General features: G+C 41.3%; 1 protein-coding gene across 1 annotated transcript; it reads right to left on the bottom strand.

Annotated features, from left to right (window-relative positions):
* Positions 1-24,092: 24,092 nt before the first annotated feature.
* Positions 24,093-84,131, bottom strand: MMP20 (matrix metallopeptidase 20). The gene is made up of 10 exons (XM_055422372.2): positions 84,006-84,131; positions 75,809-76,056; positions 70,598-70,746; positions 68,421-68,546; positions 67,476-67,637; positions 64,620-64,761; positions 46,108-46,244; positions 44,734-44,890; positions 25,294-25,397; positions 24,093-24,274 (listed from the first exon to the last, which is right to left on the bottom strand). The coding sequence occupies exons 1-10, from the start codon at positions 84,129-84,131 to the stop codon at positions 24,174-24,176; spliced, it is 1,452 nt and encodes a 483-aa protein (XP_055278347.1). The 3' UTR covers positions 24,093-24,173.
* Positions 84,132-144,179: the final 60,048 nt, after the last annotated feature.

Here is a 144,179-nt window from a genome sequence, read left to right as displayed (position 1 = left end):
GAGGCTGGAAGCAAACTCAGGCAGCAGTAGGATTGGCAGGGGTGTTTCTTCTTTCCTGTCTGACGCAGCAGACTTAGCAGCAGCCGTGCTATATTCTCCCCTCTGGCGCTTGACCCCAGGACACAACCGTGATGCAGCAGCAATTGCCGCCACCTTCTGAGTGGAGCTCACACATGCGCACCGCACATCACCCGAGACTATGCCAGCACTTGGTGAGGCGCATGCGCAGTGCTATAAGTGAGCGCTGCTGTACTGTTTACAAGAGCCAGGACATGGAAGCAACCTAGGTGTCCATCGGCAGACGAATGGATAAGAAAGCCGTGGTACAGATACACAATGGAGTATTACTAAACCATGAAAAAGAATGCATTTGAATCAGTTCTAATGAGGTGGAGGAAACTAGAGCCTATTTTACAGAGCGAAGTAAGTCAGAAAGAAAAACACCAATACAGTATATTAACGCATATATATATGGAATTTAGAAAGATGGTAACAATGACCCTATATATGAGACAGCAAAAGAGATACAGATGTAAAGAACAGACTTTTGAACTCTGTGGGAGAAGGCGAGGGTGGGATGATTTGAGAGAATAGCATTGAAACATGTATATCATCATATGTGAAACAGATCAGCTGTCCAGGTTCGATGAATGAGACAGGGCGCTCAGGGCTGGTGCGCTGGGAAGACCCTGAGGGATGGGATGGGGAGGGAACAGGGAGGGGGGTTCAGAATGGGGACACATGTACACCCATGGCCGATTCATGTCAATGTATGGCAAAAACCACTACAATATTGTAAAGTAATTAGACTCCAAATAAATAAATAAATTTAAAAAATGACCTCAGCTGTTACACAGTCATTATTTACAAAATGTGGGGCGAGAGAGTCTGAACAGTACATTTTGGCCAGTGTGCTCTGTCCCCACGCCCCCCGGCTGGACCTGGGCTACCAGAGTCTTTTCCCTTCCCCCCTGCCCATGGAAGGCACCCTTCCCACAGCGGGAGTCATCTTCAGGACGCAGCTTAAGATAGCGTGTGCTGTTGAGATCACCCGAACTAGATGTGTGCCGGTGACTGAACCTGGTTAAGACCTCTGTATAAACAAGACTCTGGGGGCAGGTGCAGAGATTTACTCCCCTTGAGTTCGTCCAAGACAAGCCTTGTATGTCAGTTCCCTTGCTTATCATACCTGCCACCTACCCGTCTGGAGTGATCTGCCTTTCTCCAGTCTCTCCTTGCTTTATGCGTGTGGGAGCCAGTTTCAAATTTCACCCAAGGGAGCTCTTGAAGTTTTGAACCAATACCCATTATTAAAAATACCCCCTTTTATCTCTGCTGCTGCTGAGTCACTTCATTTGTGTCTGACTCTTTGCGACGCCATGGACTGTAGCCTGTCAGGCTCCTCGGTTCATGGGATTCTCCAGGCAAGAATATGGGAGTGGGTTGCCAGGACCTCCTCAAGGGAGGGGCTCTTCCCGACCCAGGGATGGAAGCTGCATTTCCTGCGGCTCCTGCATTGGCAGGTGGGTTCTTAAACATTAGCTCCACCTGGGACGCCCAAATGCTCAGTACTACTCCCCGTCAGGGAATCAAATCCTGGTCTCCTGTGTGACAAGCAGGGATATTCACCACTATACTAATGAGGAGTAGCTCCATTAAAAAAAATTCAGTTTTGCAACTTGCATTTTTTATTGAATAAAATATAGTTCTTCAGCTTGACCTTTAGATTCTTAACATTAGCACAGTATAACAGCTGAATTTCTCATAATTCTTGTAAAAATTAAATAATTTCTTCTTCTTATCCATTTAAACCATTTCTTTTCCCAGAATGTTTTCTATGCTTAAATATTTATGAATTTATTCAGTCATCTAATGAATATTTGCTGGGCTTCCCTGGTGGCTCAGATGATAAAGAATCTTCCTGCAATGCAGGAAACCTGGGTTCAATCCGTGGGTCATGAAGATCCCCTGGAGAAGGGAATGGCTACCCACTCCAGTATTCTTGCCTGGAGAACTCCATGGACAGAGGAGCCTGGTAGGTTACAGTCCATGGGGCTGCAAAGAAGTGAACATGACTGAGCAACTAACACTTTCACTTTACTTTTTTCACTTCAGATGCTGGGCAAGGGGTTTCTGCCCCTCAGTAGTTTAATAACTAGTACTTCAAATACTTACCTGCATTGGGGACTAGCTCAAGTCTTGCCTTCCCCGTGAGGTGCAACTAGAAAAAGTACTGACTATTGTTAGAAGAGTTGAGAGTCAGAACACTTGGATGTGAATCCCAACTGGTAAAGTTACTTTACTCCTTGAGTCTCACTTGTATAGTCATCTGTAAAATGGGGCCAATAGTGATCTTTTCTTCATAAAGAAACAGACTGATTGACTTATTTGTATCTAGCTGCACTGGGTCTCTGCTGCTGCCCTCTGGTTTTCTCTGGTTGTGGAGACGGGGGCTGCTCCTTGTTTTGGCGCTCAGGCTTCTCACTGTGGAGGCTTCTCCTCATGGTGCTTCTTTTGCTGCAGAGCACCGGCTCTATTGCGCAGGCTTCAGTGGGTGCGGTCCATGGGCTTAGCCGCTCTGGGGCATGTGGAACCTTCCTGAGCCAGGGATTGAACCCATGACCCCTGCGTTGGCTGGCAATTCTTAACCACTGTACCACCAAGGAAGCCTTATAAAGATTTTTATTTTTTTTAAATTATATGGAATAATGATGTAAACATGCCTGGCATAATATGAAGTCTCTTCATGCTATTTTCCTCTTTTCTCCTATGAAAAATTTTGCTTCTTCTAATTTTTTCTAACTCAATCTAATTCTGCCATCAAAGGCACGTTTTTTCTCTCCTCAATACTGTACACATTCTAAATTAGTTCATTTAACTGGTACGATCTTCCTATCCTAACTTCCCCCTTTTCTGGAATCTCCTCCCTTCCTTTCCCGTCTGCCCCAATTCATTATTTTTTTCAGGATGGGATTCAAAAACCTCGCTTCTCCAGAAGTACTCACAGGCCCCTTGACTTTTTGGGATTTTCTTAGAGAACTTTAGCTTCTGGTCATGTTATCTCAGGTGTTGTTGGCCATCATATTAACCCCACCTTATTGATCTAATGAAAATAAATATTCTTTGATGGTAAGGAAAATGTCGTTATGTGTTGTTTGTATTTTCCTGCTCCCTGGAGTTTAGAACATATGATAAGTAGTTTAAAAACCCAGTAGAACCTTGATGCTGGTGAAGGACATTAATGGTAAGCCATATTTTAATGCAGAGGCCCAGTGGCTACAGGGTCTACTGCCCAAATGCTTCTCTCATGCTCAGCTTCCAGACCAGGGAACCGCAACCAGTTTGTCCTTTAGCAAAATAATTAACCCGTGTCCTCAGACATTCTGTGTTTGCAAAAACCTGAAACTTTGAGGGTAAAAACTTCAAGGGCTTCTTATGCTTTTGATAAAGTTGATTGTTCCCCAAAATACTGGGTGGAAAAATTCTTACTCAGCCAATTATTTTGACATTGTGCTGCTTCAGTAATAGACGTATCGCCAATTACCTGTCAGGTGTGGCTTGGAAGGCTGGCTTTTGGGTAAATACAGACAAGGGAATAACTGCTAGTCCTTGCCTAGAGGCTCTGAACCCGCTTGCATTTTCCCAGCTCTGAAGGAGCAGATGCCAAGCACTCCTCCGGGTGCTCAGTGGACTTCCAGAAGCCACATCACGTGTCTTCAATAGTCCCGCTCCAGGAAGTGTCCTTTCTCAAATATTCCATCTTTCAGTAGCTCTACCCAGTAACTAACTTTCTGAAGAATGGTGTCTAGCAAAATGGAAGGAGACAGCAGTGTTCTGACTTCGATGAGTATCTTTTATTTAGTTTTAACTTTATTTATATTGACTTTATTTATAAAAATTCAAAAAAAAAGTAAGTTCAGAATTACACCATATTAAGAACTAATATTTGAAAGTTAATTCTAATATTAGTTCTTAATAGCTAACCCTAATTGAATGCTTATAATGTACCTGTGCAGTCTTTCTTGTCCAGATGGTATACGAAAGCAGACTCAAAAATTATATGATAGCTGAACAAAGAATTAATTATATAAAAGAATTAATTATATAGCACTGAATAAATTGATGTTGGAAACTAATTTTGGTTTTTCATTTCAAATTTCAAGAAAAATTATGAGACTTAGAAATGGAGAAAAAAGAGAGCACTGAGTGTTCTTTCAGCAGAGTTGTCAAGAGTGTTGTCTAGCTGATCATGCAGGGATTATTTGATTATATTTTACTATTTCACTGTCTGATCGACAAGTATATACTGTAATTCTGCAGGAATAGAAACTAAGTTGTAGAAAACTGATAGCTATCTAAGTTTTTCTAGTCCATTGCAATGCAAAGAATCTCGTCCATAGAAATGCAAATACTCTAAAAACAAATGAACAAACAAAATAGAAACAGTCTCATAGAAACAGAGAACATACCGGTGGAGTAGGGGTTGAACCAAATAGGTGAAGGGGATTAAGAGGTATAAATCTTAAAGTTATAAAATAACTGGGCTTCCCAGTGGTGCCTGCTAATGCAGGAGACGCAAGAGAAGCAGTTTTGATCCCTGGGTCAGAAAGATCACCTGGAGTAGGAAACGGAAACCCACTCCAGTATTCTTGCTTGTGAAATTTACTAGACAGAGGAGGCTGATGAGCATTAGTCCCTAGGTTTGCAAAGAGTTGGATAAAACAGCATGCACATGCACGTGCACACACACACACACACACACAAATAAGTGTCATGGGGATATAACGTACAGCATAATATCTGATAATATTTTAATGACTTTGTATGGTGACAAGGCCTCCCAGGTGGTTCAGTGATAAAGTATCCACTGGCTGACTCAGGAGACTCTGGTATGATCCCTGGGTCAGGAAGATCCCTGGAGAGGGAAATGGCAACACAATCCAGTATTCTTGCCTGGGAGATCCCATGGACAGAAGAGCCTGGAGGGCTACAGTCAACGGGATCACAAAAGAGTCCGATATGACTTAGTGACTAAACAACAACAAGAAGAACGGTAACAGATTATTACTAGACTTATCATGGTGATCAATTCATAATATATGCAAATGTCAATGGCATATTGTCTCATAGAGATAAAACTTTGAAATGTAAAATTTATATCTTATTGACCTACAGAATTTTAATCAGTTTTGCATTTATTAGCAAAACTATTTCAGTGTACCTAATTGCACATATATATTCCAAAATCACTGCAGATGGTGATTGCAGCCATGAAATTAAAAGACGCTTACTCCTTGGAAGGAAAGTTATGACCAACCTAGATAGCATATGAAAAAGCAGAGACATTACTTTGCCAACAAAGGTCCGTCTAGTCAAGGCTATGATTTTTCCAGTGGTCATGTATGGATGTGAGAGTTGGACTGTGAAGAAAGCTGATCGCCAAAGAATTGATGCTTTTGAACTGTGATGCTGGAGAAGACTCTTGAGAGTCCCTTGGACTGCAAGGAGATCCAACCGGTCCATCCTAAAAGCCTGGGTGTTCATTGGAAGGACTGATGCTAAAGCTGAAACTCCAATACTTTGGCCACCTCATGCGAAGAGTTGACTCATTGGAAAAGACTCTGATGCTGGGAGGGATTGGGGGCAGGAGGAGAAGGGGACGACAGAGAATGAGATGGCTGGATGGCATCACCGACTCGATGGACGTGAGTTTGAGTGAACTCCGGGGGTTGGTGATGGACAGGGAGGCCTGGTGTGCTGTGATTCATGGGTCGCAAAGAGTTGGACACGACTGAGTGACTGAACTGAACTGAACTGATTCTCCAAAATTTCTGACTTGTACACCCATTAATAAATTGAGTAAACAAATTCTTTTATATATGTTTATTTAATGTTTGAGAGTTATCATTTTAGAAAATTATAGCTTAGCATTTTTGGAATTTCCACTGAGAAACCTGAATGGGCTTTCTTGGCAAAGTATTAGTATCAAGTAAGCCGCACTTCTGGAAATGTTCACTAATGGTTATTTAACCTGGAAACATCCTTTCTTGGAATCCAGGGTGAATTCCAGTAACAGTAGAACTTAAGCTCTAGTTACTCTATCTCTCTAGTTTTTATTCTCTCTCTACTGATTTTTTGTTTTATTTTTCCTTTCTGATTCGCTTAGAGTCAATAACACATTGACTGGTATCCTGGTACCTTGTGCGCACCAGAACCCAGGAGAAAGAAGCAGTGACCCCACAAGAGACCCCACAAGTGAGCCAGACTTGCCCGTGAGTGTCCAGAAGTGTCCGGTAGAAGCCTGGTTTGACAGAGGCCTGCAATGGGGTCAGGGGCACTGAATACAATAGTCCTGGGAGCTTCAGGGTGTTCTGGCATGAGTCCTTTTGAAGGAATTTGGCCTCAGGCCAAACTACTGGGAGGGAACACAGCCTCACCCATCAACGGAAAATTGGATTAAAGATTTACTGAGCATGGCCCTGCCGATCAGAGCAAGACCCAGATTCCCCCACAGTCAGTCCCTCTCATCAGGAAGCTTCCACAGTCTCTTATCCTTATCATCAGAGGGCAGACAGAATTAAAAATCACAATCACAGAAAACTAATCAAACTGATGACGTGGATCACAGCCTTATCTAAATCAATGAAACTATGAGTCATGCCATGTAGGGCCACCCACGACACACAGGTCATGGTGGAGAGTTCTGACAAAACGTGGTCCACTGGAGAAGAGAATGGCAAACTACTTCAGTATTCTTGCTTTGAGAACCCCATGAACAGTATGAAAAGGCAAGAAGATAGAACACTGAAAGATGAACTCCCCAGGTTAGTAGGTGCCCAATATGCTACTGGAGAAGACTGGACAAATAGTGTCTGAAAGAATGAAGAGGCTGAGAAAAAGCAAAAATAACACCCAGGTGTGGATGTGTCTGGAGATGGAAGTAAAGTCCTAGGCTGTAAAGAGCAATATTGCATAGGAACCTGGAGTGTTAGGTCCATGAATCAAGGCAAATTGGAAGTGGTCAAACAGGAGATGTCAAGAGTGAACGTCGACCTTTTAGAAATCAGTGAACTAAAATGGACCAGAATGAGTGAATTTAATTCAGATGACCATTATATCTACTACTGTGGGCAAGAATCCCTTAGAAGAAATGGAACAGCCATCATAGTCAACAAAAGAGTCCAAAATGCAGTACTTGGGTGCAATCTCAAAAACGACAGAATGATCTCTGTGCATTTCCAAGGCAAACCATTCAATATCACAGTAACCCAAGTCTATGCCCCAACCACTAATACTGAAGAAGCTGAACTTAAATAGTTCTATGAAGACCTACAAGACCTTCTAGAACTAACACCAAAAAAGGATGTCCTTTTCATCATAGGGGACTGGAATACAAAAGTATGAAGTCAAGAGATACCTGGAGTAACAGGCAAATTTGGCCTTGGAGTACAAATGAAGCAGGGTAAAGGCTGATAGGTTTTGCCAAGAGAATGCACTGGTCATAGCAAACACCCTCTTCCAGCAACACAAGAGACAACCCTACACGTTGATATCACCAGATGGTCAATACCAAAATCAGATTGATTTTGCAGCTGAAGATGGAGATTTTGCAGCTGAAGATGGAGAAGAACAAAAATACAGTCAACAAAAATAGGACTGGGAGCTGACTGTGGCTCAGATCATGAACTCCTTATTGTCAAATTCAGACTAAAATTGAAGAAAGTAGGGAGAACAACTAGACCATTTAAGTATGAGCTAAATCAAATCCCTTACAATTATACGGTGGAAGTGACAAATAGATTCAAGAGATTAGATCAGATAGACATAGTGCCTGAAGATCTATAGACTGAGGTTTGTGACACTGTACAGGAGGTGGTGATCAAATTCACCCCCATGAAAAAGAAATGCAAAAAGGCAAAATGGTTGTCTGAGGAGGCCTTCAGTTCAGTTCAGTTCAGTCGCTCAGTCGTGTCCGACTCTCCGCGACCCCATGAATCACAGCACACCAGGCCTCCCTGTCCATCACCAACTCCCGGAGTACACTCAAACTCATGTCCACAGAGTTGGTGATGCCATCCAGCCATCTCATTCTCTGTCGTCCTCTTCTCCTCCCGCCCCAATAGCTGAAAAAAGAAGAGAAATGAAAGGCAAAGGAGAAAAGGAAAGATATATCCATCTGAATGCAGAGTTCCAAAGAAGAGCAAAGAGAGATAAGAAAGCCTTCCTAAGTGATCAATGCAAAGAAATAGAGAAAAACAACAGAATGGGAAAGATTAGAGATCTCTTCAAGAAAATTAGAGATACTAAGGGAACATTTCATGCAGAGATGGGCACAATAAAGGGCAGAAATGGTATGGGGCTAACAGAAGCAGAAGATATTAAGAAGAGGTGGCAAGAACACAAAGAAGAATTGTACAAAAAGGATCTTAATGACCCAGATAACCACCTTGGTGTAATCACTCGCCAAGAGCCAGACATCCTGGAGTCCGAAGTCAAGTGGGCCTTAGGAATCATTACTATGAACAAAGCTAGTGGAAGTGATGGAATTCCAACTGAGCTATTTCACATCCTAAAAGTGCTGCACTCAATATGCCAGCAAATTTGGAAAGCTCAGCAGTGGCCATAGGACTGGAAAAAGTCAGTTTTCATTTCAATCCCAAAGAAAGTCAATGCCAAAGAATTTTCAAACTACCACACAATTGCATTTATTTTACATGCTAGCAAAGTAATACTTAAAATTCTCCAAGCCAGGCTTCAACAGTATATGAACCAAGAACTTCCAGACGTTCAAGCTGGATTTAGAAAAGGCAGAGGAACCAGAGTTAAAATTGCCAACATCCACTGAATCATAGAAAAAGCAAGAGAATTCTGGAAAGACATCTGCTTCATTGACTATGCTAAAGCCTTTGGCTGTGTGGATCACAACAAACTATGGAAAATTCTTAAAAAGATGGAAATACCAGACCCCCTTACCTGCCTCCTGAGAAATCTGTATGCAGGTCAAGAAACAACAGTTAGAACTGGACATGGAACAACAGACTGATTCCAAACCGGGAAAGGATTCCATCAAGGTTTTACATTGTAATCCTGCTTATTTAACTTATATGCAGAGGACATCATGAGAAATTCTGGGCTGGATGAAGCACAAGCTGGAATCAAGATTTCCGGGAGAAATATTAATAACCTCAGATATACAGATGACACCACCCTTATGGCAGAAAGCAAAGAGGAACTAAACAGCCTCTTGTTGAAAGTGAGAGAGGAGAGTGAAAAAGCTGGCTTAAAACTCAACATTCAGAAAACTAAGATCATGGCATTTGGTCCCATCACTTCATGGCAAATAGATGGGGAAACACTGGAAACAGTGACAGACTTTATTTTCTTGGGCTCCAAAATCACTGCAGATGGTGACTGCAGCCATGAAATTAAAAGACGCTTGCTTCTTGGGAGAAAAGCTATGACAAACCTAGACAGCATAAGCAAAGACATTACTTTGCTAACAAAGGTCCATCTACTCAAAGCTATAGTTTTCCCAGTAGTGATGTATGGATGTGAGAGTTGACTCATAAAAAAAGCTGAGCACCGAAGAATTGATGCTTTTGAACTGTGGTGTTGGAGAAGACTCTTGAGAGTCCCTTGGATTGCAAAGAGATCAAACCAGTCAATCCTAAAGGAAATCAGTCCTGAGTATTCATTGGAAGGACTGATGCTGAAGCTGAAACTCTAATACTTTGGCCACCTGTTGTAAAGAGCGGACTCATTAGAAAAGTCTCTGATGTTGGGAAAGATTGAAGGTGGGAGGAGAAGGGGATGACAGAGTATGAGATGAGATGGTTGGATGGCATCACCGATTCGATGGACATGAGTTTGATCAGGCTTTGGTATTTGGTGATGGACAGGGAAGACTGCTGTGCTGCAGTCCATGGGGTTGCAAAGAGTCGGATGTGACTGAGGGACTGAACTGAACTGAAGAGCATATTCTCATTTGGTTGCATCAGTTTTGGGGAAATTTGCTTTTACAGAACAACCATTTGATGATCTTTCTAGACAATGGATATGAATTCTCAGTTTGGTGAGAAACAGCAGAGAAACTTATTGGTCTTTTTTGTTTGTTTTTCTGTTTATCTATTTGTGAGTTCGCATTTACTCAGAATTTTGAGGCCATTGGGAAGAAGGATAATGCTGTAAGATCTAGATGAGTTAGATTTTGTTTTTCTGTTTTATTCTCGACTCAGCTCAAGTGTGAGACTGAAGCCATAAGCTCTCTATGTGCTTACACATCTCTCTGTGTTGGCGTCTATAACTGAAACAGGTTCTATCCTATAACTGTGCAAATGGAAAATGTTTTCCAGCTTCTGGAAGGTATTGCTATGGCAGTGTATTAATAAATTAAATTATAATGTCTTAAAGAAACACTGTTCTGATTTTTTCAGAGGTAAATAAGCACTTATATAATTATTAAAAAATAAATGCAATAAATTTAAAAGGCAGTAACAGTCTTCCCATTCTTATTTCTTCTTTTTCTCACAATGTGCAGCAGCATAGACCTCTTGAAAGTTGTAATAAATAAATTTAGCAGTGTCACAGAATCCAAAATTCATACACCAAAATCAGGTGTATTTCTATATACTCACAAAGAATAATTGGAAACTGGAATAAAAAAGCATTTGCAGCAGGATGAAATATTTATATATAAACTTAACAGATTACATACACCACCAGAACACTGACAACTACAGAACGCTGCTGGGAGAAATCAGCGAAGCTGGCAGTAGCTTTCCCATTAGGAGCTCTGTTTTGGATGGAATGGAGTCCAGGCATGCGTGTCCCATGGGATCTGGAAAGGGGAATAAATGTGCACTTGCTTTGCCATCCATGTTGATAGTAATAGGAGATAACTCCAGAGATTGCTAGGTGAAATCACATGAGAGCACTAATTCATGATATAATGGTGTTACTGACCTGGGTTCTTAAACTCTTAGTCAATAGAAACTGATGAGGCCAGATGAGAAATTCAGGCAAGGATTTATTAGGACTCAGCATGAAGGAGTGAAAACAAGTAATGGGTTCCCTTGCTCCCTCTCTGAGTGGGGGCAAGCTGGTCCGTCTAGTGGGGTGAGGGTAAGGGCAGATCCACGGTGGGGCCAGAGGGGCGGCTTAGGTGGTCTGCCCATGCCCTTGGTGGTACTGTGTGCAGGGATCATGTTAAAGTACTTCGCTTTTGCTCTCAGCACCTCAGACATGGCAGTTAGGGTTTTACCTTTTTGTGTCTTATTGTTCATAACTTGCCCCAAGTGGGAATGCACACAGTTATTTTTAGTCCATTATAGTTTCTTTGTATTTCGCTGCTTGAGATGTTTGTTCAGGTCTAAATACTGCAGTGATTTATAGATGTGAAGGGCATAAACCTAGACTGACTTCCCTAGAAGGTAAAAATATCCTGGAGCCAGTATCTTAGTTTTCTGGAAAGACTAACTATGTGTGTCTCTTTTTCTAATAAGTGAATAAATAAATATTCTGAGTTAATGAAAAAAGTGATTCATAAATCATTCCCCACCCTCTTTCCATATTAATAAAGACAGAGGTTGGGGCTGATGTGCTGAGATCATAGAGAAGTATTGCAAGACTCTAGAATCACGTTGCTAGAGTTTCTCATGTGATGTGCTTTCTGGAAAAGCCTTTACTTTCTGTAGTAGTTTGAAGCTTGCTTCTACTGTAGTGAAACTTCCATTCATATGAACGTAACGAATCTAGGTCTCATGCTTTTAAACTAAATTTGATCTGGAACCTGGGAAAAGACACAGAGATACTGTGGGGAGGTACTGAGAGAGAGATTGGTTTTGGGGTTGTGTTCCAGCAAAGTGGAAATCCTGATAGTTAAACTTAACCATATTGCTGCTGCTGTGCTCAGTTGTATTCGACCCTTTGCCACCCTGTGGACTCTAGAATACTGGAGTGGGCTGCCATGTCCTCCTCCAGGGGGTCTTCCCAACCCAGGGATTGAACCCAGTCTCCCGCATTGCAGGCAGATTCTTTACTGTCTGAGCCACCAGGGAAGTATTACTGTTATGAATAGAATCAGAATATGAACAGAATCAGACTTCAAGTTCACTTGTTCGTTTTCCTTCTCTCTTGCCACATTTTTTATAAAAATTGGATTTCTGTTTCTTTGTCCTTCCCTCTTGCCATCCCCCCCCCCCCACCAATTTGGGTTTCTATAGCATGTTTGGCTTGTCTTACTCCCTTGGCAGTTTAGTTAGCATTGAATTTACTCTCTGTACACATTCACGTACATTTCTAGCCTTATCTGTGTGACTGTGGGAGTAATAATATCTCTCAGAGTTGTTCTGAGTCTCCAAGCAGATTAGGTGTGAAATGATGCTTTAAAAACTCTGGTGCTGAATATAATTCTGAGACACCAGCCAAGTGATCTGGGGTTGAAAGCAGGTTAGGAATCTGTGTGCTGGGAACAAACACTGAAGCAGGGGTGAGGGTGTGCATCTCTGGGATTCATCCTAGCCCTTGGAATACTGGCCCACTGGAGAGCTCCACTGATGGCTGGGCTGAGTTTCCAGGCCTAATTTTTGTCTTAAATGTTGACTTGGATACTGAGGTAAAGACATAGGGACTTTGGTTTTCAGGCAAAGACAGAAAAATGTGGTCGAGACCTGGCTCGTCAGCTTCTCTGTAAGGCTTGGCAACATTACAAATATAAGTGCTTTCACTATAAGAACAAAATGGATTTTTAAAAACTCTTAAAACTTTTTCAGAGTTTTAAATAAATTCCCAGGATACCAACAACTTTCTTCCAGAAGAGCAATTCATAAGATTTTGTATTTTCTTTTATGATTTAGGCTTTCATTTTTGCTCCAAGAAATGTAACTATCAAGGAAAAAAAGCCTCAAAACATCAAAAACTCTTGTTAAAAATTAAATCCTGTTCTTGAAGAGGGTAAGAAGAACGGATTAGTAGACTGAGCACTAGATCCTTATTAAAAAACTTTGAATCATTTTTATCTGCCTCTTTATTCTTTTATAATTAATTTTCCCCAGGTTTCATGGTAGTCTGTGGGGGAAAGGACCTCAGTGGGTTGTAAACTTCAATGTAAGGGTTATCTGTGATTCCCAGATATCTAGCTCCAAATTCTTTCTTGAACTCAAGCTTTTATATATACTACCTAATCGGACATCTTCCCTTGGAATACATCCCCTTGGATGTATTGATAGGTAACTCAAACCCAGCAAAGTCAAAACTGCGCTCCTGATTTCCAGCCCTCATAAACCTGTTCTTCCTCTAATCTCCCTCACTTTACCACCATTCTCCCATTTGCTTAGCCCCCAAATCTTGGAGTCATTCCCAACAGCCTTCTTTTTCTTAAAGCCACATGCACTGTGGGGGCAAATCCCACTGGCTTTTTTTTTTTTTTAAAGTAACAGCTTTGTTGCAATATGAATTCATAGACCATAAAGTGCACTCTTTAAAAGTATACAGTTAATGGTTTTGGGTATATTCACGAAGTTGTGCATTGGTCATAACTACCTGATTTCAGAACATTTTCATCTCCGAAAGAACCCTGTTCTCATTGGCATTCATTCTATTCCCTGTTCCTCCAAGCTGCTCTGGCTGCAGGCACCACTTTACAACATACATGCATTGAGGGTTCCATTTGCTATACATCCCCATCAGTACTTGTTGAGTGTACTCCGGAGTTGGTGATGGACAGGGAGGCCTGGCGTGCTGTAATTCATGGGGTCGCGGAGAGTCGGACACGACTGAGCGACTGAACTGAACTGAACTGATCTTAGTGGGTATGAAGTGGTGTCACACTGAGTTTATGGTATGTATTTCTTGAGCATCCTATTGGCTTTTGCTAGAAAACTTCCTCCCATCTGACCATCCTTAGTGTCTTCATGGCTCTTTCCTTGGTCAGCACTGAAAGGTCACACTGACCGTGGGCGAGAAACACAGGCCAGAAGAGCGTCAGTATTTCCGGAAAACATCCACCAATCCGTGGCCAGTTGCCAGATCGAGGGACGGGCATAAAGGCATCTCAGCATTGGCCAATTAAAAACCCACACAAGGCCAAAAGAACCAACCCGCCTCGCTGAGTTCAACCCATACCATAAATAATAAAGATCTGCCACATCCTCAGTGGCAGGGGTATAAAAGTGCCAGGCTCCTTTGTTCCCATCGCAGACTCCCACCCTTGCCTGCTCACGCTTGGGAGTGCTGCCCGAGAGCGATTGCCCAATAAAGCCTTTGTGATCACTCATTCCGGCGTTTTTCTTACAAGCACCATCGTCATCTCCCCTCTGGGAAATGCCACTGTCTGGTGTCCGTCACATGCTTCTACACACATATGTACCACCATATGCATATGACATCCCTCATCCACTCGTATGCTTCTATAGGCTTACTGCTAGCCGGCAGCCAGACGGACCCTTTGAACCCTGAGATCGTGTCATGTGCCCGCTCACATCCTTCTCGTCAGTGTGCAGCCCATCTCCTTAGGTGGCCCACAGGCTCTGCAGAGTGTGGCTGGCTTCCTCTCTGACCTCACCTTTTCTACTTCTCTTCTCCCACCACCTGCAGCCACCCTGGCCTTCCTGCTGTGCCTCAAACAAGCTCGACCCTTTCCCAGCTTAAGGCCTCACCTGGCTGCTTCCTCTACCTGAAACCTAGAGTCACCTGTGTCTCCTTCCTTCCCTCACTCACATCGTTGTGTGAACATTCCTGACTCAGTGTATCCTTTCCCCACCCTTGCTTTTGTAAAATGGCGCTCCAACAACCATTTCCCTCTCTCCTGCTTTACATATTTTCCAAATTATTTTCAATGTCTTTCATTGTATTGAGATTTATTTATCCATTTGAATATTGACTGTCTCTCCCATTAGAATGTAAGCTCCTCGAGGGCAGAAGTTTACACTTGAAAGCAGCTGAGCCTAGACTGGTGCTCACAAAAAGCGAACACTTATTTTTTAATGAATTAAGAATGAATCCTGAGGGTGAAGGTGGGGTAGCTAGAGCCTTCAAAAGAGACTGAATTATTTGTGGAGATGAAGTATTTTAGGGAAGGGGTAAAGTGAAGAACTAAAGAACCTCTTGAGGAAGGTGAAAGAGGAGAGTGAAAAAGTTGGCTTAAAACTCAACATTCAGAAAACTAAGATCATGGCATCTGGTCCCATCATTTCATGGCAAATAGATGGGGAAACAGTGGAAACAGTGGCTGACTTTATTTTTTTGGGCTCCAAAAGCATGGCAGATGGTGATTGCAGCCATGAAATTAAAAGATGATTACTTCTTGGAAGGAAAGTTATGACCAACCTAGACAGCATATTAAAAAGCAGAGACATTACTTTGTCAACAAAGGTCTGTCTAGTCAAGGCTATGGTTTTTCCAGTGGTCATGTATGGATGTGAGAGTTGGACTATAAAGAAAGCTGAGTGCCAAAGAATTGATGCCTTTGAACTGTGGTGTTGGAGAAGACTCTTGAGAGTCCCTTGGACTGCAAGGAGATCCAACCAGTCCATTCGAAAGGAGATCAGTCCTGGGTGTTCATTGGAAGGACTGATGCTGAAGCTGAAACTCCAATACTTTGGCCACCTGATGGGAAGAGCTGACTCATTTGAAAAGACCCTGATACTGGGAAAGATTGAGAGCAGAAAGAGAAGGGGATGACAGAGGACGAGATGGTTGGATGGCATCACTGACTCAATGGACATGAGTTTGGGTGGACTCCACGAGTTGGTGATGGACATGGAGGCCTAGTGTGCTGTGGTTCATGGGGTCGCAAAGAGTCAGACATGACTGAGCGACTGAACTGAACTGAACTGAAAGTCTTTCAAAATAAACTGTTGAAAAACTATTAACTTCCAGAAATTGCCAATTCATATATGGAAATATGCCTAAAGTTTAATGGAATGACATGCTGCACTCAATGGGGATTGAGTTGCAAGTGATTCATGTGTAATATGCTTTAAGAGGACTTTTGACATCCCACCACCTACTGAGGCAGCTGTGAACACCCAACCTCAAGAGTTCACATTCTTTAATTTGTAATACAGGCCTGGAATTTTCCAAGAATAAACAAATTAGTAACTATTTATATAGACTTGATTTTCTCCCACCACTGCAGATGATCTAAAATGGATTTAAATGTTACATTTCTTAATTGATCTTTTGCAACTGTTTTTTCATCCTTATCCTTTTCTGATCTCTCCCTCTACTTGTAGAAACAATATGCTGCATTGTGTAACAAAGATTTAATTTTATCCCCAACCATTTAAAAGGATATCTTGAATGAAGGAAAGTATATTGGATTAAGATTAATGGAGAAGAGGTTAAAAATGAGGATAGGTCCTTTTAGAAGCATCCCAAAGTCACTGACTAATTTCCTACTCTACCTTACTTACCAGCATGCTTCCAATTCTGTTTTATTTATTCCAAGATTCTAAGCTGTGACAGCAAGGCAGAGATTATGCAGTTTTTAGCACAATAGGATGACCTTTAGCCTCACCATCTTGACAAGCCACTTGGGGATGAGAATGAGACCAAAGACAAGTTCACCAGATGGAAGATAATCAGAAGATGCTGTTTAGGGCTAGTCAGGCCTGTAGGACAGAGACACAGAGAACCTTTTGGCCCAGACCTTTCTATGATCCGTTTTGTTGTTGTTATTTAGTTGCTAAATTGTGTCTGACTCTGTGACCCCATGGACTGCAGCATGTCAGGCTCCTCTGTCCACCATCTCCTGGAGCTAGCTCAAACTCAAGTCCATTGAGTTGGTGATGCTATCTAACCAACCTCATCCTCTGCCACCTCCTTCTCCTTATGCCTTCAATATTTCCCAGCATCAGAGTCTTTTCCAATGAGTTAGCTCTTCACATCAGGTGGCCAACGTATTGGAGCTTCCGTTTCAGCATCAGTCCTTCTGATGAAAATTCTGGGTTGATTTCTTTTGGGATTGACTGGTTTGATCTCCTTGCAGTCCAAGGGACTCTCAAGAGTCTTCTCCAACACCACAATTCAAAAGCATCAACTCTTTGGTGTTCAGCTTTCTTTATGGTCCAACTCTCACATCCGCATGTGACTATTGGAAAAACCATGCTGCTGCTGCTGCTGCTAAGTTGCTTCAGTCGTGTCTGACTCTGTGCGACCCCATAGACGGCAGCCCACCAGGCTGTCCCGCCCCTGGGATTCTCCAGGCAAGAACACTGGAGTGGGAAAAACCATAGCTTTGACTATAATGAGAATCTAAAACTCCAACTTGTTGACAAGCATTAGGCGTTTTCACTCACTGGGAAATTTGACCTACAAATATGCACATAAAACCTTCAATAGAAGGGATGACTAAAAGCAGGAATGAAGAGGAAATGTGGATGACATATAAATGAAAGCTCTTAAAAACCCTGTGACACATTTTAAACATATCACACACAATTCCAGGTTAAAAGCTGTAGTTCATCTGTCATCTACCACGTGAAATAGAAGTCCAAGATGTTTCTGAATAAACATTTGAAAAAGAACAGAGGACCTAGCAAAGTTGAATCCACCATTTCACACCAGGTTAACTGGAAGAGAGCTTGTTTCCAGCCACAGAAAATTTAATGCTGATCTGTTAGGGAAGCTCCCTACCCAGGTGATCCATTTGTCCTTTAGCAGCCTTTCTGGTGCTTTCCAAGGCCACCCATAAATCATTATAAAGAGGTTAATAAGACAATACACAGAGGTCATCAGAAATCGAACTCTGTTCTGCTTCCTCTTGATTTCAAAATGATTCACACTTTGGTCAAAACTGTTATTTAACTAAATATTTTTGCACTGTTATCCTGAAAACACTATATTCCAGAAAAACATCTACTTCTACTTCATTGACTACACTAAAGACTTTGACTGTATGGATCACAGCAAACTGTGGAAAATTTTGAAAGAGAAGGAGATACCAGACCCCCTTACCTGCTTCCTGAAATCTGATGCAGGTCAAGAAGCAACAGTTAGAACCAGATGTGGAACAACAGACTGGTTCCAAATAGGGAAAGGCGTACATCAAGGCTGTGTATTGTCACCCTGTTTATTTAACTTATATGCAGAGGACACCATGAGAAACACTGGGCTGGATGAAGCACAAGCTGGAATCAAGAATGCCGGGAGAAATATCAATAACCTCAGGTATGCCCATGGCCACCACCATTATGGTGAAGAAGGTGAAGAAGAACTAAAGAGCTTCTTGATGAAAGTGAAAGAGGAGAGTGAAAAGGTTGGCTTAAAACTCAACATTCAAAATATCAAGATCATGGCATCTGGTCCCATCTCTTAATGGCAAATAGATGGGGAAGCAATGGAAACAGTGACAGACTTTATTTTCCTGGGCTCCAAAATCACTGCAGATGGTGAGGGCAGGCATGAAATTAAAAGACGCTTGCTTCTTTGAAGAAAAGCTATGACAAATTTAGACAGCATATTAAAAAGCAGAGACATTACTTTGCAAACAAAGGATCATCTAGTCTAAGCTGTGGTTTTTCCACTAGTCATGTATGGATGTGAAAGTTGGACGACAAAGAAAGCTGAGCCCCGATGAATTAATGCTTTTGAACTGTGGTGTTGGAGGAGACTCTTGAGAGTCCCTTGGACTGCAAGGAGATCCAACCAGTCCATCCTAAAGGAAATCAGTACTGAATATTCATTAGAAGGGCTGATACTGAAGCTGAAGCTCCAATACTTTGGCCACTTGATGGGAAGAGCTGACTCATTGGAAAAAACCTGATGCTTGGAAAGATTGAAGGCAGGAGAAGGGGATGACAGAGGATGAGATGGTTGGATGGCATCATTGACTCAATGGACATGAGTTTGAACAAGCTCTGGGAGTTGGGGATGGACAGGGAGGCCTGGCATGCTGTAGTCCACGGGGTCGCAAAGAGTTGGACACGACTGAGCAACTGAACAGAACTGAAAATATCTCAAAACAAAATTAATTCTAATTGCTTCAAAAGCAACAGTTTTAGAGCCCTTATATGGGCTATCTAGAGTTCTACATATTTTGACTCAGATATTTAAGCCTCTAAATACCCCAGTGAGATAAGAATTATTCTTACTGTAATTTTACAAAGGAGGAAACTAATACAGAAATTATGGAACTTGACCAATATTACAAGGCTAGAGATGACAAATCTGGGGTTTGAATTCAGTCAGGCAGGCCTCAGAGCACATGCATTTTGCACCCAGTAACATTCATTTATTTGGTGAGGTGTCTACAACGGACACACACAGGGCTAGCCGTGGCCGCACGGCGGAGACCTGGCGGGTGTGCTCAGCACCGCATGCCTTCATGCCAAAGCTTCGCTGCTCCGGCCACAGCTGGTCAGCCAGCATGGCCTGCACAGATCATCACACTACCTTGATCTCCTTGCTTATTATTTCAAAAAATATAACAGGTTTATTGAGATATAATTCACATACCATACAATTCATTCACTTAGGGTGTACAATTTAATGGCTTTCAGTTTATTCACAGATTTGTGCAACCATCACCTTTAGCAGGTCATACGCATTAGCAGTCACATCCAAGCCCCCACTCTCCAGCTTCTGACAAGCAGAAATTAGTTTTCTGCATCTCTGAACATCTCATAGAATCATGCAATATTCTCTGCCTTCTGGGCATATCAATGCCTTATGTGTGTGACTTTTTTCACTTAGTGTAATGTTTTCAAATTTCATTCATATTGTAATATGTATTAGTGTGTTTTTTTTTAATTGTCAAATAATACTCCAATATGTGAATTTTCCAGATTTAAAAAGTCCATTCATCATCTGATGCATGTGTTTCCACTTTTTGGCTATTATGAATAATGCTGCTGTGAATCTTTATGTGCACATTTTTGTGTGGACACATATTTTCACTTCTCATTGGTATATACCTGTTTGGAGCCTGGCGGTCTTCAGTCCATGGGGTTGCAAAAGAGTCAGACACAACTTAGCAGCCAAACATCACTGCCACCGCCTAGGAGTGCAATTGCTGGGTTATGTGGTATCTCTATGTTCTGTGTTTTGAGGAGATTCAGACTGTTTCCCCTTCTTGCGTATTGATATTAAGTTTTCCTCAGCTGACCATTTTTGTAAAAGTGAGTTTTTTCACTCTGTAGAGTCAGTTGACATTGGAAAGCAGGGATACCAGATTTTGTCGTCAACAGTCAAATATTCAACATCTGGTTGGCTGAAAATAGCCACTTTCAGTAATGGAAACCAAATGGAAAGTTTAGAGTACCCTTGAGTAACTGTCCCATCCCTTCTTAATATTAAGTCTTTTTAGTGAGCGTATGAAACAAATTTAATGAACAGTAGTAAAATTATAACTAGTATCTATTGAATACTGTAGCTATTCCCGGCAGTCTTTGAAATATGCTAACTATATTTTATCATCTAATTTTAGAACTACTTTTTAAAAACACTTTTTAAATTGAAGGATAACTGCTTTACAGAATTTTGTGGTTCTCTGTCGTACATCAACAAGAATCAGCACAGGTACACCCATGTCCCCTCCCTCCGGGACCTCCCTCCCACCTCCCTCCCCACCACCCTTCAGCCTGTCACAGAGCCCCTGTTTGAGTCCCCTGAGTCACATTTTTAAAAAAATTGAAGTATAGTTGATTTACAATGTTGCATTAAATTCTGATGTATAGCAAAGTGGTTCAGTTTTATACATATAAATATTATATATTACTTTTCATATCTGTTTTCATTATGGTTTATTACAGGATATTGACTATAATTCCCTATACTATATAGCAGGGCCTTGCTGTTTATCTATTTTATAAATATTCGTTCGTAGCTGCTAACCCCAAACTCCTAATTTATCCTTCCCCTGCCTTTCCCCTTTGGTAACCATAAGCTTGTTTTCTATGTCTGTGAGTCTATTTCTGTTTTGTAAGTAAATTCATCTGTATCATATTTTAGATTCCACATAAGTGATATAGTATGGTATTTGTCTTTCTTCTTCTGACTTACTTCACTTAGTGTGATAATCTCTGGGTCCATCCACGTTGCTGCAAATGGCATTACTTCATTCGTTTATAGCCGAGTGGTATTCCGTTGTATGTTTATATCTTCTTCATCCACTCGTCTGTTGGTGGACATTTAGGCTGCTTCCATGTGTTGGCTATTGTGAATAGTGCTACTATAAACACTGCATTGCATATGTCTTTTAAATTAGAGTTTTTTCCAGATATATGCCCAGGAGTGGGATTGATGGATCATATGGCAACTCTGTTTTTAGCTTTTTGAGGAAACTCTATGCTGTTTTTCCTAGTGGCTGCACCAACTTACATTCCCACCAACAATGTAGGAATGTTCTCTTTTCTCCACACTTTCTTCAGCATTTATTGTTTGCTGCTGCTGCTGCTGCTAAGTCACTTCAGTCATGTCCGACTCTGTGTGACCCCATGGACAGCAGCCCACCAGGCTCCCCCGTCCCTGGGATTCTCCAGGCAAGAACACTGGAGTGGGTTGCCATTTCCTTCTCCCATGTGTGAAAGTGAAAAGTGAAAGTGAAGTCGCTCAGTCATGTCTGACTCGTAGCGACCCCATGGACTACAGCCTACCAGGCTCCTCCGTCCATGGGATTTTCTAGGCAAGAGTACTGGAGTGGCTTGCCATTGCCTTCTCCGATTTATTGTTTATAGACTTTTAATGATGGTCATTCTGACCTGTGTGAGTGATAGCTTATTGTAGTTTTGATTTTCATTTCTCTATTAATTAGCGAAGTTGAGCAATTGTATTGGTGATCAGTATGTCTTCTTTGGAGACATATCTGTTTAAGTCTTCTGTTCATTTTTTGATTTGGTTCTGTTTCTTTGTTATTGAGTCATATGAGCTGTTTGTATATTTTGCAAATTAAGCCCTTGTCAGGTCTCATTGTTTGTGTATTTTCTCCCAGTCTGCCAGTTGTCCTTTCTTTGCTGTGCAAAAGCTTACAGCTTGATTAGGTCCCATTTGTTTATTTTTGCTTTTATTTCTATTTCTTTGAGAAACTGAACTAAGAAAATGTTGCTATGATTTATGTAAGAGAATACTTTGCCTATGTTTTCTAGAAGTTTTATGGTATCATATCTTACATTTAATTAAGTCTTTAAGCCATTTTGAGTTTACTTTTACGTAGGGTGTGAAAGTGAAAGTCGCTCAGTCATGTCCGACTCTTTGCGACCCCCTTGGAAATCTCCAGGCCAGAATACTGGAGTGGGTAGCTTTTCCCTTCTCCAGGGGATCTTCCCAACCCAGGAATCAAACCCAGGTCTCCTGCATTGCAGGCAGACTCTTTATCAACTGAGCTATCAGGGAAGCCCATAGGGTGTGAGGAAGTGTTCTAACATCATTGATTTATATGTGGTTGTCCAGCTTTCCCAATACAACTTGCAAAAGAGACTGTCTTTTCTCCATTGTGTATTCTTGTCTCCACAAACATTAATTGACTGTAGGTGAGTGTTTATTTCTGGACTTTCTCTTCTGTTCCATTGATCCACACCTTGGTCTTTGTGCCAATGCCCTGCTGTTTTGATTACTATGGCTTTGCAGTATTTTCTGAAGTCTGGGAGGGTTATGTCTCTAGCTTTATTCATTTTCCTCAGGATTGCTTTGGCAATTCTGGGTCTTTTGTGGTTCTATATAAACTTTAAGATTATTTGTTCTAGTTTTGTGAAAAATGTTATGGATAATTTGGTAGGGATTGCATTAAATCTATAATTTGTGTTGGGTAGTAAGGCCATTTTAATAATACTAACCCTTCCAATCCAAGAATATAGGATATCTTTCCATTTCTTTGAATCATCTTCAATTTATCAATGTTTTAAAGTAGAACTACTAAAATGTAAGATTAAAAAAAAATAAGAATGACAGCTGTATTTTATCTGTACTAATGACTAGGTAGAAAGAAAAATTTTAGCTTGAAATGAGGAAAACTAAAACAAAAGACAAACTTTCCCCAATGAAAAGCTAGTCAGAAGAGACCCTCTTAGATGGATTAAAGACAGTTTCATTGAGGGCATTTTGTTTTCAGGAAGGAGGAAAAAGAGTGAATTACTATTATTTCTTCTGAGTCTGCATATTCATGATACTATCTCAAGGTTTGAGTTTTCTACAAGGTACACAGAATTTGTTATCAAAGTGTGACAGAAGCTGCTGCTGCTGCTAAGTTGCTTCAGTCGTGTGTGACTCTGTGTGACCCCACAGATGGAAGCCCACCAGGCTCCCCCGTCCCTGGGATTCTCCAGGCAAGAACACTGGAGTGGGTTGCCATTTCCTTCTCCAATGTGTGAAAGTGAAAAGTGAAAGGGAAGTAAGTGAAAAGTGAAAGGGAAGTAAGTGAAAAGTGAAAGTGAAGTCGATCAGTCGTGTCCGACCCTTAGCGACCCCACGGACTGCAGCCTACCAGGCTCCTCCATCCATGGGATTTTCTGACAGAAGCTAGTAACCATTAACTAAAGAGAAATACTGGATTGATCTTATACAATATTTTTTATTGGCTTTTGTTAAAAATTTTCTTGTTGTTGCAAAATGCCCATGTCTTACCTAGTATGAGAATCCATTTGAGTAGATTTTCCCATTATAACCTACTTCAAAGACCAGTGAGCACACATAGAGTCAAACAAACAAACAAACACACACACAAACAATGAGAAACAAAACTTATACAGTATGTGGTCTGTGATATGGTTAAAGACGGATACATTTATACTCATCATGACAAATGTTAAGACCAAAAAGGCTTGTATAGAATTAATGTAATTTGTGTGGTAATGCTATTTCCTATTAAGAGAATTATAATACACGTCAGAAAATCCACAAGTAGACTTCTTCCTGGAAATAAAAACCAAACTGATCAATTTGCCTCATTGTATTAGTGAGGAAAAAAATGATGCGTATCTAACTGAAGAGTTGCACTGTGTTGATTCTGATTTTGTGGGAAGCTGACCATATAATAATTTCCCATTTGGTTTAAAATTCTGAATCCAAAACTGAGAAACTGTTTAGAAGCATAATTATTTTCAATGAATTCAAAATTACCCTTAGAATTGAAGGCCATGGGAAGAATATGTAACCTGAGTTCCGATTTAGTCCTTAAGATCCAGTCCTCAGATCCAGCTCTCAGTCATCTTCATTCTTTAGGAAAGACTAGACTTTGCTATTTAGCAACCAATCCAGGAACTAGATTTCAACACACTAACCACATCTTCCTTCTCTGTATCATATTTGTATGCTTTGGGTCCCGAAAAGAAGTAAATGTAGCCTAAAAGAGACAAAGTTGAAATTATGGTTCTGAAAAGGACTTGAAAATTTATAAATGGGATGGCCTTGCAGTTGTAACTTTCTCGAGGGGGCACCAAAGAGAAACAGGAAATGTGCCAGCGGGCAGCTGGCTAACCCTCAGCACAGCTCTCTCTGAACCCTGGAATCTGATACCCCTAACTTGCCAGTCATCTCTCATCATTCTCTCTGCCATGGAAGGGGCGCTCTGTGCCTCTCCTCAGGCTGTTCCCATCCGGGAAACCCACCCCCTACTTTTTCTTTCCCGAGTCAAAAATCTAGCTGTTCTTTAAAACCCAGCGGAAGTCCCATTATGAAATCTACACCAACTTATGCCTGTTTTGATCTCTTCTTTCTCAGATCACCTCTTGGCATTATTGGAAAGACTACCACAACAATTCAGTACTAAATTATAGATTGTCTTGATTTCTAGTAATTTCATCTGTGTTGGATGGAGGGGCATTTCCCAAAGAGAGTAACCATTCCATGAAGGCAGAGACCGTATCTGAAGTTGTCTTCGCATTTCACAACAGTGTCCAGCTCTGTGCTAAACACTCAAGAAGAATGTGTTGACTGACTGATTCAAAAATTCAATTAAACTTATTCAACCCAGTTCAATTCAACTTTCACAGCTATGTGTCAAATTTCAGAAGCTGGGCGATAGAATGGGGAAAGGCATTTATTATCAATGGGAAGGTTGAGAATATGTATATTTTAAAGATGAAAAAGGTAATTTTGACTGGATGGCCTTTATGATATAATTGGTTAGTGGACTGAAGCTATATTTTTAAAACTTTCCACTTGTAAAGAGAGATCCATAATGGCAGACTTTTTATACTCTTTCTGGTGGTTAATCTGGTTAATTAAATTTATAAGGGACTCAGGGCCCCAAAAAATAAGAACCAAGGACTCCCATTCGGAAATCCATTTTCAGTTATGTTAAAGCAAAGCCCAGATATTGTTACAATTTCTACAAAGAAAGTGTACCATGGAAACACTCACCATTTAATTCTACAGCCGCATCTATTTGGCCATTGACTCCTGAAAATTCTTCTTCAGTACTCTTTGGATAGTCTTTTTCCATTTTCCTTTTCCGTTCATCATAACTGTAAGATATTATTTCATAAATAATATAAACATGAGGTGTTCATTGATTGCACAGGGCGCCGCGCTAGTCAGGCGCATTGAGCCAGGGCTGACTTGTGATTGAGTTCAGATCTCTGTCCCTCTGTTTCTCCGTTTCCTGTGTCCCTCTCTGTTTCTTTCTCTCTCACACACACACATTCTGCCATTACTTTCCCAGGTTGCAGAGATTCTGTGGCCACTAGTTTGGGAGTCATTTACTCTAAATATTTTCTTTAGCAAATTGCCAGATATGTTGTTTAGACTTAGTTATAGTGTTTAGAATTATAAGATCATATTTCTATAATTAAAAATTACTGCTTTTCAATGGAAAATCTACACTTATTTTTAGTGCTTTTTTATACCGTTGTAATTTCTCTCTCTCTCACTCTCCATATATGAATTTCCTGGCTCACCAAACAGTTGAAAGCCCTTCATGGAGGCTTTCATTAATGAGCTTTGTGCTCTGTAGAGAAGGGATTGAACAAATGACGCACAATGAATGAATAAATAAAGAAACAAATGTGTGAATGATCAATAGATAAAGACAAGAAGTGAGAAAGTTTGGAGTAACAGATATTCTGCTTTTAAAACATTCTAATCGTTTCCTAGAAAGATTACACAACTAATCAAAAAGTAGATTAGGTTTCTTTTTCTGAATTCACAACTACCATGCAATGATAACTCTGAAAACTGGTTAATACATCTCTTTAGTATCTCTCTAAATTATCCCTTGTAAAGAGACAGTGACTCATTATGAACCAGTATGACTTGGATGATCTCAGCATGTAGGCAGAGCAGGCTCTCTTCCCTTCAAGAAGACTTCATTTAAAGTGTGAGAAAGTCCCTTCTTCATCAGCGTGGAGCTCCCAGTGGGGACATTCCCTAGGTGGACACCCTACTCATTTCCCACCAGAAGGTCAAAGAGTTTCTCCCGGTGCCTGGGCCACTGGGAGTTTCCTGCAGCAGCAGATCACAACTGCCTTCTCCTGAAATGTGCCTCTCACATGGCTATGACTACACAAGCAGGGGACAGAGCCCTCATGATACTGAGCGGATCAAACCCCGGGAAGGAAGTATTCAGGTTGAAACTGACTTGTGGTTGAGATGCTTTGCTGGGTGTTGAAGAGAGAAGTGGAAGTTAACTCCTAGAAGCCCAAACTCCCTTTCCAGGAGAGTCATTAGAACCTTCCAGCAGGCTGAGGGGAGACCCGAGCTATGTGAGTTACACAAATAAACATGGAAACCATTGCCATGGTTTGTCATCAGAAGGGCCAGTAAGGAGTGGGGACAGGGCATGTCTCTGCTATCGGGAGGAGTGCGGCAAGGTGTCAGGACTGGAGTGAGGGAAAGAGTGGAGGAAAAGGACAGCTGGGCATATTGCCTCGCCATGGCTTGGACTTCTCTTGTTCGCTCTGTTCCAGTGTTTGAAATCTAGAGTCCCTGGTTCAAAGCAGGAGTGCGGTTGTTTACACATTAACCAGTGCTTACCAGGTTCTCTTCCTTCACTTCCCTGAAACAGTTGTATTGAGGAAACGGATACTATGACTGGAGAGAGTGAGGAGGGTAATTCTAATGCTTAAAATATTTGGGGCGAGGGATGAAACAGGAAGAACGAAGTGGCCGAAAGGTGTTGGCATGTCTGTAGACGTACAGAGAGATGTGGTAGGGATAGCAGGGAACGTGACACTTTGAATTCTTTGTTTAATGTCAACCCCTAAGCTCAGGGAAAAATAGCGAAATGCTTTTCATATCCTCCTCCTCTTTCACCTGCCCTGAATAAAGTATTAGGGGCTGAGCTATTATAATTAGAGCTATGCCTTACCTTTGTGTCTATTAAACATTTATCAGCGATTTTAAGTACTTTATCACCATTTACATCATTTTACAGCAAAATGTGTTCTCAGTTCCAAACAAGTGACTGGCCAAAGAATATCTGGAGGGAAACCTATTACAAATTGGGATCTGCTCAAACTGAGAAATCTGGAAAGTATGAAAGGAGAGCGTGAAGATCTTTTCTTGAGAAGAGAAAAACCATTTAAATAATATGGAATAAGTTTTCAAGAAAATGATGACTATTAATCCAACAACAGCAAAAAGATAGAAAAATCCGATAGATTTGAAAAAGTGATCTTTTTTTTTTTTTTAATGTGTGTGCTTAGCTTGCTAAGGGCAGTGGTGACATCTAAAATCTTATATATCTATCTGTTCAGAGGATAATGGAGTTAATAATATTATATGTAAATACAATTTCAGCAGAAATTTTGGACAAACAATATCCAGCTGAGAATTTTAATTTTCAATTGTATTTATAAAAACATAGGCAAAAATTTTGGCAAACCTGTGAAATCATTTTTCTTTTCTTCATTCCTCTACCACTTATGTATTTAATAGTCCCTCTCCCTTCCTGCGAACTGAGTCTCTGCCCTCTTGCCCCTTACCCTATAACCACTTTTCAAAAAGTATCTTTTTAAAGAGTATCAATAAAATCTAGGTCAAAGTATCAGTCTGACACATAGATCATGTGGTCCTGGGATGTTGGAGTGGGTAACCATTTCCTTCTCCAGGGGATCTTCCTGACTCAAGGATCGAACCCTGAAATGCAGGTGGATTCTTTATCATCAGGGCCAGAGAGATTAGGGAAGCCCACATTTTAAGATTAGCTGATAACATATATATTTCATTTGGACCTCTTACATAGACACTGTGTAGATGGCCTTATGCAGTTAACATAGGATTAAACTACTTCTCATTTAACCAAATAAGAACATTACCATTAACCATCAAAATAATATTTATCACCTATTTTCATCATCATTTCATAAAAAAAGAAACTTTAATACTAAAAAAGGCAGAAAGAACATAACCTCAGAAGAAAAGATGGTTCTTGCCAATAATACTGACCCAGATCACATCCTCCTATGTCTTTATTGTGCTATTTTTATTTTTCCGTGGACTAATGAAAATTTTGTGATGATCTATCCCTTGGTGTTTGGACAGGTATTTGAAGATTTCACTTCCCTGGTAGTTCAGTTGGTAAGGAATCCGCCTGCAATGCAGGAGACCCGGGTTGGATTCCTGGGTTGGGAAGATTCCCTGGAGAAGGAATAGGATACCCACTCCAGTATTCTTGGGCTTCCCTTGTGGCTCAAATGGTAAAGAATCTGCCTGCAGTGCAGGAGACCTGGGTTCGACCCCTGGGTTGGGAAGATCCCCTGGAGGAGGGAACGGCTACCCACTTCAGTATTCTGGCCTGGAGAATTGCATGGACTATATAGTCCATGGGGTTGCAAAGAGTCGGACATGACTGAGTGACTTTCACTTTCACTTTGAGGATTTCTGTCATAGAGCAGAGAGCACTGTCGATGGCACAGTCAGGGTTTGAGTTCTGACTGTTATGTGCTGGCTCTGTGATCAGGAGAAAGTGTTCTGAGCCCTGGTTTCTTTATCTGGAATACAGTGGCCATGAGGATGAGAGAAATCACACACACACACACACACACGCACAGGCACACATGCACACAGAAACGTGCCTGGCACATGTAGAAATCAAGGGTTGGCCCAAGTTATTTGCTGTTTATTTTGGCCCCAAGAGGGCTTCCCTTGTAGCTCAGCCAGTAAAGAATCTGCCTGCAATGTGGGAGACCTGGGTTCGATCCCTGGGTTGGGAAGATCCCCTGGAGGAGGGAACGGCTACCCACTCCAGTATTCTGGCCTGGAAAATTTCATGGACTGTATAAACCGTGGAGTCACAAAGAGTTGGACACGACTGACTGACTTTCACTTCACTTGGTCCCAAGAGCCATTAACTGGCTGGCTAGTATGAAGTTGAGTGAATGTGTGATTTTGTCTGGGATCCTGAGTCATCAAAGAGTTTAATGTCTACCTAAGTTTTAAAACACACTTCATTGGAATAACATTTTGCAGTAGTAGGCAAAGTTGAGAAAAAAAGAAGAAAGGAGGACTAGAAAATATTGGAGGTAGTCCAGAGACCTCAGCAAAAATGAGGTTAGAAGGTCTACTGTTAATAGTAGACTGAGGATTTTACTGAGGATTAAAGAAAATAAAATTATATGACAGGATGAGAATTATGGGCATGGTTATTTTAATTGACAGTAAATAAATAGATGGTGAGGAGAATGAAAAGTTACTACACATGGTAGATGGAAAGGACTTCTGGATCTGGACTCAGAGGGCATAAAATATAGCCTTGGATGGACTACTTTTAACTGTGTGGCCTTGACTTAATCACTTGATCTCTTAGATGCAATGCTTTTAACTGTGAAATGAAGATAACAATACCTACTTCTCAAGATGGTTGAGGAGGCAGATGGGAAAATGAGAGGAAAAAAAGAAAATAGTCTGATTTTTAACACATGATAAACCATCAATATTTGAATACTAAGAAAGTATTTATTGTAGATATACTATATACTGTGTGTGTGCTAAGTCACTTTAGTTGTGTCCACCTTTGTGTGACCCTATAGACTGTAGCCTGCCAGGCTCTTCTGTCCATGGGATTCTCCAGGCAAGAATACTGGAGTGGGTGGCCATTTCCTCCTCCAGGGGATCCTCCCAACGCAGGGATTGATTCCACGTCTTTTACATCCACCTGCTTTGGCAGGTGGATTCTTTACCATTCAGTTCAGTTCAGTCACTCAGTCGTGTCCGACTCTTTGTGACCCCATTAGCACCACCTGTATACTGCTGATGCTGCTAAGTTGCTTCAGTCATGTCCGACTCTGTGCGACCCCATAGACGTTAGCCCAACAGGCTCCCCCGTCCCTGGGATTCTCCAGGCAAGAACACTGGAGTGGGTTGCCATTTCCTTCTCCAATGCATGAAAGGGAAAAGTGAAAGTGAAGTCGCTCAGTCATGTCCGACTCTTAGCGACCCCATGGACTGCAGCCTACCAGGCTCCTCCATCCATGGGATTTTACAGGCAAGAGTACTGGAGTGGGTTGCCATTGCCTTCTCTGACCTGTATACTAGATACCTGGTAAAAGCACTGCACACATTTTCTCACCACTAAGGTCTTGTTTGTGAAACCCAAATACCAGCTAAAAAGGATTGACCAGTAACTATGTTTATTTCCTTTGAGGGTATCTGTTTCACCATTTAACACTGATCAATGGATAGAAATCAAACAAATCATTACTGACAGTTAAACTTTACTAGTAGTACTGTTTAACTGCAATATTGTAGGGCTGTAGATATCTGATATACTTTTTTATATATATTATCTTACTCTCCACGTTTGTAATCTGAGGATTTAGGGAGTATTTTGGTAAAATACCTGCAAATTGTTTAACTTTTGGCCGAGACCTTAGATTTGTTAGAAATTTCTAGCGTTTTCATTGTGATGATTTCTAACTTGTGTCAAGGGCAAAATTTAACAGCATTCTCTCTTCTTTGAACTACTGAATCGGGAGTTCAGTCTGCTAAACAACGCTTAAAGAAAATGTGAGAAAGGATGGCAGACGCAGGAATTTACTGTTAAGTATGTAAGATACTGTCTTCCCAGGTGGTGCTAGTGGTAAAAAAACCCACCTAAAAACGCAGGAGACATAAGAGACTTGGGTTCCATCCCTGAGTCAGGAAGATCCCCTGGAGGAGGGCATGGCAACCCACTCCAGTATTCTTGCCTGGACAGAATACAGACAGAGGAGCCTGGTGGGCTACAGTCCATAGGGTTGCAAAGAGTGGGACACGACTGACGCAACTTAGCATGCTCACATGTATTTGTGGTACATGGTTCAGGAAGTTTCTTCAAGACCTTTCTAGTGAAATCTAGTGGAATTTCCAGTGGAATCCCCTTTGAAGTTAAGCCACTTCTAGCCAGGAATCACATGGGATCTTTGTGATCTAAACTAGAGAGGGTAGGGGGGTAAATGGCCAAGAATGAAGAGGAGGGAGAAGAGTAAGAACCTGCTATGCACCATCCTAGATGAGGTGCATCCCCATGGGGAAAGTGGCTATGAGAAAATTCTGGAACAAAGAATTAGTAATAATGTTGAAAACTACTGATGATCTCAATTACTACCTGATTGATGAAATGCAAATTTATATCCAGCTGAATTCTCTAAATTCAAGACCTGTATGTCCAACTCCCTTCCAGACATTTCCACTCTTTGATTTTACCAGCATGTCAAACTACATAAATACAAACTGGAATTTCTGTTTATTCTTTTAATTTTGCTTTGCTTCTTAATTTTATTCTTTCCCTATTAAATGGCCTTAGCATCCTTGTCAAAAAGCAACTGAACATAGATATATGGACTGTCAATTTTATTCCATTTATCTACATGTCTGTTTTCATTATTAGTATCACATTGTCTTGATTAATGTTGGTTTCTGGTAAGTTTTGAGATTAGGAAGTCTGAATTATCCAGTTTTGTTTCTCTTTTTCAAAGTATTTTGGCTATTCTGGTTTTTTTGATTTTGCAAATAGATTTTAAGATCAGTTTCTCAATTTCCAAGAAGAAACCAGTGGTATTCTGGTAGAGACTGTGTGGAGTCTATAGATCTATTTGGGGAGCACTGCCATTAGGGCTCTGAGCTTTGAACATAAGATATCTTTCCATTTAGATCTTGTTTAACTTCTTCTGACAGTGTTTTGTAGTTTTCAGATTACAAGTTTCCCACTTCTTCTGTTAAAATTTATTTCTAAGTGTATTTTTCTTCTTGATGCTATGGAATTGCTTTCTTAATTCCTTTTTGCATTGTTTATTGAAGTATATAGAAATACATAGATTTTTTCATATTGAACATATCTACAACTTTGTGGACTCATTTATTAGTTCTAACAGTTCTAACAGTTTTTTTTTCTTTTGAAGTTCCTTAGGCTTTTCTGTGTAAAAGATTATATGACATACACATACAAATAGTTTTACTTTCTCTCCTATCTTCTATATCATTCTTTCTAAAATATCGTTCATTCTTGCTTAATTGCCCTAACTAGAGCCTCCAGTAAAATGTCTAATAGAAGTGGTAAGGATGAAAATTTTTGTCTTGTTCCTGATTTTAGAAGGAAAGCATCCAATCTTTCACCACTGAGAATGATATCAGCTGTGGGTATTCATAGATGCCTTCTATCAGAGTGAAAAAGTCTCCCTCTATTCCTTGTTTGTTGAATGTTTTTTTTACAATGCAACAGTGTTTGATTTTGTCAAATGCTTTTTCTACATCTACTGAAGTGATTTATGATTTTTAATTTTTAATTATATTGATATAGTGTATCATAGTAATTGATATAATTAATCAATTATAGATGTTATTATAGATGAACAGATGTTAAACCAATCTTGCATTCTTGGGGAAAATTTCCCAGCTGGTAGTGGTGTATAATTCTTTTTTTATATGTTTCTGGATTTGGTTTGGTAGTATTTTTGGAGGATTTTTGCATCCATATTCACAATCGATATTGGTCTGAAGTTTTATTCTATGATGCTAAGTTAGGAAGTATTCCTTTCTCTGTTACTTTCTGGAGGAGTTTGTTAAAAATTTGCAATAATTCTTCATTAAATGTTTTGCTAGAATTCACCAGGAAACATGTAGGCCTGGGTTTTTCTTTGTGGGTAATTTTTATACTATGAGTTAAACCTCCTCCTTTGTTATAGGTCTATTCAGAATGTTTATTTCTTTGTGACTCACTTTTTTTTTTTATCACTTTGTATTTTTCTAGGAATTTGTCTTTCATTTAAACTTTCTAATTTATTGGCACACAATTGTTCATTCTTTTATAGTCCATTTTATTTCTGTATTGTGTTCACTCTTTCATTTCTGATTTTAGTAATTTTGGTTTGTACTAATTTTGGTTTGTTTGTAATTTTGGTCTTTTGTACTAGGTTAATTTAATTAATTTAAGTTTATAAATTTTTTTACCTTTTCAAAGAAACACATTTAGCTTTGCTGATTTTCTCAAATTGTTTATTTTCTACTTCATTTTCACTGTATCTTTGTTGTTTCCTTTTTCTTGCTTGTTAGAACTAATTTGCTCTTTTTTCCAGTGTCTTAAGTGGAAAGTTAGGTTATTGATTTGAATTCTTTCTTTTTTTTTAATATGGATATTTACAGCTAGAAGTTTCCCTTTGAGCACTGCTTTAACTGCATCAACATAGGTTGTGCTTTAACATTCATTCATCTTAAAGTATTTTCTAATTTCTCTTGTGATTTCCTCTTCATCCCATTGGTTGTTGAAGAGTGTGATATAATTTCCATTTATTTGTAAATTTTCCAGTTTTCTTTCAGGTATTTGTTTCTAGCTTAATTCCATTGTAATCAGAAGAGATATTTTGTATGATTTCAATGATTTTAAATTTATTGAGGCTTCTCTTGTGGCCTAACTTCTTATCTATCCTGGACAATGTTCCACATGCACTTAAGTAGAATCTGTAGTCTGCTTTTACTGAATGAAGTGTTCCATAGATATCTATTAGGTCTAGGTGGCTTATAGTGCTGTTCAAATCTTCCTTTCCTAATTAATCTTGTTTTCCAGTTGTTCTGTCCACTATTGAAAGTGAAGAATTGAAATCTCCAACTATGACAATTTCACATGTTGTTTTCTCTCTTCATTTCTGTCAGTTTCTTTGCTTGCATTTTGAGGCCCTATTGTTAAGTTGTCTTATATTTTTGGTAGAGTAATCTGTCTTTCACTATAAATTGTCCCTGTCTATTCCTAGTAATACTTTTATTTAAAAAGTATAATTTTAATACTTCTTGTTGCCTGATATCATAGCTACCCTGACTTTCTTATGGCCATGGTTAGCATGAGATATATATATATATATTTTTTTACCCCCATCCTTTTAACTTTCAGTCTATTTGTATCTTTGAGTACACAGTGGCCTCTTGCTTTTTAATCCAGTATGACAGCCTTTGTAATTTGATTAAATTGCTTAATCTATTCACATTTAATATTACTGATATAACTGGATTTATATACTTCTGTTTTCTACATATCCCACATCTTTTTTAGTTCTTTTTCCCTCCTTATGCTTTCTTTTGCATTAGTTACAAATTTCCAATGTACCATTTAAATTTCTTTTGTGATTTTTTCACTTCACTTAATAGAGTTATTTTCTCAGTAGTTGCTATAGAGCATACCATATACATATTTTAACTTACCATGCTCTGCTTTCTTCAGAAAGAAACAAATCTTTCTATATGTTATAGGCCTAACAATATAATTATATATATATATATATATATGATTTTATACAGTTAATTTAAAAATTAGAGCAAATATACATTTACACTATCTTTTATAATTTCATAATTGCACTTACTGGTGTTCTTTTTTTTAATGTGGATTAAAATTTTCAAATTACTGTCTGGGTTTACTTGCTTGAAGAATTTTCTTTACTACTTCTTGTAAGGAAAATTATAGTGATAAATTCTCTGTTTTTGTTTATTTGGGAATGTCTTCATTTTGCCTTCATCTTTGAAAGATAGCTTTGTAGAATATAGGATTCTTGGTTGAGCATTTTTTCCTTAAGCACTCTGAAGATGTTTCCTACTACTTTCTGGCTTAACTGGTTTGACTGATTTTCAGTCTTGTCCCCTCTCTAATATAGCTGCACTGCTTCCAGAGTGATATAACAAAAACCTTAACGAGTTACTTCCCTGTTTAAGACCTTTACAGATATCCCCATTTTCTCTAACTTAGCACTGATCTCCTAGAATGGCACAGGCCTTCCTGATCTCCATCATTGGGCCGCATCTCTCATCCCAGCCCATGTTCTGATCATACTGAACTACTTGAGGTTTTCCTCCTATACATAGACTGTTTTCATGCATCGGTGCCTTTGCTTCAACTGCTCTCTCTGCCTGGAAGATACCCTGCCTATCCTGTCTGGGAAACTCCTACTCAACTCTCAAAATGAAGCTCAGTCATTGCTTCCTCTAAAAACTCTTTCTTGACAGTTTTGCTAGAATTGGCCATTTCCTTTTGGTTTTGTCCCACTGATCCCTGTGCAGTCTTCCATGAGGTCACTTGTGGCATCTGCGTTTCTTTTAATTAGTTATCTTTACATTTACTTTCCACTGTACAACTTGCTGAGAGAATTCATAACTGCTGCTGCTGCTGCTACTGCTAAGTCACTTCAGTCGTGTCCAACTCTGTGTGACCCCATAGTCGGAAGCCCACCAGGCTCCCCGCTCCCTGGGATTCTCCAGGCAAGAACACTGGAGTGGGTTGCTATTGCCTTCTCCAATGTGTGAAAGTGAAAAGTGAAAGTGAAGTCACTCAGTCGTGTCCGACCCTTAGCGACCCCACGGACTGCAGCCTACCAGGCTCCTCCATCCATGGGATTTTCTAGGCAAGAGTACTGGAGTGGCTTGCCATTGCCTTCTCCGGAATTCATAACACCCAATATGAATTGAGTCCTTACTATACGGCAGGAATTTCACATTTTTCTCATTGATTTCCACAACTCAATGAAGTAGATACTATTTCTGCATCCAGAAATGATCCAACAGAAAGATGATCCAACATGTCAGAGTTGAGATGTACACTCTCTCTTATTCCTGTCTACATTCTTAAACAGCAAACTTTGTGCCTTGTCATGAGTGTCAGGGTCTTAGTACACAGCTTGACATATAATCATGACCAATACGGGCATGAATGCAGTACTTTGTAATACATTAAAAAAAAAAGATTTTGAAATCTACCCATCTTTCTTTTTTTTGTTACTATTATTTATTTCTCTATTTTGATTAACTATAAAATCTTTAAATAAACAGATCCAGTTTCAGCATTCTTGAGGGATCCAGGAAGGAAAGAATCTGAAAGACTGTATCCTACTTTGGGCTTCCCTGATAGTTCAGTTGGTAAAGAATCTGCCTGCAATGCAGGAGACCCGGGTTGGATTCCTGGGTCGGGAAGATCCTCTGGAAAAGGGATAGCTACACACTCCAGTATTCTTGGGCTTCCCTTGTGGCTCAGCTGGTAAAGAATTCGCCTTCCATGTGGGAGACCTGGGTTTGATCCCTGGGTTGGGAAGATCCCCTGGAGAAGGGAAAGGCTACCTACTCCAGTGTTCTGGCCTAGAGAATTCCATGGACTGTATAGACCATGGGGTCGCAAAGAGTCGGACATGACTGAGTGTCAACCATGCCTCCAGTCTATCTGTTAGAAAGAACGATTTAGGAGTGGAAAAGGGCTTGTACCTATACATTTGTAAGTCATTTTACACAAATTTTAGAAACCACTGACAGAAGCAGAAGATATTAAGAAGAGGTGACAAGAATACACAAAAGAACTGTACAAAAAAGATCTTCTTGACCCAGATAATCATGATGGTGTGATCACTCACACTTACCTAGAGCCAGACATCCTGGAATGTGAAGTCAAGTGGGCCTTAGGAAGCAGCACTATGAACAAAGCTAGTGAAAGTGATGAAATTCCAGCTGAGCTATTTCAAATCCTAAAAGATGATGCTGTGAAAGTGCTGCACTCAATATGCCAGCAAATTTGGAAAACTCAGCAGTGGCCACAGGACTGGAAAAGGTCTGTTTTCATTCCAATCCCAAGGAAAGGCAATGGCAAAGAATGCTCAAACTACCGCACAATTACACTCATCTCCCATACTAGTAAAGTAATGCTCACAGTTCTCCAAGCCAGGCTTCAGCAATACGTGAACTGCTAACTTCCAGATGTTCAAGCTGGTTTTAGAAAAGGCAGAGGAACCAGAGATCAAATTGCCAACATCCACTGGATCATAGAAAAAGCAAGAGAGTTCCAGAAAAACATCTATTTCTGCTTTATTGACTATGTCAAAGCTTTTGACTGTGTGGATCACAATAAACTGTGGAAAATTCTGAAAGAGATGGGAATACCAGACCACCTGACCTGCCTCTTGAGAAACCCGTATGCAAGTCAGGAAGCAACAATAAGAACTGGACATGGAACAACAGACTGGTTCCAAATAAGAAAAGGAGTACATTAAGGCTGTATATTGTCACCCTGCTTGTTTAACTTATATGCAGAGTACATCATGAGGAACGCTGGGCTGGATGAAGCATAAACTGGAATCAAGATTGCTGGAAGAAATCTCAATAACCTCAAATATGCAGATGACACCACCCTTATGGCAGAAAGTGAAGAGGAACTAAAGAGCCTCTTGATGAAAGTGAAAGAGGAGAGTGAAAAAGTTGGCTTGAAGCTCAACATTCAGAAAACTAAGATCATGACATTTGGTTCCATCACTTCATGTCAAATAGATGGGGAAACAGTGGAAACAGTGTCAGACTTTATTTTTCTGGGCTTCAAAATCACTGCAGATGGTGACTCCAGACATGAAATTAAAAAATGCTTACTCCTTGGAAGGAAAGTTATGACCAAACTAGATAGCATATTGAAAAGTAGAGACATTACTTTGCCAACAAAGGTCCGTCTAGTCAAGGCTATGGTTTTTCCAGTGGTTATGTATGGATGTGAGAGTTGGACTGTGAAGAAAGCTGAGTGCTGAAGAATTGATGCTTTTGAACTGTGGTGCTGGAGAAGACTCTTGAGAGTCCCTTGGACTGCAAGGAGATCCAGCCAGTCCATCCTAAAGGAGATCAGTCCTGGGTGTTTATTGGCAGGACTGACGTTGAAGCTGAAACTCCAATACTTTGGCCACCTGATGGGAAGAGCTGACTCATTTGAAAAGACCCTGATACTGGGAAAGATTGAGGGCAGGAGGAGAAGGGGATGACAGAGGCTGTGATGGCTGGATGGCATCACCGACTCAATGGACATGGGTTTGGGTGGACTCCGGGAGTTGGTGATGGACAGGGAGGCCTGGTGTACTGCAGTTCATGGGGTCACAAGCAATCGGACATGACTGAGTGAATGAACTGAACTGACCATCTCAAAGGATGGTGGAGTTGATGACACTCCCCTGCTCCCAGAGTCCTCAGGAGCTCCTTGGTGTAATCACTGCTCTGGTGTTAGTAAGCAAGGGAGAATACTCACAGGGAGAAATTATCCAGAGGTGGTGGAAGTAACGTAAAGAAAGACACTGGATGGATCATTGAGGCTGTCTAGAAATAGGAAAGGAAGGAATAAAAGCAAACAGATGAATGGGGACGTAGCCCTTGTTAGTAAAGTTGACCCAATGTGTCATTTGGTGGGGCCGCACGTGCTGGCATCAGCCTGGCAGAACCCCGTTCAGGTTTCACTTTGTCGTTCTATGGTCTGCTCCTCTGTAAGTTACGATTACACTGATGTGTGGGCTCTTACTCTTAGGTGGCAGTGGTGGTTAGTCACTAAGTCGTGTCCCACTCTTGCAACTTCAAGAATTGTAGCCCACAAGGGTCCTCTGCCCATGGGATTCTCCAGGCAACAATACTGGAATCGGTTGCCATTTCCTTCTCCAGGGGATCTTCCCAACCCAGAGACTGAATCCCAGTCTTCTACACGGCAGGCAGTCTCCTGCACTGCAGTTATTCTCATGCATTTCACGCAGATTTTTTACCCTTAGCCATCAGTGAAGTCCCCTTACTCTTAGAGCCTGAATCAACTTGGCTGAACCCAACACTCAATCCTCAGTGGAGGAAGCTATTCAGTAGTTTTTCTTAATAGCACTTCATTCACTAAAATGGGTCCCCAGCCCTAGGGGTTCAGGGAGAATTTCCCTGATAACAAGCATATCTAGAGACTTTTCTTCCATTGGCACATTATTTGTACCTCAGACTGAACTAGCATGAGGACTAGAGAAGAACCTGAGGGATGACCAAGGAGAGTAAATCCTAACACACTTCCAGGGGTATCAATATAGTAAAATTATTGGTGTGTAACTTAAGACTTTGGTATTTTTGGGTGTGTCCATGTGTTTTACCTATAGAACTTCATTGCCTCCTTTCTCTTTCTTTCCAGCCCAACTTCTTCCTACTTAGCATAGGATGTAATGACTTAGGCACCACTGGCCATCTGGACTCCTGTGGCAATCGTAAGAGTGGAGGCTACCTGTTAATACTTGAGCAAAATGTCAGAAGGAACTTGGGACCCTAGTGGCCATGGACCTATCTTACCAGCTCTAAATCTGTAAAACTTCAGACATTCTACGTATATGAGATAAAAACCCCTTGTGGTGTCTAAGTCACAATTATTACTGGGTCTCTCTTTCTAGAATCTGAACATAATTTCTATCTGATACAGGGCTTTATAGACTATAAGATGTCATCCACATGAGGCCCTGCTGAGCAAACTGTCAAATACAGGGGTCAGTTATTAATAAAAATGATACATTAGCTTTTCATGAACTTCTGAGCTGTAGGTCAAGGTTATTTGTCATATTTCTTATTGTGAAAAACAGTGTGTGTGTTGGAGAGTGTAAAATAGAAGAGTCTCATTGCTGAAAGTACTGTATCTGCCTTGACAGCAGAGATTTTAGTGCAATGTCAAGGCACTTCAGTGTTTAAAAAGAAAACTCCCTTTGATGAACTCTTTGACTGGATTGCTGTTTATAAGAATATTGTGGTTTAAGCAATCATTTGTTAATTATAACAACATTTTAAGCAATTATTTGTTAATTACCATATAAGTTCAAACAGGAGATGACAACAGTGAACATCGACATTTTAGGAATCAGTGAACTAAAATGGACTGGAATGGGTGAATTTAACTCAGATGATCATTATATCTATTGTGGGCAAGAACCCCTTAGAAGAAATGGAGTAGCCATCATAGTCAACAAAAGAGTCCAAGATGCAGTACTTGGATGCAATCTCAAAAACGACAGAATGATCTCTGTGTGTTTCCAAGGCACACCATTCAATATCACAGTAATCCAAGTCTATGCCCCAACCACTAATGTTGAAGAAACTGAAGTTGAATGGTTCTATGAAGACCTACAAGACTTTCAAGAACTGAAAAAAGATGTCCTTTTCATCACGGGGGACTGGAATGCAAAAGTAAGAAGTCAAGAGATAGCTGAAGTAACAGGCAAGTTTGGCCTTGGAGTCCAAAATAAAGCAGGGCAAAGGCTAACAGAGTTTTGCCAAGAGAACACACTGGTCATTGCAAACACCCTTTTCCAACAACACAAGAGACAACTCTACACAAGGACATCACCAGATGGTCAATATCAAAATCAGATTGATTATATTCTTTGTGGCTGAAGATGGAGAAGCTCTATAGAGTCAGCAAAAACAAGACTGGGAGCTGACTCTGACTCAGATCATGGACTCCTTATTGCCAAATTCAGGTTTAAATTGAAGAAAGTAGAGAAAACCACTAGACCATTCAGGTATGACCTAAATCAAATCCCTTATGATTACACAGTGGAGGTGACAAATAGATTCAGGGATTAGATCTGATAGACAGAGTGCCTGACGAACTATGGACAGAGGTTCATGACATTGTACAGGAGGCACTGATCAAAACCATCCCCAAGAAAAAGAAATTCAAAAAGGCAAAATGGTTGTCTGAGGAGGCCTTACAAATAGCTGAGAAGCCAAAGGCAAAGGAGAAAAGGAAAGATATATCCATCTGAATGCAGAGTTCCAAAGAATAGCAAGAAGAGATAAGAAAGTCTTCCTCAGTGATCATTGCAAAGAAATAGAGGAAAACAATAGAATGGGAAAGACTAGAGATCTATTCAAGAAGATTAGAGATACTAGAGGAATATTTCATGCAAAGGTGGGCTCGATAAAGGACAGAAACCATATGAACCTAACAGAAGCAGAAGATATTAAGAAGAGGTGGAAGAATACACAGAAGAACTGTACAAAAAAGATCTAAATGACCCAGATAACCACAATGGTGTGATCACTCACCTAGAGCCAGACATCCTGGAATGTGAAGTCAAGTGGGCCTTAGGAAGCAACACTATGAACAAAGCTAGTGAAGGTGATGAAATTCCAGCTGAGCTATTTCAAATCCTAAAAGATGATGCTGTGAAAGTGCTGCAGTCAATATGCCAGCAAATTTGGAAAGCTCAGTAGTGGCCACAGGACTGGAAAAAGTCAGTTTTCACTCTAATCCCAAAGAAAGACAATGCCAAAAAATATTCAAACCACCACACAATTGTACTCATCTCACAGGCTAGCAAAGTAATACTCAAAATTCTCCAAGCCAGGCTTCAACAGTACATGAACCAAGAATTCCCAGATGTTCAAGCTGGTTTTAGAAAAGGCAGAGGAACCAGAGATCAAATTGCCAACATCTATTGGATTACAGAAAAAGCAAGAAAATTCCAGAAAAACATATACTTCTGCTTCATTGACTATGCTAAAGCCTTTGAAGATGTGGGTAGAGATGGGAATACCAGACCACCTGACCTGCCTCCTGAGAAACCTGTATGCAGGTCAAGAAGCAACAGTTAGAACTAGGCATGGAACAACAGACTGGTTTAAAATTGAGAAAGGAGTACATCAAGGCTGTATATGGTCACCCTGCTTATTTAATTCTATGCAGAGTACATCATTCAAAATGCTGGGCTGGATGAAGCACAAGCTGGAATTAAGATTGCTGGGAGAAATACCAATAACCTCAGATATGCAGATGACATCACCCTTATGGCAGAAAGCAAAGAGGAACTAAAGAGCCTCTTGATGAAAGTGAAAGAGAAGAGTGAAAAAGCTGACTTAAAACTCAACATTCAAAAAACAAAGATTATTGCATCCGGTCCCATCACTTCATGGCAAATAGATGGGAAAACAAATGGAAACAGTGGCAGACTTTATTTTGGGGGGCTCCAAAATCACTGCAGATGGTGACTGAAACCATGAAATTAAAAGATGTTTGTTCCTCGGAAGAAAAGCTGTGAACAATCTAGACAGCATATTAAAAAGCAGATACATTACTTTGCCAACTGAGGTCCATCTAGTCAAAGCTATGGTCTTTCCAGTAGTCATGTATGGATGTGAGAGCTGGACCATAAAGAAAGCTGAGTGCTTTTGAATTGTGGTGTTGAAGAACTTGGACTCTTGAGAGTCCCTTGGACTGCAGGGAGATCAAACCAGTCAATCTTAAAGGAAATCAGCCCTGAATTTTCATTGGATGTGAAGAGCTGACTCATTTGAAAAGACCGTGATGCTGGGAAAGATTGAAGGCAGGAGGAGAAGGGGACGACAGAGGATGAGATGGTTGGATGGCATCATCGACTCAATGGACATGAGTCTGAGTAAACTGCAGGAGTTGGTGATGGACAGGGAGGCTTGGCGTGCTGTGATCCATGGGGTCGCAAAGAATCTGACTCGACTGAGCAACTAAACAACAACCATATAAGTTCCTTTTATTACTAAACAGTTACTCTTTTTGAGCACCTGAAATATGTCAGGCAGTGTATTAGGTATCTACATCCATTATATCACTAAATACTCTCAGTAACCCGGGGAGGTTAACATCAAAAGTGGCAACTGTGGTTTCTTTTCCTTTCTGGCAAAATGAGCTCTTTAATATTTGAATTAATGTCCTAGGCCATCTTTCAATGAATTTGTTTTATCTAGATTTCCAAAGACTTTTCCTTAATAGATCCTCACAGAGTTTCAGTTGGAAAGTTTCAATATTATTTCCTCAGGGGTGATTAGCCATCATTAATATCAGAGATCCTCTCCCTCCTGTTCCTTAATTTACAGAGAATTAAAAACCTTTCACCAAGCTCCTCATGTTAGCTGCTAAGCCTCAGTCCTGCTTGGTTGGAGGTATGTGTATGACTTTGGTATCTAGTGGGTGGTAGATTAGTCCAAAGACTAGAACCCAAAGTTCTAGGCAATGAATGGATAATAGAAATATGAGAGTGGATAAATTCCCCCAGGGAGAATCAGGCTGTGAACAGACTTTGACAAGTTAAATGGGTAATCACAACTCACACTCACATGTCAGCTCGTACACTCCATCTCTGGTTGCCATTATCTGAAAACCTAAAATGGGAGTTGAGTTTCTCAATATATATCTCCCTGTAGGTCAGCATGGTGTTGACAGCCACCTTATCCTGAAGAAAAACTTTGGAGAACACACCCGGCAGACATTAGAGACTTAATAAGTGAATAACTATTCCTATTTTATAAAGGAAGTTCTAAAAGAAAATTAGCTGGCCTAGTGGCTTAAACATTGGACTGGAAGTGTCAACTCATGACAATACAAACACTTTGAGAAACGCTTCCAAGGCTCTCAGTGACTCAGAAGAGTCAGGAGGGTCTACATCTGACATTCATTTTTATGAAATAAATTTTCCTGAAGTATATCTGTGCTTCTGTTAGATTACATTTTCAGCTCTCAACTGAAGAAGCACAGGAAGATGACAGATATTTATTTATAAATGTATTTTATGCCACAGATATGGTTATTAAAAATAGGTAATATAAAATAAAATGAAAACCCTTGGACCAAAGCTGAGCTGTTTTCCACTGCCAACAAGGTCCTAACATAGACCTAAAGAGTTAAAAAAAAAAAATAAAGAGTTTAGCATAGTCACCTGTTTAGAATCTGTTTTTGCTTCTCTCTTAAAGTTCAGAAAGACAAGGAATGCTAAAGTGAGAACTGTGACTAGAGAAGGTGTAGAGGCAGAGCTTGACAAAGTTGCAGCCAGTTCTTCAACATGAGTCAGTTAAGGTAGGAGAGGCAGGAGAGACGAGGTGTGACCCTGTATACAGTGATCAAATCTGCTCACAGTAACCTCTTGTAAGACAGGCATGGAAATTACACATGATCTTTGATAAGAAGAATTTTCATGTTCTAGGTTAAAGAACTTAGCAATAAGGCCTTTGCCTTTCAGCAAAAATTTCCTTCAAAGAGCCCCACAGTCGTCACCACATTCATTTTGTACAAAATCACAGAGCATTCTGGAATGCAGTGGTACTCATGCAATAATTAGATACACTCACATGAGAGGGAATCAGTTCTTTCAAGGCATTCAAGGTAGTTATGTATTGCTCTGCATCTTCATTTCTTCCTGTGCAAAATAGTTATAGTAATAACAACCTTGAAGATGTGACTGTGGCTAGCCAATGGAAATTGTATAGCAAATGTGAACTATCAGTTTAGATTGTATTTTCTTGATGCCGAGGGCTGAGGATAGGAGATTAGTGCCAATTTAAGCAAGAATCGGTGTACCTGCACTCTTTTAGGCCACTGGGCATCCAGTTAATGAGTGCTTTGGAAGATTAGGATGTTTCATGTGTTAGACACCAAACAATGGGATTACTAAATGAATGTTTCACTTATTTGGATGGTTCTGTATCTTGAAGACAGTGTTAACCATCAGTAAATGACACCCTAGTGACTGAGAAGAGTCAACGGGCCTATTGTAAATTTGCCTTGAATTCTTCTCAGCAAAAGGATTTTCCTTCTCATTGAATACAGCTGGACAATCACAAAGAGAAAAGCCATACCTGTAATATTCATCTCCCACAAAGAAAAGGGTCTTCTGTGCATCTTTGAGATAGACCGCGGCATCTATTCGCTGCACGTATCTTGGGAACCCAAAGTCATAAATAGTCCGAGGAGGACCTTGCATCTGGAATCCTCTTGTTATCCAATAGTGAGGTCCTGGAACCAGAAATTAAAGCTTACAAAAACTCTGTATTATTTAGTGATGCCCTTCACTCATTAGGATTTCTATGCAGGATTACAAATGGGCTCCTTTATGGGATATTTGCTATGGCTAAAACTCAGGAGGAGATACAAGTCTCTATTCAGTTCAGTGAAAGACTTAAAACTTGCCCTGAAGGCAGAAATCCCTAGTTATGCCTTATGAAGGTAATAATACTGACACAATTGTGTCTTAAATGCAACACATTCATTTTTTTCAAGATACTTTTCATCTGCATAATCTCATTTCAGTCTTACATATGTGTGTGAGAGAAGAGGCAAGTGAAACACAAATGCTGATTCTTGCTTAAATTGGCACTAATCTTCTATCCTCAGCCCTTGGCATCAAGAAAATACAATCTAAACTGATAGTTAACATTTGCTGTACAATTTCCATTGGCTAGCCACAGTCACATCTTCAAGGTTGTTATTACTATAACTATTTTGCACAGGAAGAAATGAAGATGCAGAGCAATTAGATAACTTCCCTAAGGCACTCAAATAGTAAAGGGCTGGAGACAGTCCAGGCGTCTCTCTGCTCCCAGATGCTTGTATTGCTTTCTTGAGGTTTCCATGCTGACTTCTGTGAATGAGAGGCTCTCAGTAGAGAAGGCAATGGCACCCCACTCCATTACTCTTGCCTGGAAAATCCCATGGATGGAGGAGCCTAGTAGGCTGCAGTCCATGGGGTCGCTAAGAGTCAGACATGACTGAGCGACTTCATTTTCACTTTTCCCTTTCATGCATTGGAGAATGAAATGGCAACCCACTCCAGTGTTCTTGCCTGGAGAATCCCAGGGATGGGGGAGCCTAGTGGGCTTCCATCTGTGGGGTTGCAGAGTCAGACACAACTGAAGTGACTTAGCAGCAGTAGAGAATATCATGTCACTCAGAGCAGAGGTCTGGAGGGTGGGGTGGGGCGGGGCAGGGAGCAGGTTTCCACCTTCCTGGACACTCACTTATCACCGAGCCTCACCAGACTGCACCTTTGGCTCTGGGAAGAGTTTGATAGTCACCGTCATGATACAGTAGAGGGATGTTTCACTCCCAATCTGAGGAGCAAGAATGGCTGGAACTGCTCTGTGATCACTAACAAACACTGATGATACTGGGTGCTCCAGACACACCATGTCCTGTACCTGGCCACTTCTGTCTTTGCAGGACCTTCAGCGTACCTTTAAAGAAGTAGGCTGTGCCCCTCTCAGCCACTTCGTAAGCTGCATCCACATTGGACATAAGCTGGGGGAAGGAGCTGGTGATGGTGCTGGGCCGGATCCCTGACAGCAAGTGAACCTGCCGACGCCAGAAAATCCTATTTGGTGACAGAAAGGAAATTAGACCTTCAACTGAATGTGGACTGAAATACATGGCAAGCCACACTTTAGAGGACACTTTTAAATGACTCTTGCCCATGTCTTATTTTTAAGTAGAATATATATATTTTGGCTTTAGTAATCAGTTTCTTTTTCCTTTTCATTCTTTTAGCATCTCTGTAACTCCTTTTCCTTCATTTATTTAAGGATATTCAAAGCGTGGAAGGAGATAGCAGGGACTGACATCAATGATGTATACACTTAAGCTGTGCATCTTCCTATTCCAAGTATCATTTGCTACAAGTTTCCCTTTCCTCTTCTGATTTTTTTTTTTTGTGTGTGTGTGTGTTTGTGCTTTTAAAAATTTTTTTAAACTTATTTTTTAATTGAAGGATAACTGCTTTACAGAATTTTGTTGGTTTCTGCCAAGCATCAACATGAATCAGATCTTTTGAAAATTAAAATCTCATAAAGGTAGTCATTCAGGTGCATTTTATATTATATAAATGAACCAAACTTTTGTGGTTTGGAGATGCTACTTCCAGTAAAAACAGCAAAAACATTAACAATTATAAATTATGTTGCCTATTTACTTATCTTTTGAAAGTGTTTATAGCTTAGGACCTAATGGCTAGTTCACAAAAATCTGGTACCTGTACATTAACTTAAGATTTAGCAGCTTAACCATCCATTTTCCCAATATTATTTACAAAAAACTGTGGGAGTATACACAAGGGTACTGGTCTGAAAATTTCAATGTAAATGTGGTCTATTTTGAATTTTGGAGTTTAAAATCATTCTTATAAAATATGAATAGTTTACTGACTCAACAGAAGCTAGAATCAATACATAAAATTATTTGTAGACAGGGAACTTAAGGGAAAGTTTTGACTTTTGACTTTCCATGTGGTAAATTTAGGCACTCCTCAAACATTTTGTTGAGCTTCAGTTAATTTAACAAATATTTATGAGCACCTATCAGCAGGCACTGAGTTAGACCTTGGAATGAAACACTGAACAAGATTCAGGCTCTGCCCTCAAGAAGCTATCATCTAGTAGCAGAGGCAGATAAGTAGACGCTGTGCGTGCTTAGTCGCTTCAGTCATGTCTGACTCTTTGAGACTCCATAGACTGTAGCCCTCCAGGTTCCTCTGTCCATGGGATTCTCCAGGCAAGAATACTGGAGTGGGTTGCCATGCTCTCCTCCAGGGGTCTTCCCCATGCAGGGATCGAACCCAGGTCTCCTGCATTGTAGACGGATTCTTTACCATCTGAGCCACCAGGGAAGCCCAATTAGACATTATAATTCAGGGCAATTTGTGCAATGAAGAGTTAAGTTCATGATATTCTGGAGCATAGTGTGTACCCCCTAAGAGGGATTCTGCATATAGGGGTCTGGTTAGCTATCTGGGTGAACTGATAAAGAAATCCAAAGAACAGCTCTATTGAGAGAGAGGAATATTTTTCTCATGTTCCTAAGCAGCCTCATGATGCAGAAGAGAAAGCACACTGTGTTTTAGAAATCTGTAAGCTGTCTTTGCACCTCCAATGCTGACCATTATCTCCAAGCTTGTTTCATAATCTCTTAAATGCAAATAATAATACCTGGCCTATCTCATGAGATCTTTAAGAGGATCAACTGAGATAAAGCATCTGAAAGTGCATCATAAACTGTAAAGTGCCACTTGGCTGGATATTGTCCATTTAAAAAATAATTACATGGGCACCTACTATAGACAATACTCAGTGTGGCAGGAGTCTATTGAGGGTATACTTCCTCTCCCCAAGCCCTATACATCATGGCCTTATCTAGACTGTAGGTATTTTTGTTGTTGTGTTAGTTAAGTTTTATTGGGGGCAAAATGAGGACTGTTGGCTGGGAGATGGCACCTCAAATGGCTCTGAGAAATTGCTCCAAAGATGCAGGGTTGGGGGAGGTCAGGATATATATTGGGTTTTGTGAAGAAGGAATATATATAATCAAGCACATATTTTTCCAGGTTTCTGCTAGTCTGGTGAAACTTTCTGCTAGTCACAAGGAACAGTTGTTACTGTGAAGGATTTTAGTGCTTTTCTAGATATGAAGAGGTACAAAAATTAGGCTCATAAAATCATCTCTTAAAAATATCTATCTGAAAATCCATTCTGCCAGCTTTTCCCTGAGCACAGAGTACCTCATTTTTGCTCTCCACCTGAACATTTTCCGGGGGAGGTTGAAAATCAGCAGTTGCCCCAGCTCACAATTTAATTCTTGTAGAGGTAGGTGGCAATTTGCAGTTGACAGGGCCCCCTCATGGTTACAAATTCGACCATACTTTGGGAGGCATTTCATGACCATTTCATCCCATGGAGCAAGGAACTCATTCTTAGGTCTGGCGAAGATTTTGCTGATAGGCCACTCAGTGTACTGTTACTATCAACAGTAACCAAAGGGCTGGACCAACCTGTCTTACTGTCTGTTACAGTCCAGGGAAAATTTCCTCTTGTTTGTATTCTTCCATATCTAGAGTAATTACAATTTTCAATTGCATCCAGAACTATGTATTTGATCAAATTCTCCAAGTCGCCTAGTTATTATTATTTTGTTTGAGGTTCAGTCACATATATGGTAATGCAGGAAACAACAATCTCATAAAATAGGCAAAGTGCAAATAACAGCTAGCAGTATTATTAAAGTTATATGTAAGAATTAGGCCAAAAACTTCTATTAGGTGTGGGAAGCCCCTGGTGGCTCAGCAGTAAAGAATCTGCCTGCAATGCAGCAAACATGGGTTCAGTCCCTGGATCAAGAAGATCCCCTGGAGAAGGAAATGGCAACTCACTCCAGTATTCTTGCCTGGGAAATTCTATGGACAGAGGAACCTAGCAGCCTAAAGTCCATCAGGTTTCAAGAGTTTGACATGACTTAGCAACTAAGCCACCATCACCATTCCATTAGGTGCTCAGTTCAGTTCAGTTCAGTCGCTCAGTCGTGTCCGACTCTCCACGACCCCATGAATCACAGCACGCCAGGCCTCCCTGTCCATCACCAACTCCCGGAGTTCACCCAAACTCATGTCCACAGAGTCGGTGATGCCATCCAGCCATCTCATCCTCGGTCGTCCCATTCTCCTCCCGCCCCCAACCTTTCCCAGCATCAGAGTCTTTTCCAGTGAGTCAACTTGTCGCATGAGGTGGCCAAAGTATTGGAGTTTCAGCTTTAGCATCAGTCCTTCCAATGAACACCCAGGATCGATCTCCCTTAGAATGGACTGGTTAGATCTCCTTGCGGTACAAGGGACTCTCAAGAGTCTTCTCCAACGTAGCTCAGTATATTCTCAGGTTGTCTGATTAGCTTATTCTGTACCAATCTTTATCTTTCAAGGAAATTATATATTTACATTGTATGAATTAACAGATAGAAAACTGAGACCCAGAAAGGCTGGGAGGTTCTAATGTTAGTAAGTGGCTAAGGACAGACAGAGTCAATTAAACTCCAGCTGCCTTGATTTTCATCATACCCCCTAATTTCTCTACTTGCTCCTTCTCAGCCTTGTGACCTCTGGTCTTCCTCTGTTTATAACTTGACTGCTTACCCAATGAGATCTGGCCTTTTCTGGAAGCCAGAAGGACTGCTTTCCCCCACTTCCTTCTTTTCATCATCACAAAGTGAGCACTTGTTTGGGTATCCAGAAGAATCAGGTAATAAAGATAGTAAAACAGATTAAGTCAAAAGCTCATAATTTCATCTTTGATAAGGAGGCCAAAAAATGGATTCACTGGGAACCCATGAAGAATCCAAAAGGCATTTTCCAATTAATTCAACCCAATACGTAATTCCAAAATGCTGACTCTGCTCAAGTCACTGTGCTAGATTCTCTCTAAGGCACAAAGTGTGCCTTTCAGGCAATTAAAATAATAGGATGAGGAAAGTGGGAAGGAGGAGGAGCAGACACATTGTCTAATAATCAGGCTCTTTCTGAATTACATCACTGATGAGGTTAACTTCCAGCTGCTTTCTCTTCTTGGGTACTCTAGAGCTGGGATGTATTTTCTTTCATTTCTCATTTAAAAATCATGTGGGAGTTTTTAAATTCTCATTTAAAAATCAAGTGACTCTAGGCAAATTAAACCCAATCTTTCATTTGAAGTTACATGTTATTGATGTCCCAGATGACTCAACGTGAGAGTTAGTAAAGTACAATGGTTAAGAGTTTAGGCAAACCAAAAATGTAATTTTGGAACAGTTCACAGGTGGTAGAATCTTACATTCCTTACTTGACTTAGGATATTGTGGGTATTGAGAGGATTAAATTGATGTAAATAGTCATTCTAAACCAAGAATAATTTTGTACCATGGAGGACATTTTTTAATGAGTGGTGACAATTTTGGTTGTCACAACTAGGAGTGGGTAATGCTTTTGGAGTCTCGTGAAAACCAGGGATATCATTTTAGTTTACCTTTTACAATGCACAGGATAGTCCAGCATGGCATAGACTTGTCTGGCTTAAAATATCAGTAGTGCCAAAGTCATGAAACCTTGGCTTAAATACTGTTATGACATATTAGGATGTATATATGAGGTAGTGATAAAGACTACCTATATGTGATACTTATGTAAATATCACAAATTCCAAAAGAATCTGTACTCTTGAAAAATTTCATATTAATAAAGAAAAATTACATCTTGTGGGTAATAAAGTGATAAGACACATATCCAGCAGATTTACAAACTTAGAGCTATAGATTACAATAATAATTAAATTAAAATTGACCAAAAAAAGGTATAACAATTAATCTCCTAATACATCTGTAAATTGATTTCAAGTATAAGGCAAAAAAAGAAAATCTATAAAACTGTTAGAAAAGAACTGAGGGGGATGGAAAAAGATATTCTATGCAAATGGAAATCAAAAGAAAGCTGGAGTAGTAGTACTCATATAAGACAAAATGTTGTCGTTGTTGTTTAGTCACTAAGTCAAGTCCAACTCTTGCAACCCCGTGGACTGTAACCTTCCAGGTTCCTCTGTCTAGTGGATTTTCCAGGCAAGAATACTGGAATGGGTTGCCATTTCCTTATCCAGGGGATAGTCCTGACCAAGGGATCAAACACATGTCTCCTGTGTTGACAGGCAGATTCTTTACCACTAAGTCACCAAGAAAACCCAAGACAAAATAGACTAGGATAAAGACTGTTTGTACCCTCTTGCACTGATGGTCAGAATATAAATTGATAAAGCAAATATGAAGAACAGTATGGAGGCTCTTTAAACAACTAAAAATAGAACTACCATATGACCCAGCAATCCCACTACTGGGCATAAACCCTGAAAAAGCCATGTTTCAAAAAGACACGTGCACCTCAATGTTCATTGCAGCACTATTTACAATAGCCAGGACATGGACACAACCTAAATGTCCATCAACAGAGGAATGGATAAAGAAGATGTGGTACATATATACAAAAAATACTACTTAATCATAAAAAGGAATGAAATTGAGTCATTTGTAGAGATGTGGATGGACCTAGAGGCTGTCATACAGAGGGAAGTAAGTTAGAAAGAGAAAAACAAATATAGTATATTAATGCATATATGTGGAATCTAGAAAAATGGTATCAATTCAGTTCAGTCACTCAGTCATGTCCGACTCTGTGACCCCATGAATCACAGCATGCCAGGCCTCCCTGTCCATCACCAGCTCCTGGAGTTCACTCAAACTCATGTCCATCGAGTCTGTGATGCCATCCAGCCATCTCATTCTCTGTCGTCCCCTTCTCCTCCTGACCCCAATCCCTCCCAGCATCAGAGTCTTTTCCAGTGAGTCAACTCTTCGCATGAGGTGGCCAAAGTATTGGAGTTTCAGAAAAATGGTATAGATAATCTTATTTGCATAGTGGAAATAGAAACACAGATGTAGAGAACAAATGTATGGATACTAAGGGAGGAATGAGGGGTGGGATGAATTGGGAGGTTGGGATTGACATATATATACTACTCTGTATAAAATAGATAACTAATGAAAACCTACAGTGTAGCTCAGTGCTCTGAGGTGACCTAAATGGGAGGGAAACCCAAAAAAGAGGGGATACATGCATATGTATAACTAATTCACTTTGCTGTATAGTAAAAACTAACACAACATTGTAAAGTAACTATACTCCAATAAAAGTTAATTTAAAAATGATAGATTGTTACAGGAGACAAAGAAGACACTACATAATGATCAAGGGATCCATCCAAGAAGAAGATATAACAATTGTAGATGTGGCACTAGTGGTAAAGAACTCACTTGCCAATGCAAGAGATGTGGGTTTCATCCCTGGGTTGGGAAGAGACCTTGGAGGAGGGCATGGCAACCCACTCCAGTATTCTTCCCTGGAGAACCCATGGAAAGAAGAGCCTGGTGGGTTACAGTACATAGAGTTGCAAAGAGTTAGACATGACTGAAGCGGCTTAGGACACATGCACACATGCCCCAACATAAACCTCCCAGGGGGCTCAGAGCAAAGAATCCACCTGCCAAGCAGGGGATGCAGGTTCAATTCCTGGGTCAGGAAGATCCCCTGGAGAGGGAAATGTCAATCTACTCCAGTGTTCTTGCCTGGAAAATCCCATGGAGAGAAGAGCCTGGTGGGCTAAAGTCCATGGGGTCACAAAAGAGTTGGACATGACTTAGTGACTAAGGAACCACAACAACAACATGGGAGCACCTGTTAACAGATATACAAGGAGACATACAAGGAGACATTGACAGTAACACAATAATAGCGGAGGACTTCAACACCATACTTACATGAATGGACAGACCATCCAGGCAGAAATCAAAAGGAAATTCAAGGCTTAAATGATGAATTAAATCAGATTAGCTTAATTGATATTTATAGAACAGTCCATCTGAAAGCAGTGGAATATTCATTCTTTTTAAGTGCACATGGAGCATTCTCCAGGATAGATCACATGCTAGGCCACAAAGCAAGCATCAGTAAACTTACAAAGATTGAATCATATAAACAGGGGTCCCAAACCCCCAGGCTGAGGACCGGTACTGGTCTGTGGCCTGTTAGGAAGTGGGCCACACAGCAGGAAGTGAGTGGCAGACAAGTGAGTGAAGCTTCATCTGCCATTCCCCATTGCTTTCCATCATTCACATTACCACCTGAACCATGCCCACCTTCCACCTGCCCTGTCCACGGAAAAACTGTCTTCCACAAAACCAGTCCCTGGGGCCAAAAAAGTAGGGGACCACTGATATAAAGCACTTTTTCCATTCACAATACTATGAGAATAGAAATCAACTACAAGATTTGCGCAAAAAAAGCACAAACACATCAAGGCTAAACAATATGCTACTAAACAACCAATGGATCACCAAAGAAATAAAAGAGGAAATAAAACAAAATACCTAGAGACAAATGAAAGTGAAAACACAATGATCCAAACCCTGTGGGATGCAGCAAAAGCAATTCTAAGAGAGAAGTTTATAGTGACACAAACTTACCTCAGGAAACAAGAAAAATCTCAAATAAGCAACTTAACCTTATACCTAAAGCAACTAGAGAAAGAAGAACAAACAAAAGCCAAAGTTTGTAGAAGGGAAGAAATCATAAAGATCAGAGCAGAAATATTGAATAAATGAAATGGAGACAAAGAAAACATAGAAAAGATCAATAAAACTAAAAGCTGGTTCTCTGACAAAATAAACACAATTTATAAATCTTTATCCAGACTCATCATGAGAAAAAGGAAGAGGGCCCAAATTAATAAAATTAGATATGAAAAAGGAGAAGTTACAGCCAATACCGTGGAAGTATTAAAGACCATAAAAGACTACTACAAGCAATTATATGCTGATAAAATGGGCAACCTAGAAGAAATGGACAAATTCTTAGAAAGAAATCTTATAAAACTTATAAAGCTAAACCAGGAAGAAATTTAAAGAAAAATGAATAGATGAATTACAAATACTGAAATTGAATCTATGATTTAAAAACTCCCAACAAACAAAAGCCCAGCACCAAACTGCTTCACAGGCAAATTCTATTGCACATTTAGAGAAGAGTTAACACTTACCTTCTGAAATGCCTCCAAAAAATCGCAGAGAAAGGAAAACTCCCAAATTCATTTTATAAACCATCTTCTTGATACCAAAACAAGAAAAAGATACCACACAAAAAGACCAGAAATAAACCCATGCATCTATGGTCAATTAATCTATGACAAAGGTGGCAAGAATATACAATGGAGAAAACATAGTTTCTTCAATAAGTGGTGCTGGGAAAACTGGACAGCAACATGTAAAAGAATAAAATTAGAATATTCTCTAGTATCACACACAAAAATAAACTAAAAATGGATTAAAGACTTAACTGTAAGACTAAATTCTATAAAATTTGTAGAGGAAAACATAGCTAGAGCACTCTTTGACATAAATTGCAGCAATATCTTTTTGAATCCATCTCCTATAGTAATAGAAATAAAAAAGTAAACATACAGAATCTAATTAAACATAAAAGATTTTGCACAGCAAAGAAAATCATAAACAAAATAAAAAGACAAACTACAGAATGGGAGAAAACATTTGCAAAGAGAAACAATCCAACCAAAAAATGGGCTAAGGATCTAAACAGACATTTCTCCAAAGAAGATGTACAGATGGCCAAAAGGCAAACAAAAAATGCTCACCATTGTTAATGATATTAGAGAAATGTAAATCAAAACTACAATGAGGTATCACTTTACACCAGGCAGAATGGTCAGCATCAAAAAGTCTAAACAATAGAGAGAGTATGGGAAAAATGGAACAATCTTACACTGTTGCTGGGAATGTATATTGCTACAGTCCCTATGGAGAACAATAAGGAGGTTCCTTAAAAAACTAAAAATAGAGCTATATATAATCCTGCAATTCCACTTCTGGGTGTATAACTGGGGAAAAACAACTTTAAATTGTGCATGCACTTTGATATTCACTGCGGCACTGTTTACAGAAGCCAAGACATGGACGCAACATAAGTATCCATCAACAGATGAACGGGTATGGAAGATAGAATATATATATGTATATGTATATAATGGGACATTTCTCATCCTTAAAACAAGTAAAATAATGCCATTTGTAGCTACATGGATGAAACTAGAAATTATCATACTAAGTGAAGTAAGCCAGACAGATGAAGACAAATAACATATGATATAGCTTATATGTGGACTCTTAAAAGACTGATACAAGTGAACTTACATACAAAAAGAATTAGACTCATGGATACAGCAAACAAATTTATGGTTACCAAGGGGAAAGGGAGAGAAGGATAAAATAAGAGCTTTTGATGAACATATACACACTACTATATATAAAATAGATAACCAACAAGGACCTACTGTATAGCGCAGGGAACTATACTCAATATTTTATAATAATCTATAAAAGAAAAGAATCTGAAAAAAATATATGCATGTATAACTGAATCACACTGCTGTATTCCTTAAACTAACACAACTGTAAATCAACTATGTGTGTTCAGTTGTGTCTGACTCTTTGCAACGCCATTGCCTGCAGCTCACCAGGCTCCTCTGTCTATGCGATATTCCTGGCAAGAATACTGCGTTGCCATTTCCTGGTCCAGGGTATCGTCTCAATTCAGGGAAAGAACCCATGTCTCCTGCTTCTCCTGCATTGCAGGTAGATTCTTTTCTACTGAGCCACCAGGGAAACCCACTATACTTCAATTAAAAAAATAAAAGAACAATTGCAGGATATTTTGAAAATGGTAGTGAAATAAACAGGTCATATTAATAGTCTGTAATCTGATCTTGGGTAAGGAGGGCAAAACAGTGGAGTTTATTGATACTAAAGACTTGCTGATAGATATTTAACTGCATTGTTTAGCCAGGAACCAAAGCTGTATCTGGAACATAGTTAGGCTCAATAAATATTTGTTGACTAGACAGATAGATGTCATGGTTGTGCAGAATTTATCTAATCATCAGTTTTCACATTCTCTTTACTAAAGAACAGCATCTAAGTCATCAGGTTTGAGCAGAAGTCACTGGTAACATTCCTGACGCTTGCTGCCAGTCCGGTGAGCTCCTTGCAGCAGGGTCGTGTGTTATTCATCTATGTATTCTCGGGATCAGCCAGTCCTGGCACATCTGGGGCTTGATTCAAGTCTGTTAAGCTTTTTTTGTTGTTGTTGGACCCTTCTGCCTTCATTCCACACCTGCTTGACTGATCCTCTCGGTCTTTCCTTTTTAGGAGACACGGTCACCTCTTTGCTGACTGTAATCCAGCAAGAGTTGATGGGCCCTTTCATTTTCCACTCTCTTCACCCCTGACTTTCCTTGACTCTTCTCTTCTCTGTCACTCTGTGCCCTAGTTTCAGGAGGAGGGGGTGTCTTTTTTCTTTCAGTCTTTTGATCTGGGTTAAAATGATGCTTCTCTTCCCTGAGAATGGGCACTGTGGTGCAGCGAAAGAAGCAATGGGTGCTTGAGACCTTATTTTATTATTAGGTGTGTGACCTTGTATGAGTCACTTAATTTTTCTGAGGCTAAATTTCTTCTTGTCAAATAAGAATGAAAATAATAACTGCTAACATTTCAAAGGATCAATTGAGACAATGCATATGAAAGTGTTTTATAAACTCTGGACTACTCTTACAATTATTTGTTCAGTTCAGTTCAGTTCAGTTCAGTCGCTCAGTCGTGTCCGACTCTCCGCGACCCCATGAATCACAGCACGCCAGGCCTCCCTGTCCATCACCAACTCCCGGAGTTCACTCAAACTCATGTCCATCGAGTCGGAGATGCCATCCAGCCATCTCATTCTCGGTCGTCCCCTTCTCCTCCCACCCCCAACCTTTCCCAGCATCAGAGTCTTTTCCAGTGAGTCAACTCGTCGCATGAGGTGGCCAAAGTATTGCAGCTTCAGCTTTAGCATCAGTCCTTCCCATGAACACCCAGGATTGATCTCCTTTAGAATGGACTGGTTGGATCTCCTTGCAGTCCAAGGGACTCTCAAGAGTCTTCTCCAACATCACAGTTCAAAAGCATCAATTCTTCGGCGATCAGCTTTCTTCACAGTCCCACTCTCACATCCATACATGACCACGGGAAAAACCATAGCCTTGACTGGACAGACTTTGTTGGCAAAGTAATGTCTCTGCTTTTTAATATACTATCAAGGTTGGTCATAACTTTCCTTCCAAGGAGTAAGCGTCTTTTAATTTCATGGCTGCAATCAGCATCTGCAGTGATTTTGGAGCCCCAAAAAATAAAGTCTGACACTATTTCCACTGTTTTTCCATCTATTTCCCATAAAGTGATGGGACCAGATGCCATGATCTTTGTTTTTTGAATGTTGAGCTTCAAGCCAACCTTTTCACTCTCCTCTTTCACTTTCATCAGGAAGCTTTTGAGTTCCTCTTCACTTTCTGCCATAAGGGTAGTGTCATCTGCATATCTGAGGTTATTGATATTTCTCCCAGCAATCTTGATTCCAGCTTGTGCTTCTTCCAGCCCAGCGTTCCTCATGATGTACTCTGCATATAAGTTAAATAAGCAAGGTGACAATATACAGCCTTGACGTACTCCTTTTCCTATTTGGAACCAGTCTGTTCCATGTCCAGTTCTGACTGTTGCTTCCTGACCTGCATACAGGTTTTTCAAGAGGCAGGTCAGGTGGTCTGGGATTCCCATCTCTTTCAGAATGTTCCACAGTTTATTGTGATCCACACAGTCAAAAGCTTTGGCATAGTCAATGAAGCAGAAATAGATGTTTTTCTGGAACTCTCTTGCTTTCTCCATGATCCAGTGGATGTTGGCAATTTGATCTCTGGTGCCTCTGTCTTTTCTAAAACCTGCTTGAATATATGGGAGTTCACGGTTCACATATTGCTGAAGCCTGGCTTGGAGAATTTTGAGCATGACTTTACTAGCGTGTGAGATGAGTGCAATTGTGCAGTAGTTTGAGCATTCTTTGGCATTGCCTTTCTTTGGGACTGGAATGAAGACTGATCTTTTCCAGTCCTGTGGCCACTGCTGAGTTTTCCAAATCTGCTGGCATATTGAGTGCAGCACTTTCACAGCATCATCTTTCAAGATTTGAAATAGCTCAATCGGAATTCTATCACCTCCACTAGCTTTGTTCGTAGTGATGCTCTCTAAGGCCCACTTGACTTCAAATTCCAAGATGTCTGACTCCAGGTGAGTGATCACGCCATTGTGATTATCTTCGTCATGAAGATCTTTTTTGTTCAGTTCTTCTGTGTATTCTTGCCACCTCTTGTAAATACTTTAAAAAGACATGTTTTCACTCTACAAATTTATTAATTATTAATTATGTAATAGAGTTTATGAATAGAACTAAATTTTCTAAATTTTTCTCATTAATAAAATTTTTGTCAGTGGAAACTTTGAAACACAAACAGTTGGGGCTTCCCTGTGGCTCTGGGGTAAAGAACCTGCCTGCTAATGCAAGAGATGTGGGTTCAATCCCTGACTTGGAAGGATCCCTTGGAGAAGGAAATAGCAACCCACTCCATTATTTTGGCCTGAGGAAATCCCTTGGACAGAGAAAACTGGAAGGCTATAGTACATGGGGTTGAAAAGTGTCAGACACAACTTAGCGACTAAACAACAACAAGGAATGAACCCAGATCCTGAGGAATGAAACGGCACAGGGCAATGGTGGGCTTCCTAGGTGGCACTAGTTATAAAGAACCCCCCTGACAGTGCAAGAGGCAGAAGAGATGAGGGTTTGATCCCTGGGTCAGGAAGACTCCCTGGAGGAGGGCATGGCAACCCACTCCAGTATTCTTGCCTGGAGAATCCCATGGACAGAGGATCCTGGCGGGCTACAGTTCCTAGGGTCGCAAAGAGTTGGACACGACTGAAGCAACTTAGCACACATGCAGAAAGGGTGATGGTATAGATCATTCATTTGAAAATCTTGTTAATAATAAGGAGTTAAGACAATAACTGGAAGAGGCAGCAGAGTCAAATGAAGATTTTTCAGTCTGAGAAATACCTGGGAACATTTGAAGGCATAAAAAGGAGCCGTTGAGGAGAAAGAAATGCAAAGCTCCATCAGAAGGAGAGACAATAAAATCAGTAACCTCTCCTGTTATTAATAGATGAGTCCATTGGAACTTTGCATTTTCCAGATTTTCATGGGCTTGAGGAAAGTGTGCACAACTAAAGAGGAAGTCTTCCTCCTTCAGTCTCCCTGAGGATATTTCTTTTATGGCTATAAGGTTGCATCACTGAAAGTCAACACATGGCATTGTATTTACTTAGATTGATTCTCTGTTATGTATTATGAATTCAGACAAAGAGGCAGAAGGTGTACAAAGATTGCTGATTCACTGTCATTTCTTCTGAAACCCCTCCTTCTGATTAAGGATGAGGTGTGTGTAGCTGAAGTTTCTCTTCAAACAGAACATTTGAATGTACCCATATCCATTTATACACTGTGGAGAATATGCAGCAGTCTCACAGTGACTTTAAAAGGCACTGCATTCCATCATGTTTTAGAAACAAACTGTGTGGTTATTACATGCACAGCCTGAAATGTCTCATCAACAGATTATTGTTAGTGATGGGGAATTCCAGGCTGGCGGGTGGGAGAGAACAGGCGAGGTTGCCATGATGGCTGTGGCTGAAAGAATTCTTTGTTCTTTGTCCAGACTTAGCAAGCCCTTGGGGACTTTTGGTGACAGCCGGTAGGGGATCAGGGCCATGTGAGTCCAGCTCTGCACAGCACCTACGAGGCAGCAGGGCAGGGCGCTTAGGAGCACAGCCTCCGGCACAGGACTGTGGGTGTGGGCCCCAGCTTCAAACACGACCAGCCTTGTGAGCGTGAACAAGGTGTTCATCTTTTCTATGTCTAATAAAAAGGGAGTAATGATAATTCATACCTTACAGGGCTGCTGTAAGGAGTTGATAACAAAATACTTAGCACCAAGTACTGAACACATTGAAGTCACGACAAATATCAGGCAACATCTACTTTTGCAAAGGAAGAAGAGAGGTTCAAGGTCCCATGGTGGGTTAGTGGCAGCTGCAGTGCTGAAAGGGTCACTCCTGGCTCCCTGTCCTCTTTCTAGTTCTTCCTAGTTCTTTGGAATTATCTGCCCTTATCACAATAGCTCCTCAGATCCTGAGTGGAAGAAGATGAGAAGGCGATGGCTGAGCAGATGTAAGTTAATGAGCCATCTTTCTTCCCCTAGTTTCTTCCCTGCTTACTCCTTTCTAAATGTCCCTTATATCTATGCTTCTCTTTCTATTCTCTTACATTTCATATACATTCACATTTGATGTTTCATCAAAGGATATATTATCTCCAGTTAGTTGTTAGAAATTGTTGAATGTTCATAGTTTGATAAATGGTAAGTTTAAAAATAGTTTCTTTTAGTTTTTAAAGAAAATATAATTGTGTGAAGGGCTGTCTTTGACTTCACTGTCTCCTTTGCCTCTATCACAACCACTGATAATATCAAAAGAACAAGCTACTTGCTGTGCTGGGGTACAAGTGCTACACCCCTCATCAGGACAGCACAGAGTCAGATGGAGCCGACGTCACGTTGCACGGTGTCTGGGGCTCTCCTGCTCTGCACCTTGCCTATCACTCCTGGCTCAATGACTACCGATTCCACTTTGGTTTACTTTTTGGTAGTGAATAATAAAAACAAAGTAAATAATCAGCAAGTCTTAGGAAAAAAAATCAGTCGAAACAGGTAACAATTAAAAATACCTCTGGTTGTTTCCAAGCCTTCATCCATTGTACATATTTTGGATTCCCCTTCCTTTTATTGAGCCCTCACAAGTTTGGCACGTGACTTGCCCAGTGTCACCTGATCAGTAAGAAGCATAACCAGAATTCAAACCAACATAGCCTAAGGCTAAAGACTGGATTTCTGGGTTTTCCTCTTACCTGCTTTGAAAAGTAGACGCCCATCCATTGTTGAAGATTTAGTTCAGCTGTTTCTAACTTTTTAAAAATTGGAAACAATCCAGATGTTCATTAGTTTGGGACTGGTTAAATAAGAAGGATAGATCTATACACTGGGATAATATAAACATATATTAAATAAAGATGAAAATTAAAGTTCATTGACATGGAAAAAATGAGAGATAACTGAGTGAAAAAGTTTGCAAATCAGCACATCCAGCACATTACAAAGTCTTACTTTTGTGGATATCCCTGTCTCCCTCTCATATTTATGATAAATCTCTACCCAGAGAAAAAGTCTGGAAGGATATTCAATAACATGTTTAACAATATGATTACTCTGTGTTATGGGCTGAATGTCTGTGGCTTCCCATCATTCATTGTAACCCCCAGTGTGACGGGACCAGTGGGAGGTGATTAGGGCTTGATAAGGTCATGAGGGCAGGGCTGATAGAATTAGTGTGCTTTTATAGAAAGAGACATCAGAGCCTTTTCTCTTTCTGTATAAATACACCTGGGGCACACAGCGAGATGGCAGTGCTGTTTGGATGTTTCTTGGTAGCTCAGACGGTAAAGCGTTGGCCTACAATGCGAGAGACCCGGGTTCGATCCCTGGGTCAGAAAGATCCCCTGGAGAAGGAACTGGCAACCCACTCCAGTATTCTTGCCTGGAAAATCCCATGGACAGAGAAGCCTGGTAGGGCTACAGTCCATAGAGTCGCAAAGAGTTGGACACAACTAAACGACTTCACTTTCTTTCTTTCACTTTCCTTCATCTAACCTTGAGGTGTGCAAAGGCCAGGGGACTGTTGATCTGTCTTTACAGGCCCAGGTACTGTGACGGTGTTAGCACCCTACATAAGTTCAACACACACACTTTTCCAATGAAGAAAAAGAATAAGTAATGTCACACATGCTTATGCCTGAGTTACCTCTGCCTATTCTGATGTGGTTGAATTCTGTCCCCAATAAAGGGAGGAGTGAAGGTGAGAGTTGGGAGGTTTCATTTTGTCTAAGGACAGAAGTAATTACAGAATAACTGGTAGCCATGTTCCCAGAGACAGCACAGTGGGAGGGAAATAGGAACAATGCAACTTTAATTTATGAGCTTTCCAACAAATCTTCATGCTTAGCCTTAGTCACTGTCTACTTCTCCTCATGGGGCTCCCAGCTGTGGCTGGTGAGTCCCTCCAGCTTGGCCTTGCCCACCACTTCCCTCAGCCTCACTCAAGCACAGTGGTTAGAGATTTTATTACTTTGTTTTTACCAGTGATAGAAAACAATAAAACTGTCCAAAACATTGACATCTGTCCAGGTGTTATTACCTGCACTAACTATTCTCGTGAAGCAGATTGCTGTCTTCTCTACTTCAAGCCATTTAGGCCTAGCAATAGTTACTATTGGTATTAGTCAACCATACTTAGCATTCCTTCATGTCTGCACACCTGCATTTTAAAAATTCATATTATTTGTATGCTCTGGGTCTATTCTTCATAACTATAAACAAGACACCTTTCAAATGGGCAGCTTATTTAAAGCTTTACTCTTTATTTCAACCTCACTTACTATCAGAAGCCTACAACTCATAGACAGGCCTTAGATAGGAGAAAAATAAAGGATTTTTCTCCAAAGATTGAATTATCAAAGTTGCTAACACATTGTTTACTAATGCCTGCACCTGATTAATAAGAATCACTGCCACTTTCTTAGCAGCTGCCCAAAGTATTCAAATTATTTTTCTTCGTATGTCTAGAAGAATATTGTTTTCTGACTCTAATTTTAATAAATGAAAATAATCCTCTCCTAATTGATTCTATTAAATGTCTTTTAATCAGGAGCATTTTCACTAGAATTTTTACTTCCAACAAGATTACTCCAACAACTATTGACATATAACTCTGCCCTACCACCTAAAATGAGCAGCTTTGCTGTAACTCTCTCAAGTTTTATTCTAGTACTTGAATTTAACTTTATAACACAAAAACTTTATAAAACTTTATAAACTTTTTATAACTTTATAAAACCTAAAATTTAATACCTATCTTTGTGCTAATCTCTCAGTCGTATATGACTCTTTGGGATCCCTCTAACAGTAGCCCACCAGGCTTCTCTGTCCATGGGATTCTCCAGGCAAGAATATTAGAATGGGTTGCCAGTCCCTTCTCCAGGGGATCTTCCCGACCCAGAGATCAAACCCGGATCTACTGCATTGTAGGTTTATTTACTGACTGAATCCCCAGAGAAGCACCTGCATGAATTTTCCAGCCTCTTTAGATTTTTCCAGTTATCACTCACTGCCTGTCACCATCCATCCACCTTTCAGCAAGTCAAAAATCAGCATCATTATTATTACACTTAACTTGGTTAGAAAAATGTATTACTAAAGCCTACTTCTTATCTTCAAATAAAAACTTCCACATTAATTTCAAAACAAAAAGTTTTAATTTTCTCCTTTTCCCTTATTACACTAATGTTAAACTTACGTCTACTTAATTTCCATGAGTAATCTCCATAACAACAAAATTACTAAAAAATAAAGATCAACAACCAGCCATCACTAATCATAGCTATATCTGCAGCTATTCCCATAGTATCTTCACTAAAAATCCAGCATCTCCAGTATCATGAATTACTCAGTCTCCTATGCCATAAAAGTCAAATACCAATGTCATCTCACTGTTTTTTATGACTCACAGAACTACTGAAACTTCTATTAATAAGCCCAAAAGAAACATTCCTAAAACAACAATAATAGAAACTCAAACCTCAGGGTATTCTTTTAGTAGCTACAGCTGTAGTATAACAAGGAAGTCACCAATATTCCCTCTCTTTCTGTGCTTTCTGACAACTGACAGTTGAAAAGTCAAGAGGCCTTGAGAAACAAGGGTTTAGGAAGAATACTAAGTTTAGACCTCTCCACCCATCTGTCTATGTGCCTGATTATCCATCCGTGAATCCATCCATCCATGCAACAACCTATCTGTCCATCTTTCCGTCTACCCAACCCTCTTTGACAAATATTTATTGAGAATATACTATGGACTCTCAGTAGGGATACAGAGGTGAATAAAGTAGAAATCAGATAAATCTGGGCTGATGTCATAACTCAGTCACTTAATACAACTGTGTTACCTTGTAAAGTTTTGTGTCTCTTGAGCTTCTGTCTTCATCTGTAAATTTGGGATTCTAACTCTGCTTCACAGTGAAAAGGATTAGAAGAAATACTGGATTTATATAGAAAACAGCCCAGTGGCAAGAGCATCATAGGTACCCCACAAACAGTAGTTTTGGCGATTCTGTGTCTCCCCAAAGTCCTGCCTCCCCTCTGACTGTCAACACAGGATAGCACCTCTGCATGATCATCACCCACGGCAGCGACAAGGTCCAATGTGTGCCTGGGCACGTGGCTGAGGCCTGGTGAGAGCTGGGGGCATGTGTCAGGCTTACCGGTCCCTGAAGAGCAGGAGCTCCTTCCCTAGCATCGTCACAGCATCAAAGGATAAGCTGGAGTCACAGAGGTCGGGGATGGACGGATTATGAGGGGGGCCATGGGGCGCGGTGGGCTTCCCTGGGAATGCTCTCCGAGGTCCTAGGAATCAAAGTGACTTGGTCAAAATGGTACCAAGAATGCAGTCTGTACACTTCTGCTCCAGGGACCCACTTCCAGTGCATTTTACAAGGTCACAAACAGCGTGGCTGTCGATGACATGAGGACCTGGGTTTGAATCCTGGCTTCATTAGTTGCTGACTCCTATGATGGTGGTTCAGTTGCTAAATCATGTCCGACTATGGCGACCCCATGGACTGTAGCCCACTAGGCTCCTCGGTCCATGGGATTTTCCAGGCAAGAGTACTGGAGTGGGTTGCCATTTCCTTCTCCATGGGATCTTCCCAACCCAGGAATCGAACCCAGGTCACCTGCATTGCAGGCAGATTCTTTACTGACTGAGCTACGAGGGAAGACTCATGTGATACAGATGAATAATTCAACCTCTCTATGCCTGTTTCCTCACAGTAAAGTGGGGGAAGGCAATAATGGTGCCTACCTCACAAGGTTTCTGTGAGAATTAAATATCTGAAAAGCACTTTTAGTGGAGTGCTTGACACATAATAAAAGTTCCAAAAAATGGCAGCTATTATTTTATTATTATGAAAATTTCTTTGATAGCTATAGATGTTTCAAATAGGAATCTTATTTTGAAAATTTCCTTTTTTGTTGTTGTTGTTGTTATTAAGTACTCTTGCTCTCAATAAGATTATATCTTTCTTGTGTGTTTTCTTATTTTTGAATAGCTTCTGGGTGTCCTACCCCGTGCATAAGCTTTTTCTTAGGTGTCCAGGAGAGGCTGAGCAAATTCTAGGGGCCCTGAAGTACCAAGGAGGTGTTTACCATTTAAAGGCACCTTCTGGTAGATCCTCTTGGAACACAGGACCCTGCCTTTGGGGGACTGCTGTTGAGTTTTCATCTCCCGTTCTGTTCCTGAGGACTGTCTGCCAACGACAGAGGAGTGAGCTGGGGCTGCCTAAGCCACTGCTCCCAGCAGGTCCCTGTGCTGAATCAAGTCTTGTTGCCATAGCTGGGGATCAGGGAAGGAGTGAGACAGCACAGGGCAGGGGTGAGGTGGGTAAGACCCAGGTGGAGAAGGGTCAGCAATAGGATGAAGATCAGAGGTTGGGGTGAGGCTTTGGGAAAAGATCAGAAAGTGGAAAGAGGTTGGATCAGAAATACGCTGCCATTTTTTGAACACTTCCTAACTCTCCAAGCACTCTGCTGAAGCTCAGGGTGGTAAGGTGGTCAGCAGTAGGTGAGGCTTGTGCCTCTCGGAGATATAAAACCATGTTTCTGTATTTTGTTCACTTGCGGAAAAACGGCCTTGTCAAAATATAAACTTCCTCCCCTGAGGAACAGTGGCTGTCAGAATGGTAGTGACGCTCCAGGGCACAAAGACCCATAACGGTAGGCACAGAGCTGGAGTGGGTTCTTCTTGGGGGCCACAGGAGAAGGGCATGACCACCCACTCCGGTATTCTCATCTGGAGAATTCCGTGGACAGAGGCCGCAGTCCATGGGGTCACAAAGAGTCAGACATGACTTAGTGACTGAGCATGCATTCCTTGATGGCTGCAGGAAGGGTTTTAAACTGGAGCCCTAGCTTGTTAAATGGAGAGATTCACAGTTGTTTTTTTTTCCTGTCACTCAAGAGAGATGCAAACTGGCATAGACCCCTGCCCCCACTCTGAAGGGAAACAGCTGGCTGAACACTTCTTGAAATGAAATTTGTCTTTTATGTGCCTCAGGTGAAATCTGACTGCAGCTGTGTGTACCTATGTCTAAACAACAGATGAACTGGCCAGATGCGGGAAGGCAGGAGGAGCTGGGTTCCACAGGCCTTTCTCTAGGCTGAGCGGAAGAGCAGGAGTGACTGCAAGTAAACGCTGAATGAGCAGGTTCCGAGGCTTACAGGAAAGGCAGCTTCCTAGATTCTCCAGCTTTTTACCCATCAAACAAACAAAATGTCAAGGTCTAGTGATGTTTCAAGATTTCTTCTCATGGATGAATGGACTTGTCTTTCTGTTCAGGAAAATGGGATATAGAGTTCCTAATAATCCTTTATCACCTTTAAAAGAATGCTAACATTTCAGATAATTTTGGGATAGTTACTGTCTTTGAACCTCAGCTTTCTCAACTATAAAATGCAGAAAACATTTTATATCCCTCAGGCTGGTGATGAGGATGGTATGTGATGACTCATATGAACATGATTTGTAAACTGCAGATCAGTTATATGACTAAATGGTACAGTTATTACCAACATTAATATTTTTAGGAAGATAAGGTCCATTCCCTTCTCCAGAGGATCTTCCTGATCCAGGGATCAAACCTGGATTTCCAGTATTGCAGGCAGATTCTTTACTGTCTGAGCCACCAGGAAAGCCCTGAGATAAGATCACTTATTTGCAAAAGGATAAAAACTATATATATGAACTATAAAAAAGTCCATCCTCTTCCAATATCTATCCCCTGATCAATGCTCAAAATACACACAAATGATTGTATTTTCTATGGCCATCGAGAGACCAATACGCTCTGGAGGAAAGATGTAAAATTTAAATATTCATCTTACAAAAGAAAGCAATACTCATATGCGGTAAATAAGTTCTTCCTAAAAGGGGATAGTTGGGGCTGTGGTTTCTAGCTTAATCTTCATCTATGCAGGTTAACAGCTGGCAGAGTACACTTTGCCATGAGACCAAATGCCTGTCACTTTCAGGGTCTGTAGTCAAAAAAGTGTAGCGACTGTACCATACAGTGCCTGGATCCCCTTCACGTCGTCCTTGGGGAGATGGAACCCATAGGGATTCTGATACTTATAAGTTGGGTACATCAATGCTGACGGGTCTGTGGAATGGGCCAGGCCCAGTGCATGGCCAAACTCATGAGCAGCAACGGTGAATAAATTGAAACCTAGATGATACGAGAGAGGAAAAGACAGCATCAACACAGAGTATTATTTTCACTGTTTCCTGCCTTCACAGGAAAATTTATGCTAAATCATAGTCTATTCATTTTCTTTTCAGAACTGGGTTATTATAATATTGGTAGGGTGTTCTGGCACTTAGCTTTGCTGACTTTAGCCTAGTTCTTCCCCCCTTGGCGAGGAGGGGCTTGGGGTAGAGAATGATGGAAATGTAAATCCAGTTATTTTGTTAATGGTCAGTGGTGCTCCGTAAAGAAGGGCTTCTGCACTAACAGAGGCAGTAAAACCTAGATTTAGTCCACGCATGCTTTACTGGGTCCCCGTATGCTCTCTTTTATCCACCCATGTTTCACACTGGAGATTTCCAGATGACATGCATGATGTTCTAGAAATTTTAACCATCCCCATTGCACTTCTCAGTAAAGTACTAATTCTTCTCAGGTCATTTCTGAAAGTAGCCTATTTCCAAGTACAAGTAAGAAACAAAAAATACTACGTAGTTGAAGAAAAATGCTGCTTTGTGTTGAGTAGGGGATTGCTGATTCTCGAGATTATACCCTGTGAACCAGAGATCAGACAAATCTACAGCACGACTGAGGGTGGATCTTTTCCCTTATGGTGTTCCCTTTTGGATTTTTGGCTTACTTGTTTTTCCTAGCCAGCCCCCCTAGTTAAAGGGTGGCTTGGGACGTTGAACCTCAAGGTTTCATGATGGAGGCCCAGAAGAAGGTACAATATTTTCCAGGTTATGGTGAATTGTGCATATATACCATTCGTTCCCATAGTCCACTTCTCAGCATTGTCGAAATGTGTATCTCCTCCCAGGCCTTCTCCAGGTGCAAATGCATGGGCTAGAGTCCCTCGAGGCCCATCAAATGGATAGGAATCCCCGTGATCTAGACATATGGGGCAAAATGCCAACAGGATTTAGTCCTTCTAGCAAATTTTGAGAGGTACATAATATCACAGGGAATGGACAACTTTTTGAATAGCATTGGCATTTCTCATACAAATAGATTTACTTTTCAATGTTCCTGTTTTTATAAGAGGAATCTCACATACCAAAGAGTGATCTATTAAAATAAAAAAAGCGATATTTTGTATTTTAAAGAGTGAGCATTAAAAGCTAAAAAATATGGTCTTTTGTTATTGTATTTGTTGTACTGTCTATTAATTGGCACAAGGCCTACTGTAGACTATGACCATCCCGCAGATCACAAAAGGAGAAAGGCAGATGGTTATTCAGCCACCATCTTGTCCACTCACTGGACTGTGAACGTGTTGGCAGAGTGATTTCAATGCATCATTTAGGGGGTGGCAGTGAGGGAACGACAAATTAGGAGTTTGGGATTAACGTATACACATTTCTATGTATAAAATAGGTAACTGACAATGAACTACTGTATAGCACAGGGAACTATACTCAACATTTTTGAGTATAGTATAGTACATTAACCTATAAGGAAAAAAATCTGAAAAAGAACATATAGATATATATGAATTACTTTGCTGTACAAAGAAAACTAACACAGCACTGTATATCAAGTATATGTCAGAAAAAATTGCTAACAAAAAGCAAAACAAAAATACCATCCGGCTTAGACATGATAGAAAATTGGACAAGTGTGTGCTTTCTGTTTATATAACCCAATATAATTTAAGGACATGTCAAAAAAAGAAAGAAAAATTTTCTGTAATTTTATTATACTTTCATGCATAAAACTCCTGAAAGCAAGAGACGTATTTATAAAATTACAGCTTTTAAAGCTTGATAGGCTTTTGTTTTAGTATCTATATTTACTTAAAAGTTCATTACAAAATAATAGAAAAGGAGAAAGAATAAAATGAGGGATATTATAGAATACATTTCACAGATTTTCAGGATTTTGGTGAGAATACCTTGTTTTATTTAAAACCAACAAAACAGAGTTCTGGTGTGCCATTCCCCAAGTTTCAGGGCAGTGTTATTTAATCAGGACATTCCCTGAGGTCCTGGTTAAATGGCAGCAGAGTGCCCAGTCCATTTGTTTTAGGGAACAGAGCACCAGCTTGAAAGATCAAGAGAGAGCCAGATGTTAACTCCATCACCCCCAAAGCTGCTCCAAGCCACACTTCCCTGCCGCTTCCCTGGGGGTGGCCTTGACCCTGTAGGAGGGGCTAGACCCACTGTGAGCCAGTCACCCCAGGGCCACCTCTCAAGGGCTCCAGCTCAGGACTTGCTTGATCCTCTCTCCCACCTTCTATGCATGTCTCTCCCCAGTGACATCAGATTAAAAATAGGAAACACTTTAAAGAGGACACTTAGAAAGGTTATCTGTGGAGGGAAAGAGGCGGGGATACTCACCTTGACTCTGAGAAAGCTGAGGGGAAAGGACTTACACGGCCTTTCCTTCATTTACTACTAGACCCTTTTCTCTGAAATAGGGGTGAGTGAGGGATGGAGTGTGCAGGCTGGTGGCAGGCCTGGCAACTCCACCAACAGGCGTCTGAAGTGTGGGCCAGACAGCAGCGACAGCCGCCCTCCTAACCACCGCTGCCCTGGAAAGCTGCAGGAGCTCTGTGGGACTGACTCTCAGAGAGGATTCAGAAGGGGCAGATCCTCAGCTAATATGAAGGGGAGTGATGGACATCATTGTGGGGATGGGGTGAGGGCAGAGGGCCTCCCAGCCATAGAGAAGCTAAGCCTGACAGAACTTGTTCCTGATGGGGCAATGACACAGCGAAAATGGATTATGATGAGGCCGTTCTGTAGCTCAGTCATGTGGAGAACTCCCCTGGCTCTGTTTTCTGACTAGATAAAGGTCATGACTTTGCGATGATCTCGGCCTCTGGCCTTCACAACTCTGAGAAGGTGCATGCTGGTCACATGGATTAAACATTGTATGAGGAAAATAACTGAAATATTTTCCTTCTGGAAAAAGTAGACAAAATCCAGGAACCACAGTACCTCCGGTTTCAAAAGAGATCATAATGTCTGCTTCACCCGCACTGACTCTGACAAAGTTCAGAGGGACGGCGCTGCTCCAGGCCCGCAGGGCCATCTCCATGGCTCTGTCCACTTCCGCAGGGGTCATGGAAGGGGTGTACTTGGATATTCTGTCAATACAGAAGCAACATGTTTCCTTTTAACAAGTGCTCCTAAGTGAAGAAAGTGGGACTTATGTAGAGTTCATATTGAAAATAAAAATAGTGATAAAAACAGTGAACATAAACCTACAATTTGGAGATTTTTCCTCCAAAATAATAATTCTTATTTTGCTTTCATCTTTATTACATTACTGAAACATGCTAACTTAAGAAAAATGAAGGGGGTAGAATGAAAAATTTGAGATTTCTGATGCTGAAGCAGTTTGACTTTTGTTGTTATTATACATCACTAATTGGAAAGAATAATACCTGTGTAACTTTATGAGTTGGCTTAAAGCTCAACATTCAGAAAACTAAGATCATGGCCTCTGGTCCCATCATTTCAAGGCAAATAGATGGGGAAAGAGTGGAAACAGTGTCAGACTTCATTTTTTTGGGCTCCAAAATCACTGCAGACGGTGATTGCAGCCATGAAATTAAAAGATGCTTACTCCTTGGAAGGAAAGTTATGACCAACCTAGATAGCATATTAAAAAGCAGAGACATTACTTTGCCAACAAAGGTCCGTCTAGTCAAGGCAATGGTTTTTCCCGTGGTCATGTATGGATGTGAGAGTGGGACTGTGAAGAAAGCTGATCACCGAAGAATTGATGCTTTTGAACTGTGGTGCTGGAGAAGACTCTTGAGAGTCCCTTGTACTGCAAGGAGATCCAACCAGTCCGTCCTAAAGGAGATCAGTCCTGGGTGTTCATTGGAAGAACTGATGCTAAAGCTGAAACTCCAATATTTTGGCCACCTCATGCAAAGAGTTGACTCACTGGAAAAGACTGTGATGCTGGGAGGGATTGGGGGCGGGAGGAGAAGGGGACAACAGAGAATGAGATGGCTGGATGGCATCACCGACTCGATGGAGGTGAGTTTGAGTGAACTCCAGGAGTTGGTGATGGACAGGGAGGCCTGGCATGCTGTGATTCATGGGGTCACAAAGAGTTGGACATGACTGAGTGACTGAACTGAACTGACTGAACTTTATGGATAGTTACAAGTCTGTTTTGCCTAACGAACGCGGTTTTAATTGAGAAGGGATCTTTTTCCCCTAAAGAGACCAAAATTTTTCAATTGTAAAAAGTGAAGACAAAGAGTTTTGAGGTTTTGCAAATTCTTTTTCAAAGACGAGCAGGTTTTCCCCAGGGCCATGGGGGAATGCTTTTTCTTAAAATAATGTACATCTTAAAAGAGGAAGTACTAGCTTGTCACAAGGATGCTCACTTGGGCTGAAAAAGGCTCAAGTCTTTCTTTCATCAAGTCCGGCTCTGACGATGACATTGGAAGGCATAAAAGTACAGGCCATTTTCAGTGGGTAGAGACAGTTGGTGTTTTTCTAGGACGTGCCACTCTGGAACCGAGGGGCTAGGGATTCTAAGCTATCATAAAGGAAGGGCAGAAGAAAGGAACTGCAACCTTGGGGAACTTGGTCTCAGGTTGAATAGTGGGGGCAGAGTTAGAAGCGAATTCGGTAAATGCCCACCTTGAGAGCCAGACAGATAGTCTACCTTCTCCAGGTCCTAGCCCTGGCCCTTGGACATAGTAGGTGCTTAGCAAACACTTGCTAAATGGATGAACTAATGAATAAAAGCTAGTGTTTTTTAGGGCCTACTCAGTTATTCTCAAAGTTTAGGAACTGTGATAACAACTCAGAAAGGTTGTTAAACACACAAGCGTGATCAAGAAATCTGCATTTTAACAAGTGTCCTAGGCTATTCTGATGCAGGTGGTGCAGTCTCAGCCACAAATCAACAGTGGTTGTCCCAGAGGCCCCAGAGGAAGGGACCATGTCCCACAGAGAGGAAGGGAAATAGCCAAACCCAGCAACTGAGAGGGAAGGAATATCTCTCACTCCAGGAACTGGGTCCAAGAGGAGGGAGCTAGAGTGTCCAGAGGGGGAGCCAGGAGTCTTAAAGGGACCAGTTAGTGTTTTCCGAGTCTGCCACTCCCACAGCATAATATGAATCTGTGATTTATCATGGCTCTGTATAGTTAGCATCCCCCAGTGCTCTCATATTATAGATAAATTATCCATCCCCACATAGCGGCCTGTGTGTGTGTTTTGGGCTGGAGAAAACAGGCATGGAGAAGGGATGGACCAGAAAGGAAGAGCACGTGGACAGAGATCCTCGAGACCGACACAGCCGATACAGCAGCAGTGATGACAGCTGATGTTCTGGGAACATACGCTAAGGGCTAGATCCGGTTCCGGGCACTTTTCCATGTGGTACGCCCGCTAACCCTTACAGCCACCTTCAGAGGCAATAGTATCACTCTATGTTTCATGACTAGTCAGGAACTGAGTCCAGTTTTTTATGGCTCCAAAGTTTATGCACATAAGCACTAGGCTATATTTTATCTTTTTCAGTCTTCTGCATGCTAAGTCACTTCAGTCGTGTCCGACGCTGTGCGACCCTATGAACTGTAGCCCACCAGGCTCCTCTGTCCATGGGATTCTCCAGGCAAGAATACTGGAGTGTGTTGTCATGCCCTCCTCCAGGGAATCTTCCTGACTCAGGGACTGAATCCCCATCTCTGACGTCTACCTGCTTTGGCAGGAGGGTTCTTTGCCACTGCCACCACCTGGGAAGCCCTTTCAGTCCTCTGTGTGTGTGTCAGTTGCTCAGTCCTGTCCAAGTCTTTGTGATCCAACAAACTATAGCCCAACAGGCTTCTCTGTTCATGGAAATCTCCAGGCAAGAACAACGGAGTGGATTGCCATTCCCTTCCTCCAAAGGGTCTTCCTGACCCAGGGATCGAACCCTGGTCTCCTGCATCGCAGGCACATTCTTTACCGTTTGAGCTACAGGGAACTCCTTTCAGTCCTTTGGGCTATGATGAAAGAAGTTATTCTGAGATCCAGTAGCTACACAGAGTGCTAAGGTAGTCTCTAGTTCCTTTTTTTTGGAGAAGGGGAGGGGAGAAGAAGGCGAGTTGTTCAGGAGGAAGTGGATGGTCAGTGTGGGTGTGTTGCGGGGTTTTGGGGACTGCCCAAAGAATATTACCACAAGAATGCTGCTGCTGCTGCTAAGTCACTTCAGTCATGTCCGACTCTGTGCGACCCCATAGATGACAGCCCACTAGGCTCCCCATCCCTGGGATTCTCCAGGCAAGAACACTAGAGTGGGTTGCTATTTCCTTCTCCAATGCATGAACATGAAAAGTGAAAGTGAAGTCACTCAGCCGTGTCCGACTCCTAGCAACCCAATGGACTGTAGCCTACCAGGCTCCTCTGTCCATGGCATTTTCCAGGCAAGAGTACTGGAGTGGGGTGCCATTGCCTTCTCGTATCACAAGAATACTATACTTCAAATCCCAAATTAGCTTGATCTATCCCATTGTCTTTGCTGTGCGTAATCACAGACTATGGCTTCCCAGGTGGTGTTAGTGGTCAAGAACTCGCCAGCCAATGCAGGAGACAAAAGAGAAGTGGGTTTGATCCCTGGGTGGAGAAGATCCCCGGGAGAAGGGCCTTGGAACTGCTATTCTCGCCTGGAGAATCTCATGGATAGAGGAACCTGGCAGGCTACATACAGTCCATGGGGTTGCAAGGAATCAGACACGACTGAAGTAATTTAGTACGAAGGTAATCACAGTGCTCGGAAATGTTTAGGAAATGTTTACACAGTTTAGGAAAACTTCCTATGACACAGTTTAGGAGATGATGGGAAAGACTTCATGAATTTATATAAAAATTTCCTCTCTTACCTCGTAATCTCATGGTTGCTCAGTTTCTTTTAGGTGTTTGGTTTTTTTCCCCCAAGAAAGATCTTTGAGGCATTCTTACACTGAGGCAGAGTCTAATAGTTGTATCCAGAGTGCCACCTTATGGACTCAAAGACTCATAGCAGCTAACAGGTGGCCTAGAGGAATCTGATCTCTGCTTGGGTTGGGCCCTCAGCTGTCCCAAGGAGTCACCGGAGTGCTGAGGCAGTGTAACAGCTGTCTCTGTAGCCACCCCTCTCCCCTCGCAAGGTTTGCTGATCACCTATTGGAAACACTCTTCACTACGGCTAACTTCAGCTACCAGCCTGCCACCAGCGAACCTCAAGTTGGGACGAGATGAGCCGCAGCAGGTCATTTCCATCACACTGATAAGAGCTGTAACTCACCTCCCGAACATCGATAACAGTAAAATGCATTATAATAATTAGGAAGCACCGCGGTCGGTCTATTGGAGGTGGACCGAGTGGGAAGGAAGCCAGCACTGGCCCCGCAAATGGATGCGGGCTGCGGGGCTGGAGGTCAGGCCTGAGACTCCAAAGCACAGCGAGGGGGTCAGTTTTGGCTGGGTGAGTCTCCTTGGATGGGCGGGAAGAAACCGGAGGATGGCCGGAGGGGGCGGGGGGTGGGCTCAGGTGTGGGAGCGGAGGAGGACGAGGCGGAAACGGGGCAGCCGGGGGTTCCGGGCGGCCAGCTCCCGCTTGGCCTTCGGGTCAGGCGCGGATGTCACGGGCCATCCCTGGGTGACCTGGTAGCTCCTCCACTTGCTTCCGCAGCTCTCTGCTTAGACTTGTGGTTTCCCATCTCTCACCCGGAGCTGCGGCTATTGGCATGTATTTCTCCCCAAAAGGCGAGGGAAAATGATGTACTTACCCTTTATCTCCAGAATTGAATGCCTATGGCAGACATTTAACAAATTGCCAATAAATTATTTTTGGAATTAATAAAAGTTAATTTATTAGGTGAGCTTTCCTTCTAATTTAGAAGATTGTTTTAAGAAACCTGGTTGGTACCATCAGGTTATTAATCTTAGACAAGATTCATTTTCTTTATGGAAAAATGTGTTGCCTCTAAACTGGTAAAATTGTCCTACCTAAAATGGCCACTCATTAGGACAATCTTGTGGTCATGTTTTCTCGTGAATTCTCCATTGTCTAAAGAGTAGACCAAAAAAGTTCTCATTCTCTCTTATGATTGGGACGAGTCATGATTTTTATACACATCAGAAGGAAGATATTTTTAAAAGAAAAGAAGGAGAGGGAGGCTATTTCTCTCTGAATTTGGAAAGACTCGATCTCATTACCTGTATGTCAAAGTATTTTTTTTCCATTTGGGTTCACCTGGGAAGAGGCGATAGTCGGCCACGTCGGGAACTCCACAGCGAGGCCTCTTGATCACGTCCATGGTAGCTCGGTTTAACTTCCCGGTGACTCGGAGGCCGAAGAACTCCTGCAGCTCCTTAATCTTTTTCACCGTGGAATTGCCTCCTTTTGCAACCATCTCCCCAATCTGGGGCCCTCCTTTTTTTGTGTAATACTTGTCAAGGTACGCCTGAAATGGAGAGGCAGGTTGACGTCTGCAGCATAAGCTGTGAGCAACACTCACGCTCAGGTGAGACAGGACAGTATTCTTGTTATGCTAAAGACAGTCTGCACGGCACTTGCCACTTTTGAAAAAAAAAATTCGATATATTTGCATAGATAAAGCTTAGATAGATTAAGTCCAAGTTATTAACAACAGTTATCTTTGGGAGGTGGGATTTTAGATTTATTTGCATGCATTTTGTGCTTTTTCTACAATAAACTGCTATTTTAAGAGAAAAAAAATATTAGAAAGAAAATACTGTGAACATTTTCCCCACAGCCCATTTATTTGTATTGAAGTTTTTACCAATTTGTAAAATAAAGACTATCCTATTTCTCTGTAAGGAACTAACACTGTCGCCTTTTCATTATACACTATGCAACATCAGTGTGTTCTTAGCTCTGTGAGGCCTCGTCCTGCGGTCTCTCAGTTTATGTGAAAGCAGTAGGTGTCAATCTATTTCCTGGCTGAGACTTTTAAATAATTCAGGTGTGTTCAATATGTGGAGATTTTTCAAGAGGCAGGTTTTCTAGGACTGACTGTCCCTTGAAGCAAATATTAGAAAATTAGTCATAAATATAATGTTTTCATTTGCATTTGAAAGCTAAAACCCCTAATATATCACTCAAAACACTCTGTATGACTTCTCGGGTGAAGTGAATGACATAGTCATGCAAATGCAGGTTTAGTGCCTGCTGTTGTCCTAGGAATTTCATCCATCCAGCTTGTTTCAAGAAAACAGAAAGCAGCTAAAGATTTATATCTATATTTCATTAAACATAAATGTTTATATTTATATGTTATAAGGTGTTGTATATACATAATATCATTTGTATATCATATGAACTATATTCATAAACCATGTAATTTATCATATTCTATATAAACTATGTGTATTATTCATTTCTATTAAATATATTTATGTATAAATAATAAAATATTGGAAGTAATCTCAATATCTAACAATAGGGAATGTGTTAGATACATTATTATATATTGATATGAAGTAATACTAGGCTTCTGCTAATATGATGTTTTTGAAAAATATTTAGTGGCATATATAATGATTCAGTATAATGGCAATACATTGAGAAAAACAGAAGTGAAACCTTTATACAGATTATAATCACAATTTCATACATAAACCAAATCATATAATGTATATGTATTATGTTCATGTTTATTATATTTGCATGTTAATATATCAATAATAATATTAGCATGTATATTAACATTTAAAGTTAACACACTAATCAATGCATTGGTAATTAGCACATACATAATTTATTAATATAATGAACATAAGTAACATAGATAATGGAAGGAAATATGTCTGAATATTAATCTTACTTATCTCTGGGTTGTAAATCTCTGGGTTGTAAAATTATGGGTGACAATTTGTCTTTATCCTTTCCTATATCCCAAAGATTTCTGGTATCAACATAAGCTGTAACTGTTAAGCAAAAAGTGAAAAGGAGTTAGACTCACTTGTTTAGACAAGGTGCTCTGTGTCCTTCCTGCGGGCTCAACCAGCCCTTAGTCCTTGGCCTGCTTGTGAGCAGACTTCACTTCCCTGGTGGTGGTTCTTTGTAAAATCTTAGTGAGATGAGAACCCAAGAAGAGAAAAAGGGAGCCCTGAAACCCAGAGGTGTGACTATTTGCTTTCATTTCCATGTCTCATTAAGCTATCTGATATACGCATTTATGTTTCTGATTCTTTTGGCAAGATGACGTTGATTCTCTGCGCTATTCTCTTTGCTCAAGCGGATGCTGTAGTCATACAAGGCTCACGGTAAGTCTGAATCACAGTCTTCAGAGGTGAGCTCTGTATGGAGCTCTGTGCTCCATATGTTCTGAGGCTTTTTAAATTTCAAATATTGTTTCCTGTTAGATTTTGTGTTACAGTTACACTCTAAACTCTAATTTCATTTCACAAAATATGGTCCCATAAGAAGATGATTTGGCCACCTGCTGCGAAGAACTGACTCATTTGTAAAGACCCTGATGCTGGGAAAGATTGAAGGTAGGAGGAGAAGGGGATGACAGAGGATGAGATGGTTGGATGGCATCACCGACTCAATGGACATGGGTTTGAGTAAACTATGGGAGGTAGTGATGGACAGGGAAGCCTGGCGTGCTGCAGTCCATGGGGTTGCAGAGTCAGACATGACTAAGTTACTGAACTGAACTGAAGAAGATGCTTAATATGCATTAAGTGAAAAGAGATTTATCACTATTATTATTATAGTACAAGCCAAGTTTGTAAATAGAAATGTGTGCATATGAATACATACAGATATACAGTGATAAACTAGGATGAGGTGAGGAAGCGAGTGGGGGTTGCGAAAAAGACAGTGATCCAGAAAAATAATATTAAATTCAATATTTTTGGAAAAAACTTAAACTAAGGCAAAAAAATCCATGGTGGAAAAAACTATTAAAATTTTAAATAAAGATAGGCTCCAACCTTCAGCTGTCCTTCGTCCTAGTCACAGCCTGGTCCTGAGTCATAGAAAGTATTTTGAAAAATATAGACTAAGGGATTAACAGTTCTTATATGTTGGTGATGGAATTAAGAACAATACTTTTAAAATCATATATGTTTTATATATATGTTTGCTGTGAACATATAAAATTTTTACAGTAAAATGGGTCTTCTTCAAAATATACATAAGATACTAGGCTTGCAGCTCAAGAAGTTTAAGGCCAGTGGTAGTAAATAGGATGCAAACCATCTTCAATGAAGTAAAGGTAGAATCAGAAGCAATTTCTCCTTAGAGCACAAGGACTGGTTGCTGCGGTGAGCGGGTGAGCTGCTCCCCACTGGGTGCCCCCGCGGGACGCAGCCCTTGCACGAGGGAGCACCGGCCGCCATGCACACAGTCCACAGCCTTCTCATCACTCCCACCCGGGGGTCTCACGGTCCTCCCTGCTGGGTGTGATGATGCCTTCACAGCTACGGCCGTGGCATGACCCAGTTCCAGACACAGGGTGGATGTTCAGTTACCATTTGAACTCTTATTCTTTAGGCAGAATATAGCAAATATGCTTCTTTGAAGAATTATCATGTTCCGAGGTACAGAGAGGCCAAGTTTTTCTGTGTGCTGTATTGGTAGAGTTACTGACGAGGTTTTAGCATGCTTTCCAGAGTCTAAATGTTCAGTTAGGCACGAAGGTGCACACCTGGAACTGTGCCTTCTGTTCGAACACTTGCGTGCTGTGGGCTCAGCTCTTGGTTGTGGGGTCAGCTGGGTCAAGGATTTCAGGCCTCCCCAGAACTGTCCTATGCGTCTCCACCTCCTCATTCCTACTGGTAAAACCACAGGAGCCTGTCGCTGGTGTTACGGTGATCCTCTTTCCAGAGACAAGAATAGCAGAGGCCTGGAGAGCAGGCCCAGAAGCTCGTATCCCGCCCAGCTTTTACTGAGTGTGCCTTCCAAGTGTCCCTCACAGGAGGAACGAGCTTAAAGCTCAAATTTAAGTGTGCCTCAAGAGAAGGTAAAGTTTAAGATACGATTCTTCAACATTTCTTTCTGTTTTGGAAAAGTCACAGAAATGCACAGAAATGTGGGAAGTTTCAGCTGTGTGATAAATCCTAGGTTCTAAAAAGTGTGGGCAATTCCTGTAATTTCTTTTGGAATCAGTTTTCTCATCTATGAGATGGGTTCGGTGTCTATCCTTCCCACACCAAGGTGAGGATCCAATGAGATGCTCAGTGTGGAAATGCTTTGAAATGTATCGAAAGACCTTAACATGTTCATACCCTTTTACTCATTAATTCCACTTCTGGAAATCTATCCTGAAAAAGTAATCTTTTAAATTAAGCTGATGTACAAAGATGTTCACAGAAATCTTATTCATATGGAAATATTCCATGTATCCAAGAAAATAAATGGGACAAATTATAGCTCACTTGTTTTCTGAAATACTTGTCATTTTTAAACATGATGTTTATGAACATCTAAACATCAAAGTTTTATATGTGATTCATGGGGTCGCAAAGAGTCGGACACAACTGAGTGACTGAACTGAACTGAACTGAATAATAAAAAAAGAAGGAACCAAAATTTGAGTATAATGGCAATTTAAAAATATCTCTATGCACAGAAAATAAAAGGGTAGTAAAGGCGCCTGAATTTAACAATTTGTATTTGGAAGGTTTTTTATTTTTATTTTCTTCAATTTTAGTTCATAATAATGTGATAATAAAAGCTTCTATTATTTTAAGGACAACTTAACAGCCTTATTAAATGTCGTATTGATATTACTATTTAAAAACAAACAATAGGCTAAAACTCTGGATGATGAGACTAATTATTTCATCATTTTCCAAGCCTTTGTGATAATTAGCAAATAAGAATTGAAAAGATGCAAATGGGCATGAAATAAATCAATTAAAAACCTGTTTATCTTTGCAAGAATAGACTGTTGTGTTCCTGGGTGGAGGAAGAAGTGACTAGCACTGGGAAACATTTCCTGCCTGGAGTTCCCTTTTTGGTGAGCGATCGAGAGAGAAGGGAGCAGGGTGGAGGCCCAGGCCCCGGTGTGTGCTGGCCTGACTCTGGACTCAGCGGTGTCCTCCTGCCACCCGGCCTGCTGCCCCAGGCTGCTGCACTCGCTCTCTCCTCTGCCTGGACAGCTCTGTCTCCAGATCTTCACACGACCGAGAAGTTCAGGTCCACATAGTTCTTCATAGAGTTCAGGTTCATTGCAAATACCCCTTCCTCAGAGAAGCCTTCCTGGACTACTCAGGGAGAATGCTGCCCTCCCCCTCCAGGGCCCTAGTAACTCTTTACTATCCTGGTAAATTTACTTTTTAATATCACATGGACACATTGATTGCCTGGTTTGTCTCCTCCCAGATCTTCTCACTCCTCCGTCACCCCCATGTCGGTGCTTGAAGAACAGGAACTTTACTTGTTTTGTTCACTGATGTTTCTCCAGTGCTTAGATCATACCCTGGCACATAGCATATAGTAAGTGAAAGGGTAAAAGTGAATGTCACTCAGTCGTATCCGACTCTTTGTGACCCCATAGACTATACAGTCCATGGAATTCTCCAGGCTGGAATACTGGAGTGGGTAGCCTTTCCCTTCTCCAGGAGATCTTCCCAACCCAGGGATCAAACCCAGGTCTCCCGCATTGCAGGGGTTTTCTTTACCAGCTTAGCCATTGGGGAAGCCCAAGAAAACTGGAGTGGGTAGCCTATCTCTTCTTCAGCAGATCTTCCTGACCCAGGAATCGAACCAGGGTCTCTTGAATTGCAGGTGGATTCTTTTACCAACTGAGCTATCAGGGAGGCCATTCAATAAATAATTGCTAAATGAATAAACCGAAGCTGTTTTATGAAATAAAGTCTATTTTCATGTCGTTTCATTTGTTGTATTGGTGCCTGAGTTGTTAGCTATTTCTTTAAACTATAAGGTGGGACAGTAAGTAATTCTTTCTAGTCATTGGGATGCACTTGGGAGGTTTGCCTGGATCATACCAGCCTGCTGAAGAGTGATACCCTTTCCTGCCCGGAGCTGACACCTAGGGCCACTGCAGGCAGGAGAAGACTTGTTTGCCAGGTGTCAACAAGTTTCCTTGAACCTTGGTCGAAGGTCTTTCAAAGTATGTCGTGAGGGAGACTGAAGGGAGCTGACGTGCTTTGGAGAGAAAGGATAAGGGGTCACTGTGAAAGTGACAGTGTTAGTTGCTCAGTCCTGTCTGACTCTTTGCAACCCCATGGACTGTAGCCCTCCAGGCTCCTCTGTCCATGGGATCTCCCAGGCAAGAATACTGGAGTGGGTTGCCATTCCCTTCTCCGGGGGATCTTCCTGACCCAGGGATCAAACCCAGGTCTCCCACATTGCAGGCAGATTCTTTACCATCTGAGTCACCAGAGAAGCCCCAGGGGTCACTAGAGGTCCCTAACATTCCAAGAACACCTAATTCTTTCCCAATACTCTTAGCAAGGATATATTTCTTCCAAGGCTTGCTGGCCTTATTCCTGCATAGACCACTATGGGGTCAGTTAACTGTTTTCTGAAAGGTCCGATAATAGTTTCTGTTTCATCACGTGATTTCCACCATTGTGGTACAAATGCAGTAGATGATTTGTAAACAAACAAGGGTGGCTGGTTTGGGCCCGATGACCATAGCTTGTCTGAACCTGGACAAAACCATGACTTTCAGCCACCAGATCAGTTCTAACCTCAGCATGACACTCCTTCTGGAGGTCCAGTGGCATGAAACTGGGTAAGCGACAATTACATGTCAGGAGAAGGGAGGCAAAGCCTGGTGGCAAAATACGATTGGAAACAGACCCAGTTAGTATTCTGAGATATGTTCAGTTCAGTTCAGTTCAGTTCAGTCGCTCAGTCGTATCCGACTCTTCACGACCCCATGAATCACAGCATGCCAGGCCTCCCTGTCCATCACCAACTCCCGGAGTTCACTCAAACTCATGTCCACAGAGTCGGTGATGCCATCCAGCCATCTCATTCTCGGTCATCCCCTTCTCCTCCCGCCCCCAACCTTTCCCAGCATCAGAGTCTTTTCCAGTGAGTCAACTCGTCGCATGAGGTGGCCAAAGTATTGGAGTTTCAGCTTTATCGATCTCCCTCAGAATGGACTGGTTGGATCTCCTTGCAGTCCAAGGGACTCTCAAGAGTCTTCTCCAACACCACAGTTCAAAAGCATCAATTCTTCGGCGATCAGCTTTCTTCACTGAGATATGTTATTTAGAGTTTATTTTGTCCGAAAGTGGTTTCAAGTCAAAGAACGATCAACTCAACAGGTCTGTACTTGGCATCCACTGTGCTGTTTATATGGAGGGCTGATATTCAGAACGTTGAACGACCGGTGTGGCAGGGGGACTGATCAATTAGAAAGAAGAGTGGCATGAGCCATCAGTAGGGACACGTGGTGTGTACAGAAGAAGCAGCCCACGAGTGTAGCCTGGCAGGTAGGAAAGCAGTCCCCAGCAGGGCTGCAATCACAAGTGTGCTGTCTTTGCGACAGATACACAAAACAGAGGCCCTGGTGCAAAAACGTCTCACTACACACCTTTCACTGACATTGGAAATTCCTCCATTGAAGATTTATTTATTTAGGCTAAAGTTTGACACTTTTCTTTTAAATGTAAAAAAAAACAAAACCAAAAAAATCCCTCCCACTCCCTCCTCAACCCTGCCAAAAAAACAACAACCCAAAGAACACTTGGAAGCAAATATACATTGAATCACTTTGAGTCACTCTTAGTCTTTGAAGGAATTCTGATATGCTGAATGAATTATTTGTATTAGATCCTTGCCAACAGTCAGTTGGGAGAGATTTTAAAAGAGAAAGTTACAGAAAGTGTAAGTAAATAAGGGACTTTGGGAATATGCTTTAGAGAGGAAAGACCTTGGCATGAGAAGTGGGTTGGCATCCAAGAAAAATTCGGTTCACTTCAAATTTTGATCAAGTTTGCCCTGAGTATAAGAGCCATTTTTCTGAAAAGTGAACACAGGAAATCTTTCTGTTGTGACTGTGAGGAAGCTTATCATTAAATTTGTAACCCACCTCTACTGTGCAAATCTTACACTTTGTTTTTTATTTTTCTGCCCTTAGTTTTCCTTCTACGTTGTTCCTCAAACACTTCTTTTGTCTTTCTGTAATGCCTGTTCTTTTGCAAGCCCCCTCAAATTCTGTGTGCAGCAAAATACCTGGATAGATATTCATTCATTTATTTATGCAATCTTGCAACACAGACACTCAGAGTGTACTAGACACCAGTCTTAGCTGTACAGGGAATCATATCCATCAGACTTCAGTGGACTTAGAAGATGATTTCAAAACCACAACAGATATTCCTGATTTTCTTATTATTATCCCCTTTAGATTTTCTGGGGCAAGAGGGGGAAAAGGGAATTGTGCAAAGATTCACCAACCTGTGCAAGGCGGTAGTTGTTCCTTGAGGTCCTGGGGGAGGCTGCAACTAGGGAGGGGGCTGCGGTGGAAAACTTCAGAGCGGTGACAAGGAGGACAGCAAGACCAGATGCAGGGAGCACCTTCATCTCCTCTTGGCGGATGGGTAATTATAGCAACCCCGGGGGACGCGAGACAGTGCATGTTTGCACTTCAACCTTGAGCTGCTTTTATAGAGTCAAACAGGTCTGGGCCCTCAGAGTAAGGATGATTCATGTCTCAAAAGGTAATTATACAGCTCCTTTCTCCCCTGATGACGGGGTAACACAGTAGGACACAGGAGTCAGGGAAAGCTTCATTCTTTGCCATTTATCAAGTGGCAAAAGGAGGAAAAACAATCACTTTTAATGCAGTTTGTCAGCTATTAATAATTCCACGAATTGGAGTAAACATGATTAATCTGAACCTATCTCAATTGAAGCCTTTGATAAGTCTCAATTTGGGGCCTTGTCCATTCTTCTTGCAGGAAAGGTAAATGAACAGAATATACTTTAATTTGTCTTCAGTAATTCTGGGCTCCCACACGCTCACCCCTATCACCTTCTTCTGCATTCACCTGGACATTTCTCAGAAAGAAATGCTGCTTATAATGATGGTGCTGGGACACGTAAGATCCTGAGTCATCAAGGAAACAGTACATTATTCTGTGCTGACTTAGGGTGCAATGTACACTGGTAACTGTTAGAAAAGCTTTTGAATAAGTTAGCGCAAGAGAGATGTTCTTTGTTAACTGGCACATTAAATTCCCCATTTTCTGTGCACTCTGGCTAACTAGAGTCTTACTCTTGTTCCTGGCTCTGATTGAGATGGATCTGGACTTAAAGATAGCATACAGAAATGGTTCAAAATCACTTTGGCATCAAATAGAGATTACATTTCGTTTAAGATACTTTCCAGCTGTGTGATCTGGGACAAGTTGTGTAGCCTCTGAACATCAGTTTGTTTTAATCTGCAAAAGACAAACTACTCCTGTGTTCTAGCTTGTCGCGTTACAGAGGTAGCACAGCAGGTAGTGTGATGTCTGTGGGCGCCACTTGCATCCAGTAGACCTGGATTCAGGTGCTAGTTCTGACAGTTGTCCATATGACTTTGAGCAGGTTACTTAATCCTTTTCAGCTATGTAATTTTTCCTTAAAAAATGGGGGAAAATGTGCCTACTTTGAAAAGAGTAAATCAGGTAGTTAACAGAGCAGAGTGCTCAGTAGACATCAGCTCTTGCAAAATAATGTTCAATTTATCTTTTTACTTTGATACCAAGCACCAGGTAGACTTTTAATTAATGTTTTTTGAATATATGTGCTGTTATTCAGTTGCCCAGTTGTATCTGACTCTTTGTGATGCCCTGGACAGCAGCACACCAGGTCCTCTGTCCTTCACCATGTCCTGGAGCTTGCTCATACTCATATCCATTGAGTCAATGATAGCATCCAACCATCTCATCCTCTGCCACTCCCTTCTCCTCCTGCCTTTGGTCTTTCCCAGCATCAGGGTCTTCTCCAAGGAGTAGGCTCTTCACATCAGGTGGCCACAGTATTGGAGCTTCAACTTCTGCTTGAGTCCTCCCAGTGACTATTCAGGGTGGATTTCCTTTAGGATTGCCTGGTTTGACTGATGGATATATGCATGACTCAATCAATGAATCTCAAAATGTAGTTCCTAGACCAGTAGCATAACTATTACTAGGAAACTTGTTGGAAATGTAAATTCTCAGGCCCCACACAGAATTACTGAATTAGAAACTCTGGGACTGGGGCCCAGGAGATATGTTTTAACAAGCTGTGCAGGTTATTCTGATGCATGCTTGGAAAACCATTGGAATAATTGAGCAAACAGGATTATGAAATATGGGATGAAATGAACAATATATACAAAATGCCAAAACATCCTGGTCACACAGTATTCAGTATCACCCTTGCCATCTGCAACAGTGTGGCATTTCTTGCATTTAAAGCCATCTGTGAAATCTTTTGCAAATAATTTAATACTAACATTTGTTAGGTGATAGATAAAAATATGTGAATGTCTTACTTAGATATTAGAATAAGTATGATTAGATTCAAGGCTATTCCTAGGTGATTTCTCTCTCTCTTGCTCTGTTGCATGGTGATATATTTTCCTACATGAAGAGAAAATAGTGGAGTTACAGGCCATGTATGGGGGTCTGGTGAATAATCCCAGGTGCTCGATGACAATTTGTTATATGTGTGAACATCATCTCCGTGATATGCTGTGAGATACACAGAACATGATCCTCAGAAGAAAAAAAGAAAATCACAGATCTAGTAGACTAGTTCAACTCACTAAATTATACTGTTCCTTAAAGAGTGAATGATACAAGTCTCACTTAAGGTTGTTTTATAAATGAATGAATGAACATACACACATATACTCATTGCCACTTTTTGGTCCGAGGAAAGGAAAAGACTATTACAATAATCATTCAAAATTTCAATATTCAATTCAATATTCTCCTATCTTCTACAGTACTACTTACTACTATAGCTTCACAACAGCTGCCACAATTGAAGAACAATGAATGAGTCCTTGAAACTTCCCTCCATTTGATCATCTCAGTCCCCTGTTTTCTCCCCACACTACTGTTCTAGTTTATCATGATGGTCCAATGCAGACAGGAAGTGGAGGAATGGCAGCAAGAAATTCTGGGCCAATTGAGAGAAAATGCTCTCATTTCCAGAACTCCAAAGAGTTTACGAAATTCCATTTTTGGATGCAAGTTGAGGAAAATAACTGCTTACAAGGTATGATCTGGGCTTCCCTGGTGTCTCAGGTGGTAAAGAATCTGCCTGCAATGCAGGAGACCTGGGTTCAATTCCTGTGTTGGGAAGACGCCCTGGAGAAGGGAATGGCTATCCACTCCAGTATTTTTGCCTGGAGAATTCCATGGACAGAGGAGCCTGGTGGGTCAAAGCCCCTGGGGTCACAAAGAGTCAGACACAACTGAGCAACTAATACAAGGTATGATCTAGATATTTCTAGAAGATTCCAGCATCCAGTGTTCATTTGCATGAGCTTAATAAATCTCAATACTCTCAAGTATGACCATTTGATTGTTAAGTACAAAAGCTGATAATTTCTAGGTATTTTCTCTCTTCACAGGGGAGAAAAAATTTGCTTTCTACCATTTTTGTGTCAAGTCTAAGTTAAATCCAAATCATTCCAACCTAAAAAGTTCATATCAAAGCAAGTCAATGACTAAAAGGTAATGAAATGAGAGACCATATCACAGAGAAATGTGGAAAGCACAGTATCTGTAGAAAAATTGGGTGATAAAAACAATATGTAGATTGGAGGCTGACAACCTGTTTCATGTTTACTGATGTTTGGGTTGATGTTTTGGGGATGCTGCAGACGTTGTAGAAAGTTTATACAGAACTTAGCTTTAGTTCACTGCAAATAATTGCTCTTTTTTAAACTCTCGCTGAATTCAATTCCATGGCGTGATCACTCATGTCTGACTCTTTGTGACCCCATGGACTATAGCCCACCAAGCTTCTCTGTCCATGGGATTCTTGCCTTCTCTCTCCAGGCAAGAATACTGGAGTGGGTTGTAATTTCCTATGACAAGGGATCTTTCCAACCCAGGGATCAAACCCACATCATTTAATTCTCCTGTATTGGCAGGTAGGTTCTTTACCACTAGAGCCACCTGGGAAGCCCTCGATTCCATAGGGGTTTTAGTAAATCCTCAGCATTTAGGTTGCTGAGATGGTGCCTGCTGTGCATATGATGAATAATTGTTGAATAAATTACTGCTTGCCCAGTTGACTTACTTAAGGGTTCTGTTTTTAGACAGACCTAAAATTAAATATTGACTTGGTTGCTTTCTAAATGTATTATTAGTTAGTGTTATTAAGTTTCAAGCTATGAAAATCTGTTTGGATAATCCAGTTTTTAAAGGATATCAGGCATCTGAGAGGACTGCCAGGAAGGCTGGCACATCAGGCTGGGAGAACCAGCAGAAATAAGGGCAGCAGAAACCAAAGCCAAGGAGTGCTCTGTGGCTGGGACCCAGGCACCTTACAGCTAGGCACAGGCCCAGCTGGACAGTCAAGGCCATGCTGCGGGGCTCTGGTTTCTGATTGTCTTCTTCTTACTCCCACAGCTTTCAGAGTCTTTAATGAGAGGTTCTGTTGCTTAGGTTGGGTCAGTGTCCTTACCTTGACTTGACGTTCAGGGTCAACAAGCATGTTTCCACACTAAGAGGCAGGACACGTTCCATAGAGATCACTGATTATATATATATATATACATATATATATATATATATGTATATGTATATAATGGCAATATATACATAATTTTTTTTCAAGTGGGAGGGAGAGTTTATTTTGGGGTATCAAAGAAAGGCTTCAGGAAAGAACATGTGACCAAGTCCCAACAACCCAGGCTGTTGAAGTGCACACTCACATAGACTTTAGGTTTAAAAAATCTCCGGCAGCCTTCATTTGTCCATGGACGTGCGAGCTCTGAGGGTGGCCACATTATTCCTCAGTGTGCCTCTAGCTTACCCACAGAGTAGGGCTCATAGTCATAGTGCCGGAATGTTCCTTCCAGAGCCCTAGTTCTTACCAGCCCTCTTCCACCCAGAGAGGCCACGGCCACTGTGAGTAGAAAGGGCTGTCAGAGGTGGAGCAAGGCTGCTGCCTCCGTTCCTGGCTGGAAGCACAGGCGGAGCAGCTCTGCTATAGATGAGGGCCGGTCGCTGGCCACCACTCGCTCCCCAGCTAGAACTTGGAAGCAGTGTTTTTCACTCTGAAGACCTGCTTGTCTGTGGTCCGAGTTAGGTGAAATGGCCCTTGTCCTGATAATCTTGAAAGGTTCTTCTGGAACCCCAGTCACCTTAGTCATGGGAGCAGAAAGTGCAATATTTCCTTTTACCTGATGTAGGGGCTTCGTAAAAAACAGGTTTTCATGGGCTGCTCGCTGTTCTTCCCACGTGCTGGGTAATGCTTCTGTCCCTTGAGAAGTAACAGTGACGTCAGTTGGAAGCGTTGTCGTGAGGTCCTTATACAGCAGTCTAGCACAAAAGGGGAGGGACTGACCTTCCGGCTTCACTTTGTAAGTAAATGACAGCAAGTTGCACAATGAGTTTCTCTGAAGTCTGTCTGCCTGGTACTTCCTCCCCGAGTACGCATTTAGGTATTCGCAGAGAACAAACAGGAAGTGCTGAGTATTAGTCTGTAGGTATTTTGCAGATATATCTTCTAGGGGAATGAAGACTGGAACCGAATGGTGATAATATAATATATATATTATGTATATAATGGCAATATCCCCTGGAGAGAAAATTGGTGCTGGGCAGTCAAAGAACAAATCATAACCAAACCCAGAAAATGTCTATTACAATCTGCGAACCCTCCTAAACTATCTCCTGCATTATAAAATCGGGGAGCAGGATGATATCTATCTCAGAGGGATGTTGAGAGACGATTAAAATAGCTTAGTATTCAGTCCAATTCTGAAACAGGAGGTTTCAGAATTGCTTTTTGCCATGATTTGCAAAAATTCCCCAGAAATACTGTGATTAATTAATAAAAAAATGAACATATGGCATTTTCTAACTTCTAAGATACCATTGGTTATTGAATTGACCATTGATTAAAATAACATTTGTGGGAAAAAACAAAGCATCACATCGTTAAATGTACATATTGACATGCTATATGTTGTTTAAGTATGTTTTGTCTGACACTCATTACTAGAATGTAAGCTCCATAAGGATAAGGACTCTATATTTTCTCTGCTGCAATATCTCTAGTACATAAAACAGTGTCTGGCACGAAATAGGTATTCAATAAATAGTTGAATAAATGATTGCATGGATGAATGAATGATTGAATGATTAAAGCTAGGAATAAGAAAAATGATTGTCCTCAGAGGGATAAATTTTACTTAACCCATATGGTGAATCAAACAAACGTGTGTAACATTACCCTAAGGTATTAGTAAACCCTTGTTAGACACCACACTTTGAGCCAAGCACCCTATGTACACTTCCCTCAAAAGCATAGAACACACCATTTTTCCAATGAAGACACTTTAGGCTTCAGTTCAGTTCAGTTCAGTCGCTCAGTCGTGTCCGACTCTTTGCGACCCGATGAATCACAGCACGCCAGGCCTCCCTGTCCATCACCAACTCCCGGAGTTCACCCAAACTCATGTCCATCGAGTCGGTGATGCCATCTAGCCATCTCATTCTCTGTCATCCCCTTCTACTCCCGCCCCCAATCCTTCCCAGCATCAGAGCCTTTTCCAGTGAGTCAACTCGTCGCATGAGGTGGCCAAAGTATTGCAGTTTCAGCTTTAGCATCAGTCCTTCCAATGAAGACCCAGGCTTAGGGAGGGTAAATAATTAGTTGGAGTATCTATAGATACTAATTGATGGCTCCATGATTTTAATCCAAGTTTGTCAGAGCTCAGTACCTGTGTTCTTGACAGTTACAGGAAGCACACAGATATGTGCGTTGGCCACGCAGTGTCCTCGGGAGCACTGGACTCGAGCTGGCTGGGAGAGGAATGCCTGGCTGACTCCAGCTGCCAGGCAGCTCCCGAGCACTTTCAGGTGTGGTTTCTACATTCCTGGTTTCTGCATCTCAATCTCTAGTGAATTCAGCTTTGATAAATGACTGGATTTCTGGACGTCTGAGGGGTTCAGGCGCAGTCTGGGAGAATCAAGGGAGACAGGCTCCTAGCAAATCAGCCATCAGCATTACCATAGTCTTTCTTTCATACTTCTCAAATAAACATACTCCACTTTGAATGTCTGACGTAAAAAATGGTGCAAACTGATATAATCCTAAAATCACTGTGTCAAGAACCATATAAGGGTTCATACTCTTTTGAACATTTTGTGTAATCCTCAGAATTCTCATTGTGAATATAATTTAAAAGAATAAAATCTGAAGTGTTTATTTTATTCTTAGTGATAACAGCAAAAACTTGGAAATAACCTAAATGCCTAAAACTAGGGAGGTGGTTATGTAAGTGATGGCAACTCAAGATTGTATAATTTAGTCATTAGAAAGGAAACAGCAATGCATAAAATATTAAAGGAACAATTTCAACCAAAAAAGGAAATCACAAAATTGGGCAAAATTGTTTCAGTCTGCTAAAAAAAATATACATAAAGGCAAAAGAGAATACCTGGAGAAATGACAGCAGTGTTAAGGTGGAAGGTCATACACATAACTGTGTTTGTAAACCTTCCTTTAATTCGATCATACGTTTAAAAAAATAGTGAAAATTTCAGATATACAGAGCAAGCTAATGGTCATCAGTGAGAAGGGGGAGGGGCCGTTTGGGGGAGGGGACTAAGAGGTACAAGCCATTAGGTATAAAATAAGTACAAAATAAGCTACAAGGGGGGCTTCCCTGGTGGTCCAGTGGTCCAGTGGTTAAAGAAAAATGCCTATTTTACAGAGTGAAGTAAGTCAGAAAGAAAAACACCAATACAGTATACTAACGCGTATATATGGAATTTAGAAAGGTGGTAAGGATAACCCTGTATGCGAGACAGCAAAAGAGACACAGATGTATAAACAGACTTTTGGACTCTGTGGGAGAAGGCGAGGGTGGGATGATCTGAGAGAATAGCTCTGAAACATGTATATTATCATATGTGAAACAGATCGCCAGTCCAGGTTCGATGCATGAGACAGGGTGCTCGGGGCTGGTGCACTGGGATGACCCTGAGGGATGGGGTGGAGAGGGAGGTGGGAGGGGGGTTCAAGATGGGGAACATATGTACACCTGTGGCTGATTCATGTCAGTGTATGGCAAAAACCAGCACAGTATTGTAAAGTAATTAGCCTCCAATTAAAATAAATAAATTAGTAAAAAGAAAAGAAAAACGGCCTTGCAATGCAAGGAGCACTGTTCGATCCCTGGTCTGGGAAGATCCCACATGACCCAGGGCAACTAACCCTGAACGCCAAGACTACCGAATGCTTAGGACGCCGGCACAGCTAGCGCCCTGCTCCGCTGCGGTGAGACAGCTGCGCATCGCGGCTGGAGAAAGCCCGTGTGCAGCGAAAAACCCACAATAGCCAGAAAGTAAAAACAGATAAATCTACAGTGAAAAAAAAATAAGCGACACGGAAGTAGTGTCCATCGCAGGGAATGTAGCCCATATAACAACTAAAAATTTACAAATTGTGAATCACTGTATTGTATGTCTATACTTATAACGTACATCAACTATGCTTGAAACAAGTACGACGTTTGTACATAAAAAAGAACCAGCGAACCTTCTAAGACTACATCCATGCACTCCTTCCGTTTGTATTTGAGAAAACCTTTATGATGAACTCAATGGCACAGTTTACTTACTCACTGATTTGCCTATTCTTCATTTGTTTCCCCAGTCGAAAGCTTTTGCATTTAATCTATGTGCTGGCACTAGGCTTAGGGCTGAGGTACAAAAGGTAAATAAAACCTGCTCCTACCCACCAGGGTCTCTGGGTCTCCAGGGAGCGAATCAGAGGTAAACTCAGAGTCTTGCGGCATAATTAGTTGGATAATAGAGGTATCTCAAGGTCCAGATGAGGGCGGAAGAGGGCTCCTGAGAATGGGGGTGAGATGGGAGGAGGGGGTCAGAGTGGGCCCCCTGCAGAGTGGAGCTTCAGCTGAGTCCACCCGCAAGACGCGAGAGGTGAGGACTGAGCCAGGGAAGCGGGAGGGGAAATTCCGAGGGGAAGGAATGGGCGGCGAGGAGCTATCAAAAGGCATATTTCCTTCAGGAGACTGGAGGCGTTTCTGCACACGAGTCTGTCTGGGGGCAGCATCAGGATATGCGGCGGAAAAGGTAACAGAGACCTGTCTGCTGGAGGATGCCTCTCACCCACAGTTCCGATGACTGCATCAGCCAGGTCGGCCAGGGGTCGTTTGCTGGGGGAGCCGCGGGCCACAGTGCAAGCCCTGAAAGTGAGCTCTGCCCCACGCTGAGGTCCAAGGGCAGGACTGATTTGTGCAGGGCACAGATCTGCCATGTGTGGGCAAAACCCAGAAGGCAGAAGGTGAACAGAATGCCCAGCACCAGCCTGGGGCCGCCACAGGAGAGCTTGGAGAGCTTTGGCTCTTTGGACAGCTTTGAAGAGCTTTGGAGAGCTTCCTCGCTTTATATAAAGGGCACAGAGAGGGGTGGACTGGGCAACGTCATGGAGCCTGTGCGCCAGGCTAAGGCATCTAGACGTTAAGGGTTTGTGATGGGGAAACCACGGGAGCGTTTCTGTCCTGGGAATGACATGATGGGGTTTGCATTTCCAGAAAAGACTGTTCTGAAGTGCACAGCACAGACTGGAGGGGACGGAGGATGGCAGGATGGGGTCACTGAGGGGTGGGTTGTAGGAGGCCCGGGCGGAGTGCCAGCAGCTGTGTTTATCTTAGATCAAGTACCATGGAGACACACATGTCAGTATGGTTAGCATTCTGTTTATTCTGTAAAATCCCGGGCCTGTAACTCAAGGACCACTGATATCAGCTTTTGAGGTTGGATAGTAAGTGTGTTTACCGTGGCCTGTGTGAGGGGTGGGATGCCAAAAGTTCCATGAGAACACACACCATGTGCCCAACCATTTTAGCAGTCAGTTCTCTAAATTACAGATCTATTTCAGTGGAGGAATCAGCAATTTCTGGAAGTTGATAGCTGGCCCAGAAGTTTCTTTTGAAATCTCCATTTTTGTTTTCCTCAAGAGTTTTATCTGCATGTGAAATAAATTCAGTCACTTTGAAGGATCTACTACACATATCTCCCACCATCCCCCTCTTCAAGAAAAGAAAGGAAGGAAGGAAGAGCAGTCGCTCAGTCATGTCGGACTCTTTGTGATCCTTGGACTGTAGCCCAGCAGTCTCCTTCGTTCGGGGGATTCTTCAGGCAAGAATACTGGAGTGGGTTGCCATTTCCTTCTCCAGGGAATCTTCCCGATCCAGGGATCAAACCTGGATCTCTCGCATTGCAGGCAGACGCTTTACCCTCTCAGCCACCAGGGAAGCCCACCTCTTCAATATGTGTTCAAAAATGTTTTTGAGTATCCTCTACGTGTGTCAGGTACTGTTCTGAATGCAGGGAATGCAGAAGTGAGGAGGCATTTAAGCAGAAATTTCAAGGTAAGGAGAGAGTGAGTCTCTTCTGTGTGGAGGGGGAGGAACATTCCAGGTAGAGGGAACAGTAAGCACAAAAGCCTTTAGCTGGGCTGTCCTGGGCAGAGCGAGGAAGAGTCGGAGGCCAGAGCAGAGGGGGTGGGGGCTGTGTGGCGGAGGGGGCAGGGCGGCTGCAGGGCGAGCCCGGCCGCCTTGTGTTCCACACCAGGCTCTCCACGGGACGGGGAGGCCTGGAGTGTGGGTTGAGCAGATGCCCCACTGAGCAGCCAGCGCGTCTACAAGGGTGACTGGCCACTCTGGAGACGTGTGAATCTGAGCAGGGAGTCCAGCTGGGAGCCTGGTGTCCAGGCAAGAAGTCGTGGTGGCTAGAGACGGGTTCTCCAAGTTGGTTCCTGGACCAGCCACATCAGCATCACTGCAGGGTTTGTTAATTTCTGGCCCCCTCAAGGCCTACTGAATCAGAAACTCGGGGTTGGGGGCCCAGCAAGCAGTGTTCTAACCGGCCTGCTAGGAGACTCTGATATATGCTTCCTGTACAGGGCACGGGTGGGAAGAACATGTCAGATCTAGGATATACCTGGAGAGAGCTTCTGGGGCTTGCTGATGGCATGGCTCTGGTATGGATCAGGCAAGAATCCGGAATGAATCTTGTTACATCTGAGCAAGTGGTGAGGGAATGCAGTGAGGCATGGCGATTTTGAATATTAATTTGAGACAGTCTGTCTGGGTTTCAATCCTAACTCCATCACTAAGTATCTGTGTGACTTTGGGGAATTAACGTCTCCTGCAGAGGTAAACACTGAAAGAATGACTTAATGCAGTGATCCTCAGAAGTGCCAAGAGGGGCATCCTGTATCATTTCCCAGGGGTGGGAAGAAAGCCAATAAAGGGTATAATAACAGGAAGGTTACTGCTGTGTGCCCACAGAGGGTTCAGCCCCACTGAGGACCCCTGAGACCCTATATGGAGCGTACTTCAGAACTCCCCAGGAAGTGGGAGGAAACTGGGCTGTTTATCTAGTAATTCCTGTCTTCACTGGTTGAAGTTACTCTTGAGACATTCCTTTTCAGGAGCATCCAGACTGTAAATGTCCCCATAAAGAGATAGGAATTGGCTGTAGATAAGCTTAGATGTAGGATTCTCTGGTGGCTCAGATGGTAAACATTCTGCCTGCCAGTGCAGGAGACTCGGAATTGATCCCTGGGTCGGGAAGATCCCCTGGAGAAGGGAATGGCAACCCACTCCAGTGTTCTTGCCTGGAGAATCCCAGGGATGGGGGAACCTGGTGGGCTACAGTCCATGGGGTCGCAAAGAGTCCAACACTAACACGCACAGCACACGCAGCCTCTGACGTTAGCTAGGGGACTGTAGCCTGTGCTCAGGCCCTCTGTACCTCACTTGTCTCATCTGGAAAACAGAAATGCTGGTAATCATACATCCCTGCTAGAAATGCTCTGAAGATTAAATGTTCAGTTCAGTCAGTTCAGTTCAGTCGCTCAGTCGTGTCCAACTCTTTGCAACCCATGAATCACTGCACGCCAGGCCTCCCTGTCCATCACCAACTCCCGGAGTTCACTCAAACTCATGTCCATTGAGTCGGTGATGCCATCCAGCCATCTCATCCTGTCATCCCCTTCTCCTCCTGCCCCCAATCCCTCCCAGCATCAGAGTCTTTTCCAGTGAGTCAACTCATCGCATGAGGTGGCCAAAGTATTGGAGTTTCAGCTTCAGCATCAGTCCTTCCAATGAACACCCAGGATTGATCTCCTTTAAAATGGACTGGTTGGATCTCCTTGCAGTCCAAGGGACTCTCAAGAGTCTTCTTCAGCACCACAGTTCAAAAGCATCAATTCTTTGGCGATCAGCCTTCTTCACAGTCCAACTCTCACATCCATACATGACCACGGGAAAAACCATAGCCTTGACTAGACGGACCTTGGTTGGCAAAGTAATGTCTCTGCTTTTTAATATGCTATCTAGGTTGGTCATAACTTTCCTTCCAAGGAATAAACGTCTTTTAATTTCATGGCTGCAATCACCGTCTGCAGTGATTTTGGAGCCCTCCAAAATAAAGTCTGACTCTGTTTCCACTGTTTCCCCATCTATTTCTCATGAAGTGGTGGGACCAGATGCCATGATCTTAGTTTTCTGAATGTTGAGCTTCAAGCCAACTTTTTCACTCTCCTCTTTCACTTTCATCAGAAGGCTTTTTAGTTCCTCTTCACTTTCTGCCATAAGGGTGGTGTCATCTGCATATCTGAGGTTATTGATATTTCTCCCTGCAATCTTGATTCCAGCTGGTGCTTCTTCCAGCCCAGCGTTCCTCATGATGTACTCTGCATATAAGTTAAATAAGCAGGGTGACAATATACAACCTTGACATACTCCTTTTCCTATTTGGAACCAGTCCGTTGTTCCATGTCCAGTTCTAACTGTTGCTTCCTGACCTGCATACAGATTTCTCAAGAGGCAGGTCAGGTGGTCTGTTATTCCCATCTCTTTCAGAATTTTCCACAGTTTATTGTGATCCACACAGTCAAAAGCATAGTCAATGAAGCAGAAAAAGATGTTTTTCTGGAACTCTCTTGCTTTTTCCATGATCCAGCGGATGTTGGCAATTTGTTCTCTGATGCCTCTGCCTTTTCTAAAACCAGCTTGAACATCTGGAAGTTCACGGTTCACGTATTGCTGAAGCCTGGCTTGGAGAATTTTGAACATGACTTTACTAGCGTGTGAGATGAGTGCAATTGTGTGGTAGTTTGAGCATTCTTTGGCATTGCCTTTCTTTGGGATTGGAATGAAAACTGACCTTTTCCAGTCCTGTGGCCACTGCTGAGTTTTCCAAATTTGCTGGCATATTGAGTGCAGCACTTTCACAGCATCATCTTTCAGGATTTGAAATAGCTCAAAGGGAATTCCATCACCTCCACTAGCTTTGTTTGTAGTGATGTTCTCATTTAATGCTATTGGAACTGTGTCAGACATCTTAGCACATGTTAGCACTCAGTGGACATCACTTTTCTTTTTTTTCTATTAATGAGATAAAGACTAGGGGAGGTGAATTTGGGAACAAGGGAACTCAAGAGTTCTGGGTTGGATGTGTCACATGATTTTTTTTTAGTCGACAACAGACAAAGAGAGACTGAGGAGCTGTTCTAGATGGAAGGAACCTAGAGGCACATGATGACAAGATGCCTTTGGGATCCTCTGCTGTAAAGGACGTGACCAGCATAAAGCAGGCCTCAGATGACGTCTCTGGGTGAGCATCCTTGCTACTCTTCTTGCGACTTTTCTGTAAGCTTAAAGCTGCTTCAAAATGGAAAAAAAAAATTAAATAAACATTTAAAAAATGATCATCTAAGTCATTCAGGCTTAGATGCAGAAAAATAGGACTAAGGCCCACGTGGTAGGAACTCCGTCGAAGTGTTTTTCCGAGAAGCTAGTGAAAGAGTGTGAAAGCAAATTTAAATTGCTGTATTTGTCGACTGAAAAAAAAACCCACAGCCTAATGCCTGAGAGTTACGTTTTATCTGGTGGACAAAACTAAGGACTTAAACCTGGGACACAGCACCTCAAATAACTCTGGGGGACTGCTGCAAAGAGTCAATAATGCACGGGTTCCAGATACACAGAGGTTTTCACAACAGAATCTGTGTAGTCAGAACATCAAAAGATGATTGGTTTTTGTTTGTTTGTTTTTGGCAGGGCTGGGTCTTCTCTGCAGTGCCCCAGCCCTTTGTTGCTATGTAGGGGCTCTCTCTAGTTGTGGTGAGTGGAGGTCTCTAGCTGTAGTGAGTGGGGTCTCCCTGGCTGAGGTGAGTGGGGGCTCTCCCTGGCTGGGGTGAGTGGGCTCTCCCTGGCTGTGGTGAGTGGGGTCTCCCTAACTGTGGTGAGTGGGGTCTCCCTGGCTGTGGTAGTGGGGTCTCCCTAACTGTGGTGAGTGGGCTCTCCCTGGCTGTGGTGAGTGGGGCTCTCCCTGGCTGTGGTGAGTGGGCCTCTCCCTGGCTGTGGTGAGTGGGGGCTCTCTGGTTGTGGTGAGTGGGGGCTCTCTGGTTGTGGTGAGTGGGCTCTCCTTGGCTGTGGTGAGTGGGCTCTCCCTGGCTGTGGTGAGTGGGCTCTCCCTGGCTGTGGTGAGTGGGGCTCTCCCTGGCTGTGGTGAGTCGGGGCTCTCTGGTTGTGGTGAGTGGGGCTCACCCTAGCTGTGGTGAGTAGGCTCTCCCTAGCTGTGGTGAGTGGGGCCTCTCCCAGGCTGTGGTGAGTGGGGGCTCTCTGGCTGTGGTAAGTGGGGCTCTCTCTGGCTGTGGTGAGTGGGGCTCTCCCAGGCTGTGGTGAGTGGGCTCTCCCTGGCTGTGGTGAGTGGGGGCTCTCTGGTTGTGGTGAGTGGGGCTCTCCCAGGCTGTGGTGAGTGGGGGCTCTCTGGTTGTGGTGATTGGGGGCTCTCTGGTTGTGGTGAGTGGGCTCTCCCTAGCTGTGGTGAGTGGGGCCTTTCCCAGGCTGTGGTGAGTGGGCTCTCCCTAGCTGTGGTGAGTGGGGCCTCTCCCAGGCTGTGGTGAGTGGGCTCTCCCAGGCTGTGGTGAGTGGGCTCTCCCTGGCTGTGGTGAGTCGGGGCTCTCTGGTTGTGGTGAGTGGGGCTCACCCTAGCTGTGGTGAGTAGGCTCTCCCTAGCTGTGGGGAGTGGGGCTCTCCCTGGCTGTGGTGAGTGGGGCTGTCCCTGGCTATGGTGAGTGGGGGCTCTCTGGCTGTGGTGAGTGGGGCTCTCCCTGGCTATGGTGAGTGGGGGCTCTCTGGCTGTGGTGAGTGGGGCTCTCTGGTTATGGTGAGTGGGACTCTCTCCAGCTGTGGTGAGTGGGGCTCTCCCTAGCTGTGGTGAGTGGGCTCCCCCTGGCTGTGGTGAGTGAGGGCTCTCTCTGTTTGCGGTGTGCAGGCTTCTCACGGAGCTGGCTTCTCTTGTTTTGGAGCATGGGCTCTCGAGCACTGGGCTCAGTAGTTGTGGCACGTGCACGGGCTGTAGAGCATGCAGGCTTCAGTAGTTGCAGTACTTGGGCTTAGTAGTTGTGGCTTGATTGCCTCTCGACATGTGGGATCTTAATTCCCAGACCAGAGATCAAACCCGTGTCCCCTGCATTGGCAGGCAGATTCTTAACCACTGGACCACCAGGGAGGTCCCAAGATTATTCCTAATTAAGGAAACCCAGATATCTCAAGTTAAGGAATTTAGTGCTTCTGTGTATACATAATCTGAGCTTATGGAAATAATCCCTTTGATATGTGCCTCAGCAATCTAGGACCAGCATCCTGTGCTTCTCATCCCGTGTCTTCCAGGGTGCAACCCTGTGGGGTAGGGTTGGGGGTGAGGGGTAGCTGCAGCAGCCGGCTACTAGATGGCGCATCCTGCCTCCACCCTGAGTTCCCTCGGGATGGTTATGATGTGATGCCTTGATAGCTGCAACTTTCCTTGTTTACTGTACGGCAGGCAATAGTTTTCATTCACATATCCATGAAGAGAAGAGTAAACGCTAGCGATCTTGAGAACACTCAAGCCAGAAAAAAATTATTATAAACAATCTGTAAAACCATACTCACACAAAATAACTCATTAGCTTTGCCTAAATATTTAAGGAAAACATTGAAATAAAAGATAAGTCCAAATAAGTTAAACGTTTATGATCCATTAAGTGCCTGTGATAAATCTCATTTTATATACAGAAGATATGATCTTTGTTTGGAGAAGGGAATGCAACCCACTCCAGTATTCTTGCCCAGAAAATTCCATGGACAGAAGAGCCTGACGAGCTACAGTCCATGGAGTCACAAAGAGTTGAACACATCTGAGCTACTAACACACACAGGATCTATGTTAACAGAAAAGATTTTTTCCCTGATCTCTTTTAACAAAGTATTGAATAAATCTTCCAAGATTATAGATTTGGAAGGTACCAAATTATCAGGCTGAATATTAGGCTTTAGCTTTGGTCTAGTCTTGATTAAGGAAGGAGAGTAATATGATCTCTTAAATTCCCAGAAAAAAATTACAATGGTCAGAAATGAGATAAAATTTAAATACACATGGAACAAGTCATCTTAAATTAGGAACATTAAATAACAAATTTGTAAATTTATTTGTTCTCTGAATTCATGAATATCTAAAAAAATTATCAAGCTAGGTAATCAAAAAGTTATGAGTATTTGAATAGAGAGATCTAGCATTATCAAACTCAGTTCATATACCCCTACCCAAACCTCTTAGCCAGATTATACCACATTATACCCACATCCTTGGGCTCTTCTCTCAGCTCCTTAGTCTACTTTCTTTTCCTTCAAGTGTGTTAATCACTCAGTCTTGTCCAACTCCTTACGACTCCATAGACTGTAACCTGCCTGGCTCCTCTGCCCATGGGATTTTCCAGGCAAGAATATTGGTGTGGGTTGCCATTTCATTCTCTAGGGGATCTTCCCAACCTGGGATCGAACCCTGGTCTCCTGCATCGCAGGCAGACTCTTTACCCTCTCAAGCAGCAGGGAAGCCCTCCTTTTCCTTATCTAGGCCTTTAAATAAATGGACAGTTGAATTGCTTTCATGTTTTGGGTATTGTAAATAGTGTTACTGTGAACATTTGGGCTCCTCGATCTTTTCAAATTAGTGTTTTCATTTATTCTGGCTATATACCCAGAAGTGGAAATGCTGGGTCACGTGGTAGTTCTATTTTTGCTTTTTTGAGGCATCTCCATATTGTTTTCCATAGTGGCTGCACCACTGTACATTCCCATCAACAATGTACAAAGATTTCCTTTTCTCTACATCCTCACTGGCGTTTGTTATTTGTAGACATTTTGATGATAGCCATTCTGACAGGTGTGAGGTGGTATTTCCTTGTTATTTTCATTTGCATTTCTCTAATAATTAACATTATCATTATTATTATTGGGTGCATATATGTTAACAAGCATATCTTCTTGTATTGATACCATTATCGTTACAATGCCTGCTGTTTTGTCATATAGGCTTTCTTTTAAAATCTATTTCACTTGATATTAGTATAGCTACCCCTGCTTTCTTGCAATTTCTGTTTGCATGAAATGCCTTTTTCAATCCATTCACTTTCAGTCTGTGTCTTTAGCTCTGAACTGAGTCTCTTGTAGATAGAGTAGAGGTGGCTCTTGTTGTTTTTCTTTTTTAAAATCCAATCAGCCACTCTATGTCCTTTTTTGGGAGCATTTATCACACTGTTATTTAGAGTAATTACTGGCAGATTTGCATTTGTTGTCATTTTATTACTTGTTTTCTGGTTGTTTTTGTAGTTCTTCTCTGCTCTTTTTTTGTTTGTTTCTTCTCTTATGGTTTGTGGATTTTCTTTAGTACTATGTTGTGTTTCTTTTTAGGTTTTTTTTTTTATTTGTGGTTACCATGGGGTTCATTTATCTTGAACTACAACTGTATCTACTTGTTTTGAACTAGTATTCATTTAAGTGCAAACACATTCTAAAAGATCTATATTTCTTACTCCCTCCATATTTTGTGTTTTGATGTTATAGTTTATATCTTCATGCTTATCCCTTAACTGTTTATTGTAATTACATTTGCTTTTACTTTTTTTGTCTTTTAACCTATGTACTGGCTTATTTAAGAGGTTGATTTTCAGTCCTTAACTATATATTTGTCTTTCCTAGTAGAATTTTCCCATTCTAATAAGTAAAAGATTATTACTTCTTTTCCACTTAGAGAAGTTTGTTGAACTTTTGTTTTAAAAGGTAGATTTGGTATTGAACTAGGTAGAGTATCATAAAATAAGGTAAGGTGTTAGTTGCTCAGTCATGTCTTACTCTTTGCGACCCTATGGACTATAGCCCACCAGATTCCTCTGTCCACTTGATTTCACAGGCAAGAATACTGGAGTGTGTTGCCATTTCCTTCTCCAGGGGTCTTCCGGATCCAGGGATCAAACTTGCATCTCCTACATTGTAGACAGATTCATTATGGACTGACGTACCCTAGGTTGCAGGTTTTTCCCTTTCAGCATTTTGAATATATCATGCCAGTCCCTTCTAGCCTACAAGTTTTCTATAAATAAATCAGCTGATAGGGATTCCCTTGTATATGACTCTTTGTTTTTTGTCTTGCTGCCGTTAGAATTCTCTATTTTTAACTTTTGCCATCTTATTTGTGATCTATCTTGGTTGGGTCTGTTTGGGTTTATTTAGGATCCCTCGTGTTTCCTGTACATGGATATGTTTTTTTCTTCAGACTTTGGATGCTTTCATCCATAATTCCATAATTCCATCAGATACATTTTTGATGCCCTTTTCTCTCCCTTCTTCTGGGACCTCTATAACATTAATGTATATATGTTTAATGTTATTCCAGACACCTATTAAATTGTTTTTATTTAATAAAATTTGTATTTCTTTTTGCTGTTCTGATTGGGTGATTCCCATTATACTATATCCAGATTACCTATACATTTTTCTGTATCACTTAGTCTGCTATTCAGTCCATCTAGTGTGTTTTTATTTTCAGCTATTGAATTCTTCATTTCTTTTTTAAAATTTATTTTTAATTGGAGGATATTTGTTTTACAATGTTGTTTTGGTTTCTGCTGTACAATAATGTGGAAGTCATTTCTGATTCTTTTTTTTTTTTTTTGCATTTTCTATGTCCTTGTTAAAGTGTATGCATCATTTTTTTCTCCTAGTTCAGTTAACATTTTTATTATTGGTGCTTTGAATTCTTTATTGGGTAAATTGCTTATTTCTCTTTCATTATGTAGTTTTTCAGGGGTCTTCTCTTGCTCTTTCAGTTGAGAGCAGTTTCTCTCTTCATCTTGCTTTACTTTCTCTGCCCCTGTTCCTTTAGGAGAAACAGTTACCTATTGTGGTCCTACAGGGCTGATCTTACATGGGAACATCCCTGTGCAGACTGTGTGCCTGGTGCCTTGGGTGGGAGAGTTGGGTTTGCCTTGGAGACAAATCATGTCTTTCCTCAGGCTGAGCTGGCAGCTGACCCCAGGTTGGGGATGTGGCTAGAGCTGGAGCTGGGTGTGATGGGGACCTCCCCCTCTGCTAAGCGGCTACTCCCACCCTAGTGAGGGGAGGGCCTGATTCCAAGCTGCTGGAGCACAAGGCAGAGCTGGCTCTGTTCTCTTTGTGTGTGTTTCCCTCTCCCTTGCCTCAGAGGGTTTGAATATTGAATTGCCTGTCTCTTTATTTTTTTTTTTTTGTTTACTCTTTGTTTTATCTTTTGTTTTTTTTTAAGTTTACTTGTTTTAATTGGAGGCTAATTATTTTACAATATTGTATTGGTTTTGCCATACATTGACATGAATCCACCCCAGGTGTACATGTGTTCCCCGTCTTGAACCCACCTCCCACTTCTCTCCCCGTCCCATCCCTCTGGATCATTCCAGTGCACCAGCCCCGAGCATCCTGTATCATGCATCGAACCTGGACAGTTCTAATGAGGTAGATGAAACTGGAACCTATTATACAGAGTGAAGTAAGCCAGAAAGAAAAATACCAATACAGTATACTAATGCATATATATGGAATTTAGAAAGATGATAATGATAACCTGGGGACAGCAAAAGAGACACAGATGTATAGAACAGTCTTTTGGACTCTGTGGGAGAGGGCGAGGGTGGGATGATTTGGGAGAATGGCATTGAAACATGTATATTATCATATGTGAAATGAATTGCCTGTCTCTTTAGACTCAGCTCAAAGATCATCTATTTATCCGTTAAATGTTTCTCCTGCTGTTGAGCAAGTCGTATGTCTCTCCTTTAATTATGCTTTGAGATCCTTAAGGAAAGAAACTTGATATCTAGTAAATATGGTTATTGGATACAAAATGTTAAAAAAATTAACAAAATATATTTGTTGAACAAATTAAGATTTTATTGAATGAATTAACAAAATTATTTGATAAAAATGGGTTAGAATGAATTTTGGATGTTCTAGAATAGTACTACATAGTACTTTCTTTAGACTTCAGGAAAAGTTTAAAAATAATGATTTGGAATTGACATATATAACACATACATTTTTGTGATACATATAATAAAGTAAAAATTTGCCCATGGTCACAGATTGGGTTCTCCTGGTAGCATGCTCTGCAGTGGACGGAAGAGTGTAGGAAGTTATTGGGAAGTGCTCTCAGCACTGCCAGTTGTGGAAAGGATGCAAAAGGAACTGAAAGAATGAGAAGGGAAAGAAAAGGAAGGGAAGGGTAAGGGAGGGAAGGGGAGGGGAGGAGAGGGGAGAGGAGAGAAGGGGAAAGGGAGGGGAGGGGAAGGGGAAGGGAGAGCAGGGGAAGGGGAAGGGAGAGGACAGAAGGGGAGGGGTGGAGAGGGGAGGGGAGGAGAGAGGGGAGGGGAGGGGAGGGGAGGAAGCAGGATTAAGCAGATGGAGACTCTCAGTTGTGATATAGTTTCAGGATGGTGTCAGCATCCCGAATGGTGTCAGGAGCTGACAGGGTCCTTCAGAGTTGTCCTGAGCTGGACTGTGATTGATTTGCCTTATAACTCATACATGTAATGAGGATGTTGTCTGCCTTGGAAGGGAGGAGGAAATGGCAACCCACTCCAGTATTTTTGCCTGGAAAATCCCATGGACAGAGGAACTTGGTGGGCTATGGTCCATAGGGTCGCAAAGAGTCAGACACGACTGAGTGGACTGAGCACTACCTTGGAAGAGGCAAAATCCCTCCAGCTGAAGCAATGCAGAAAAGGGCTAAGAACTGAGGGCTGTCTGCTGCAGTGCTCCCAAGAGCTGGGGGGATCCTTTTAGTTCAGAGGAGGATCTTGACAATGCTGCACAGCACCCACTACATCCACGAACACGATGCTCTAGATGGTTTGGATTCCATTAACCCTGAGTGTAATTGTTTGTGGACGGAGGTGGGGTTAGGGAGGTGCATTTCTTCCAGGGCTCCAGAACCACCAGCCATGATTTCTGTGAGGGAAAACAGAGCTCAATAAAACACTGGGAACTGAATTTAAAATAAATTTGATAATAATGACTTAAAATCATTTGATTTTAGTCTTTTATTAGGTTTAATCTTTCTAAGAAAAACAGATTTTACATACTGAAATTCTGAAAACGTGTTCATTTCAAAATCTTCAGTGAGGATTCTAGAATAAGGAAGTCACTAAACATAAAGATTTGTATTTTTAGATAAGGAAAAATTGTGAATAAAGTGCAACGTGGGTAGCAGTGCTTTAAAGGAAGTGTATATAAATAGAGGCTAGTTGTCTTAAACCACATAATCATAGTAATTCATGAGCACACAATAAAACAACCAGTTTCCTGTTCAGTGTTCCCAGTAATTAAAAATGTATATTGCATTTATCAAGTTTCTCAAGTAGTTTTATTTTAATGTCTATGAAGGCAGAAGTCCTGATCCCTCCATCCTATAATCCTGAACCATTTATGTCAATAAATGTTTTCTCAAGACCAGAATGATAGTTAAATAAAACCTTAATTTTGGTTTATAAATCTTTCTCTAATAATCTGTGGCAAATTCAAAGGACACAATTCACTAGTTATTCACCAGAATCTAAACAAGGATGACATTCCGTTTTGGAAAGAAACTATTGGTCGACTTGAGACATAGCTGATGTTTTGGTAGTAATAGTCCTGAAACTTAGCTTTCCAAGTGGCTCAGTGGTAAAGAATCCGCCTGTCAAGCAGAGTCGCAGTTCAATCCCTGGGTCAGGAAGATCCCCTGAAGAAGGAACTAGCAACTCACTCCAATATTCTTGCCTTTGAAATCCCATGAACAGAGGAGCCTCGAGGGCTACAGTCCATGGGATCACAAAAGAGTCAGACATGACTTAGCCACTAAACAACAACAAACCATTTGGACAAGTCTGTTTATGCACAATGATGTTCAACTGTAGTTAATTAAGTTACTGATTTCTTTAATAACTTACATATATGCAAGACAAGTAGGCACTTATAGTTGTATGATCTTCCGCAAGGTAGTTTACGTTCTGAGGTTTGAAGATGAAGTAAGCCTAAGGTTTGAAGATGTTATTTGTGTCCCACTCTTTGCGACCCCATGGACTGTAGCCTGCCAGGCTCCTCCGTCCAAGGGATTTTCGAGGCAAGAATACTGGAGTGGGTTGACATTTCCTTCTCCAGGGGATCTTCCCGACCCAGGAATTGAACCCGAGTCTCCTGCATTGCAAGCAGACTCCTTGGGGAAGTCCTTTCTAAGGTTTAGTTTCTTCAATTAAGGAACGAGGATATTAAAACTTACTTCACTGAGTTATGTGGATTAGATGTGATAGTGTGTATAAAGGCTTTGTATAATACCCGAAATGTAGAAAGTGATGGATAAATGTTTGCTATTATTATACATTATGTCATATATATATAATCCAATTATAATTTAACATAATTATTATAATCCTAAGATATAATTTATCTGCAAAGCCTCTTACTATCACTCCCTTTTGACCTGAATCCCTTCAAGCATGCTTAGAAATGTGTATGCAAATATGTGCAGCTGAGTAAATGGTTATAAGAGTACCCTCTGGTTTTCTTTTCTCTCATACTTTTCTTTTTCCCAATCTTTTAAACATATCCTAAAGTTATCTACTCTACCCCTGCCCAACTACTCCACAATTAAAAAGTGAAAAGTACCTCTTTGTCAAGGTCCCCGGGCTCACTGTGCCTTTCCTCCCCACCTCCACCCCTTCCCTGCTGGTCACCCCCACAAAGGCCCTAGAACAAACACTGCTTAGGAAGTTGTTGCCAACAAAGGTTGAAAGAGCCGATCAAGGTTTACGACTATCCCAGTTACTCATTCACAAAACATATGGCCACAGCCCTGCCACTAGTGATACTGCAGTAAACACGACCCAGCTCTATCCTTGGGGAGCTCACTAGCTGGTTTAAGATATAGGCATTTAAAAGAGCAATTATAAAACAGGGTCAAGGGCAGATATAGGTTGTCATTTTTATGGGGTTCTTGCAGAGGTCTTGGAAAGCTTCCTGGGTGTGGTGGTATAGGCAACAGTGAACTAGGTGAAAAGAAAAAAAAAGTTGTCCCTTTTGAAAGTGGGGTGTCTGAGATGTCCTGGTTTGTGCAGAGTGGCAAGATTTGAGGCAGAAGAGGCTGAGGCCCAGTCACAGACTTGGAATTTACCTGGTGCAAGTGAGGATTTTAACCCTGCCTGTACTTGCAGTTTTAACTTCCTGCTTTTTCCTGAGGTTTTCTGTGTACCTTCTATTGATCCTAGCATCAAGAACGGAATTGTGACTCTGGCTGAAAATGTGCATTCTTGAGAAATTGGAGTCCCAGGGCAACAAAAAGAAGCTTCTGGCACATTCTCATCACCACTTGCCACTGGGCCGAGTCTACATCATGCTCCTGGTTTCTCCCAAGGCAGGCGCTGATTTCTTTTGGGTCATCGGGCTGTATTTTTTCTTTTTTAAACCATGTCGTGTTTTTTTTTTTTTGTCCCTGCTCAAGTGAGAAGTGTCTACATTTTATTCTCACGTCTCATTTCCCAGTTGCTGTTTCAAAAGAAAATTTCTGACTTTTAAGTCTGATTATTCTATTATTATAATAAGAAAAACAGTTACTCAAAATAAATGTGCTTATTGTAAAGTAGGTCTTCTTTTTAAAGCCACTGCAAAACCAGTGATGGCTTGGACTTTAGCTGAAGTCATAAACATTCATCACTCATTCAAATGATTCTTTCCTTTCATTCTTCTTGAAGATCAAATTCAAGGGAAATTTAATATTAGTTAATGCTTCTGTTTTTCGTTTTGTCATTGCAGTTGGCTCTGTTTTTCTCAAAACTTATTGCTCCATTGTCATATATTTAGGTGTACATTTAGGATTTGTCTGTAATTTATCATTTCATCTGTTTCTTTTTTTTTCCTGGAGCATCGAATCTTTAAAAATTCTAATACATGTCATTTGAAATTAAGTATGTTCCCTCCCCAGCTCCCAATTTTTATTAAAGAGGAATAAGTAAAAAGTGAAGTGAAAAAGAAAGGAGCCAATAGTGTTGTTTCACACATTAACTATAATGCATGGTTTTAATCAGGAAAGCAAACTCAGCTGTGTTTTCACATTATGTCATTCCTGCTAAGTGGCTTCAGTCATGTCTGACTCTTTGAGACCATATGGACTGTAGTCGTCAGGTTCCCAGGCCTGTCCATGGGATTCTCCAGGCATGGACTGAAGAGGGTTGCCATGCCCTCCTCCAGGAGATCTACCTGACCCAGGGACTGAAACTGCGTCTCTTACACCTCCTGCATTGGCAGGTGAGTTCTTTACCACTAGCACCACCTGGGAAGCCCTTTCACACCATTGAGTAACATTAATTTTTTTCTCAGAAGGTCTTTCAAATGTTAACCACTGATTTCAAATCAAAGGGTATAATTTCTTCATCTGCAAACAATTATTTGGTTTTAGAGTCTTTCAGTGAAAGGAACAGAGGTTTGAGTCATTAACAGGGAGTGGCAAGTAACAGTGGTCACCTTGTGGAATCCAGGACTCAAGGTCAAGTTGACAGTGGTGGGCATGATACCATGACTTAGTGGTAGGACTAAAATGACCTGAAGAATTTGCATTTATTGTTCCCCAAGACCATCACCATCAAGTCGAAGTCAGTCTGTACTTCTGTACACCAGCCTGAGAAAGTGGCAAGCTGTCCTTTTTCTATTTCTTTCCCTCTCCTTGATGTTCACTTTACCCTGATTCCATCCGATGAAACGGCAGGGGTGGTGATGAGCCTACTTCCTAACTGCTGGCTCTTCCCGGGTTATTCTGTCTTCTAACTCTCTCTGATTTCTTGAACAGTAAGGCCACACTTTGGCTTCTATGCACAATCATCTGACCACCAGGCTAGCAGCCCTTGTGGGGTTTATGCTTTAACTTTGGGTTCAGAGCCTCCTTGGCTTTATTTGGCATTATTGTCATTGCTGTAGTTTTGCTTTTTGTCTCTATCAGGCTTTGATATAGTGGCCATTATCGTGTTTCCTTCAGGATAATGAGATATGATAGCACTGCAAAGAACAATGCTTAAGATTTGCAGCAGCTGCATTTTTGTGCCTTTGAGTTGACTCACTGGAAAAGACTCTGATGCTGGGAAAGGTTGGGGGCGGGAGGAGAAGGGGACGACGGAGAATGAGATGGCTGGATGGCATCACCAACTCTGTGGACATGAGTTTGAGTGTACTCCGGGAGTTGGTGATGGACAGGGAGGCCTGGCGTGCTGTGATTCATGGGGTCACGGAGAGTCGGACACGACTGAGTGACTGGACTGAACTGAACTGAACTGAACTGAATTAAATTTTATTTGATAGCATTTTCATAGAACTCTATTTCTGTACTTATCTCCTTTTATTTACACTATTTATTGTATTCTGATTCCCACATTATATAATATTAGGCGGTCTCTAAAAGCAGAAATCAGTATTTCATGCATCTTTGACTTCCTGTCCCTGTAAGATCTAATATAAATGGCGGACAGCAGTTTAGAAAGTATATACTGTACAAAATAAACTATAGCAGCAACAAAGATATTGACTTGGAACAAGAATCATGGTCCAAATTCAGAAGTATTTACCTTTCTTCCCCTGGAGAAACCCGGATCTTTTTTAAAATGTTAATTTGCAGTTTGAAACTGTTGAAAATACAAGAAGCAGCAGCAAAAGAGACGAAGCAGGCACTTTTGGATATTATAATTACACCTAAGGATTGTTTTTATTATAGTTCTTCAGGTTTAATCATGCTCTTGATTCTGTGAAATGTCATGGAATCACAGGACGGAGGGCTCAAAAGGTCTTTAGTCTCTGTCTTTTAAAGAAATGCGAGTTTAAACTTCTGCAAACATTTACTTACCCTATAGTTTTCTTTTAAAATAACCAGGAAAAGAAGGACCAAGAGGCCCGAAGATTTGTTTGAATAAATAATATTTTACTCAAGCCTTTTGGTTAATCTAATACGTCTGTTACAGCTAATACATCTGTTCTCAGTTGTTCCTTTTCTTGGCACTTCTGGGATTTTCCTTTCTCTGATCACTTTCTCCTCTTTTCAAAGAGAATTTTAAATCCCTCACTTTCCTGCTGTACAGAGAAATTCAGCAAGCAATTTCTGTTTCTTGAACATGTGTCTACACCCTGTAGGTGATGCTAACCTCTGTCTAGTAATGGTTAATTCAGACAATTGCTACAAGACGAAGAGAGATCTCTATCAGAGATTTTGGTGACTGAGATTTTTCTTCATCTCGTTACATTTTCATGTCCTCTTCTTCTAAATAAATGACTCCACCCCATCATTCTTTCAACACAGTGCTTCCTTTCCAGAAAGATAATACAACTTTGTTTCCTCTCTTTTTGGTCCTCTGCTCCGGTCAACACCCATCATCTAGGTTTAGACCCAGAGCTGATTACAGTTTCTAAAAAAGGCCAGACCACTCCAGATCGTAGCATTCACGGGTGGTTGAAAGTGCTGATGACTCAGTTCCTGGGAGTCACCAAATACCACCATTTACAAGTCAAACTATATTTTAGCACCATTATTTTAAAATCTTCATTTGTTTTCCATCAGTCTTCTGGGTTTTCTACTCTACTCATTTTGTTCTAGATTTAGTAAAGTTACTTTTTTCCTACTCTTCAGGGCCAAAGGATTCAAACTGTGTATATGCTGCTTTTCTGACTATTTTTCTTTGATCAATTCAACACACATAGGTTGTACCAGCTCTGATCATTTAGTTGTGGACTTCCTGGCCTGCTGTCTTGAGAAAGACTTCTGGTAACTGTGATGATAGACACACCATGCAATGTGCTAAGGGAACAGCATGGGAGGGAAACCACCAGCTGTCAGGGAAGGGTCTCCAGGAGAGGAAACTCTATCTGGTGTCCTAAAGCCTGAGAAGGAGAAGGCCAGGTGAAAAGGATGGAATAGTGGGGGAGAGAGTTCCAGGAAAAAAACCAGCAGGTAAAAAGGCCTGAAGGTGAAAAAGAACATGGCCATGTTTAGGCAAACACATGCAAGTTCAGCATGGCTTGAGCATTAGACACAAGGCTGGGTGGGGAAAGGGTGATGATAAAGCGTGGTAGAGACTTCTGTCATGCCCGGCCTTGTGAATCATGTTAAGAAAGCTAAGAGTGACGGAGAACCCCTTAAGGTTCTTAAGAAAGAAGATGATATTAGTAATTTCAGAGGGCTTACTCTGGCCTTGGTATGTAAAATTGGAGGCCATGGGATCCCAATAGCTGGACATAGCAATAACCCATTAGAGACAGGCTGGAGGCTACAACTGAGGAGGGAAAAAATTAGATGAATTTGAAAAATATAAATATGGTAAAGTTGGAAAATGAGATGAAATACCCTGCCACTCCTATCATATTTGCCATTAAAATTACACAAGATTTAACTGTAATGCATGGAATTAGGGGCTGTAGTAAGCTCTTGAGACAGGGCACTGAGGACCAGGAGTTCCCCGGTTTTCTTTGATGACAGCTTGCTTCAATAGCACTGTCTAGAAGCAGAGTGACCAACCTTATAGGCATCAGATTACTGTCATGCATGTATTTCAGGACTGGATGCCAGGAATGATGTGCTGGCCGAGAGGGTTCACTGATCTCAGCCCTGATCGGAACACAACTGCACCACTGTCTAGGTTCTAAAGTCTGCATTTGAAAGTGGTCCTGACTGGAACCTATACAGAGAGGAATCAAAAGATAAGAGGCCCTCAAAACACATCATATAAGGAATAAGTCAAGAAAGTAAACATACTAAAGACAGGAGGCACACAACAGCTCTCTTTGAATACCTATAGGGCTCTTAAACTTGTTCTGTGTGACCTCAGAGGGGTGAGCTGGGGTCTACGGAAAGACAACAGTTCCCAGGAGGTAGAGAATAGACTCTCACCCTGAGATCCAAATTTTGGAGTTGACTGAAAAGTGGAGACAGTGTGCTCCCTCCCAGTGTGAATATTCAGCAGATCAGGCTGTGACCTCAAAAGTACCTTCCAGATCCAAGTCACTTAGTTTTGAAAATACTTCTCTTCTGCCTTCATTCATTCTCCTGTTGACAGGCCTTGCACAGAGCAGAGTAGGAGCTACCTTGCCACTTACACTAAGTATAGAAAATGAGTAAAAATATGTGATGAATGCCAATGACACTTCCTGTATTAGTGCCTGAGTTGTCACCACATCCTTTTTTTTGGTGGATCTTTATAAGCCTATCTTAGAATGAGGATTCACTGAAAATCAGACATGATTTTTTCTATACTGAAGTCCTAAGTTTCCTATTTGTATCCTTCTTTGCCAGAAGCACTGGAAGTGACGGTGGGTATAGGGGTGAGGGTAATCATGATAGAGAAAGCAGGGGGATGGTTGAGAGTGGGCTCATAAAAAAATTTGTTACAGGCTTCCCTGGTGGCTCAATGGTAAAGAATCCTCCTGCCAGTGCAGGAGATGTGGGTTTGATTCCTGGGTTGGGAAGATCCACTGGAGAAGAAAATGGTAACCCATTCCAGTATTCCTGCTGGGGAATCCCATGGACAAAGGAGCCTGGTACAGTTCATGGGGTCACAAAGAGTCAGACACGACTTAAGTGACTAAACAGCAACAACAACCACTTATATAGGCCATCTCATTGGCAGTTGGGAGATGTAATATCTAAACATCTTGCCCACCTTTTAGCAAAAATTTTGATTTTTTAGTATCTACTTGCTCATGTTTCTTATCAAAACACGATCACAAAGATTAAATTCCTTATTTTTCCTCTTTCCCTTTCTATATTTTCTCTTTCAAACAATTTAATCCAGAAGCCATTGGGTGAAATTAAGGAAATAATGATGGTCCAGAACAGGATGTAAAGCCCAAATGGGGTGAAGAGATGTCTGTCAGTGGGGGATCCCAGCACAACATACCTGAGTGTGAGCAGATGAGGGTGTCCATGCAGGTGTGTGGGTGATGGCAACCCCGTGAGGGGTGCTGGGGCCTGAGAGGTAAAGGGCATATGCCTGAGGTCTAGGCTTGTCTGTTATACACGAGGAGATTTGTTACAGGAGGATCAGTTAATTCAGTAAATACTGTAAGGATAATGGGAGCTAGGTTTTTCAATGTCAGAAGATAGCATTGTAAGTAAGGGAAAAGAAAAATCTAGATGTTGGATTGGGACTGGAGATATTAGTGTGAACTTATGGTTTTCAATGTATATAGTTAGAGAAATAGGTCAGTTGTGTATATACATACACATATGTATACACATATGTGGGCTGATATATCCATGCATTTGATTGTATATACATCTACATTTAGCTTTATCCAGTGAAGGAGTCGTGGAGCTGTGGCACCCCCATAGTATTACACACAACTAGTTCCTAGATCTTTGTTTCTAAACACCAATCTCTCCTCAAAGGGACCAGGGCTTCTTGGAGAAATGACTGATTTCTGGGGTGGGGAAGGAAAAGTACAAAATAAGCTGGAAATATCTTGTTTGGCTAAAAAGTAAGAAATTGTTTAAAGAATAACAGAGACTGACAAAAAGATGGAATAACTAGCTTGAAGGGGTCCTGTTGCCCAAATCTGGAGCATTTTGAGTATCAAAATAAATAATTATAGAAGTATAATATAATTGAATAAAATAGGACTCAATTAATTCATAAACATGTAAATTAAAAATAGTTTAACGATGAGATATTTGCATGGTCTCAAAGTACTTTTTAAATGAAATACTTTTTAATTACGAAGGGCAAAGGGGGAATTCAAGAGTTGAGAAAACCAGAATGAAAAATATTTCACAGGAATTTTGAGAGGGGGCTGAGGTTCTCCTGAAATCCTGGGTTTAAAAAATTTGTACAGTGATATTAGTGGGCTGTATATATGTGGGTATTCAGGTTAAAAGTTCACAATCTCACTTAGGTTCACCTTCACAACAACTGTAAAATAGAGGCATTCAGTTCAGTTCAGTTCAGTTGCTCAGTCGTGTCTGACTCTCCGCGACCCCATAAATCACCGCACGCCAGGCCTCCGTGTCTATCACCAACTCCCGGAGTTCACTCAAACTCATGTCTACAGAGTCGGTGATGCCATCCAGCCATCTCATTCTCTGTCATCCCCTTCTCCTCCCGCCCCCAACCCTTCCCTGCATCAGAGTCTTTTCCAGTGAGTCAACTCGTCGCATGAGGTGGCCAAAGTATTGCAGTTTCAGCTTCAGCATCAGTCCTTCCAATGAACACCCAGGATTGATCTCCTTTAGAATGGACTGGTTGGATCTCCTTGCAGTACAAGGAACTCTCAAGAGTCTGTTTTACACATAGGCAAACAAATGAGAAATTAAGCAACTTGCCACAGCCACTAAGTAGCTTCAGGATGTGAACTCAGGCCTGACTCTAAATCTGCTTCAATTTGAGAACCAATGTGGAGTCCCAGAGAGCCCTTGGTGGCTCAGACAGTAAAGAATCTGCCTGCAGTGTCTGAGACCTGGGTTCGATCCCTGTGTCGGGAAGATCCCCTGGAAAAGGAAATGGCAACCCACTCCAGTATTCTTGCCTGGAGAATCCCATGGACAGAGGAGCCTAGCAGGCTACAGTCCACGGGGTCACAAAGAGTCGGACACGACTGAGCGACCTCACTTTCTATGGAGTCCCTGTTTCATGCTTATCACAGGCAAGATCTGCTGCAGTTTCTTTATTTCTCTAAATTAGTTCTGGTTGTAGGCTTGCTCAATATAGCCCATAATTTATAATGAATACATTTTGTGTAAAACTCCATTTGTTGTTGTTGTTCTTCAGTTGCTAAGTCATGTCTGACTCTTTGTGTGCCCATGGACTGTAGTATGCCAGGCTCCTCTGTCCTTCAGTGTCTCCTGGAGTTTGCTCAGATTCATGCCTACTGAGCTGGTGATGGTATCTAACCTACTCATCCTCTGCCACCCTCTTCTCTTTTTGCCTTCAATATTACTCAGCATCAGGATCTCATCCAATGAGTTGGCTCTTGGCATCAGCTGACCAAAGTATTGGAGGTTCAGCTTAAGCAACAGTCATTCCAAAAAATTTTCAGGGTTGATTTCCTTTAGGATTGACTGGTTTGATGTCCTTGTGGTCCAAGGAACTCTCAAGAGTTCTCCAACAACACAGTTCTAAAGCACTGATACTTCAGCTCTCAGTCTTCTTTATGGTCCAACTCTAACATCTGTACACGGCTACTGGAAAAACCATAGCTTTGACTATGTGGACCTTTGTTGACAAAGTGATGTCTCTGCTTTTTAATATATTGTTTAGGTTTGTCATAGCTTTTCTTCCAAGAAGCAAGCATCTTCTAATTTCACGGCTGCAGTTGCTATGTGCAGTGATTTTGGAGCCCAAGAAGAGAAAAATTTGTCACTGCTTCCACTTTTCCCCCATCTATTTGCCATTGGGCTTCCCTCATAGCTCAGTTGGTAAAGAATCTGCCTGCAATGCAGGAGATCCAGGTTTGATTCCTGGGTCAGGAAGATCCCCTGCAGAAGGAAATGGCAACCCACTCCAGTATTCTTGCCTAGAGAATCCCATGGACAGAGGAGACTGGCGGGCTGCAGTCCCTGAGGTCACAAGAGTCAGACACGACTTAGCAGCTAAAGAGAGAGAGAGAGAGAGGTGGAACTGAATGCCATGATCCTAGTTTTCTGAATGTTGAGTTTCAAGCCAGCTTTTTCTCTCTCCTCTTTCACCCTCATCAAGAGGCTCATTAATTCCTCTTCGCTTTCTGCCATTAGAGTGGTATCATCTGCATATCTGAGGTTGTTTCTATTTCTCTTGGCAATCTTGATTCCAGCTTGTGAGTCATTGAGCCTGGCATTTTGCATGATGTACTCTGTATATAAGTTAAATAAGCAGGGTGACAATATACAACCTTGACGTTTCCCGATTTTCAACCAGTCCATTGTTCCATGTCCAGTTCTAACTGTTGCTTCTTAACCTGCTTACAGGTTTCTATGACCTGCACAGAGGAGGCAGGTAAGGTGGTCTGGTATTCCCATCTCTTTTAAGAATTTTCCACAGTATATTGTGATCCACACAGTCAAAGGTTTTAGCATAGTCAGTGAAGTAGAAATAGATGCTTTTCTTCAATTCCCTTGCTTTTTCTATGATCCAACAGGTGTTGGCAATTTGATTTCTGGTTCCTCTGCCTTTTCCAAATCCAGCTTGTACATCTTTAAGTTCTTGCTTCATATACTGCTGAGGTCTACCTTGAAGAATTTTGGGCTTTACCTTGCTAGCATGTGACATGAGTGTAATTGTATGGCAATTTGAACATTCTTTGGCATTGTCTTTCTTTTCTATTGGAATGAAAACTGACCTTTTCCAGTCCTGTGGCCACTGATGAGTCTTCCAGATTTGCTGGCATATTGACAGCAGCACTTTAACAGCATCATCTTTTAGGATTTGAAATAGCTCAGTTGGGATTTCATCACCTCCACTAGCTTTGTTCACAGTGATGCTTCCTAAGGCCCACTTGCACTCCAGGATGTCTGGCTCTAGGTGAGTGACCACACCATCATGGTTATCTGGGTCATTAAGACGTTTTTTGTACAGTTCTTCTGTGTATTTTTGCTACCTCTTCTTAATATCTTCTGCTTCTATTAGGTCCATACCATTTCTGTCCTTTAATTGTGCCCATCTTTGCATGAAATGTTCCCTTGGTATCTCCAATTTTCTTGAAGAGATCTCTAGTCTTTCCCATTCTATTGTTTTCCTCTATTTCTTTGCATTGTTCACTTAAGAAGACTTTCTCATCTCTCCTTGCTTTTCTTTGAAACTCTGCATTCAGTTGGGTATATCTTTCCTTTTCTCTTTGGTTTTCTGCTTCTCTTCTTTTCTCAGCTATTTGTAAGGCCCCCTCAGGCAACCATTTTGCCTTCTTGCATTTCTTTTTCTTCGGGATAGTTTTGGTCACTACCTCCTGTACAATGTTGTGAACCTCCGTTCATAGTTCTTCAGGAACTCTGTCTACCAAAAATAATCCCTTGAATCTATTTGTCAAAACAAGAGTCTGAAATGCAGTAATTGGGCACAGTCTCGAAAATGACAGAATGATCTTGATTTGCTTCTAAGGCAAACCATTCAACATCCTAGTAAATCAAGTCTATGCCCTGGCCACTAATGCCGAAGAAGCTGAAGTCGAATTGTTCTAAGAAGACCTATAAGACCTTCTAGAACTAACACCAAATAAAGATACCCGTTACATCATCGTAAGGGATTGGAATGCAAAAATAGGAAGTCAAGCGATACCTGGAGGGAGGGAGGTTCAAGAGGGAGGGGACATATGTTTACCTATGGTTGATTCACGCTGATGTTTGGCAGAAGCCAAAACAATTTTGCAAAGCATTTACCCTTCAATTAAAAACAAATAAATTTTTTAAAAATTTAAAAAAGAGAGATAAAAAATTTAAAAAAGAAATTAAAAAAGAGAGATAAAAAATTTAAAAAAGAGATTAACAGGCAAGTTTGGCCTTGGACTACAAAATGAAGCAGAGCAAAGGCTAACAGAGTTTTGCTAAGACAATACACTGATCAAACACCCTCTTTCAACAACACAAGAGACAACTCTACACGTGGACAGCACCAGATGGTCAATACCAAAATCAGGCTGATTATATTCTTTGCAGCCAAAGATGGAGGAGCTCTATATGGTCAGCAAAAACAAGACCAGGAGCTGACTATGGCTCAGATTATGAACTCCTTATTCAAAATTAAGCCTTAAATTGAAGAAAGTAGGGGAAAACATTAGACCATCTAGGTATGACCTAAATCAAATCATCATAAATTATTGAAACAACAGGTAATAAATCATGTTCATCATCATAACAGCTAAATAATATTGAAGTATTGTCATGTTCTAGATCCTATTCTAGGCATTTAACATACGCATCTAATTTATTCCTCATAAAACCTGAAAAGTAGCACTGTAACTACTCTCATGTTAGTGGAAACCGATGTCCAATTTTGTCTTTGGATTGTGGTTGGGAAGATTCCCTGCTCTTTCGTGCTGTTACTCAGTAATTTGAGATTATGTATTTGGATGAACTTGCAAAGTTCGGGATATTGTGGGTCTCACCCGTGTGTACACCAAACGAGTCTGATGTTTACGACTGACATTTTCTGTTCATGAAATCTTTACCTTAAAAGGAACAGCTGCAGATCGAGTCAGGATGCAAGCAGGAGCTTTTCCATAAGTGCTGGAAGTGGGCTTAAGGTCAGAGTTCTTTCCATGACCTAAGACGCAATGCCAGGCATGAGTGTTGGAATTTGTTTTCCTTCCTGTATTCATGGAAGACATACTAATTTCTCAAAAACTCTTTCTGAGTCTGGATATGGCTTCTGGATTTTTGTTTCTCACAAGGCAGCACTTCTTTCAGCAGATACTTAATGAGTAGAGCTGTCCCTCCAGGTGAAAGCTATTTGCCTTCCTTAGTCAATGAGGCCCTTAATAACTGTAATCCTTAGTTCTAAATATTAGCATTTCAGTAAGGTTTGGCTTCCTCCCACTCTTAAAGCTGTATAGATTACAAAGTGCTTTCATGTAAATTGTTTTATCAGCAATAACTACTATCTGAGCACTCATGTATTAAGTATTTATTACAGACAGTCTAAATTATACTAACTTGAATCCCTCTAGGTGGATACTGTGATTCTCATTTTATTGATGGGAAAACGGACTCAGAGATGTGAAATGGCTTGCAGGAGCCCAAGTGAAAGGCAGTTGTTTGAACTGTGGTGTTGGAGAAGACTCTTGAGAGTCCCTTGTACTGCAAGGAGATCCAACCAGTCCATGCTAAAGGAGATCAATCCTGGGTGTTCATTGGAAGGACTGATGCTAAAGCTGAAACTGCAATAGTTTGGCCACCTCATGCGACGAGTTGACTCACTGGAAAAGACTCTGATGCTGGGAAAGGTTGGGGGCGGGAGGAGAAGGGGACGACAGAGAATAAGATGGCTGGATGGCATCACTGACTCTGTGGACGTGAGTTTGAGTGAACTCTGGGAGTTGGTGATGGACAGGGAGGCCTGGTGTGCTGTGATTCATGGGGTCGCAAAGAATTGGACACGACTGAGCGACTGAACTGACTGACTGACTGACTGTGCTCACTCCTGTATCACCAATACCCACCAACTGGCTTCCTAGGTGTCTCAGTGGTAAAGAAACTGCCTACCAATGAAGGAGACATAAGAGACCCAGTTTCGATCCCTGGGTTGAGAAGATCCCCTGGAGGAGGGCATGGCAACCCACTCCAGTATTCTTGCCTGGGAAATTCCATGGACAGTGGGAGCCTGGCGGGCTATCATCCATGGGGTTGCAAAGAGTAGGACACAACTGAAGAGACGGTACACACATACCACCAACTGGTAAATAGCAGAACCGGAAGTAGAACTTGGACAAGTTTTTACAGGGCAAGTTCTCAGTTTCTTTCAAACACTGTAGCTACATCAAGTTTCCAAACACTGGAGCAAATCCAGTCTTTTTAGCCAGATGCCTGAAGGAAATTTGTTATTGTTCAGCAGAAGTGTTGCCCCTCCCTATACTTCTCCCTCTGTCTTCCCTGGTGTGCATGTGTGTGTGCACGTGTGTGTGTGCATGTGTGTGTGCACACACATATGCAACATTCACTAATTTTAGGCCCTTGAAACCTTGCTAGGTCTCCTATTTGGCCAAACACAGAGATTAACAGTCTTGCAAACACAGTCACTTTTCTTAGGAGACCAAGTTCTCTACCTCTTAGAAAGATGTGTATATATAACTGGAAAGTACATTCTCAACACTGCTCTGAACCTGTGCAGTGATTCTGCTGACAGCACCTGAGCGAATATAACTAAAGGGTACACAGATGCCTAACCTTACATTAGCAAAGAATCAAGGTAAATAAATGTGTAGACAGCCTTTCTTCAATTTTCTGGCCTCTGTCTTTACCATATTGGATCTAAAGCATTTAGATCCTTGCTGGAAAGGTATGTTTTAAAATGGAAACATGGTTATTATATCTAATTTTCTGTCTCTCTCACTACTAGATCTTCTAGTCAAAATTAGATTTGTAGTCACTACCTTCTATTGAAAATTTAATACCCAATTTCTTTTTTCTTTCTTTCTTATTACTTTATGTAAGTAGAATCTATCACAATATATTTTTTGCTTGTTTTTTCCTTGAAAAAAATTTTCTTTCTGACACATGCACTTAAATAAGAGTAGTGGGACAGTGGCATTGAAACATGTATATTATCATATGTGAAACGAATCGCCAGTCCAGGTTCAATGCATGATACAGGATACTCGGGGCTAGTGTACTGGGATGAACCAGAGGGATGGGATGGAGAGGGAGGTGGGAGGGGGGTTCAAGATGTGGAACATATGTACACCTGGGGCAGATTCATGGCAATGTATGGCAAAACCAACATAATAATGTAAAGTAATTAGCCTCCAGTTAAAATAAATAAATTAAAAAAAATATTAGTAGTTATCTTGAGGACAGAAGGAGTTTATGTATGACTGTTGTCTTTTTTCCTTTGTGCATTTATGTATTTTTTTAATTAGGAAAATATTACATAAAATATATTTTATTTCAGACTGTGCCTTTTAGAAAGGTGATAAAATCTCTGTAGAAACATGCGTGTGCCAGGTTATGCCTGAATCCGTACTATTTTTATGTTAAGCAAACACAGGCACATAATGAAATAGAAAGCAAAATTCAGATGATGTTTTAAATGAAAACAGGCAATCTTAGAGATATGCATATATGTGAAGCTCATTTGCACTACATCTGTAACTACTTCTTTGCCAAAAAGAATTTCCTTAGGACTTTGGAGGAAAGACTAGAGAAGCCGTTAAGTGTAAGGGAAATGCTCAAGCAGTAACAGAGGATTTCTTTTCCCATAGAAGAAGGGGTGATGAGCTCTGAGGTCCTTACATTGAAGGTCTTCTCAGTTCAGTTCAGTTGCTCAGTCGTGTCCGACTCTTTGCGACCCCATGGACTGCAGTGCGCCAGGCCTCCCTGTCCATCACCAACTCCTAAATGCCTTTAAAAAAGTGGGCAGGGCCTAAAAAAATGTAACGAGGAATCTTAGATTTCTAGTTTTGAGATCTATTGCAAGGAAGATCATTCCTGTTAACTAGCATTCGCTTACACAGCAACTTTCTTTTCTTCCATACAGGATCAGGTTACAAATTAAATGATATTTTTCAAGGGAAAAATATCCCTTCTGCAATTGCTACAGAAAGTTCATCATGTTTCCCCACATGTCCAAGACATAGATTGATTCTCTAGTTGATGATTATGGAGTTCACACCTTGTATTTGAGTTTCATATCCCACTTCTTATATCCCTAGAGTATGGTAAAGCAAAAGTGGTTGTATTGAAGGATTTCCCAAGTTCATCCTTGTTGTCGTTCAGTGGCTAAGTCGCGTCTGACTCCTTGTGACCCCATGGACTGCAGCACACAATGTTTCCCTGTCTTTCACTGTTTCCTGGAGTTTGCTCAAAACTCATGTCCATTGAGTTGGTGATGATATCCAACCATCTCATCCTCTGTCGTCCCCTTCTCCTCCCACCTTCAATCTTTTCCAGCATCAAGATCTTTTCCAGTGAATCAGCTCTTCCCATCAGGTGGCCAAGGTATTGGAGCTTCACCTTCAGCATCTGTCCTTCCAATGAATATTCAGGGTTGATTTCCTTTAGGATTGACTGGCTTGATCTCCTTGTTGTTCAAGGGACTCTCAAGAGTCTTCTCCAACACCACAGTTCAAAAGCATCAATTCTTCAGTGCCCAGCCTTCTTTATAGTCCAACTCTCACATCCCTACATGACTACTGGAAAAACCATAGCTTTGACTAGATGGACCTTTGTTGGCAAAGGGATGTCTCTGCTTTTTAATATGCTGTCTAGGTTTGTCATACCTTTTATCCCAAGGAGAAGGTGCCTTTTAATTTCATGACTGCAGTCACCATCTGCAGTGATTTTGGAGCCCAAGAAAATAAAATCTGTGGCATAGTTTGTAGGAGAATGGACAGGACTCAGCATACAGTTGTATTCATGGCTATGATTTACTGTTGTGAAGGGGTACAGAGAAAAGTCAGCAAAGGCAATAGCAGAAACACCAAGTCTAGGGGAAGCCAGGTGCAAGTTTGCAAGTGTTCTTTCCCAATGGAATTACATAGGACATTCTTAAATCTCTTAGCAATGAGTTGTGATGAGATGGTGAATTGCTGTCAATGAGGGAAGCTCACTAGAGACTCACTGCCCAGGGCTTTTATTGGGTGCAGTTGACATGGCCCCTCTTCCAGCCTCTGCCAGGCATGAATCCAAATTCCAGACTTCCACAGGGAAAGCAGGTGTTCTGCATAAACCACATTGTTTGCACAAGCAGTTTAGGCACAGTAAGCCACTCAATCTGTTAATGGTGGGAACCCTTCCAAAATCATGTTTCTGAAAGCCATCCAAAGGCCAACCTTGCAAGCAGAGCTTTCTAAGGATAGCACCTCAGGCCTGATAATTAATTCTAAGGCATAGTGGTCTTTTAACATTTTCTGGAAAAGAGTTCTAGTCTTGCTAGCAAAGGAAGGACCTCTGGCTTTTCTTTTGTAGTTTTTGGAGTGGGCATCACCACTCTACAAACTTTCCTTCTTTCCTAAGAACCAGAAAAAACAGGAAGAATTACAGTAGGAGAATAAGTAGGAGGATTTTTTTTTAATCCTTCAAAAGGGACAAAATAAGTAGAGACTTGTCCACACGAGCATCACAGCTTGGCTCAAGTAAATAACCATAAATGAGATCCCTCACCACAACCCAGCATCTGCCTTAAGTATGTGTTAGAGCAGGAAAATATACACATGCAAGAGCCAGAGTAAGCACTTAGAGGCATCCTGCTGGCTCACTGACAGGGGCTACATGCTGATTTCAGGTTTAATACACAGTCATCACATTAAACAGTGTTTACCTGCCAGGATCCTCTTGTGTTTGGCTGGTTCCGTGCCTTGAGTTTCCTTCTTTGCCCCCCTTGCTGAAACGCCCCATCTCGCGCATCATCTCTCAGCCTTTCGGCTCCTTCCTGGTGGCTCTGGGTCCCCTAAGGCATCATTATCACTCTGGGGTCAGGAGAGTTGCCAGACTTTCCTTCCTCCCTTACTGACTACTGTCTCTGGGAAAACCAGGCTCTACTGCTTATCCAATAAGGGAATGGTGGTGGGAGAAAGAGAACTGATGGGGAATAACGTCTGGACAGTTTAAGATTGGACTAGATGAAAAATGGAAAGTAGGTGGCCAGTCGCCTCACCCCTGCCACCTGGGCCCCTGGCAGTTAGCGTTATGGTGTGTTTTCTCTTTGTGTCCAACACAGCATTCCAGATAGCCATTGCCAGTTCCTCAAAATTGGCATATAAATTGAAGTTTACTCCCACCAAGAATAAATAGCCTCAAGAGCTTTTTTATTTAGAAGTTAAGTAATTCTTTTTTAATAAAATTCTGATGTGCTTGATTTTCACCTATGTTGACAGAAATTGTAAAACCAACAGTATTTTTGTGTTAAGTGTATTATGAACTTCCCTGGATTATGTCTGTTAAGCAAAGTGAAAAGCAACATGCAGTAAAGTAAAAATGGCACCAGAACTTCCTCTAGCTAAGGGACTCCATGGGTGCGAATAAATACTTAAATTTATGGGAAAATATCACCTGCAGTATTGAGCTGTTTGCATTTGTGTATAGAAAGTGCACCGATCGTGTGTAAAATCCAGGTTAACTTGTGTCTCATCCTGTGTTCAGGACCAAGATGAGACCTGAGAACACGTTCAAAATTTTCAGCATATAGGACTTTGTAATTGGCAAGTGGATGCTGACCTTTTCAGTTTCTCTGGTCTGGACACAAGTCATTTTCAATCTTTTGTGGCCAGAATAAAAAATTTTGAACTGCATCTTCACTGTATTTATATTCCCAAAATAAAGAGAAAACTTTGCCTCCTGGAGAAACTTAGTCAAGGAAATTCCATTTTTATGAGCAGCACAGTTTCCCTTGAAAGGTTTGATTGGTTTGAAATCTAATGACAATTTCTACTGGATTATTGACAAGAGCGTATGATTATGGTCCTGTATTATTATAATTTGATTCTGGTGTGAATACAAGTTATTATTATTTTGCAAAAGGAATAATTAAAGTATTGATTTATGGGGTACTTTACATTTCTCACAATATTACCCCAAAAGTTGCTAATTTAATTTTTTCTATAGTATCTTAAAGATCTGTAGCATGTGGTGTTATCCATATGTAAGAGATAAGAGAAAGTAACTATTGAGTGAATTGCCGAAGATATCAAAGCTAATCAAGCAGTAGACTGAAGTAGAAAATTGGGGTCTTGTATTACTTTAATTATGCATTTCTGGCTCTCTCTCTATTTTTATTCATAATTTTTTTTTTTTGCTTTCTCACTCTCACTTGTGGCAAAAAAAATTGTAACATGAAACCCACCTTCTTAAACTTTTAAGTGTACAGTATTGTTAAATATATGCACATTGTAAAACAGAAGATCAACTACTTCATTCTTGTAAAACTCAAATATTGTTCCAATTTTAGTATATGTGCTGCCAAAGCAAACACTAAAACTCATGTAGATCAAAACAGGTTAAGCAGCCAGGCCCAGTACTGTGTTGACCCAGTATTGTGTTGACCAAGGAGTGTGAAATATTTGATATTTTTCACTGAAAGATGGATAAACATTTAAGAATTTAGTATTTATTCTAATGTGAGTTAGGATGATTGGTGAACACATCAATCTCATTTGTGAAAGTGAAATGAAGCTTACATTTATGTTCTATTCATAGGAAAAAGAGTCAAATTAAAGAATACTTATCAAACAATAGTACACATATGCCAAAAGTCTTATAAGTGGTACGCAGCTGACTAAAAGAGTTTAGAAAGAGTTAGCAGAGAGGAAAGAGACAGTTTTGGGTTCAAATCCTTGTCCCAGCACTTCCTGACCATGTGAATTGATAAAGATATTTAACCTCTATGGGTTGCAGCCCTTTTACCAGTTGAAGGAGGAAAATTTGCCTCCTTCTGGTGTTGGAAGGATTGGATGTGATATAGGTCAGGTTTCTAGCACCATAGTTTATATATGCATGCATGTTCAATCTCTCAGTTGTGTCCTACTCTGTGACCCTGTGGACTGTAGCCCTCCAAGGTCCTCTGTCCACAGGATTCTCCAGGTAAGAATACTGGAGTGGGTTGCTGGGCCTTCCTCTAGGAGGTCTTCCTGACTCGGGGATCGAACCCATGTCTCCTGCGGCTCCTGAACTACAGGCAGTCTTTGCCACTGAGCCACCAGGGAAGCCCATAGTTTACAAATAGCAGGCACTTAATAATAATTAGAATTAACTGCATGCTTACTATATATCAAGATTGTTCCAGAGCTTCACATATATTAAAGTGAAAATCACTCAGTAGTGTCTGACTCTGCAACCCCTGCATTGCATGTGGATTTCCCACAAGGGAAGCCCAAGAATACTGGAGTGGGTAGCCTATCCATTTTCCACACACATATTAATCCAATCCTCAAAAACCAAAACACCCCCAAATCAAAAAAAAAAAAAAACCTTATGGGAAACATACTAACATCAGCACCATTTTACTGATGAGGAAAGAGAGGCCCATAGATGTAATGGAATAGTTTTCTAGGTCACATAGTAAGTTGTGAAAGGGAGATTTGAACCCAAGCAGTCTGGGTCAGGAAGGGCATGGCAGCCCATTCCAGTATTCTTGCCTGGAGAATCCCATGGACAGAAGAGCCTGGTGGGCTATGGTCCACAGGGTCACAAAGAGTTGGACAGGATTGAAGTGACTTAGCACACATTTTGGCTCTAGATTGCACCAGATGTAAGATCTACCATCATACACTCAAGTTTTTCATTCAGAGGCCTCTCTCTGGGGCACTGATATTTGCTAGCATGGGCACAGGGTGTTCAGCCTGCCTGGGAGTGACTGGGACATGTGGGGAAGTCACCAAGGGACGTCCTGTTCACCTTGAATGATATAGGACATGAAGTTAGAAATTATTTGGTAGGGAATGGGGAACAATTATGGGCATCAAAATGCTCCATATACATTTTTAGGTGCTGGGCATAAAAAAATAGCAAACAAATGAATAAACTATGGTCCAGCCTTTATGTTATTCTAGTGAAAAGCAGCAGATAAAAATTCACTACAATAAAGAGGGATAGATGCTTTTAGAGAAATCTACATGAGACTAGTGGAGACTCATGGAACAGAGGTTCATTTCTACTCAGAGAGGCAGGGAGAGAAAAGGCGTCCATCGGGGGTTTGATCAGGTCACAGTCCGTGCTGTGCATTTTATCAAATAGCCTTTTGTGACAGCTCAGGGAAGGATGGAGAAGGGGACGTCGAGACAAGGTTGAGGCAGGATCATTAGAGGGTGACGACCACCTGTGGGTTCCAAGGAGAGCAAGGACCGAAGTCCTGCAGCTGGGACGCCATCATCAGGGACAGACTGTGGAAGGAGAGGATGAATTAACCTGAGTCTGAGGCACGTACCAAACAAAGGAATCTGGGATTATGGCAACGGCTTTTTCTCCACAATGACTATTACATTAGAAGCCATGTTACTGATAAGGAAAGAAAAGCATCATTCCTGACTCTCCCCCAGTATCTCAGGTTACTTTATTAGCCTTACTGTCATCACTGGAGACGCAAGGTATACATTGGAGATGAGATGTGATTTCCATTGGTGGGGGGTGGGGACCATTGCCACATCCAGTTCCAGGCTGTTTGGAGTGTCTCTTTCTCTGGCACCTGGATTTGCTTTCATAAGGAAACGAGAAAGAGTGTTGTTTTAGCTAGAGGAAGGGCAATGCTTGAGACCTTGGGTACTCTCTAACTCTCATTCGACAAATATTTATCGAGCAAATGTTTATCATTATGTAGTCGGCATAGTTATTGAGGTTGGGGATGGTCTAGGGAACAGGACACAGCCCCAGCTGTCCTGGGACTTATGGTAAGGGGGCTGCGAGCAAGTAGGTAAAGACATAAAGGAGTGTGCTGTCCAAATGCAGTGGGGAGAGGGTCCAGGAGGGTGGGCCAGAAAGTGCAAAGGCCTTGTGTGTGGCAGGAGATAACCCAGGCTGGCTGAGGGAGTGAGGGAGTCATTCACGGCTCTTCTGGACCATCACCCCTTCCCTGGTTCAATTTCAGGAAAGGGCCCTGGATTTCTTAATTATTGAGTAAAACAAATTCTCTTTGCAAGGCCACCCTGTTACTTGGTACAGCTCTAGGCCTGATTTGTAACAGGAAAGCAAGCCTCAGAAAAGCTTTGGAGATCTGATAGCCTTGGAGCTCAAATGCTCTGGGGAGCAACTGCCATCTAGTGGCAAAATGAGGAAACGAGCCTGGTAGATTGGGAAAAGACGAAGCCTTGGATCCTTGGCTATGAAATTATTCTGAAAATTTGCATATTTTCCACTCTCACAAAATCCAAGAAAGTTCAACAATAAGCCCCAGTGTGTCACAATCATTTTCTGACAGAAGCATTTTCTTTGATATCTACTTGGCATTTTAATGTTTCCATATTTGATCCTCACAGTAACTCTGCAAATTGGCCATTATTATTATCCTCATTTTGAATAGGAAGATAGCTAAAGATTAAATCACATTTTCAATGTCTTAGATCTGTTAAATGACAGAGTTTGCTTTTACCCTGGTTTGTGTGAGGACAAACATTGCCTACGTGTAGGCAGCTCTGGGCACTTAGTAAAGGAACTAGTTCTTAACTGCATGCCAACAAGTCCAGTAAATGTACTCTGAAATCAGGTCCACACTTCTCATATGAAGGAAATGCTCAGAACTAGAGCTCACAGGAAGAAATCGCCACAGCATAAAGACGTTTCTAGGAATCAGACTCATCTGCAGTGAGACAGGATGCCACAGCAGGCAGATATGGATGGGTTGCTCCTGACAGCTGGCAGGACATTTCTATGTTTTGTTTGACCCAGGCTGAGCCATAATAAACATTTGCATTTGAGTGCTCTGTCTTGGAGTTCTTTCCAGTTTGTCACAGTCTCAGCTGTTTCCTAAATACAATGCATGGCCTAATAAACATCTTACCTGCCTGGCCCATTAGGCATCTGGATTCTTGATCACTGAGTAATTTATAAGTGTTTTAAGAGATGTGCTATCATATATTTGATGGGCCTAAAAGCATTTTAAAATGTGAAATGAAAATATGTCCTGCCATATTGGTAAGAAATGTCACAGCCATCAGTGATTTTTGTTCTCCAGACGTGAATGAGGGCTGCCAAAACTTCGATCCGTTGGATGCTGCCACTCGCCACAGTGATTGTGGTGGTTGGACATGTGGTGTCACTTTTTAAATGTTCCTGAACTCTCCTTGGTGGTGGCAGCTTATTAGTTCCGTGTTCCTTACCACGACCTCCTATGCAAATGGTTACTATGGCACCTGGCCAGGGTGGGCAGTTTCAGTTGGTGTGCTTCCCCTAACATAGGTGTACTACAGTTTGTTTAGCCATTCACCTATTGAGGTACATTTTGTTTGTTTCTGTTTCTGCCTATTACAAATAAAGCTGCTGTAGTACTCATACAACAACAAAAAAACTGGGCTCATAGATATAGCTAACTAACATAGAACAGGTGGATAGTTACCAGCCTCAAGGGAGTAGGGAGTGGATGAAATGAATGAAGAGGGTCAAAATGTACAAGCTCCCAGTTGTAAAATAAATAAGTCCTAGGGGTATAATGTGCAGATGGTAACTATAGGTAATAATACTATAGTACATATTTTAAAGTTGCTGAGAGAGTAAATCTTAAAAGTTCTCATCACAATAAGAAAATTGTAACCTGATGTTAAAGCTGAAACTGCAATACTTTGGCCACCTCATGCGACGAGTTGACTCACTGGAAAAGACTCTGATGCTGGGAAAGGTTGGGGGCGGGAGGAGAAGGGGACAATGGAGAATGAGATGGCTGGGTGGCATCACCAACTCTATGGACATGAGTTTGAGTGAACTCCGGGAGTTGGTGATGGACAGGGAGGCCTGGCGTGCTGTGATTCATGGGGTCGCGGAGAGTCGGACACGATTGAGCGACTGAACTGAACTGAACTGAACCATCTATGGTGACAGGTTTTTATCAGACTTATTGTGATCATTTTGCAGTATCTGTAAATACCAAATCATTATATTATATGCCTGAAACTATGTCAATTATACTTCAGTTAAAAAAATTAAAATTTTTTAAAAATTATTATTTTACTGTAATAATTATTTATTGGTTTCATGTGAATCTAGGTTTTCATTCTCTGATATAAATGCTTGGAAGTGAAATGGCTGCATGGTATAAATGTTCATTTTGTTTAAAAGTACTGCCATACTGATTTCCCAAGTGTACCATTTTACATTCCCACTAGCAATATATAAGAGGTCATTTTCTCCATATTGCCAACATTTGGTATTGTCACTGTTTTTCATTTTAGCTGTCCTAATAGATGCAGTGATATATCATTGTGGTCTTGTTACACAGGAAGGCAGCCAAGAGCAATGAAAGGCAGCCCCTTTAGCTAAACATCCAATGGTTGCCTAATCCCACCAAGCAATTCACCAGCCCCACTCCAAATATGCCCCTCAATACTCCAAAATAGTCAGGGGGCTAGAAACACTTCCCACTGGCCCACTGGTGGGACTTCCCTGCTTTAGCACATGCGTGCACCTCACACTATCAGACACTCAAATACCCTTTGGAGCCATCGGACACATTCAGTTCAGTTCAGTTGCTCAGTCGTGTCAACTCTTTGAGACCCCGTGGACTGCAGCCTCCCTGTCCATCACCAACTCCTGGAGCTTGCTCACACTCATGCCCATTGAGTTGGTGATGCCTTCCAACCATCTCATCCTCTGTTATCATCTTCTCCTCCCGCCTTCAATCTTTCCCAGCATCAGTTTTCCAATGAATCAGTTCTTTGCATCAGGTGGCCAAAGCATTGGAATTTCAGCTTCAGCATCAGTTCTTCCAATGAATATTCAGGACTGATCTCCTTTAGGATGGACTGGTTTGATCTCCTTGTAGTCCAAAGAGCTCTTTTCCAACACCACATTTCAAAAGCATCAGTTCTTTGGTGCTCAGCTTTCCAACTCTCACATCCACACATAACTACTCAAAAAACTATATCTTTGATTGGACGGACCTTTGTTGGCAAAGTAAAGTCTCTGCTTTTTAATACTCCAGGCCACAATACTGGAGTGGGTAGCCTTTCCCTACTCCAGGGGATCTTCCCAACTCAGGGGTCAAACCCAGGTCTCCCACAGTGCAGGTTGGATTCTTTACCAGCTGAGGCACAAGGGAAGCCCACTGGACTCAATAACTGTTTATAAATGTTCCATGAATACATGCATCTAATTATAATAGACTGAATTATGGAAAGGATATGCATGGGAGAGCATCTTCTTATATAACCTGCAACTGTCAATGAAGACTGCCTGTCAGACAACAACCCCTGGATTATGCAAATGACTTTGCCTTAAAAACTCTGTACCCCAGTCCTCCTGGGCCATTACCTCACTTGGCCTGACCAACCTCTATCCTGAGGTGTTTTCTGTTCTTTCTTTCCTTATCTTCAATAAATTTTCTTGCACTGGGTATAGATTCCCCTCTGTGTCCTACCAAGAACCAAGGCCCATGGCAGATGGGTTCTCCAGACTTTTAATGTTTTCTGCCCATTTCTTAATTGGAGTTTTTCAAATGGGAGGAAGTATCTTAATGTCTTTTGCCCATTTTTAATTGGCATTTTTCAAATGCCTTTGTTAGCTATAGGGTTTGCAAATATTTTTCCCAGTCTGTAGCTTGTTTATTTAGCAATTTTTAAAATTTCTTACTTTTTTCAGTTATATTGAGATATAATTGACATACAGCACCATGTAAGTTTAAGGTGTACAGCATAATGATTTGACTGATTTGACTTACATATATCATTAAATGATTATCATACTAAGTTTCGTTTCCATCATCTTATATATAGTAATAGTTGATCATCATCTTACATAGATACAAAATTTAAAAAACCAAAATGAAAGTATTATCTTTCTTAGCTTTCATCTATAACATACAGCAGTGTTAATTATATTTATCATGTTATATCCTACACCTCTAGCACTTATTTATCTTATAACTAGAAGTTTGTACTTTTTGACAGCTTTCATCCCAACTCCACCAACCCCCAATATCCATCTCTGATAACAATAAATTTGATCTTGTTTTCTCTGAGTTTGTTTCTGAAGTATAATTGACCTACATCACTATGTTAGTTCCTGTTACACAACATAGTAATTCAGTATTCTATACAATTCAAAATGATCACTAATATCATTGTGGTTTTGATTTGCATTTTCCTGATGTTTAGTGATGTTGAGCATCTTTTAATTTGTTTGTGGGTCAGCTCTATATCTTCTCTGGAAAAAATGTCTCTTTAGACCTTCTGCCCATTTTTATTTGGTTTATCTGCTTTTTTGATGTTGAACTGCATGAATTCTCTGCATATTATGGATAAGCGAGATATAAGTGAATGTCACTCAGTCATGTCTGACTCTTTGCAACACCATGGACTATACAGTCTATGGAATTCTCTAGGCCAGAATACTGGAAAGGGTAGCTGTTCTCTTCTCCAGGGGATCTTGCCAACACAGGGATTGAATCCAGGTCTCTTGCATTGCAGGTGGATTCTTTACCAGCTGAGCCAACAGGGAAGCCCATATTATGGATATTAAACCCTTATCAGATATATTGTTTGCTAATATCTTCTCCCACTCAGTAGGTGGCCTTTTTGTTTTCTGTCAATAGTTTCCTTCACTGTGCAAAAGCTTTTTAGTTTGCTGTAGTCCTATTTGTATATTTTTGCTTTTGTTTCCCTTGTCTGAGGAGACATATCCCAAGAACTATTGCTAAGACCAGTATCAAAGAGCTTATAGCCTAGGTTTTCTTCTAGAAGTCTTATTGTTTCAAGTTTTACATTTAAGTCTTTAATCCATTTTGAATTAATTTCTGTGCATGATATGAGAAAGTAGTCCAGTTTGATTCTTTTGCTTGCGGCAGTTCATTTTCCCAAAATTGATTGAAGAGGCCTTCTTTTTCCTATTATATATTACTGCCTCCTTTGTCATAGATTAATTGTGTGGTTCATTTCTGGAATCTCTACTTTGTTGATATATGTGTCTATTTTTGCCGAGAATTTTTATAATATAAAGGTGTTGAATTTTGTAAGAGCATTTTCTGAAGCTATTGAGATGATCATATATTTATTTTTTCTTCAATTTGTTAATGTGGTATATCATACTGATTGATTTGTGAATGCTGAACCATCCTTATATCCTTGGGATAAATCCCACTATATCATCATGTATGATCCTTTGAATATATTATTGAATTCTGTTTCCTAATGTTTTGTTGAGGATTTTTGCATCTATGTTTATCAGTGATATTGACTTGTAATTTTCTTTTTTTGGTCATATCTTTGCCCGATTTTGGTATTAAGGTTATGCTTGCCTTGTAGAATGAGTTTAGAAGCATTTCTTCCACTTTCATTTTTTGGAATAGTTTGAAAAGCTTAGGTTTAACTCTTCTGTAAATGTTTGGTAGAATTCACCTGTGAAGCCATCTGGTCCTGGACTTTTCTTTGTTGGAAATTTTGTTTGTTTTTCTCTGGTTCAATTTCATTACTGGTAACTGGTCTGTTTATATTTTCCATTTCTTCCTGGTTCAATCTTGGGATATTATACATTGCTAGGAATTTATCCATTTCTTCTAGTTTGTCCATTTTATTGGCATAAACTTACTCTTAGTAATCTCTTGTGATCCTTCTTATTTCTGTGGTGGTGGTTATAATTTCTCCTTTTTCATTACTAATTTTATTGATTCCAACAGGAGCTTGTCTTCATTTCTTGTGTCTGGATAAATGTTACCAATTTTTATCTTTCTTTTATTTGAAAACCAGGTCTTAGTTTCATTGGTCTTTTCTGTTATAGTTTAGTCACTATTTCATTTATTTCTGCTCTGGGCTTTATGATTTCTTTCCTTCTACTAACTTTGGGTTTTGTTTGTTCTTCTTTCTCTAGTTGCTTTAGGCACAAGATTAAGTTGTTTATTTGAGATTTTTCTTGTTTCATGAGGTAGGCTTGTATTGCTATAAACTTCCCGCTTAGAACTTCTTTTTCTCTATCCCATAGAGTTTGTAAAGTTGTGCTTTTGTTTTCATTTGCCTAGGGGTATTTTTAAAATTTGTTCTTTGATTTCAGCAGTGAACCGTAAGTTGTTTAGTAGTATATTAGTCTCCAAGTGCTTCTGTATTTTGCAGGGTTTTTTTTCCCCCAAGTAGTTGGTTTCTAGTCTCATAGCACTGTGATTGGAAAAGATCCTTGATATGACTTCAGGTTTTTAAAATTTATTCGAACTTGTTGAGTGGCCCAGCATCTGATTATCCTGAAAAATATTCCATGTCCACTTGAAAAGAATATGTATTCTGCTGTTCTTGGATGGAATGTTCTTTATGTATCTGTTAAGTTCATTTGGTCTAATGTGTCCCTTCAAGCCAGTGATTCCTTATTGATTTTCTGCCTGGATGAACTGTCCAATAATGTAAGTGGGGTGTTAGTCTTCTACTATTACTGTGTTATTATCAATTCCTTTTTTTGTGTCTATTAATATTTCAGTTCAGTTCAGTCGCTCAGTCGTGTCCAACTCTTTGCGACCCCATGAATCACAGCACACCAGGCCTCCCTGTCCATCACCAACTCCCGGAGTTCACTCAAACTCATGTCCATCGAGTCGGTGATGCCATCCAGCCATCTCATTCTCTGTCGTCCCCGTCTCCTCCTGCTCCCAATCCCTCCCAGCATCAGAGTCTTTTCCAGTGAGTCAACTCTTCGCATAAGGTGGCCAAAGTATTGGAATTTCAGCTTTAGCATCAGTCCTTCCCATGAACACCCAGGACTGATCTCCTTTAGGATGGACTGGTTGGATCTCCTTGCAGTCCAAGGGACTCTCAAGAGTCTTCTCCAGCACCACAGTTCAAAAGCATCAATTCTTCAGTGATCAGCTTTCTTTATAGTCCAACTCTCACATCCATACATGACCACTGGAAAAACGATAGCCTTGACTAGACGGACCTTTGTTGGCAGAGTAATGTCTCTGCTTTTTAATATGCTATCTAGGTTGGTCATAACTTTCCTTCCAAGGAGTAAGTGTCTTTTAATTTCATAGCTGCAATCACCATCTGCAGTGATTTTGGAGCCCCCCAAAATAAAGTCTGACACTGTTTCCACTGTTTCTCCATCTATTTCCCATGAAGTGATGGGACCAGAGGCCATGATCTTAGTTTTCTGAATGTTGAGCTTCAAGCCAACTTTTCGCTCTCCTCTTTCACTTTCATCAAGAGGCTTTTGAGTTCCTCTTCACTTTCTGCCATAAGGGTGGTGTCATCTGCTTATCTGAGGTTATTGATATTTCTCCCGGCAATCTTGATTCCAGCTTGTGCTTTGTCCAGCCCAGCGTTCCTCATGATGTACTCTGCATATAAGTTAAATAAGCAGGGTAACAATATACAGCCTTGATGTACTCCTTTTCCTATTTGAAACCAGTCTGCTGTTCCACGTCCAGTTCTAACTGTTGCTTCCTGACCTGCATACAGGTTTCTCAAGAGGCAGGTCAGGTGGTCTGGGATTCCCATCTCTTTCAGAATTTTCCACAGTTTGTTGTGATCCACACAGTCAAAGGCTTTGGCATAGGCAATAAAGCAGAAATAGGTGTTTTTCTGGAACTCTCTTGCTTTTGCCATGATGCAGTGGATGTTGGCAATTTGATCTCTGGTGCCTCTGCCTTTTCTAAAACCTTCTTGAACATTTGAAAGTTCACGGTTCACATATTGCTGAAGCCTGGCTTGGAGAATTTTGAGCATGACTTTACTAGCGTGTGAGATGAGTGCAATTGTGCAGTAGTTCGAGCATTCTTTGGCATTGCCTTTCTTTGGGATTGGAATGAAGATGGACCTTTTCCAGTCCTGTGGCCACTGCTGAGTTTTCCAAATTTGCTGGCATATTGAGTGCAGCACTTTCACAGCATCATCTTTCAGAATTTGAAATAGCTCAATTGGAATTCCATGACCTCCACTAGCTTTGTTTGTAGTGATGCTTTCTCAGACCCACTTGACTTCACATTCCAAGATGTCTGGCTCTAGGTGAGTGATCACACCATCATGATTATCTTGGTCATGAAGATCTTTTTTGTACAGTTGTTCTGTGTATTCTTGCCACCTCTTCTTAATATCTTCTGCTAGGTCCATACCATTTCTGTCCTTTATCGATCCCATCTTTGCATGAAATATTCCCTTGGTATCTCTAATCTTCTTGAAGAGATCTCTGGTCTTTCCTATTCTGTTGTTTTCCTCTATTTCTTTGCACTGATCGCTGAGGAAGGCTTTCTTATCTCTCCTTGCTATTCTTTGGAACTCTGCATTCAGATGCTTATTCTTTCCTTTTCTCCTTTGCTTTTTGCTTCGTTTCTTTTCACAGCTATTTGTAAGGCCTCCTCAGACAGCCATTTTGCTTTTTTTCATTTCTTTTCTATGGGGATGGTCTTGGTCCCTGTCTCCTGTACAATGTCACGAACCTCCGTCCATAGTTCATCAGGCACTCTATCAAATCTAGTTCCTTAAATCTATTTCTCACTTCCACTGTATATGCAGTACTTGGATGCAGTCTCAAAAACGACAGTATGATCTCTGTTCATTTCCAAGGCAAACCATTCAATATTACAGTAATCCAAGCCTATGCCGCAACCAGTAACGCTGAAGAAGCCGAAGTTGAATGGTTCTATGAAGACCTACAAGACCTTTTAGAACTAACACCCCAAAAAGATGTCCTTTTCATTATAGAGGACTGGAATGCAAAAGTAGGAAGTCAAGAAACACCTGGAGTAACAGGCAAATTTGGCCTTGGAGCACAGAATGAAGCAGCTGCTGCTGCTGCTAAGTCACTTCAGTCATGTCCAACTCTGTGCGACCCCACAGATGGCAGCCTACCAGGCTCCCCTGTCCCTGGGATTCTCCAGGCAAGAACACTGGAGTGGGTTGCCATTTCCTTCTCCAATGCATGAAAGGGAAAATTGAAAGTTAAGTTTCAGCTGTGTCCGACTCTTAGCGACCCCATGGACTGCAGCCTACCAGGCTCCTCCATCCATGGGATTTTCTAGGCAAGAGTACTGGAGTGGCTTGCCATTGCCTTCTCCAGGAATGAAGCAGGGCAAAGGCTAATAGAGGTTGGCCAAGAGAATGCACTGGTCATAGCAAACACCCTCTTTCAACAACACAAGAGAAGACTCTACACATGGACATCACCAGATGGTCAACACTGAAATCAGATTGATTATATTCTTTGCAGCCAAAGATGGAGAAGCTCCATACAGTCAGCGAAAACAAGACCAGGAGCTGACTGTGGCTCAGATCATGAACTCCTTATTGCCAAATTCAGACTGAAATTGAAGAAAGTAGGGAAAACCATTAGACCATTCAGATATGACCTAAATCAAATCCCTTATGATTATAGAGTGAAAGTGAGAAATAGATTTAAGGGACTAGATCTGTTAATATTTACTTTTTGTACTTAGGCACTCCTTTACCTTTGATTGTATGGATCACAATAAACTGTGGAAAATTCTGAAAGAGATTGGGAATACCAGACCACCTGACCTGACCTGCCTCTTGAGAAACCTGTATGCAGGTCAGGAAGCAACAGTTAGAACTGGACATGGAACAACAGGCTGGTTCGAAATAGGAAAAGGAGTATGTCAAGGTTGTATATTGTCACCCTGCTTATTTAACTTATATGCAGAGTACATCATGAGGAACGTTGGGCTGGAAGAAGCACAAGCTGGAATCAAGATCACCGGGAGAAATATCAATAACCTCAGATATGCAGATGACACCACCCTTATGGCAGAAAGTGAAGAGGAACTAAAAAGCTTCTTGATGAAAGTGAAAGAGGAGAGTGAAAAAGTTGGCTTGTTTGGTGAATATATATTTTAAATTGCTATATCTTCTTCTCAGATTGATCCCGTGATCATTTTGTAATGTTTTTGTCTCTTATTGCAGTCTTTATTTTAAAGTCTATTTTGTTGGCTATGTCTTGCTACCTGGCTTTCTTTTTATTTATCTTTTCATCTGTGTGAATCTTTAGGTCTGAAGTGAGTCTACTGTAGGCATCATAGGTATGAGTCTTTTTTTATATCCATCTAACCATCTTATGTTTGTTATGGAGTGCTTCTCCATTTAAATTTAAAGTAATTATCAAGATGTACGTTCTAATTTCATTTTGTTAATTGGGGGTTGTTTTTTAGTTCTTTTTGCTCACTCTGTTTTTGTTTTCTTCCTTTGTTATTTGATGACTATCTTTAGTGCTGTGTTTAGATTCCTTTTTTTGTGTGTGTGTGTGTGTACCTATTATAGATTTTTGGTTATGAATGATTATTTTAAGTTCCTGATCTTTAGTTTCAAACACATTTTGATATTTTTGCCTCCCTTCACTACAATTACTTTATTGACATCATATTTTACATTGTTTTTTGTGTGTATCTTTTAGCTACTTATTGTGGATGTAGCTAATTTTACTACTTTTGTCTTTAACATTCCTACTAACTTTGTACATGGCTGATTTACCATTTTTACTATATAGTTGTCTATATCAATGAGCTTTTTATTTTGTAATTTTCATATTTCTAGCAGTGACCTTTTCTTTTTCACTTAGAGAAGTTTGTTTAACATTTCTTGTCAAGCTAGTTTGGTGGAGTGGAACCCTTTAAGCTGTTGCTTGTCTAAATCATTGATGTTATCCATCAAATCTGAATGAAAGCCTTGCTGAATAGAATACTTCTGGTTGTAGGTTTTTTCTTTCATCACATTAAATATATTGTGCCACTTTTTTCTGGCCTCAGGATTTCTTCAGAAAAGTCAGCTCTTAGCTTATGAAAGTTTCCTTTTTCATAACTTATTGCTTTTCCCTTGCTGCTTTTAATAATCTCTCTTTATCTTTAATTTTTGGCATTTAAAATATAGTGTATCTTGGTGTGGTCCTCTTTGAATTGATTCTATTTGAGACTCTCTGTGCTTCCTTGACCTTGATGTCCCTTTTCTTTTCCAGGTCAAAGGAGTTTTCAGTTACTGTCTTCAAATATTCTCTGCCTCTTTCTCACTCTTTCCTTCTGGGACCCCCATAATGCAAATGTTAGTATTTAAAAAGTTACTCTTTGTTGTCTCAGAGGTCTTTTAAATGGTCCTCATTTCTCTTAATTATTTTTTCACTTTTCTGTTTAATATCAGTGATTTCCATTACTCTGTCTTCTAGCTCAGTGATTCATTCTTCTGTGTAATCTAATCTATTATTTATTCTGTCTAGTGTAATTTTTATCTCATTTATTGTATTCTGCATCACTGGTTCTTCTTCTAACTTCTCTGTTCTGTTCATCCATTCTTCTCTCAAGTTCTTTGGTCATCTCTATGGCCATTACTTTGATCTCTTTATTGGGTAGATCGCTTATCTCCACTTCATTTAGTTCTTCTCCTGGGATTTTATCTTGTTCTTCCATTTGGAACATATTCCTCTGTTGCTTCATTTTGCCTGATTTGCTAATCTTATTTCTGTATATTTGGTAGCTTGGTTTGATTACTCAATCTTGGAGAAGTGGCCTTTGGTATGAGACATCCTATGCATCCCAGAAATGCACTCCTCTCTGGTCACCAGAACTATATGTTCTAAGGATGCCCCCTATGTGAACTCTGAGTCTTTCTGTTGTAGAGGGCTGACTACTATGTTAAGTCTGGTAGGCACTGCTGGCCCCTGGCCTGAGGAGGCTGCTGGCTGGTGGTGGGTGGGGCCACATCATGAGGCAGCTTACTGTGGAAACCTGGGGTCTCAGGCTGGTGATGGCCCGCTGGTGGGTGGGGCTGGGTTCTGGGGTGGGTGGTTGCAGGCTCAGATATCTAGTTCTAGTGTTGGCCTGCTGGTAGGTGGGGCTGGTTCCTGACACTGCTGGCTGTGGGGTCTAGGGTGTTTCAAAGCTGGTATTGGCCCACTGGCAAGTACAGCTGGATCCTGGGGTGGTTTGCTGAGGGGTGCAAGTTGTCTGAGATCTGGTGCCACCCAGCTGGTGGATAGAGCCATTTCTTGACGTCTCTGGCTGCAGGGCCCTGATTTTGTGCCTGATGGTGAATGGAGGCTAGTTCTTTATATGGCTGGCTGTGGGGAACAGGGTGTTCTGAATGTGGCTTGTTTCTTTGTCATCTTCAAAGGGCCTTTCATGGGGCAAAGGTTTTTAATTTTGATAAAGTTCTTAGATATCTTTTAATATCAATGGTATGTTATAGTTTAGTCTTTTTAGTGGTTGCATTGTATTCAGTTGTAACGATGTATAGTAATTTATTTAATTGGTCCTTTATTCATATAGATTATTTCTAACAATTTACTAAAAGCAGGGCTAAAGTGATATTCTGGGGAAACTCAACCTTGTGCATATGTGCACAGATACACATATGCATATGTGCAAATATATCCTTAGGATAAATTTCTGGACATGGTCTTCACTGAATCATAAGCTGTATGTATTTTAATTGCCCATCAACTACATTGCAACAGTTTACATTTGTACTAGCAGGATGTGGTAATGGTTTTTATCCTATACTCTCATTAACTCCCATCAACAGTGTTTCACATTAAAAAGCAGACAAATACCTTTCATGATCTTAGAGGTAAAATGCATATTACCTCTAAGATAATCAAAGTTTAATCAAAGTTATTTGTATCTATATATACATATGTATACCTTAATGACTTTTTATATTATTTCTTCAACTATGAGTGATATTGAGCATAGATTCATATGTAAGTAAGCCTTCCCTCTATTGACCTTGAACTGTTCCTGTCACTTGACAATTTTTCTAAGTTGATAGTCATTTTCTTAGTGAAGAAATTTCAACATTAAAAAGGGAAACAATCCCTTTCCATATGCAAATATTTTTCCTGTTTTGCCTGGGTTACAGTACTTTTTACCATGGGGAAATTTAGATTTTTGTCGTATTTTTCAGTTTTTTTCTACTGTGATTTTGGATTTGTAACTTATGTAGAAAAGAAAAAAATGTTTTAAAAAATTCTTCCATGTTTTCTTTCAGTATTTTGACATTTGTGATGTAATCTATTATACCAGTTCAGATGGGATAGATTCAAGTACTTTTCAAAGAATCTCAGGCTCTACTCAAGGCTATTTTGCATCTCATTGTACCCTGCTCCCTCAGTGATTCAAATGCCCATTAACATTAGAGAAGCACTGGAGTAGATTGTATATGTTTATATTTTCCCCTTTACTAAACAGTGGTCAGACCCTGCAGAAAAGATGAAACAGCACATTTTTCAGTTCAAACAGTTTTAACTAGGTGACACATGGAGACTTTTAAATAGTCAAGATTCAAAGAATTAAGCTCAGCAAATTGTAAAAACCAGACTTGACCTACTGGGTCCACTCAGCTATGAGAGTTGAAAGAGGTTAAGACAGAGGTTAAGAGAGAGCTAATCCAGGTCTGCGCCTTGTTCTGTAATCTTGTTTCATTCTCTTCTAGTCAGTGGTTTGAATGTTGTCAATGGCTGAACCCCATATTTTCTAATAACTCTGCAGAAGTTTGTGGAACCTGATTGATTTCTATTAACCCCTAGAAACGGAGTTTTGACTTCCCCTGATGGAATCACCCTACTTAGTAATGGCTCACTCTAAAGTCCAGCTGGCCGGGGAGGTTGGTTAGTGCTGCCTGGACTGCCCTGAAAAGTGAAAGTAAAGTGAAAGTCACTTAGTTGTGTCCGACTCTTTGCGAACCCATGGACCATACAGTCCCTGGAATTCTCCAAGCCAGAATACTGGAGTGGGTGAAAGTGAAGTCGCTAAGTCCTGTCCGACTCTTTGTGACCCCATAGACTGTAGCCTACCAGGCTCCTCTGTCCATGGGATTTTCCAGGCAATAGTACTGGAGTGGATTGCCATTTCCTTCTCCAGGGGATCTTCCCAACCCAGAGCTCAAACCTGGGTCTGCCACATTGTAGACAGACACTTTACTGTCTGAGCCACCAGGAGCCTTTCCCTTCTCTAGGGGATCTTCCCAACCCAGAGCTCAAACCTGGGTCTGCCACATTGTAGACAGACACTTTACTGTCTGAGCCACCAGGAGCCTTTCCCTTCTCTAGGGGATCTTCCCAACCCAGGGATCGATCCAAGGTCTCCCGCACTGTGGGCAGATTTTTTTTACCAGCTGAGCAACAAAGCCCTGGGCTGTCACAAACACTGGAGTTGTATTACTTTGCTCTCTCCTTTATGTCACAGCTGTCTTTAATCACTCACTACAGAGTTCCAAACACTTAGGGCCAGGGGAGTTGTCTGTTTTCTTTGGGAATTGAGTGGCTGCTTATGAGGAAGCCCAAGTGAATGTGAGGCTGGCTTCTATCTGGTAAAACTGTGACACATGAATGGGGACTGTGGACAGAGTTAGACTGCCAGCTGCCTTGATCCAAATTCTGGAGTTGACTAAATAGAATGCAATTAAGCACTTTATTTTCCTGGGCTCCAAAAAACACTGCAGACAGTGACTGCTGCTGCTGGTGCTGCTAAGTCGCTTCAGTCGTGTCCAACTCTGTGCGACCCCATAGATGGCAGCCCACCATGTTCTGCCATCCCTGGGATTCTCCAGGCAAGAACACTGGAGTGGGTTGCCATTTCCTTCTCCAATGCATGGAAGTGAAAAGTGAAGTTGCTTAGTCGTGTACGACTCTCCTTGACCCCATGGACTGCAGCCGACCAGGCTCCTCGGTCATGGGATTTTCCAGGCAAGAGTACTGGAGTGGGTTGCCATTGCCTTCTCTGACAGTGACTGCAGCTATGAAATTAAAAGATGCTCACTCCTTAGAAGAAAAGCTATGACAAAACTAGGCAGTATATTAAAAAGCAGAGACATTACTTTACCGACAAAGGTTTGTATAGTCAAAGCTATGCTTTTTCCAGTAGTCATGGGGATGTGAGAGTTGGACCATAAAAAAGTCTGAGCACCGAAGAATTGATACTTTCAAACTGTGGATTTTGGAGAAGACTTTTGAGAGTTGCTTGGGCACCAAGGAGATCAACCCAGCCCATCCTAAAGGAAACCAACCCTGAATATTTATTGGAAGGACTGATGCTGAAGCTGAAGAATACTTTGGCCACCTGATGAAAAGAACTGACTCCTTGGAAAAGACCCTGATGCTGGGAAAGATTGAAGGTGGGAGGAGAAGGGGATGACAGAGGATGAGATGGTTAGATGGCATCACTGACTCGATGCACATGAGTTTGAGCAAGTTCCGGGAGTTGGTGATGGACAGGGAAGCCTGGTGTGCTGCCTCCATGGAGTGGCAAAGAGTCAGACAGGGCTGAGGAACTAAACAACAATAACAACATACAGACCCAGATCCAAGCACAGTTGAGGGATGGGGTTTTCTACCTGTCTTCCTTCGTTGTGCTTTCTGTCCTCTCAGACTTTCATCATTGCAGTCACAATGAGTTAGGAGGACCAAAAAAGCAGGAGTGGTGCTGATGGGGGCAGGGCACACAATAGTGATTTCAAAGTGGGATACCCAGACCAACCAGATCAACATCATCTAATGAATCCTTAAGTCTAAAGTGGGGCCTAACAATCCGTATTTTAGAAACCTTCCAGTTAATTTAAAAAATTTGTTTATTTATTTTTGGCTGTGATAGGTCTTCATTGCTGCACACAGGCATTCTCTAGTTGTGGTGAGTGGGGGATACGCTCTAGTTGTGGTGTGTGAGCATCTCATTTTGGCAGCTTCTCTTGTTGCAGAACATGGGCTCTAGGCTTGCAGGCTTTAGTGATTGTGTCACATGGGCATAAGATTTTGGTGAAGGTGGAGATCAATGCAATCAAGGCTTACTTTACAAAAGGTTTTCTGATAGTCAGCAGGGGCTGATGTCACCATGAAAGCTTTTGAGATATGAGGAGATGAAAGGACTGGGATCATGAAATCAGTTCCTGAAAATATCTAACTATCTAAAGACCTGTTCCCCAGTTTCCCTGGAGCACAGAGTGCCTCACACTCCACCCTCAACTGCATTCAGGGCATGTTAGGGTCAACAGGTGCAGCAGCACAGGATTCAGTCTCTGCAGAGGCAGATGGCAAATGCTGTTGGCAAACGCCAGTTTGTGGCTGACAGTCATTTGGGAGCTTCTTTGAAATGTGCAATCTCAAGCCTGAGATTCTAATTCTAGAATCTCCTGAGATTCTAATGTAATTGGTCTGGGAGAAAGCAGCCTACTTATTAGTAATTAAGAAAGCTCCTCAAATGATTCTAATTGTGCATTGGCATTGCTTTGGACCAAAGGTTTATATCCCCTCAAAATTCATATGTTAAAATCCTATTAATAGTACCTAGTGTAATGGTATTTGGACGTGGGGCTTTGGGGAGATAAGCAGGGTTAGATTAAGTCATAAGGGTGGGGCCCTGATGATGAAATCAGTGCCCTTATAAAAAGAGGAGGAGGCAGGAGATCTCTCTCTCTCTTTCTCCCTGCTTATACACACCAAGAAGGATATAACATGCCATGTGAGGACATAACCAAGAAGAGATCTCTCACCAAGAAGTCTACCATGCTGGCACTCTAATCTTCCAGCCACTAGAACTGTGAGAAATCCATGTTTAGGCCACCCAGTCTATGGTATTTTGTTACAGAAGTCAAACTGACTGAGGAATGCCTCTAGAATTAAGAATTACTGCTCTAAGGAAAAAAATGTTAAGTGCATTTTATGTTTTTTTGGGGGGAAAAAAGGTAGTCCCTTCCACACAGATATTAAAATATTTAAATGATTTTCCTTTGCAGATTTACTGGAGCCCCGTTAGAAGAGCTCAGTTATCACAGCTTTTTCTCAAAAGGGGTAGGTTTCAGAG

The sequence above is a fragment of the Moschus berezovskii genome, chromosome 14, assembly GCF_049115385.1.
Source record: "Moschus berezovskii isolate FMDL1 chromosome 14, NW_MosBer_1.0, whole genome shotgun sequence".
NCBI classification, from domain to species: domain Eukaryota; kingdom Metazoa; phylum Chordata; class Mammalia; order Artiodactyla; family Moschidae; genus Moschus; species Moschus berezovskii.
The sequence above is the reverse complement of the archived record's forward strand: the minus strand, read 5'-3'. Positions and strand labels throughout refer to the sequence as shown.

Coding starts and splice junctions, on each gene's coding strand:
- MMP20 (XM_055422372.2), bottom strand. CDS start 84,131: ATGAAGGTGCTCCCTGCATCTGGTCTTGCTGTCCTCCTTGTCACCGCT. Junction 64,762..67,475: donor GGGGATCCAGGCACTGTATG/GTACAGTCGCTA, acceptor TTTGATTCCTAG/GACCTCGGAGAGCATTCCCA. Junction 25,398..44,733: donor GTGGGAGATGAATATTACAG/GTATGGCTTTTC, acceptor AATATCTTACAG/TTATGATGAACGGAAAAGGA.